This window comes from Rhea pennata, chromosome 2 (assembly GCF_028389875.1).
Source record: "Rhea pennata isolate bPtePen1 chromosome 2, bPtePen1.pri, whole genome shotgun sequence".
NCBI classification, from domain to species: Eukaryota; Metazoa; Chordata; class Aves; order Rheiformes; family Rheidae; genus Rhea; species Rhea pennata.
In genome coordinates this window covers 74,153,769-74,297,947 of record NC_084664.1, presented here as the reverse complement: position 1 = coordinate 74,297,947, position 144,179 = coordinate 74,153,769, and the positions used below count along the sequence as shown (strand labels likewise).

Here is a 144,179-nt window from a genome sequence, read left to right as displayed (position 1 = left end):
ATAAGTTCCTTTTATGTGGTCATCGTCACAAAATAACTCTGTAATTCATGTTTTATTGTCCTTGCCAATACAGTGTTGTAAGCATTAAAATGTTTAAAACTAGATGTTCAGGAACATAAATATTCTCTGAAAGAAGAACATTCTTCTGTATTTTCTGAAAGCAAACACTAATGAATATTTTAATAGAGAAGTTCTTTTTAAAAATCTAATATTTATCAATGTTTGTTTATTAAATCTAGGAAGCCTATTTTGGGGGAATTGTCTGGGAAACTTAAAGTTTGTATCTGACCATGCACATGTGGTATGATTGAAGGGTCTCAACTAAAAAAAATAAACAAAAACCCCAAAACTCAACAACCTATAGTTCTAGACGGTAACTATGCTCTTTTTTAAAGCTTTTTCATTTTCTGTGAGCAAACTGTAAAGGACTTCATCGAGGAAATGTAACAAAACATTGATTTCACATTCTTGCACCTTTCTTGGTACACGCAGTTTTTGAAGATAAAATGATAATCATGGTTGGTTTTCAGTTTTCTCTTTTTCCATCTTTCTTTCTGTTTTCTTTCTGAGCTTCCGGGGGGGGGGGGGAGGGGGAGGAGTCAGTGTGATCCAGCAATTCTCAAGTATTTTCATAATGTAGACTGGTTCTTTCATCACAAAATAAATGTACTGGAGATCATATTCTGATTTTTCATGTGCAGCTTTCCATTCCTGTTTCTGATCTTGTAATACCGATGTGGAAATTGCAATTAAATGTTTGTAATAGAAAAGTAAGAAAGAAATATCTGTGTATTATAAACCATCTCACTCATGTTGTGACTTTTTTGGGGAGGGTTTGGGGGAGAAGAGCCAGTGTCATGCAAATAGCTAATCTTTTATAATTCAGCAATTTGTGTTCTACTTATCTTTATATTTGATAAATAAACCTACAGACTGCAGACTGTTGTGCATAGAAACTGTATTTTTGACAAGAGGGCCACTTGCCAAGAAAATATTAAGCATGACTGGAGCTTACCAGCATTCTTAATGTGGCATGTATTTGTAGCTTTGGGTCTTACACTGAATTTTAATGCGAGTTTACTTCATTCTTTTATCAGAGTTGAGTTCTAGTAAACATGCCTCTAGAAAACAGAGACTCCATCTTGCATAGAATATGGATGCGTGATAGTGTTGTGTGTTTGTGTTGCCCCTAAAACTGCACAATGAGATTTGTTGAGTGTTTCTCCTGGATATAACTGGTTATTGCAACAGAGGTTTGTGGAAATCTTGTTCTCATAGTGGTACATTTCTTTACCTTTCTTTAATATTAATTAGCTTACCTGAATTTTAAAAGAACATTAAAATATCAATATCCTGCTGAATATTACTGTTTTGACTGAAAGGAGTCTGTGTATAGCACAACATATGAAAGTTGTGCAGAAACAACTGTTACATAATTTTTAGGCCTAAAATAAGGTGTATTGAGTAGTTGATTCTGTAATAAACTGCAGATGTGCATTTTCACATATCTGCCAGACTTCCATGCAGTCATCTGTTTATTTCTGGAATTAGTTTTAAAAAGTATATCAAACTTGGAATTTTTGAACATTGATAACAAACTGTTGATTTATGCATGAGAACCATCTCTTGAATGCTTTCAGAGAGATGCTCAATCTCTGAAAAACAAATTCCTTACCTCAATTATGGAACTGGAATGCAAGGTGAATTTGCAGTTGTTTGCGGCCTTTAGATTTGCTCGTAACTAACTTACACAAATTGGAAAGGTGAGCCAAGACTCTGGATAAAAGAGAAGAGGTTTTGGAAGTCTTTAAAGAGAGCATTGACTTGCTGGCCTCCAGGGCTTTCAAGAAGCCCAGACCCTTCAGATGACACAGAGTGGCTTAAAACTGGCCAAATGCAGGCTGCATGCAAAAGTTGTTCTGCACTTTTGCCTTTCTGCCTCACTTCTGCCTTGCTATGGAGTCCTGCCACATTGCTTGTTCAAGCATTAATGTCTTAAATTAAAATTTTAGAAAGTAAATTATGTTTTAATGCTGAAAAATGTGTTAATTTAGCTAAAACATTTTCTTTATCTCTTTGTAAATTTACTATTGCTATGTTTTCTTAATTTGCCTATTAGAATGTCATGAGAGATTGATACCGGAAAGGCTATGGAAAAAAGTATTTCTGTCATGTGTATTTGCAAAGCCAGTAGAGTGCATTATGAAGGCAATTTTGTTCTTGATAAATCCGTACTAGCTATTGTTTTCCATTCCTTGCAAGGAAATTTCTGATTATTTTTTCCAGTATTTTCTTAATATTGGATTTAAGCTCACTAGTATATAACATCCAGCTTTTAAACTTCCTCTTTTTAAAGCTAGGCATCCCATTTGACTTTTCAGAATAGGTATTTCTAATGTACTTTTGAGTATCTTTTTTAATTAAGAATATTATTTTTGCATTCTACTACCAATCTTTTTCCTAGATAAAGGATTTTTTTAAGGATAATTTGCATATATCCTTAAAAAAATGTTTTATTAAAAGATATCATAACAAAACTGAGAATGGTTCATTTGAGCTAAACATTTTTTCCCCTTAGGAAAAAATAGTGTGGTAGGTTTTAAAATGGACTTAAAGATGTGAGGCTGCTCTGCAGATCAAACCTTTCCTCTAATTATTTCTATCTCAGTAGTTACTTATGAATTAGATAAAAGAATGCATTCTTTTTGCTTTGATTTCTGAAAATATTTGTGAATATAGACTGTTTTGGTGAGAGTGGAGAAGGGGTGAAACAAATTGCAAGATTTTTTTTTCCTGTGTGACTTTATAGTAAGAAATGTGGATAATGGAAACAATGAAATAAGTGGAAAAAAGAGAGAAAGGAAGACTTATTGAAGATAATGCTGGATATCAAAATGTGTTAATCAGTGAAAGAAACTATAGAGGAATCTTGAAAAAATTAAGAAATATATTCTGTGTTGAGGAACTTGATTAAAAAATGATACTGTTGAAACCTACAAGAAAATGTATCTGTAGGAGATAATGTTACATTGGTTTTTTTGGGCGGGGGGAGCTTATATTGATTTATACGTTAGATTAGCCAGATAAAATTATCAAAATTGCAATTCAGCATATAGAAGTCTTTCCAAACCAATGTAATTCATAAATAGGCTTCTTGAGAGAGAGCGGGGATTATCGTATTTGAAAAGTAACTGACTCATGGGGTGGGAAAAAAAAATGATCGCATGGTTTCTCTAACTACTGTAATATGTATTGTCATTTTATTTTTAAAGGAGTTTTGAAGAAGTCTGATGGTTGGGTTGGTTTAGGTTGCTGTGAGCTAGCTATTGCTGTGGAATGCCGGCAAGCATGTAAACAGGTACGGCTTTCTAATTTTTTTCCTGTACTTGACGTTAAATGATGGAGTATGGAATTCATTCACATATTACTGTTTGTAAACTTGAGGCTTAAGATATTTTTACAGCAAATTTAAATTATTATATAAATACTTCTTAAAATTGCAAAACTTGACAAGAAACTTGCCAGAAAGTATAACTGACAATAAATGCCAGCAACCAAAAGCCAAACAAAGAATTGACATTTTTAAAGTCTATTTTCAGTAATAAAGCAAAAGTTCAAGTCTACTGAGATAAAAATCTAATATAAAGATTTACCCTTTTATATGGATGTATATTTTTAACTGCGTAGGACTAGGCTGCTTGCTAGGACTTGATGACCTGGAAGAAGAAATTTTAAGACCTCAGGGTTAGCATTTTCAAGGAGAAAATTCGATGTTTCCACAAATGGTGTTGTGTATGCATATCTGAAAAGGTATGCAACCAGTCACCAAGAGGGGATTTTTAGTCTATGAGGTCAGTCAGTTAAATAGTGGGGTCAGTCACTTACCTTGTAACATACTCAAGATACCTTATTATGGAGTTGAGCTGTTTTCAGAGAACTGTTTGTTGTGATCAGTAGGGGAAGGCAATCATTTGTTTTTCATTCAGTATCATCAAGTGAAGTACAGACTCCTTAAATCAGAAAACAAAGTTTTTCTAATACTGTGGTTTGGTACGTTAAAATTTCAATGCTCTGTCACTTCTTGAGTGTATTATGCAAAATGTTAGAGGAAGAAATCAGGTAATTTACTTGACTTTCTCCTTTGAGTCAATAGCAAACTAACACTTAGTGCCTAACAAAATATTTTGGCTTGGACATGATCACTGAAATCTAACACAACACAAAAAAAAAAAATCTAAAAAACCCCCCAAAAAATGTAATAGTCTGTTGTCAGGATTGCATTTTAATTGAGGTAGTTGAATTCCAAGTTATGTCAACTTAGTCTTGTTTTTCGACTTAAGCATGCTTTACTGCTACCACAAGATACGCTGTGTATCTTGGTCTTCTTCTCCCCAGTGTGTGATATTTCTTTTAGCGATGGATGAAAGCAGGGAGGTAGATTAGCCAGTAGTGGTGACTGGAGTGACAAATTAACAGTTTCTTGATAAACAGTGTTGTTGCCAAGTTGTTCTAAGGAATGAAGCATCGGCTCCATATGGCTTTTAGCTCAGTTGCCTATGTAAGAGTTAAATTCAGATAAAGTGCTTTTCAAAGAAGACTAAAGATGAAATAAACTATGTTTTATTTTGTCCCCAAAATTCTGGAGGTTTGGGAGCAGATAAAAGCCTAAGGAAGAAGTAGATGTTGACAAATGAGGCTTTTCTTCCTCAGAACTAATAATGGCTAGCAAAAGACACCTCCTCTCCCCCACCTTGTTATACTGGTCTAAGCAGCTTTGGGACAAAGCTGTTCTTGCCCAGCCAGCTGTGACGAGCTTAGGGAATGGGCCTGCACATTCTTTGCCTTTCACCTGGATAGCAGGGAAGAAGACAAAAGTGAAAGGATGCTCCATATCAGTTGTTACCATGTGCATAGAGGACTGGGTTAAGTGGACTTCTGAGAAAACGGGACAAGCCAACATCAAGTGTTTGAAAGAATAAGTGAGAGAGAATTCCTGGGTCATAATAGACAGGGCTAGGAAATACTAGCTCCACCAGGGAGCGTTTGAGATATCCTGAATATAGTGAAAAGAGATTACAGGCTGGGCAAACCAGGATTGGAAGCTTCAAAAATGGGGAAAATGATTAGTATAATTGCTGTGACTCCTGTTCCGTAAGAGAGGTAAAGAGAGGTAAATGGCAAATAGAGATCTGTTTGGTTTTCGTCCCTTTTGCTGTGTAAGAATCACCTCAACTTCAGGTTTTAACCAAGGTCTTGGGACCTGACTTGCTCTTGACTAGTGTAAAATACATTAGGTAACATTAGAATCTCCTAAATGCCACCAGTTGTGATACCAGCAGAAGAGATGCCCCTAGACTGTGTCTGACAGAGGTACTGTGCCTTCTTTCTGTCTTTTAATATTAAATTTAATTGCTTAGTAATGAAGGTATGGTTAAGTCTTACAGTGTTTGCAGCTTAAAAGTACAGCAGCCGTCTTTGACACTACAGAAGTTTCTGTATGAGAGCTCGTTACAGGCATGTCCTAACACCGGTGCACTTAGTAAATGGAGATAATCCACTTAGTTTTGCTTTGTAAACAGTTGGCATATGTTTGTTGTTCATGTGCTGTATTTTGTCACTTCACAGTAATTTATTAACTGAATTTATAGAGATTCTGAAGCTTGGTTTGCTTTGGTTCTACTTAATGTCTTGAAACTTTCTTCACAATCTCTGCATAAAAATTGTTATTTTAAAGTAATACTGAGTTTAAGACAAGCATACAGCTTCAGAGAGTTAGGGGTAGGTTGTGTGACTGGGTTTTGTGTGCAGTGTAATATCTGGTGATACAACATTCCAGTCAGCCCCAAATAGATTTTTGTGCCTCTTCAGAGAGGTTTTCCTTCATCAGATGGAAAAAGCATCCTTCATCAGATGGAAAAAGTGTGGTTTCTCAGCCATATGTTACCATATCAAAATTTTTGTCTGAGGAGTGCACCAGTGGCAACGGTAAGCATAATGTGTGCATTTAGCAATGAGCTTTGTACTAAAAACCTGAGAGGCATTTTACAATTTTTAAGTGTATACCTAAGACCATAGAAACATTTGCAAAGTTCACGGTGTATAATCATTTGTCATCCTAATAATTCATTTCTGGAGCAATGACATGTCTAAAATCCAATATAGTATCTTGCAAGTTATCTGTGTATTGTTAGTCTTGGATCAGCAACCAGCAAATGGTTGTCATGCAAAAAAAATATGATGCTATCTTCTCCTGAGAGCTTATGGTATAAAATATTCAACAAGAGTTGAGCAGTAAGTACATACACTGGGTATAACAGAAAAGAGATACGGAATGAGTACGCAAACTGACTATTGTGGAACAATCTGAGAGAAAAGGTTGGCCATGCCATATGAAGGTTCATGACATAGTTAGAAAAAGGAAAGCGATAGAAGTATAAATGCCGTTCAAAAAGAATATATATATATCTGTTCCCAAATGCATTTCTTGAGCTGAATTTTCAAATTTATCCTAAAGTTTGTGTTCTCTTGAGCTAGTAAAAACAATTTATTTACTGTGGTGTCCTATGAAATACTGTTTTATGTATTCTTACTTATTACTGTATTATTTCTCTTTATTTTCAGAATTGAATACTGTATTGTTTGATTCTGGACTATGCTGTCTCACTATCTTGGATATATTTTGTACTTTAGCTGATTCTGGTTGATACATTTTACGTGACTTAAAAATAGAATACCCATATTTGCCAAGCATCAGGGATAATGTTGGAATACATTGGTTTTAATTTTGATTCTTGAAACTTGAGGGGCTTTTTTACTGGCACTTTGAAGAACTTTGGAAGAAATAGGTGAGGCTTTCTACAGACCTAGAAGTAGCCTCACATTTGCAGGCTCTGGTACTCATGAGGGACTTTAACCATCTGATACCTGCTTGAAGGACAACACAGCAAAGCACAACCAATCCAAGAGGCTTCTGGAGAGCACTGATGACAACTTCCTGAGACAGGTAATAGAGAAGCCAATGAGGAGAGGTGCTCTACTGGACCTTGTACTTGCAAACAAGGAAGGGCTGGTTGGAGATGTGAAGGTTGGGGTCAACTTGGCTGCAGCAACCATGAGATGGTGGAGTTCAGGACCCTGAGAAGGGAGCAGAGCAAAAAGCAGAATCACAGCCCTGGACTTCAGGGGAACAGACTTTGACCTCTTCAGGGACTTGGAAGACTCTTATCTTAGGGATAGGGGCTTCTTAGAAGGAAGAGGAGTCCAAGAAAACTGATTGATATTCAAGGATCAGCTCTTCCAAGCTCAAGAACAGTGCATCCCAGTGAGCAAGAAGTCAAGCAAAGGGAACAGGAGACTTGCGTAGATGAACAAGAAGCTCCTGGCAAAGCTCAGACAGAAGAAGGAAATGTAAAGAATGTGGAAGCAGGACAGGTAACCTGGGAAGAATATAGAAATTTTGTCCAACTATGAAGTGATGGGGCTAGAAAGGCCAAGGCCCATTTGGAGTTTAATATGTCAAGGGACAGGGAGGACAACAAGAAAGGCTTCTATAAATGCATTGGTAACAAAAGGAAGATTAGGGGAAGTGTGGGTCCACTATGAAATGGGGCAGGGGCCCTGGGGAGAAAGGATGTGGAAAAGGTAGAAGTACTGAATGCCTTCTTTGCTTCAGTCTTTACTGCTAAGGGCAGCCTTCAGGAATCCCAGAGCATGAGGACAAGAGAAAGTCTGGAGAAATGAAGATTTCCCTTTAAGTGAGGAGGATTGAGGTTAGGGATCATTTACGCAAACTGGACATCCACAAGTCCATGTATCCTTCATGGAATATGCCCATGAGTACTCAGAGAGCTGCTGATGTCATTGCAAGGCTACTCTCAATTATCTTTGAAAAGCAGTTGTGATCAGGAGGGGTTTCTGAAAGCTGCAAGAAAGTAAATGCCCCTGCTGTTTTCAAAAAAAAGGCAAGAAGGAGGAAGCAGGGAACTACAGGCCACTGCTACTGTTTCCAAGCCCCTGAAGGACAAGGTGATCAGTAGTAGTCAGCATGGATTCACCAAGGGGAAATCATGCTTAATCAATCTGAGAACCTTCTATATGATGGAATGACTGGCTGGGTAGATGAGGGGAGAGCAGTGGAGGTTGTCTACCTTTACTACAGCAAGGCTTTCAACACCGTCTCCTGTAACATCTTCATAGGCAAACTCCAGAAGTGTGGGTTAGATGAGCAGACAATGAGGTGGACTGGGAACTGGCTGAAAGGCAGAGCTCAGAGGATTGTTATCACTGGCACAAAATCTAGTTGGAGGCCTGTAGCTAGTTGTGTCCCCCGGGGGGAGTACTGGGTCCAGTCTTGCTCAACTTCTTCATCAGTGTCCTGGATGAAGGGACAGATTGCCTCCTCTGCAAGTTTGATGATGATCCAAACCGTGGAGGAGTGGCTGATTCAACAGAAGGCTGTGCTGCCATTCAGAGAGACCTGGACAGGCTGGAGAGATAGTCATAGAGAAACATCCTGAAACTCAGTAAAGGGATGTGCAGAGTCCTGCACCTGGGAAGGAACAACCCCATGGACAAGTACAGGCTGGATTCTGACCTGCTGGCCTAGGGGTCTGTGTGGGCAGTACAGCATGAGTCAGCAGTGTGCCTTCAGGGCAAAGGAGGTCCGTAGTATCCTGGGTTGCATTAGGAAAAACATTGATAGCAAGTTGAGGGAGGTGATCCTGCTGCTCTACTCAGTCCTGATGAGACCACACCTGGAGTACGCAGGAGTGTTCAGCTCTGGTCTCCCCAATACAAGAGAGAAATGGAGCTCCTGGAGGAAGTCCAGCAAAGGGTTTTTAAGATGATGAAGGGACTGGAGCATCTCTCCTATGAGGAAAGGCTGAGAGAGATGGAATTTTTCAGGCTGGAGAAGAGAAGGCTGAAGGGGGATCTTATCAGTGTATAGAAATATTTTAAGGGAGGGTATTTTAAGGGAAGATGATGGAGCCAGCCTCTTCTCAGTGGTGCCTAATGAGAGGACAAGAGGCAATGGGCACAAACTGAAACACTGGAAGTTCTGTCTGAACATAAGGAAAAACTTTCTGCTGTAAGCACTGGAATGTGTTGCCCAGAGAGGTTGTGGAGTCTCCATCTTTGGAGATATTCAAACCATCTGGACAGGGTCTAGGGTAAAATACCCTAGGTGACCTTGCTTGATCATGGCCATTGGACTAGATGGTTTCTAAAAGTGCATTCCAACTTCAACTGTTCTGTGATTCTGTGAACTTGATATGATAGTCCCAAGATCAGACTTTACCCAGATATTTTAGATTACCGGGGGAGGGGGAAGGATATACCTGATGTACGTAGAAATGGTGATTCTGAATATCTTTCACATGAGGAGTGACAGGTGCTGCACCTACAGAACAAGTAAGGAGCAGATCTTTACTTTGAAGGAAGGATTTCTGCAAATTAAAGGTAGAAATAAGTGTTTGTGCAAGAGGGATAAGAGAACAGAACGATAGTTTTGAGCAAGCCAGAATGGGGCAATGTTGTGCTCAAGCTCTTTAATTTGCACATTTTTTTTCAGTACTCTGCTATCTGGTAAACCTTTGATGCAAACGAATTTGCTCTGTATGTGCTTTTAATTTCAGCTAAGTTGGTGCATAAATATGAGTTTATGTGCTTTTTAATGAAATGTAGTATTGACAAAGCTGTGGTTTCTGCTTTTCTTAAGCTTTACATGGATTGTTCATTTCTTAAAAAGAAACATTCAAATTGATTATGGATTCATGGTTATGTATATATGTATATATACACACAGAGAGGTAATATAAAGGTAGAATACCTTTTATTTTGCAACATAATTTTATTTTCATTTTCTACTATAAATGAAGACATTAACTGTCTTTCAGGCTTCTTCAAAGAATGATGTTTTAAAGGTTTGCAGAAAAGAATATGAGGTATGTATATATGTGTCTGTATCTTGTTAAAGATGAGCTGTTTTATGAGTTCTTTTAATGTATTCCATAGAAGGGGAAGGAAGTATCAAGGGAAGTATCAGTCATCTTAAAGTAGTGTTTCTGGATATACTAATTTCTGTTCAAAAGTAAGTAATCTCTCTACAGTTCTGCCTTTTTTTTTTTTTCAGACTTGCATACATCTTAATTTGAATGAAAAGGATGCAACTTTTAAAATAGAGACGTGGATTCCAAAATAGTTTGTTTCATAGGAATTCGTCTACCTGAAATAGGCATTCATTCTGAGCACTCATTCTCTCAGAAACGTTTCAACTTGTATAACAGGAGATTCAGCTTTAAATTGACCTAAAAAAATTAATATAGAAGAGAATCTTTTAAATAGCCTTTTAATATAAATTCTTTAGTATTAATAATTTTTATTAATTTATTTGAAACTATATTTTATAGCAGTTATTTTTACTGTTCTACTCTTAAAATTAATCATGAGAATATTTTCAGAAATCTACCTTCATCTACATTCTTTTTAACACAAACACATTGAAGAAATGCTGTTCTGCTAGGACTTTATTTTCTTTCAAAAGGTTTCTTAATTAAAGTCCAGATCCCTGCTTCACCCTTTCATCTCCTTTCTTCCTACCTTCTGCCCTGAGTTAGGTAATCCTGCATAAATCCTGTTCATAATCAACAGTGCAGGATATCAGACAAATGCCTAGTCTTTGATATGGACAGAAATGTAATGTGTTTCCTATTTCCAGGAAACATCAAACAAACTTTTTTCTTTCCTTTAGTTCCTTTATCAAAAGAATGTAAGGAATATTTTCCTAAACTCTTCATTGTTGAAGTTCCTGTAGTTTGTTCTCTTGAAAATAAACTTTAATTTTAAGTAGTTCTGTCTCCTCTCATGCTGTGATAAGCTATACTATCCACATCTGTAATCTTTCCCTCTATTATGCCTATTATCCCTTTATGTTTCCTTCTTTTTTTCTGGATTTCTGCATTGCTGTAGGAGGTTGACCAGTATGTGTTGAAGGAGAGCAGGAAAGGAAAGGTAAGAGATTAAAGAATGCCTACAAAATGGCCATCTTATTTACTTTTCTTAGCTCTTCTTTTTCCAGTTTTTGTCTGGAATTTTGGAAAATTACTCTTATTCAAGAACGATCTTGCTGTTATTGGGCAGAAAACCTTAATTCTGTCTATGTGCAACACTTCTAAAGAGGAGAGAGAGAAATTCTTAAATGATGGGAAAAGAAACCAGTCTTTAAGATGGAAAAGAAGGAAAGAGTTTGGGGTTTGATTTTTGTATTGTTTTGGTTTTGTTTTGTTTTGTTCGGGAGTATTATAAGTATAGATAGGGATACTGTATTAGGAATTGAAATGAAAGATATGACATGGTAGATCTTCGGTTGTTACAGATAAGGATTTGCCTAAATATCTAGGCTTATTACTACTCGTGAAAAAAAAGTAATTACACTCTCAAGAGACTCATTGCACATGTAAAATTCAAGGAAATTTTGCCTAAGATGTGAGACTCCAGAAACTACTTCTGGTAGGAACCTACACTATTTCACACCCTAGTCATTTTTCCTCCTTTTTATTAAAAATTTTTGTTTGGTGCCTTGGTGAATATGTCCTGCTCCTTATGTAGTCTATAAGTAGCTTCTGTGTCTGTGACTGGTACCACACTTCAAAATCAGTTGAGTTAGTTGGGGAGAGAACTGAACAACTCAGAAGTGGCTGGTTAAAACTGAAATAGCTGACAATCAGAAACTACCTGTAAACACATAAATGCAATTTCCTACTGGCTGTGTTTGCCTTGTATTTAAGACTTCATTTGCTTAAAAAATGCAGATGCAATTTGGGATTAGTTTAAAATATTGATTTTAGTGCTTGCTCATCAGATTTCAAGTCTGTTACTGAGATACTGTATGTATATGATGTATAAGTAAAAGCTAGCTGAATTAAGAATATAAAAGCATAATTCCTTTATCTGAAATATTTTCATAGCTTACTAATTTTCATCGCTTCTAATAGTTGACTGAACTGTGCCGAATACTTTTCAGCAGAGTTTTGAAATCAGGGAAGCAGCTTCAGGAGTTACCTGTTTAGCTTCCCACTAGTCTAGTGAGCATGAAGTATGCAGTAAGTCATTGAGAATAGGACACAACATTCAGAGTGGCAAAAAAAGCCAAAACAGAAGATAGCATAAGGCCTGAGGTTGCTAAGCTTAGTTGCAGGCTGTATGATAGGAGAGTCACTTTAGCAATGATGAGCCAGCTTTTTACAAGATTGGTTGAAGATTCTCCTTCTCTTGATCATATGTTTCTTGATTAGTTTTACTTAAAATGTAGCCTGTAATTCTTGTCGTTTGGGCATCTTATAAGTAAATCATAGAGTAGCGAGCTATTCATTTTTGATCCGTGCATTGAAGATTTTTAAGTGATGTACTATTATTTTTTCAAGTAGCACTATATGTATTAATTTTAAAATTTTAACAAAACTGCTTGAATATTTAAAAATGTTACTGAAATGTATCTTCATCAGCTCCTTTTGAAAGATTTTATTTTGGGGGGGGTTGCTCTTTTCTTCCTCTGCTTCTCAGATAGTTGTTCTGTGTCATCTTTTCAATTTCTGTCTAGTTGTGTGTATCTCATCTCTTTTGTCTTTCACTACTTCTTCCAGCTTTCTACTATCCTGTTCATCTTCCTGTAAAAAGAAGGTAGGTAATAGTCAAAGGAAGAAGAAAAAAGATGTGGAGACTGTATGTAGGATTTTCTGTCTTTTACTGTTTTAAAGTTTTGTGTAAAGTTGAGGCTTATTTTGAAAAAATTACATGGAATACATGCTTGAGGGAGTAACTGAAACTAGTTTACAATTTATCGTTTTAAGGTAACTGTTCCTTCTGTAGTGTGTGACAAGGGCAGTGCTAGAATTCCCATTACAGATTGCAATTCTTGTATCTATGTATCTTTACAGTACATACTGTGAGTTCCTCTTTCTGCACATTTGGAACTACGGTTCTTATTTCTTTTCTTCTCATGTGTTCTAAATAAGCCATTGTTCAAACTTGTCCAGTTAATTGGTCTTAAAAAAAGGTTTTCTGCAACTGAACAGTGTAACATCCGCTGCCATGTGGATGAAATGTAAGTGGAAATGCTCCGTGTTCTTCACTAAAACTGAAATTGAAACTATTTTTGGTCTTAAAGCTATTTTTGACACACAATATTGAACACTTCTGATGTCCCTACACTATTAAAAGATACTTCTGTTCTCATAGATTTGAACAGTGTTTAACTTAATTTGACTTTTTTGTTTTCCTACACTTTTAAAATTCAGAAACTTCAGATGCAGTGCTTGCAGCTTCAAGTGCTCCAATAAGTTCTCCGAAAAGTGTTCCCTGTGTTACAGTATTGGCTTATTTTATGTTCTAGGGTCATAAGATCCTGCTTTAGGCTGAGGTTTTAGTGAATCCTGGCTACTAATTACCCCTTCTGAAAAATGCTATCCAGCCAGTTTTTGGCTCTTATCCAGTTGTGCTGATTACTTGGAGACGGTACATTAGAAGGAGCTATTTAGAACATAGTGTAGAAAAATGTTCAGAAAATGTTTTAATGAATTCCTAAAACACATGCCTGTGTGTGGCCTTGAGATGTACTAGTTAAGAATTTGGGGCAGACCCTGACCATATACTACACATTCTAGTTAATATTAATGTTATCTTATTTGCTGGTGCTTTTTGTCTCTGTTTCTTTTTTGTTGTTGCTGTTGTTTTTGTTTTTTCTTCTGTTTTTTTTAACCATTCAGATAAAGTTTGTAGAAAACATGTTGCTCTTACTGAAATTAAGTTCCACTGATTTTCTTTTAGCTTACTGTCCATTTCTGAAAGTGTGTTCACTTCTTCACTATTTTACATAATTGAGGGAAATCTTGGCCTTAATTGTTGATTTTTGCATGTTTTCTGAGTTATGAATGGATGTGCGCCATCAATTGACTCCACAAAACCTTACTATGTTTTGTGGATTTAACTTATGTTTTGATTATGATTATGATTAACAGTATTTTCACTACTGTTTTCATAGAGTGAAGCATCTGCTTTTCTAGAGTGTTTGTAATAATAGTTAATACTTTTAATTTAAAATAATTAATTGGATAAGATCTGTGTTCAGATAGTTTTAACATGGTTAATTTTCCCAAGACAATAATACTAAATTTATTTTTCCACTAGCGTTAATATAGTATAGATACATTGATTTTTTTTTTCAGGGAGGAAAATGAAGCTTTGATTTTTAGCAAGATTCTCTTATTTTCTGATGTGAATAAATAACTTCATTGCTGTCATTTTTCATTCAAGGTACAAAAGGCAGCAATTTAGAAAAATGTCCTTATAATACAAAAGCATGTCTTATGGTGGAAAAGACTTCTTCCTTTAGCAAAATGCTTTGCTCTGTGTGTTTGGGTGTGCGCATTTTGTTATTTGAGCCGTTACCTGCAGCTGATGAGCTCCAAAAAGAGCGAAACCAGTTAGGTCCTGCAGTACTGGCTAAAATTGTGCTTCAGGAGCTTTCAGTGGGGAAAACCGAAAAATGTTCTATGCTGGATAAATTTTAATTGTATTTTTTCAGTTTCCAGAACACAAAAGGTGTTTGAGACTGTTTTCTTAAGGCATAAACTCCTGTGTTGCTTGTGTCTGCCTGCCTCTCTCCATTCCTCCTATTTATAATCGTAGTAATTTTAATGACCAGTTTCAACCATTTGGTAAAAAGAGAGAAGTCTGAAAGAGGAGATTAGTGCACAAGTAAAAACAAATCATTCTGTTTTTGTGTTCTTTAAATTTCAATATTGCCATCTTTGTTCACTTAATATTCAAATATTGAAACTGGAATATGTGTGTGTGTGTTTGTGTTTATACTATTGCTTTTATTGTCATTTTCCCAGATCTTGATGATTTTGTTCTTCCTTTAAGCAGAACTTCCTTTCCCGTTCCTTTTGCCTTTAGCTGTAGATCCGTCTTATCTTTTGGTTTGTTTCCTCTGTCTTTGTCTTTCTGTTCTCACAGCGCGCTGTTTCAAGAGAAGTTGGCAATATTAGGTAGCAGTTTTAGAAGGAGGTTGAAGGGGCAGAAAAGCTGTTAATATCTTAAATATGAGTGTTACTTGATTAAAGAAGGGAATTAACTGTGTATTGTATAATGAAGTTATGGTTAACCACACATGTTGGACTATGACTGTTGTTATCAGCTTAATTTGACAAATAGGTGACTACATACTACTTTTTCTAAGATTCTGTCATGTCTACATAGCTATGCTTTCCATATTTGTGCCTGTACTTTACTGAGCAGTTGTCCAGCCCTACACGAAAAGCAAAGTCAGCACCTTAACTAGCACAGTATTCTATGATGGCTACAGGCTAGTTGCTTTAACAATTCAGTGCTGCTGAAAATTTTGTTCCTGCACCCTCCTGAAACACAGCTTTTTCCACACACATCTTTTCCCACCACTACCCATAAAAATACATTTCCACTTAACCTTATTCTGATTCTGATATCTGGTAGGTCCTTCTATGAGGTGCTTTAGATACCTAGCACAAGAAAGAAAAGGACTATTTTCTGCAGGGTCACTGAGGAAAAATTAGGTCATGGGAAGATGACTGTTGCCAAAGCTAATGTAAAGACACACACAATAATATAGAAGAAATGGGAACAGGAGAGAAGAGCTGAAAACAAAGGGGAGAAGAAAAGCAAGACTACCTTCTCTTGGTAGAATATTACCTGTTACAGTGACTCATCAGTCCATGGAACTGCAATTTCAAGTACAGAAGGAGGAAGATTGTTTACCTGGTTAGAGGATCCTGTTTGTTTCACTAGAAAAGAGGTAAAAAATTTTACAGGAAGATAACCTTGCTCCAACTTGAGCCTTTTTTCAGAGGATGAACACTAGTAGACACTATAATTTTCCCAATATTTTTGGCTATTTTTATGTGTGCTTGTGACAATTTTTAGCTGAGTTTAAAGCAACTTCACATCATGATTCTAACTGTTGTTTGTATTGACTAACAGTATGTTTAATACTTAGTTATAACCATGACAGACAGACTTCAGCCTTTTCAGCAGCCTGTACTGCACTTTTATTAATGCCCTGTGACAGTAACACTATCGCTTTGTACCTGACTGGCTTGTACACAGGTTGGGTGGGTAGGAGTCCAATTTCAGTGGCTTCTGAGGGCAGGCAGTTAGGATCATAGGGGTGCTGGTTATGGCAGTTCTTACCTGACGGTTTTGTCTTTTTTGATGAAACGGGTCCCAAAGAAACTGGGTGGCCACATTGAAGCAGTGGTAATTAGGTGACCGTTGTCTGGCATCCATAGAGAAGGAAGCACTATGTTGTAAAAGTCACATGAGCCTTTAGGCAACAGTATAAATCTGTTCTTTACTTTGCTGAAGTGTAGGATAGTAATTCTGTCTCCATCTTCTGTTTCCTGTAAGTTCTCTTTTTCCTTGTCCTTGTTACACAGATGAGTGGATGATATTTGCTTTGTGGGTAGTACAAAGATAAAATCTGAAATGAATCAGATGAAAGCTTGCAGCTGGAATGTTGCTGCAAATTCATTCACAGTCTCAGAAAAAATCTACAATATCCGTTGTTTAAAATAATACAGAAGTCATAGGAGCTGTTGCTGTGTTCTTGAGAGTAAAGATGTAGAACTGGTAGGAGGTATTAAAGGAATAAAAAGAAAATAGCTAAATTGTTACTTTGTGAGTTGTTGGGCTATTGTCTTCCATTAGGCAGCCTTTTTGTGTGGTTTGAATGAAATGTCTTAATGAAGCTGTGTTTTAATTCACTATTACTAAAGTGATAAGTAGCTGATGTTCATAGATAATTGTATTTTCAGTTTAGGTTTGTGTTTTTCCTCTTAGGATCATTATTTCAATGCCACATCTGCCATGGTTTATCCAGTAAATGGATAAGACTGTGCATAGAAGAAAGTGATGTTGTTCAGTATGAGATTCAATGTCGGGTCTCGCCTGCTTAAAATCCTGCCTTTGAGTGAGGTCTCCTCATTCTTTTGTTAAGAGGTTGCAACACATCTTATATTTTTACTGTACTGAAACAAGGTTTTAATCCCACACTATGTTTGCAGACTGTTTTATGTATTTCTGTTTTCTCTTCTACATAGAATACAAATTTATTTAATGATGGTGGTAGGAGAAATGGAGGAGTTCAAGAACTTTATGAAGAACTTCATATGAAGAAAATGACTGTGTGTTTTGTCTCTGTTAATCAATTTTCTTAGTGTTCTAACAAGATGTGGAGGGAGTTCAACTTTGTCTGCTTTTTTGTAATTATGTAATTTTAAAGTCTGATAATTGGCAACTGTATTTTGGAATTGTAGACCTAGAACCTTATCCTGTCACTGAGTTTCAGAAAACTTAAATGCAGTGTCTTTTTTGGGGGGAGGAGATTTGTGTCTTAGTGTGAGAAAGAAAGTGGTTGTTCTGGGCAAAAATTCAGGACATAGACCCTTTTTTCAGTGATTTGTCTTCAGATTAATTTAGAATACTCTGAAGCAAATCAGTTGGATATGTGTCCTCATCCTCCTTTTGTAGGTTAAAAAGTTCTGTATCCCCCAACTGTACCTTTTGACTGCTGCAGTGTGAGGGATTTGATGGCATGTTTCAGGAGGTGTTTGCTTTGGATATAATTTAATTCATAAATTTCTCCTTTTAGAAATAAAGAATACATTCTGGACTTATCTAATGTCCTTCATTAATACATATTTCCTTTAGTTCACCACTCCAACACCTTTCTGGGTGCAAATGTGTGTTCGTGCTTGCACGTATATGTACACCAGCTAGTTCTTGACTTGTGTGCTCACCTAAAATTCCGTAGTCTGCTTCACTTCAGTGTCCTCAAGTTGGTTCTGCTTCCCATCAGCTTTATTTATTTATTTATTTATTTATTTTAAGGATGTGAAACTATATGCATTTTAACCTAGGAAGACTATGTTTTCTATGGTAAAGAGCTGAATCCTTTCTTATCCTTTCTTATTACCTCGTTTTGTCATTTTTGCTAAGCAAAGCTTACTTTGCTTAGTAATTTCAAAATATATTTAACTGTGGAGGTCAGATCTTGGCAGAGGACTTAACTTTCATTTTAAATATCTGTTATCCAATTTTAATTTCTGTTAGGATAATTTAACAAAAGTTTTTGAACGGATGCATGTTTTCTTGGAATCTTCTCAACCAATAGTATATTGTTTATAATATGAGTCCGGAAGAACTAATGTAAATATTTTTTGTTTTTCAATAAAAGAGTTAGTTATGGAAGGAAGCAGCACATCAAATTCCAGATGTTTAAAAACTACTTACTTTCTGCTAACTTAAGTCTCTAACGTGACAAATAAGATCATTGTATAGATGTATAAAAACAATCTTGATACTCTTTCTTTTATGACAAGAATTTAGACACCAACTTTTGCAGATGAAAAAAATCCTAAAAGCTTACTATTTATTCATCTGACACTAAGCAGAAATCTTACCTGAAATTAAAAGTTAATTCCTTACACGACAATACAAAAACAAGATTAGGTCACTGGAAAAAAAATTTCCACTGACTGTGTCTTGTTCTTTTGCTGTCGCACAAGGAATTGCACTTTTTCTTTTGAAGAAATTCCACTGGCTGGAGCGCTTACAGTGAGCTGAATGCGTGAGCACAGGTATGAGAGGAAAGGAAGCCAGACTTCCTCTCTATGTGGGAAGAATTCGGCAAGTGATGTTGGTTGTTTCAGAGTAATCATCAATGAGATGATTGTGGCTCTGTAGTATAATTAATATCAGTAAGGCTATGTTTCTAGGGTGATGCATGTTGTGATCAAACTGCACAGTGTTTAAAAGTCCAACTTTGAAGTGAAAATTGGCAGCTCGCTCCAATTGAACTTTGAGAAAAACATACAAAATTGCCATGCATCTCAGTTCTCGACTTTAACTTGTAAGCCACATTGATGTTAAATTTAAGATTTTCTGCTTGCATGTGTGAATGTGCATGGTTTTCTTTTCCACATATTCTTTAAAATAATAATAATGAACAAAACATTTTGGTACATTGTGTTCCAGGGTATCATTTCTGGTGTAGTCTGGAAAAATATTCCCATGTAGTTGGTGGAATATTTATGTATTTCATTAAGAGTGCAAGCAGAATTTATTTCCTACTTTAACTGTTTTTATACAATGTTTTTATTTGTTCCAATTTAGATTGAATTAGAGCAATAACAAAATTTATTGGCTCATAATAAGAAATGACTGACACTTAAATGTGCATTTGAAGTTTTCTTACTTATAACCATATTTTTGTTTTGTTTTCAGAATGCTCTCTTTAGTTGTATTAACAGAAATGAAAGTAAGTATATAATGAGTAGTTTTGCACTATTGTTTTCCTTTCAGAACCCTCTTTATAACTTTCAGCTCTAATGATTAAGAAATTCTATAGGTCTGTGTTTACAAGTCACATGAGTTTAGTTCCATACAACAATAAACCACACACATAAACATGCTTGCTGAAGCAATAGGAGGATTGGACCACCTGTATAATTTATAAGTATTTAATTTATAAATCACTATTTGTTTTATCTTTTCTATCTATGCTTAGAAAGCTCATTTCTTCCATATGAAGATTCTATTGATTGATGTCTCTCTGTAGAAAAGAAATGAGTGTCTCAGAATTAATTCTAGTAAAAGTATTTCTCAAGTTTTGTATTTAATAACATGACAAAAGTGGATGAATCAGAATGATACCCTCTCTCTTTTGAACAGGTTTTTGGATATTGCTTCCATATTTATTTGTCTCCCTATTAATTTTTGTCTAATAGTTCAATTAGAAGACAAGTCTGGTTACCTTTAAATAAATAAAAACAAAACAACTGAAGATAAAATTCAGCTGGCTTGCTAGGGACTTGAACTTTAACTTCAAGAAAGGATTTTTGGATCTTTTTTTTTCCCAAACGAACAAGAAGACATACTTTGGATAGTTACAGACAGGCACGGTGTTTCTGGTAGCCAGAGATTGTTTTGATGAGCCTAGAATTTGGTGATTGGTTCTAGTAATAGCTTGAGCTTCATTCGGTGGTGTACAGATTTGCTTGTTTCTATGTATAGGAATCAATAGGTTTTTCTGTTTTTGTTTTGTGGATTCTTTTTTTCCCCAGTGGGATCAGTTTGTTGCAGTTATGCAGGTCATCATACAAACTGTCGGGAATATTGTCAAGCAATTTTTCGGACAGACTCTTCTCCTGGTCCTTCACAAATTAAAGCAGTTGAAAACTACTGTGCATCTATTAGCCCTCAGCTAATACACTGTGTGAACAACTATACACAGTCATATCCAATGAGAAACCCTACAGATAGTAAGTATAAAAATTATTTCATTTATGAAAATTATATAAAAAATACTGAAAATGCTGGAGACTTTTATATGTACATTTTATTTTATAAGCGGTATTGTATAAATCTGCAGTTAGATTGTATTACTACATATGTCTGTAATATATAATCATATAAATTTGTACAATGATAAATTTAGGTTTATGTAGGTGCAATGCTTTTTTTTTTAATAACTAGCTTATAAATGCTACATACCAGTTCTGCTTTTCTTAAGAGCTGATTCTGTTTGCATTTAAAAGTAGTAAAAGAATCATCGTTAAATACCTTTCTCTAAAGGCTGCTGTGTAATGTGTCTTGGTTGTTATTGTGTGCTGGATAATTAACATTTAAAAAAAAATTTTAACAGGTTTGTATTGCTGCGATAGAGCGGAGGACTATGCATGTCAGACTGCTTGTAAAAGAATTCTAATGTCAATGAAAACAGAGCTTGAAATTGTTGATGGACTTATAGAAGGCTGCAAAACAATGCCTCTTCCTCAGGATCCACTTTGGCAATGTTTTCTTGAGAGTTCAAGATCTGTTCACCCAGGAGTCACTGTGCACCCTCCACCTTCTACAGGCCTTGATGGAGCTAAGCTCCATTGCTGTGCTAAAGCAAATTCTTCCACCTGTAGGTCAGTATCTCTCTTCATTTCCAGTTGTCAGAATGCTTTGGAAATTGTCTGGTGCCAGCCTTTTGCCCAAATCCTGCTATGTAAGTCAAGTATTGATTTCTGTGAATTGTTAGAGAGAAACGAGTTTAGGTAATCTGATGGGTGACACATTCTACCCAGTGCTTTGTTCTCAACAAGTACCGTTTCGTGAGAGGAATCAGATTTTCTTATTTTTTCTTATTTTACTAGAAACACTGGACTACTGCATCCTACACTTTGTTTGTGGTAGTAGCAGCCAATACTGCAACAAACTGAGGAGAGCATGAGAACTATGGGGAAAATAAACAGTACAAAGTGTCAAATGCCTGATTCCTACATGTTAAAAACCTTTGTAGTATTCTTGATAAACACAATTTAGATTGTCCATGAAACATTGCTTTGGCAATATATTAATTAAATATTGGAACTAACTATTCCCAAGTTCAAAAAAAGTTAAAAAAAAAAAAAAAATCTGGTTTCAATCAAACAGTTGCGTGCTTGCAAATAAAAGTTATTGGGGTCTTTTTATTTAGAGTGGTTATCTACTCCAAAAAGTGATAATTATGGCCTTTTAAAGGCATGTAATGTGATGAAATAAATATGTAAAAACTTGTTTTGAACTGCTACTTTCTTTTGCATTGAAGTTTAGCTAAACAAAAAACTTGAATATGGCAGGATTTTATAGGGAGTTTTATAGGAGGGTCCTAGAATTATGTTATTTCATAGAACATTGCAGCATAGGGCAGCTAGTGCAATGTCTTTTCATTGCTTGCTTTGATATTCAGTTCTGAAAATTGATCCTTCCTTTTCATTTTCAATACAATAGACTTTAATAATTCAGTGAGGTTCCATATCTTTATTTGGGAATAGCTTCACTGCCACTGTGAACGAAGTGGCCTGGGTATTTCTGACTCCAAGGAAGAACTCAAATGCAGGCAATGAACAGTTCATCTGCATCAATATCAGGGCAAAGGAAGAAATGTACTTTTGTTTGCTTAGTTTTTCTGTAGCAGGAGAAGATGTGATCTAAAGTTGAAGGATGAGATTAGAATTTCTTCATTGTTATGTCAGCCTGGTTTATTACACATAAAGTTGGCTGGAATAGTTCTCACCTTGTTAGTTCAGGTCTCCTGCAAACTCCAGCTTTGTCTTAGTCTGTATGTTGTATGTTGCAGTTTTATATTATGACATTTTTCAGTCTTACTAGCTTAAATATTTGGTGACATTCTTAAACAAAAGTGGAAAATTTATTAGAGCACAGAATTTGTAAAATCTTGCTGATTTTGAGGGCACTAACGGAGATTTCTGCCCTTGCTTTAGGCTCCTTTGGTGAGCATAGGTTCACGACAGGTGTAGGTTCTGTTATTGTGTCTGAAAGACTGCTATTCTTTTCATTTGATTATTTATATTTTTTCAGAGAGCTCTGCACTAAGCTTTATAGCACAAGCTGGGGCAATTCACAGAGTTGGCAAGAATTTGATCGCTTTTGTGAGTATAACGCAGTTGAAGTTTCCATGTTGACCTGTTTAGCAGATGTACGAGAACCTTGTCAGCTGGGCTGTAGAAATCTTACTTACTGCACTAATTTTAATAACAGGTAGGAGAGAAACACTGATTATTTTATAAAGGAATTCCTGTGCTTTGAATTAGAAAAAAAAAGTTTTCAGATGTATTTTTAGATTGTATGTCACTGTCTTTCTGTAAATCTTATTGTAGTTAACAATTTTAAAATAAACAAGTTTTCTTTAGAAGACTTTTGGAAATGTATTTAAGTGTCATTACAAAGTCTATCAGAATAAAAGTAACCTGTGAACTTGTAAAATGTCACCCCGTATTAACAGCATATTCCTATGTCTTATTGTATAAACAATTAAGCCATGATTGATGGGTTATTGTGTATTATAAAATATGGTTGAAATGCTTGTTAAATTTTTATGTTACTCTAACATTTTCCTGAGAGTATTAGGACTTATCTCAATGATTTACTCTTTTTCAAAATTCCTTTCCTTTTAAAGATATTTCTGCATTTTTACACCCTACGGAGCAAAATCAGTGATTTAAAAATGCTATCTGAATTAATAGCGGCAAGATTACAAGTTAAATAGTTTTAGAATTTCACAGGTACATTTGAAATTTTCCCTGTTAGTTAAGATCTCTGGCTTTTCCTTGAAATAATGGAAGTGGCATGACTTCCATATTATGGATAATAGCATAGAAGTGTGATAGTTGTTGTCTAGACAAAAATAAATCATAAAATTTGCATTAGTGATTCACCAGGAAACATTCACACAAATGTTCTTAATATATAATTTTTTTTTTTAAGTCAACTTCAGGTTAAAAAAGAAAAAATTTTAGATGGTATTTGCTCCAAGAGGTAGAAGTAAGAGCAGAATTTCGGCCTGGAGATTTAAAGAGGTTATTTTCATTCAAATGTTTTTCAGTCTTGCTTAACTGTAGAGGGGATTCTTGTCTTTTATGCTACAGTATCAAGGTGGTACAACTCATACGGTATAAAGTAAAGCATATGCTGTTTTACTTTTCTTGTGTACCTGCCATATCTTAACTTCTTTTGTTTTAAGGCCAACAGAGCTTTTCAGGAGCTGCAATGCTCAGTCAGACCAAGGAGCTATGAATGACATGAAGCTGTGGGAAAAAGGGAGTATTAAGATGCCATTTATAAATATTCCTGTTCTTGATATTAAAAAATGTCAACCAGAAATGTGGAAGGCAATTGCCTGTTCACTGCAGATTAAACCTTGCCACAGCAAATCTAGAGGAAGTATTATCTGCAAGTAAGTACTTTAAAAAAAAATCTGTTGAGAGGTTCTGCTAAGGGTTTTTATGAAAACTGAAAAACTGCTGTGGGATTGTGCATGGTTTATATTAGAGGAGACAACCAGAAGGAATGTGAGCTTGTATAGTTCCTATTACTTGAAACTCCTAATTGCTCTTACTTGAATCTTCATCACTATAATTTGAAGGTGCTTGCTTGTTAATGAGAGGGATGTATGTGCTTCTATTGTAAAGCTGATTTTTTTTTGGCTATCTGTGCTGTCTATAAACCTTTTTTCCTTTTTTAAAAAAATTTAATCTATTAGTGATGTTTAGCTAGCAGAGAGAAAGATCCGTGAAAGATACGAAGTTCATAAAAATTTGAGACTATGTGACTGGGTAGAAAAGAGAATGAGTACAAGTAGTGAGGTAAAGAAAGGAAATACTTGGTCTTGAAATATACATCAGGCTATAGAAAATATAGCTTGACCACCTGAAAGCAAAGGAAGAGCAGTGTAAACAATAGTTCCTGTCTTTATAGCAGATTTTTTTTCTATTCATATATGTAAAGTTTAGTATCTACATAAACACTTTGTTGTAAGAGGAGGCAGAAGGGGAGAGGTGTGGTTTGGGGAAAGGGAAGAAAGTGGAAAGCAATTTTCTTCATACAAGACCTTTTTTCTTTAAGTAGTGTTCATGAAGTTCTGTTTATTTATTTATCTGAAGATCAGATTGTGTAGAAATACTCAAGAAATGTGGAGATCATAATAAGTTTCCTGAAGGCCACACAGCTGAAAGTATTTGTGAGCTCTTATCTCCAACAGATGACTTGGAGAACTGTATCCCTTTGGATACATACCTGAGTAAGTATCAACATACCTGTGCAACAAAACTAGAAACCAAGATGCTTTGAATGTTTATGATTACTTTTAATCATTTCCATTGTTTCTTTTAAATAAAATTGTAATTACATTGAATTTGAGAGGTGAAAGTATTTATTTAGCATTTTAGAGAAGAATTGCTTGTTCAGATTGCTATATCTCACTAGATTAATTCATTCTGTTTTTGGAACTACATGCAATCAGTACTTCTATACTAATCTGTATCAGATTATAATCTGGCCTATTGAATTTTAATGTATTTTTACCTGATTCAGAATAGACTAACTTAATTATACTTTAAAAAATAGTATTTGTCAATAAGTCATCCCACCTTCCAGAAAAGTACTGAGCAATAATAAAATCACCAGCAGTATTTTATTTGCAGAACAAAAGCTGGATCATGCAGAACTGATCACAGGTGACTGTCGCTTAAACAAGAACATGAATTAGAGCAGAACTTCTTGATGTCCAAGATCAAATTAACCACTGGGCAGTAGAATCTTAGCTTAGTAGGTGTACAGAAGTTTTTGTGGTTCTGTGTTCTTCTAGCACATTGCCTTTGGTCTTATTCCTCAACAAGGAGCACAACTGTATTGGTAACATCTTACTTTGGTTCTAGATTTTGCTAAATGCATCTTTTCCCATTCCTTTCTACTCTCTGCCCATTGCATATTTCTCTCTATATGATTTAAACCTTTTTAGCTGTGAAAATCTGCAAGTTTTAGATCCCCTTGCAAGTTAGATTTTAGTATTTCTTTCTCAAAATCCTACAAAATTAAAAAATAGTAAAATTTGGTTAGAAGGAGCTACAACTGAAAGCATACCTCAACATCTAAACTAATGTTGATTCAGAAGCAATTGGAAAGATATCCTTTTCCTGTTGTTCCCCAAGAGACAATGTAGTAAAGCTTTGGGTTCTTCTCTGCATTTAGCTGCTGCTTTTCCATGATGTCTTCCCTCTTCTGTATTTTATATGAAGAGAACATTACTAGTGAACTAAAGAAAAACAAAAGCTAAGTTATATCTTAAAAGCTGATCAGTAATACCACATTTGATTAAACTTTCAGTGTACTTAATCATAGGTTGTAGGTTTTCTCTTCATTAAACTGCTGTTCATCATCTCTTTGTATATTTGTCATGTAGACAAAATTCTTGAGGAAACAAGATGGAGCAAATAGATTTTTGTTTGTGAAGAATAATTCAGGTCACTGTTTCCAGGACTGGGGACTTAGCTTTTGAAAGAGTTAACAGATTAACTTGACATTTCAAGCTTCTACAAGTATAAGTAAATATATTAAAGATTTCACAAAATTATCAAAAACACTTTACTGAGTACAAGAAGCATTATGTGCTTTATTGCGGAAATATAGACCTCATGTGAATCACTATAGATGACCTGTATATTGTTTTCAGGCCCAAGTTCTTTAGGTAACATTGTAGAAGAAGTTACACATCCATGTAATCCAAATCCATGTGCAGCTAACCAGTTATGTGAAGTAAACAGAAAAGGATGTCAATCTGGAGAACTGTGTCTTCCATATTTGTGTGTTCCAGGTAGGGGCTTTGGACTTCTGTTTATGTGAGTTTTGCTGATAAATATATGGTACTGAAACTTTGTTGAAAACTTTAAAATGAAATGCTGATATCTCAAAAGAGAAAGAACTATTATTACAACTACCTCATCTTTTCAAAAGCTGTATCCAGCATTCCAACTCTTCAGTTTCCTATGTATTTTTATTGTCCACTGAAACAACATCATCTTACCAGATACATTACCTGTTTTGCTTCAGAATAAATGAATGTCCCCTCAGTACAAGAGAGACATGGAGCTATTAGAGAGAGTCCAGCATAGGGCTTCAAAGATGATCAGAGGACTGGAACATCTCCCCTCTGAGAAAAGGCTGCAAGAGCTGGGCCTGCATAGCCTGGAGAAGAGAAGACTGAGAAGGGATCTTATCAATGTCTACAAATACCTTATAGGGGAGTGTCAAGGGGATGGGGCTGAACTCTTCGCAGTGGTGCCAAGCGACAGGACAAGAGGTAATGGGCACAAACTGAAACACAGGAAGTTCCACCTGAATATGATGAACGTCTTTACTGTGAGAGTGACGGAGTAGTGGACCAGGTTGCCCAGAGAGGTTGTGGAGTCTCCTTCTGTGGAGATATTCAAAACCCACCTGGCTGCAATCCTGTCTAACATGCTGTTGGTGGTCCTGCTTGAGCAGGAGGGGTTGGACTAGATGATCTCCAGAGGTCCCTTCCAACCTCCACCATTCTATGTGATTCTGTGTCTGTGTATGGTCTCTAAGCACTCTGCCTGCTATTTAAGATTACAAAAATACAGCACTGCAAATACAGTGCAGCTCACTGCTTCTGCAGGCACCAGGGCATGTACAGTAGCATTTCCATTTATTGTTAGCTGTAGTTTCATAATTTTACTTACTGATAAAATGTATCATGCCTTGAAATTAATGAAAATTGGGCTATCATCTTGGGACAGCATTCTGAGGACTCTGAGAATCTGATCAAATACAGGATCACCTGGGATGTGCTCTTGCATTGGCAGCAATTCTGATATAATATTAAAGATCAAGTTGGAATCTTATGTAGAGTTGTCTCAAATCCTTCTTCATAAATGAGACCAACTTCTTCAAAATTTCTCCAGAAGTTCACTGGAAACTACTTAATGTCTATTAGTATTCAAGCTTTTTTTTTAAGGGGTATACTGTTGCTCTAGCTCCTTCCCTTCACTCAGTTCATGGTGTCTATGTTTAAGGCTTCGAACAGAAGTGACATGCAACATAATAGATCTACCTCTTTTCTTCTCTCTAGTATTTGATTTTGCAGCACTGATGCAGCATGTCGGAACTTCATCTGTAATGACTGACTGCACTGTTAGTTTATTGTTTGAGTAGAGAAAAAAGCAGAACTGCAAGACAGATAAGTTCCATGCCTCTTCCAAATCTGTAGTCTGAGGGAGGTTGACAGTGGAAAAAAAGATAAGCAGGAATAACTTTTTAGTGCTGCCTTGTCCTTCTACAGGAGGCCCACAGTACTACCTTTCATTAAAGATGAAGAATGGGGATGTAGCACTTAGAGCTCACATTTTCCTTGAGTGAAACTTCTAATGCAGGTGCAGCTCACTAAGAAGGCGCTGACAACCATTTGGGAACTACTTCTTATAGCGTAGATGTCATTTAACAACTACACTGGGCTTAAGTTCTGAGCTGATTAAGGAGAGCCTCATGTAGAATGGGTTTCAGTAATCTAACTTTTGAAAGGGCAGGTTTGGGTGTTGATTCTGACAATCTAATTTGTAAAAAGAGCTGGCAAACTGTAGAACATCCAACTTCTGCAACCACTTCTTTGTCCTACCCTAGACACCTGTAGCGCTTGTCACAATTTCAATTTTAATTTTGCTTGTGAAGATTATTTTGGGTTAGTATTTTCAGGACTGAAGACTTAGCTTTTAAAATGAGTTAACAAATTAACTTGACATTGCAAACTTTTCCAAGTATAATTAAAAAAAAATTTTTTTCACAGATCATCAGAAACATAATTTTACTTCTCTGAGCATGCTTCGTTGTAGAAACAGATCTCGTTTAAATAACTACAGATGATCTATTTCCAGTCCCAAGTTCCTTTAAAGCAAAAGTTACCATACTGTGACATGAAGGGTCACCTATGTTTCTTGAGGCAAGAAAGAAAATTTGCATGTGGTGATTGCTTGAAAGCATGTCCTGGGAGAGCTAGATAGAGATTTTTAAACTGAATTACTTGAAATATGCCCTTTACTAGAGGAAGAGGCAGAGAACATTATCTTAGCAGTCTCCCACCAGTGTTCTGAACTCTTTTTTTTCCTATGGTTTTGTGGCTGCTTTGCAGTTTCACAGAATAGTTACGGTTGGAAAGGATGCCTGGAGGAGGGTCAGCTAGAGCAATTTCCTCAGGTCCATGTCTGGCTGAGTTTTGAGCATCTCCAAGAATGGGGACTCTAGTGGTCAGTCACTATCACAGTAAACCGGTGACAGAATTCCCTGACTTTCAGTTTCTGCCCATTGTGTCTCATCCTGTCACTGGGCACCACTGAGAAGTCTGGCTCATCTATCTTTCTAACAGCCTCTCGTAAGATAATTGTAAATGTTAAGATCTTCGTGAGCCTTTTCTTCTCTAGGCTAAACAGTCCCAGCTCTCTCAGCCCTTCCTTCTATGAGAGATGCTCTAGTCCCTTGATCATCTTAGTAGTCCCTCAGTGGACTCGTTCCAGTAGCTCCTTGTCTCTCTTACACGGGGGAGCCCACAACTGGATACAGTCCTTCAGGTGTGATCTCACCTGGGTTCAAGTACAGCGACAGGATCACTTGCCTAGATCTGCTGGCAATGCTCTTCCTAACGTAGCCCACGATACCATTGGCCACTTTTGCTACGATAGTGCACTGCTGGCTAATGGTCAACCTGCTGTCCACCAGGACTCCCAGGTCCTTCTCTGCACTGCTACTTTCCAGCTGATAGGCCCCCAGCATGTTCCTGTGCCTGAGGTTGTTCTATCCCAGGTGCAGGACTTTGCATGTCCCTTTATTGAACTTTATGAGGTTCCTCTCTGCCCATTTCTCCAGCCTGTCAAGGTCTCTCTGAATGGTAGCACAACCATCTGGTGTATCCATCGCTCTTCTCAGTTTTGTATTACCTGTAGACTTGCTGAAGGTACGCTCTATCCCATCATCTAGGTCATTAACAATGAGGTAAACAGCATTAGACCAATACTGGATGCACAAGTAGTGACTGGTCTGGACTTTGTGCCACTGAACACAACATTCTGAGCCCAGTAGTTTAGGCAGTTTTCAGTGCTCCTCATTGTCCACTTATCTAGCCCATATTTCATCAACTTGCCTATGAGAATGTTATGCATGACACATCCAAAAACTTCATAAAGTTGGGATAACATCCACTACTCCCTCCTCATCCACCAAATTAATCATCTCATCCTAGAAGGCTCTCAGGTTGTCCAGCACAGTCCCCTTCATAAATCCATACTGACTACTACTGATCATTATCTTGTTCTTGTGTCTGGAAATGGTATGCAAGATTACTTGATCCATCACCTTCTCAGGATTGAAGTGAGACTGACCAGTCTGCCATTCCCCAGATCTTCCTTCTTGCCACTCGTGAAGACAGGAGTGACATTTGCTTTCTTCCAGTCCTCAGAACTGGATCAGAACTTCTCCTGATCGCTACAGCCTTCTAAAGATTACCAGGGTTGGCCTTCCAATGACATACCCCAGCTCACTCAGAAGTCATGGGTGCATTCCATCAAATCATGGAATGGTTGGGGTTGGAAGAGACCTCTGCAGATCATCTAGTCCAACCCCCTGCTCAAACAGGGTCGCTAGGGCACATTGGACAGGATTGTGTCCAGCCAGGTCTTGAGTATCTCCAGAGAAGGAGACTCCACAACTTCTGGACAACCTATTCCAGTGCTCTGTCACTCTCAGAGTAAAGATGGTTTTCCTTATATTCCAGTGGAACTTCTTGTGTTTCAGCTACTGACCTTCTTTGCCCTGAAGGCACATCCTCTGCTTGTTGCCCACTCAGACCCTTAGGCCAGCAGGTCAGACCCTAGCCTGTACTCGTCCATGGGGTTGTTCCTTTGCAGGTGCAGGACTCTGCACATCCCTTTACTATCCAGCCTCTCATGATCCCTCTGAATAGCAGCACAGCCTTCTGCTGTATCAGCCACTTTTCCCAGGTTTGGTATCATCTGCAAACTTGCTGAGGAGACACTCTGTCCCTTCATCCAGGACACTGATGAAGAAGTTGAACAAGATTGGACCCTGTACTAACCCCTGGAGGACTCCACTAGCTAGCTACAGGCCTCCAGCTAGACTCTTTGCCACTGATGACAATCCTCTGAGCTCTGCCTTTCAGCCAGTTCCCAATCCATCTTGCTGTCCACTCATCTAGCCAATCCTTCCTGAGCTTGCCTAGGAGGATGTTATGGAAGATGGTATGCATCATACCCTTTCACTGTCGAGACAAAGCCTTGCTGTAGTCAAGGCAAACATCCACTGCCCTCCCAACATCCAACCAACCAGTCATGCCATCATAGAAAGCTCTCAGATTGGTTAAGCATGATTTCCCCTTGGTGAATCCATGCTGACTACTCCTGATCACCTTCTTTTCCTCTACATGCTTAGAGATGACATCTGCGATGAGCTGTTCCATCACCTTTCCAGGGATGGAGGTGAGGCTGACTGGCCTGTAATTTTCTGGGTCCACCTTCATGCTCTTTTTGAAGGCTGGAGTGGCAATGGCTTTCTTCCAGTCCTCAGGCACCTCTCCAGTTCTCCATGACCTTTCAAAGATGATGGAGAGTGGCAGTGATGGAGAGAGCAATAACATCTGCCAGCTTCCTCAGCACTCGTGGGTGCATCCCATCAGGGCCCATGGATCTGTGGAGTGTCAGACGTGCCTAAATGACCTCCAGCTCAATCCTCCTCGACCAAGGAAAGGTCTTGCTTTCTCCAGACTTGCTCTCTTGTCTCCAAGCTCTGAGATTCCTGAGGGCTGCCCTTAGCAGTGAAGACTGGAGCAAAGAAGGCATTCAGTAATTCTGCCTTTTCTGCATCCTTTATCACCAGGGCCCCTGCCCCATTCACGAGCGGGCCCACATTTTCCTTGGTCTTCCTCTTACTGCTGATGCATTTGAAGAAGCCCTTCTTGTTGTCCTCGACATCCCTTGCCAGATTTGCTTCCAAATGGGCCTTAGCCTTCCTTGTTGCATCCCTGCATACTCTGACAATGCTCTTATATTCCTCTCAGGTGGCCTGTCCCTTTTCACACATTCTGTGTACTTTCTTCTTCTGAGTTTTGCCTGGAGCTCCTTGCTCATCCACGCTCGTCTCCTGCCCCTTTGCTCACCTTCCTGCTCATTGGGCTGCATCGACCTTGAGCATGGAGGAAGTGAGGCTTGAATATTAACCAGCTCTCTTGTACCCCCCTTCCCTCTAGGGCCCTAATGCATGGGATTCCTCCATCTAGGTCCCTGAAGAGCCCAAAGCCTGCTCTCCTGAAGTCCAGGACTGCGATCCTGCTTATTGCTTTGCCTCCTCCATGCAGGATCCTGAACTCCACCATCTCATGATCACTGCAGCCAAGGCTGCCCCCAACCTTCACATCTCCCATCTCCTACCAGTCCTTCTCTGTTGGTTAGGACAAGGTCCAGCAGGACATCCCTCCTCATTGGCTCCTCCACCACCTGTGTCAAAGAGTTATCAGTGCGCTGCAGGAGCCTCCTGGACTGTTTGTGCCTGGCTGTGTTGTCCTTCCAGCAGATATCAGGGTGGTTGAGGTCCCCCATAGGAACCAGGGTCTCTGATTGTGAGGCTACTTCCAGCTGTCTGTAGAAGGGTAGAAGGCCTCATTGACTTCCTGATCAGGTGGCCTGTAGTAGACACCCACAACAGTATCACCCATATCCTCCCATGCCCTTACCCATAAGCTCTTGACTGGCTCCTTCTCCACCCCTAAGCAGAGCTCGATGCATTCCAGCTGCTCTCACACGTAAAGAGCAACTCCACCACCTCGCCTTCCTGGCCTGTCTTTCCTAAAAAGTACATCGCCATCCATGACAGCATTCCAGTCATGTGAGCTCTCCCACCATGTCTCTTGTGATTGCAATGAGATCATGGCCCTGCGACTGCACACAGATCTCCAGTTCCTCCTGTTTGTGCCCCATGTTGCATGCATTGGTGTACAGGCATTTCAGAGAGGTAATTGAGCATGCAGGTTTCCCAGGAGGGATGCAAGAGAATCCCCCACAGCCATGTCTTATATGCACATCCGTGGCTGCGTGCACTCACTGGAGGCATCCTGATTCGAGCTGTGTTTTGCTGACTACCCTGTCTCTATAATTCTCCCCTTGCCCTGTCTTTCCTAGTCTTATGGTCCAAGTATGGACAAATATGTCCAGGTTATTTAAATGTTTCAGGTTTCTCTAGAGATTTTTAATAACAAAGATGAACATTGGTTTTTGCTTCCCTTGTGTCTCACTTGTGTTTGAAAATCTCTTCTGAAAGTTGGGATAGGTTTTCAGCTGATGCTTTTTGTGAACCTAGGAAAATTGTTTTGTTTATTTTCTCATGATCCTTACAAAACCTTTTTTCTGAAAATCTGAACAGTGTTACTATAGTGGGTGTGTTATCTGGACTTACTGCAAGTCATTCAAAATCATCTGAAAACAAGCTTACCTAAAGTTTATGAAAAGACAGTTTACTTTCTCTGTGTTTATCTGTATTCAATCTTCTTAATGGTTGAAAGTTTCTGGGCATTTGTTGCAGTTCAGCAGTTACTTCTAGTTTAATTTTAACCACCTATTTCTTTTGCTTTTTCTTCTTTCCAATTTTTAAAACCTTTTTTCTTCTTCTTTTTCTTACTTTATTTCCAATTTTCCTGCTTCTTCTCCCTTTCTCTTCTATTTATGTATACCTTGATAAGGAATTCTTCAGTATTCATTTAATAGGTACAAGTAGGATAGGAAGATTTAGTTAAAGATGTTAGAGAGGAGAAAAAATGGGCTTTGCTTTGAGCCTTTAACTCAGATTTTATATTGGAAAAAATGAAGTGTGAATAACATATGACTCATACAGGACTGTAGAAAATGCGATTCCTTGAGAATTATTGAAGTTACCAATCTTTCTCTCTGAAGCTGCATTTCTGCAAATACTTCAGAACATTGTCTCAAGCAGCTATTTTCTATGTCTGCTACTTGTTAACTTTACAAAGTTAGTGAATTTCTCTGAAACATAAGAGCAAGACTGTTTATAATAACTAATGCTCTTATTTGCACAAAGATCTGCTTTCTAATGACAATGAACAATTCTTTTGCTTACAAAATGTATTTTCTATTTCTTCAGCCATTTAGGGATACCTGCAGGTTTTTCACAAATCAAACTGTAGTAGTTATTTTTGGCATTGGTATTTGCCTAAACATTAGTTAAATTTGAACTAAATTTTTTCTTTGTATATAGGTTGCAAATTGGGGGAAGCCTCAGATTTTATTGTCCGTCAGGGTACACTTATTCAGGTCCCGTCGTCAGCTGGTGATGTTGGTTGTTACAAAATTTGTACCTGTGGACACAGTGGGTTGCTAGAAAACTGCATGGAAATGCATTGTGTTGACCTACAAAAGTCATGTATTGTTGGAGGACAAAGAAAAAGTAAGTATTAGAACAGTAAGTATACCTTCATACAGTATCTTTTCCTTAAATAATGAAATATGGTTGAGATATGAAGACCCAGGGCATCTGAATGCAGAGTTTGTCAGGAAATATAAAAGTTAATGTCCACATCCCTATTTATAATACTCAATTCTTATCTATGCTGGAGGGTTCCATTGCTTAAATCAAAACTAAACTATGTCTCTCTCAATAAAAGTCTTTGTATGTAGATTATTCTGACTAAGCCATTTTTCCACAAAATGGCCACTGACTTGCCTCAGATTTTCTGTTAAGTATCTTGTTTCCCTTCTGATAGAGGAACTTGCTTGTGGGTGCTATGGGAGCTGAAGAGGGAGAAAGTTCTTAGATGAAGACCTTTCAGAAGCAGTACAGATGAAGGAAGCATAGTAAAATAAATTAATCTGTTTTAAACATTCTGTAGTTCTGAGGTTTAGGCACACTATAACTGACTCTGCAGTTACAGAACTTATGATCATTCTTATAAATGCACTGTAAAATATTCAGGAACTTTAACATTCTTATAATGAAATAGATTGTTCAAATTCTTGGTCTACTTGACCTTATTATTTTCTATGTGTTTCCACTTAATTGCTCTTACTGTCATAATGTCAATCATTCACTGTTGTTCTTCTCTAGTACCCCACATCCAGTTGTCTAAATAAGTCAATTAAAACTGATTTTATCAAAGTAGTTGTCTGATTTAACAGCAAACAAAATCAGTAATCACTGCATGTACACCTGATAGATACATGCACAGGCATGTGTGCACATGTGCATGCTCACACACACACTGTCACACATGAACACAGACATTCTTAAACACGCATGCATGTACTGCTAGCATAGCTATCCACACAGATACTTTCCCACACTTGTTCCTGCTTGATCCATCTTTTTCCCTTCTTTTCATTGATTTTGATCCTTCCCTTAAACATCCCGTAAGAAATTTGGTGCATTCCCACGATCTGCTTAAAACATTCCGTAATAAATTTTACACAACCCAAAAATTCTCTTCCCCATGTATCCAATGATAAATTTGGTACCCCTTTAGACAATAATGGTGACTAGTTTTCATGACATTATGGAGAGGGAGTTTCTTTTATTGAGTGATGTCCATGGGTTTCACACCAGGAACAATGGTCTTATCGTTCTCCTTTGATAGTCTTAAGAGTAGTAAACTGAGTGTGCTTTTGTTACATTACAAGCATTCCTTTGATCCTTGCTGAGTCTTTGTGTTCACCATGATTAGCCTTTAATCATATAACCTAACATTGTGTATGATGATACATTGTCTTCTATCCACATTTCTTTGCAATGATAACTTACTAATTTTTACTTGTAAACTCTGAAGTCTATTTGAAGTTCTCCACAAGTGATAATTATGAAAAGCAAGTGTGTTCTTTGTAAGCCTATAGAAGGCTAATATAATCTATACTATATTGCATAGATGTGTAGCTGCACTGGAAAGTGTTGAATGTTGACAAAAGGAAAAAAAAAAAGTTATAAAAAGGCTGTTCCACAAACAGGTACAAACATTTTAGAAATATAGTCTTCATTGTCCTCTGCACATGGATTTATTTTAAACTTTCATAGCCAGACTTTTATTAAGGCCTATGCATTTCAGAAAAAAATCTTACTGGATGTTTGATCATGAACATGTCTAAGAACAGGAAAATAGGGATGATACAGTGATTCTTCATACTGTAAGCTTATAATAAATTGAAAGATAATATGATATTTAGTAATAAATATTTCTGTAATCATAAGACCTATGAATGGAAATGAACTATTATTTCAAAACAATTTCCAGTAACTATTAATAATTCCTTCTGGAACAGTCATTTTATTTGGCCCTACTGAGGTTTTAACTTTGTAAAACTATGACTAGTCTTGAGCAGTTTTTGTTGTGAACTAAACTATGCCTTGAAATCTATCTATTGATCTTACTATTATTTTGTTGGTGAGAGAGATAGTGGGTTTTTTTAAGTTTAAAATATTAGGATTGTTTGCTAGAATTGGTTTTGCCTATTAATGAAGAGCAAGGTTAAATTCTAATATGTTGATGGTACCGTGATAAGTCTTGATGTGTGTTTTGACAAAAAGTTATTTATATAATCAGTAAGAATTATAGTTCAACATATGAACTAACGTGGCTAAGAAATGCTTAAAAATGAATATATAAGCAGCTACATTATGATAGTAAAGGCATATTGAACAATAGTTCTTCGACGTTTTCCCCACCATAGTAGTTCTAGATCGTATGCTGTTTTGCTTCTGTCAGGTAATTGTAAGATGAACAGCTTTTTAATTAAGCAATAAAAGAATGCTAACCATCTATTTCTTGAGTTATATTTAAATTAATAATTTTTAAAAACACTTTAATTTTTACTCTACAAAGATAAAACTGGCAAAGGTAACAAGTGTTGAGTTATTCTGAATCTGGCAGTATAGCTGAAAGAGACATGATGCATAATGGTTCTTAAAAGCCAATATTGATTTATTTTCAGATTTACTCATTTCTTAAGAGCTTTAGAAGTGTATTTTTGTCATACAGGCCCACACTGTTCTCTTTTGGAAGGGAAAAAATTTAAAAACCTCTCACTAAGATAGGGTAGATCTTAAAAAATGTCTTGTATATATAATAGACTCTGCTAAACTGTGATCCAACTGAAGACTAGTATCTTAGGATCAGTTAACAACCAAGAACTTTTCTATCAGTGAACAGTTAAAAAAATTTCAACATTGAACATTGTGTTTAATGTTTATAAAGCAGACTCTTTTAAAAAATCAGAACTCATGAGGCTAAGGCAAGTCAAAGATACCTTGTAAGTCCAAAATAACTGAGTCACTTTATCATGTAATAAGACAGAGTTCTTTTTATGTTAAATAAATTTTAAGAAGTGAGGAAAGTCCTGTAGTTACAGTTGGCTCAAATGTAATTTTATCATTGTGAACTCATCATGAAAGCAAATGTAACTGGGATGTATCTTTCTCTTAGAAGATACCAAGTATGTAAATAATCAATTGTGCAATTGTATTTGTCATTCACAAAAGTCTACCTGTAGTGGGCCATGAATTTTACATCTTGCAATATTTTTAATTCAGAAGAGGATAAAAATGGGATGTATATGCTTAAAATTTGTTTATTATTGCAGAATTATTACTATTTGTCTGGATCATAGCCCTGAAAATATGTTAATTTTAATCATATTTTTGTTAGGCAGATCTATAAAGTATTTGGTGAAAGTAAATGCTTTTAAAATACAGCCATGGGCAAATACATTATTTGGATGTAAATTGGAACCTTTTATGGACCATTTTACCCAGAGACAATTGCACTTTTTTTTTGAATATTTGTGGAAAAAAAGTCGTAAAAAGGACTGTCAAGTTGTATTTGATTTTTAATGTTTGCAAAGGGTACAGCTGTCATTTGTGGTGGTAACTGTAACAGCCAAATATGCAGCTGGTAAGTATTCAGTAAGTGCTGTCCATTTAAAAAATATATGTATATGTTGACTATTTGCTGAGACACTGAGAGCTTCCTTTAATATGTCATAGTTACTCATTAAGCATGTATGGTGATTAAAAACCTGTTGTATAATAAAAGAAAATGTAACATGACTAAATAATTTCTAGATTCTCTAGATGATGATATTGAAAACAAGTAACTCAGTTTACAGTTAACAGATGAACTTTTTGTAACTGTTAATTATATTAAATGAATTAATAATTTATGTGGCCATTGATAAAAGCTAGATTTTAGTCATAAAATATGAAATGTGTTTTTTAAAACCGTACTGTATAAACAGAACATTTCTGAATGCTTTATCTATTGCCATTATTTTTTTGAATCTTACTATTGTGAATTAACTACAAGAATAAAATTAATTTGGGGGAAGAGGGCTGTGAGTTTGCTATATTAATTGTTTTTAACTCGAGTTTGTAGTTCTATTACTGACTTCTCTCTTTGAGTGGAAACAAATAGTCTTGCAAAGTTGTCAAGTGGATTCAAAGTTACTTTTTGCTAAAGAAGAGTCATGTAAGAGGTTCAAGATTCCCAATCCTGCACTTGGCATTACCTCCAAATCTTGGAAACTTTTCTTTCTTATATACAAATTCCTTTTCTTTGGGTAGTTCCATGGTTTAAATAGAGCTTTATATGCTACAGAGGCATTCCTCTCCCATTCCTTCTTGTTCAGCCTTCATTTGTCTCTGAGTGCTTCTTCTGAATTGCTCAAACACTGAGGGTTTTAGTTGTGCCCCTTCAATATTTTCAGAAGTTCCAATACTTAAACTCAACCTTTTGAAAAGATTAGAGAGAAGTGCCTTATTTTCTAGGGTACAGTTACTCTTACACTTTCCTGAAGAGCGACGTACTTGCTCACAGTCTTTAATGACTGAGTCATTAAATGCCTGGATAGGCAGGTTGTTACCAGCATAAACTGATTTTACAACATAGTGAAGGATGCTCATATTGTCAGTTCACAAAGCTGAATTGGCAAATTTAAGAAAAATTCCCTAAGTTTATCATTTGATTCTTAGATTCAAGCATCAGAAAGTTATTGACTTACATGGCAGAAATATTAGGCAGATTGCTCTATCCTTACAAAGCAGCTTTCAGTTGTGTTGCTCCTTTTTGAAAGCCAGTGTGTGGGCACAGATCTCTGTGTGTATTCTTGTACTGAGCCTGGATCTGGCTTTCTGTTCAGCTTTACAAAAACCTTTCTTGTTCCCTGCTCTAGACAGAGCTTCTCCAGACAGACTTGTACTGCTTATTGTGACTTAAGTTATGTCTGTAAAGGATGTTGCAAAATGATGAACATTAGAACAGAGAACTACTACTTTTTACCTATTGACAAAATACATACAGGGAAACAAATGAGCACTCCAAAGGAATTGTTGGGATACTGCCTCAAAATTTTGTAGTCTTATGTTACTTCCAGAAAAAAATGCATGTTATCAAAGGTTAACATTTAAAAATATAGAAACTGCTAGCCAGAGCTTGAGAGCACTGTATGCCACTCTTGAGTCTTCAGCTTTTTGAGTGTATTTCTTGTTGTATATTTAGATTGGTTTTAAAAAAGACCTTACTCATGTATGCCTTTAAAGGATGAAGTGTTTGATTCCATGTTTAACTGATTTATCAAAAACACATGTGAAACACTTTTTCTTGAAATGAATAAAAATTAACAAGATAAAAACTGCAGTTGTAGAAGAAACTGAGCAAGGGAAACTAAGGGAACAATTAATAATGAAAATACAGTATCTGTGTAATACATATGAGTATGTAGTCCTCTAGTATGTGTGCATTAATTATATACATTTGCTTAATTTATTTGTTTTAAGGCCACGGAACATCCTTTAGTATAGATTGTAACATCTGTTCTTGTTTTGCTGGGAACTTGATATGTTCTACACGGCAGTGTCTGAATGAGCATAGTTCAGAAGATGAACGTCGGAAGTTTACAGGTAACTTTCCAAACCACAGCAATTTATATTCTTAGAAGATTAGCTTCTAATGCTTTCTTACAGTGCTCATAGGAAAAACGATAATTTGCGGCAAATAGGTTCTTTAAGTATTTGTTTTCCCATGTCCAACCTGTTCTTCAGAAAAAAATGCATGCCTTTAAAAAAAATCAGTCTTAGAAAATAGATCTCAGGAAATCTATAAAAATAGGTAGAGAAAGGGTAATGCCACTGGGATGAGAGACAAGGAGTTTTTGGAATAGAACGGAGAAGTTGAGTACAATTGGCATGAGGCTGTAGAGCAGACTTGCCTTCCTGCCCCCTGTAAACACATACATGCTACAGGTATTGCTAAATTACAGGGGAGAAGAAGCAGTTGAAGATAGGGTGCATCTTTGCGTTTGTTAGAGGACAAAGGTGGCTTAGTGACCCTTCGTATATTTTCTGTCACAGAAAATAAGTGTATGCCAAATTCCTTTTTTGTGTTGCTTTTGCAGGTTTACCATGTAACTGTGTAGATCAGTTTGTACCAGTCTGTGGTCAGAATGGGCGCACTTATCCAAGTGCCTGTATAGCTCGGTGTGTTGGGCTTCAGGACAATCAATTTGAATTTGGATCATGTATCTCTAAGGACCCTTGTAACCCCAACCCTTGTAATAAAAATCAGAGGTAAAAGCAAAATATATTTTAAGTTATTCTTTGACATTTGCTATTCATAAACCAGGTATACTTTTTCTTCGGTAAATGTGCTGTATATTGTAATAGTATTCTACTTTTGGGACACTCCAGTAAAAATAGATATTGGAAGAAACTGTTTTTTATTTATGGTAGTTAATTATGGACTGTAATTACCTCCAGCTCTTGCTTCTGTTTATATAATGCTTAAATTCATTTTACAAGTCTTAGTTTTAGCAATAAAACAGATCGAAGTATAATTTCAAAAAGCAGAACCAATTTTTGTTGAAATGGCAGTAAGTGATGGGACACTATTATTTTGTCTCTATTTGATACTCTCTTCTTTAAAAAATGATCGTATGAATTGAAGGCTTGGATTCAGTCTGGCTTATTCAGTCAGCAATGTCTATACTTTTTTTTTTTTTTGTCACCAAGATAGGAAATATGTATCGCTCTGGAGCACTTAGGCTGTGGCATAATTAGGCATAATTAGATTATCTTTGAAAACCTAGTCTCTTTACAATCTATGAGGTTTCCATGTAAGAGGAAAAAAAAGTTACATAGACATCGTAAAACAAAAATACTGTTCTGTAGTAGTGACAGGAGAAAAGTATACGTTTATTACAGAAGTCTAAGTGTGTGGCTTTGAACATCAGTCTGTATCTTCAATTTTCTCTGTATTGTGCAATAATGCAGTCTCTCTTGAATTTTGCATGTTCTGTTTTGAAAGAAAGCCTCCACAAGACAATGTGTAATACTGTGTTCTTTTGAAAGTTGATGATAGAAATTTTTTTCCTTTTTCTATACCTTGATGCAGAAAACTGCAAAGAAAACACTATAATTTTGTACCTGTAGTCGTAGTTGAGGCACTGAAAAGTGTGAGTTTTAAAGCTACATTGTGGATGTACATTCTTTTTTGTTTTTAACTTTCCCGCTTAAAATGTTTTTCAGTTTTCTAGAATAGCCATTATGCTTAGAACCTCAGCTTGCAGTTTCAATAAAGAACTGTATGCAGTCCATCGTTTTGGGTCAGTTTGATAATATAGTGTAAACCAAACATATAAAAGCCCATTTTAAATGTCTCTAAAGTGTTTTTAATCCATTTAAGATCTTACATTGCCCTTATATGTTTAAAGCAATTAAATCTCAGAATTTCTGAGTCTTCCCTAATATAAAATGGAAACTTTTAAAGCATAGGACAGGAATACTCAGAAAGAATAAGGAAACATTGCACATAATCGAGGTAGCATTATATTCATTTATAGAAAATAAATTGTTAGAAAACCTATTTGACCTTTCATCAGTCTATTCATGAAATTCTGCTAGCTGACATCTCTAACTAGCAGAGGGATGTCTTGCAGGAAATATGACAAATGTTCTGCAGGTTAGGCCATGCAAGGTATGTATTTAATACAAAGGGGAAAGTTTTTCTGCTGTTTATTACTCTTTACTTCTTATCTGTGAAAACTTAAGAGGGGTAACATGCACAAAAGGAACTTATGTCAGTACTAGATTTTTTTTTTTTTTTTTTTTTTTTGTCCCTGAGACAGGATGTGAAATAATACACTAAACCTACAAAGCTAGAATCTAATTAGATATTTGTAATTGAAACCATATACTCTTGTAAGCCTCGTTTTCACTACGCTGTCAAGGGAGAGTTAGTCTAGACCTCTACCCTTGCAGCTCTTTCTCTGCCTTTGCTTAAGTATATATTTACTAAGCAAAGCTTGGGAATAGGTAAGAAGTTTATCCAAACTTTTCTAAAATTCATAGAAAAATACTTGATAAAAGAACATTTTTTATTTAGAATCTTTAGTTGGGTTCACATTTATTGGCTAAATGGGGGTGAAGAAGTTCCAAGTTTGTAGTGAAACCTGAAACTGGCTATGCATTTCCTGCAGCTCTCCTCAACCATAGTTAGCACTAAAGCACTGGGAAAGATATCACTAGTTAATATTTTCCCTGAGTATTCTGAGACTTTAAAAATCCTATGATGTAATATGATAATATTACTTTATGCAGGTGCATACCAAAGAAACAAGTTTGTTTGACTAGTTTTGGAAAGTTCAAATGTAGCCAGCATGAATGTGTGCCAAGGCAATTAAATTGCGACCAGACACGGGATCCTGTTTGTGACACAGACAATGTGGAATACACTAACTTGTGTACTTTGTATCAAAAAGGAAAAAATTTATCATACCGAGGACCATGCCAGGTATGAAATGATTATAAAGCAATGAATATCAAATGTTGTTTGTTCTTTAATGATCAGCTTTGTCATTTTCTAGTTATTCTGGCTTACAGAATGTTTTTTTTTTTTGAAAGTAATGCTTCAAAAGTGTAATCTTAACTTGTATCATAGAAAAGTATTCAGCACAAAGTGATATCTAGGATTTTGTCAGATGTTTTGCTGCTTTAGTTAACAGTTTTCTCAAATCAAAAGCTTTACTTCTGCTTTCTTCTGGAAAATAGTCTGTTGATTTTTATGTGACATCTTCCTATATTTTTCACTAGTAAAGCTTGCATTGAAGTATGTTTGCAATAATCACTGTGGTTCCTTGGATAGTTAAATGTTAATTTTCACCAGATGAAATATCTTTTTAAAAAATGAAAATTAATGCCCAGTCATTTCTCCTTTACACTAAGTCAAATTTCTCCAGACGTACTTTGACACAATTAATGAATATGGCAGGACAATTTTACCTGTGTGATAACTCTTGAATTATCAGCAAAAATAGTGGAGTTAGATGTTTGGGGTCGCTGCTGTATTGGTAACAAGAAGTGCATAAAAATCTTCACTCTTTTGTTTGATTGTGCCCTGACCTTTGCAAGCTTGTTGTTCGTGATGTACTTACCTCTAGTTTCTTTGGAGACTAGGCAGTCTGTAGCATTTTCCTTAGCTGGTCTGGATCAGCTCAGTTTTCATGTGAATCCCTCAAAACAGATTATTCAGTGCCACCATCCCCTGCAGTGTTGGTAGATTATTTCTTTTGCCTTACACACCACCTAGGAAATACTCTTCAAATCTGCTGGTTTTTTTCAGATGATCAAGGTGAATTTGAGATCTTTTTTTTGTCTCAACTGATGGACATTCTTGAAAGTAGAGAACACTTCTTCAGCTTTTTCTCTATTAAAAATACTATTGCTCTTTTAACCCACTTTTGGTTTCTGCCTTTCTGTCTTTATGCCTTCTCTTTCTTGCAGAAAGAGTCTTTTCAGCAATCTTGTTCAGTAAAGAGAATTCTTCTCATTACCCATCAGATAGCTCATGAGATATTGAGGGAATGTGCCAGGCCTGAATAGTAAGAATGGAAGGAATACTGTATGGCTCAATTTTCTCAAATTTTGACTTGCATTCCTCCGTTGCTCTCTTTAAGTACTTATCTTTTGTATTTTTTACCTATTGATAAATTTTCAAGTTGCTTACTCTTAAATTTCCTATTTTTTGAATGTTTAACAATATTAGCAGCAAATTCCCATTAAATTTATTTTTCCAGATATCACAGCTACTCTGAAATCTTGCCTGTAGTGTGAATCTATTGATCTTTATGATGTTTCTACGTATTTCAGCCATTTTGCAAGTCAGTAGAACCTGTATGTGGACATAACGGGGAAACCTACAGCAGCGTGTGTGCCGCCTATTCAGACCGTGTGGCTGTTGACTACTATGGACACTGTCAGGCTGTAGGCGTTCTCTCAGACTATGGCTTTCATACAGACTGTGCTTTTGTTAAATGTCCCCTGGTTTCTGTGACTGGCTGCAAACCAGTTATTGCACCAGGTATGTCAATCTATTTTTGAAGTTTACTGCATGTAGTAGTGCCTCAAGGCTATCCAAGTGTATATCTGGAACAAAGCTTACGTACTTTAAAATATTTTGTTCCATTATATGTTTGAGACAACTAAGAGAAAAAGTAAAATACAGATCATTATTGAGGGCTAGAACAAGGCCAGTGTCAGGACTCAGCAGAGTAATTCTAAAAAGGAAAGGCTTTGACTTTAAGAGTGACTCACCTTCAGTCTTTAGCAACTTCCACTTGTCCCCATAGGTGATGTAAGGTATGTATTTAATATAAAGCGGAAAGTTTTTCTGCTGTTTATTGCTTGTCCCCATAGGACTTACTTGAGAGAAATGAATGAATTCTCTGGTGTCTAGGATAGAATGCCAAACCATCTTCAAAGTAGAATATTTAGGGTAACAAAGGTCATATTTAATTAGAAGACAGACTAGAAATAAGAGGTAGATATCACTTGTATTTACAGTACTGTGAAAAAGGATGAAAGTAGGAATACTTTTGCAGTTGTGCTATTTTGAACTTTTTTTTTTAGTTGTTTTCACAAATATTGTCCCTGTGAAACAGTAGCTAATCAGAGGTAACACATAACAAGAAAGACTCAGATTTTGAAGAGAACTTTGTTTTATGCACGTTTTTTTTTCTTTTGCTCACTGATTTGAAATAGGGTCTCTGTGCTCTAGTATTATATTTAGTATTGTAAATGTCTTTATATGAATGTAAATTATTTATAATAAGTCAAATGAGTGTGAGTTAAACCTACATTTATGGGCTGAAAGTTGAAATATCAGCCCATTGGTTTCTAAGATACTGAGGAGAAGCAGTAGGGGAAATAAAATGTGCATCTGTGCGAAAGTAGAATCTGTCAGATAAGCTGCTTTTACTATATATAGAGATAATGAATTCCAAAATGATATAACTGCATAAATTAATGTTGCAATGTCATACCTTAGCTATTTCAGCTTTTAAAATTCACCATGTCTCTAGTTGCCGTATGCACACAGGCATGTAGTACCTTGCCTTGTAATATGCTGTGTGCCTGTGTTTCTAGCTTACAGTGATGTATCATATTTAAACAATTGGAAATTTATCTTGTTTCACTGAGAGTAGTAAATGCTTACTGAAAGGTGACTAGTTTTGCATTGTCAATGTTTTAAACATAAAAAACCCTTAGATATTGTGCCATTTTACTGTCAATTTGAAAGATTTACTTTGTTCTGGTAGTTTTGATGTTTTCATTTTCAATTAACATTCAACTTTTGACCTCTGCTTACTTTAGTTAAAGTAAAAAGACAATTTGCTTTTATTTCTGAGATTTTTTTTTTTTTTTTTTTTTTTTTGGTCATACAGGTGCCTGCTGCCCTCTATGTGCTGGAATGCTGAGAATCTTGTATGACAAAGACAAGCTGGATACTTTTGCAAGGGTACACAGTTTAGTTGTTCCTTGTGTTAAATGGTTGATGGAAAAGTCAAGATACTGTGTATTCCCCTGAAAAGTTAACATATTGTAAAGCAGTTATTTTTTCTGTAGATTATGTTGTTGGTTTGTTTTTCTTTATAGAGTTTGCACTCTCCTTTAGTTCTTAATATTCAGGTATAAAAATTGAATTATAATGTAAAGCAAAACAGTAGAATAGACCCAAACAAACACATTCAAATTTGAAGGAATTCAAATGATTTGTAACAGTAAAGACAAATGCAAAGGGAACAGCCTGATCTGTGACTGTGTTTTCCTGAATTGTAGTTTTTCCTTGTTAGAATATCTTGCAACACGTGGTTACATGAAATTTTTGTTGCATTCTTCATTCGGTTATAGCTGAGAGATGCTGCTTTCTTACCAGTCTTTAGTCCGGGGCCTTAATGAAAAGGTAGTCCCCCTGTGATATCTGCTATTTGGTACAGGCACTTCTATCACTATGCCCACCAAAATCTTACATATTTGTTGTAGTTTTTATGTCTCAAAACAATACAAAACCTTTATCCAAATTTAGCACTTGCCACCTTCTTTGGCCATTGGCTAGATACTAGAAGTGACAGAGCTCATGATCTCCAGGTACACAAAATGTTTCAATGTTTCAATGTTTCTAGAGACAATGTCTCTAGAATAACTTTTTTACTGGTGAATGAGATATAGGAGTTGATGTGGATAGTCACTATGATCTGTTGTTCTCGTATTCTGGAAGCCTTAGATCTACTTTCTCTGAGAGAATTAAAGGAGTATTCACAGAGGCTGCCACTTCTATATTCTGCTTGCTTTTTTGCTTCTCCTGTTTTAGGCTTCTTTTTCCTCGTACTTAAGTGTCTTTCATAATGATTTCTTTTTCTTGTTCATGGAACTTTACTGTGGCTGCAAAGTGCAGAAAAGGCCCTTGTCAGCCTCTCTAACATCTTGTTTCCTATTACCTTGTAATAAATCTGTTCTTTTAACAAATAACTAAGCAAGCCAGAAAGGTGGAGGAGACACTAACTTCCACAACATACTTTCCTTTATGTAAGATTCTGCAGCGGGGATGTATCTGCTTGAACCCCATGTCAAGTGATAGTTACAGATTTTGTCTGTAATCAGGTGATTCATTCCCCATGTTATTACTCATTATTCATAATAACTACTTAGTTTATGTATTTGAATGGTCTGTATCTTTCAGAGTTCCCTCAAGGCCATTTTTGGCATATGACAACAGAATGCAATGTCAGGCAATATCAGATGAGACAAGTATTATGGGAATGCATTACTGCCTGTTGTACTTTTGAATACTTTGTTTAGAGATTCACCCAGGCTGGATGGGTACTTTTTAAACTAGCATCCAAGTAGGATTTCCAGCTTCCATTGAAGAAGTGACACTTCACACATCAATAGGACTCACCAAGTTATACTGAGCGCAATACCTATCTTTACTAACGTTCTTCTCTTCAGATGTCTATCCGGAAGTCTGAGACAGACTATCTACATCAGTTTGTTTGTCAGACACAGAGACAAGAATTTTAAGAGAAGAATTTATTTATCTGGCAGTTAGGTGGTGCTCTTCAAATGTCACATGTTCTTGTACATAGACATACGTGTGTCTTCACAAAGCCCATGATTTACTGCTTTTCATTTCTGGTGATTCCTGGAACACTTCGATTCTGTAATGGTAGAAGCAGTGCCAGTTGATAGGTTGCTCTGCCAGTTGTTTCCCAGCATGGGATTACAACAGCTGTGACATACAACCCATTAGATTTTTCTGAAGTACATGATAGATACGCATACCAACCATGACAGTGAGAGCAACACACATCAAAAACATGGTTAATTTAAGAAGTTACTTATTTTTTTCCTCTCTTCCTTTCACGTTTGCTTGCTTTAGTTTTGTGTTGAGTAGTTTAATGGTTAAAGCTGATTTTCCAGCATGTTATCAAGTTGTTAAAACTGAAGAGGAGAAATGTAATTTTGCCTAGTATCACACAACCCATGAAATTCTTTGTTTTTTTCCAGGTAACAAATAAAAAGCCAATAACTGTACTTGACATACTTGAAAAAATCCGCCTGCATGTTTCAGTGCCGCAGTGTGATGTGTTTGGATACTTAAGTATAGAATCTGAAATTGTGATTCTCATCATTCCTGTGGATCAAAACCCCAAACCATTGCAGGTAGACTATATTATTATTTTATTTACCCAGCATGGATATACTTTGTTTCCATATGTGTACGCTTGACTTTAAAACTGCTATTTGAAAACAGTAAAATTGGGCATTTTGCTGTGTGCTGAATATACTGGGTTTCTCTAGTGATTTGCATTCAGGTAACTAGCATTATGGAAGGTAGAATGTGTTTTGAGAATCCTGCCCTTTTGGTAAGAGGCTTTTAATGTGGGTAATTAGAGGGATGAGCTGAAGGAGCCTACAGGGCAGAGCAAAGATAAACAATCATAAATTGAATAGCTAATGCCAATGACAGAATAGTATCATTTTAGTTTTAAAATGAATAAAGACAGAGCCTTCAACTTTCTGTGGCCGAAATAGTAGCATATGTCAGATGATGAACATAAATATATTATTGAATGACACTGTTGTGGTCTTAAAAAGCAAGTGTCATAGTTCAGGCTAGCAAACAAGCACATAAAGCTGACAGTACTAAAATCTAAACATAAACCAAAAAATGCAGGCCAAAGTTTTAATTTTTTTTTTTTTAGGAGTGTTTCAGAGCAATGAAAACAAGGGTTTGGCTATGCATTTTTTGTTATCCTGCAGTTTTGGCAACTGCATTTTTTGTTATGCTGGAGCTTGTGCTTCATTTTTAGTTTCTGCTTGCAGAGGCTGTGAAAGACCAGGGAGGAAATCTTCATCTTCAGAAGAAAACAATTCCTTGCCATTTTATAGTTTTTTCTGGTAGTCTTGCTTTGCCCTACTGATTTCATTTACTTCATTTTATAATGAAGTCCTTTTGGGGATTAGGTGCTCTGACTGGTTCATTCTATTAACTTGTATATTGATGCACTTTACTTTAAAATAAAGGATTTAGCTTTGAGGAAAAAAAAGGAGGAAGAGAAAACATGCCCACAGTTTCTCTCTTATCCTTTTACAATACAAACACAATTCAGGCAATTTAATTTCCTTCCTGTTTGGTTTATATTAAAGCCGCTTCCCATTTCCTTTTCATTTCTACCGTCTAATTTTGCATACTCAGTTTTACTTCTAGGATGGGCTAAGTATAGTATGTATATATGTATTTATGTGTGTGTGTGAATATATATATATAATATATATAGTATAATATGAATTGATAGAATCACTGCTGTAAACTTTGTGAGTTGCAGTATAAAACTAGGGCAGATGTTTCTGAATTAGATACACTGTTTGTTTGCTTTCCCCTACTACAGCAACCCTGTTATATCCAGCTCAGATCCAAATTATATCTCCTTTAACAGTAAAGCCCCAAATGTTACTAGAACTTAGGGCATGAAGTCTTGAACCTTGCCAATCTGATCAGCTGTTGCCCAGCCTGCAGCAGGTCCTGCCAGACCCCTGGGGAGGGGAGGACCCTGTCCCTGTGAAATGAAAGGGAGCTGCTGCTCTTGCAGAATTGGAATTTCCTCACTTTCAAGTCTCCAAATATTAAGTCTGGCCTGTTAAAAAACTTTAACCAGAAGCAGCTTCCAGAGCTCTAAAGATGCTTAATACTAAATTGATTTCTGGAATGAAGTAGTAGTTGAGGTGAGAAATTGGATTTTCTAATATAAATTTGTAATTATCATCAAATCAACAGGTATATGGAAAAAAATGAGGTATTGTGTTTGTTCAGGTTTTCCTATTATTTCCATTCTTCTGTCTTTCCCATAAATGGAATCAGTTCTTCCTCATTTGGAAGAAAAATCCTAATAAGTAGAAAATCCTGATTTTCCACTATTGCAGATCTCAAGGCAGTATTTTGGTCAATCAGAGAGGTTATCATCAATTTTAGAGATATTCTCTTCTAGTTATAATTTACTGCAAGCTTTTTAGCATCAACATTCAAAACATATTATCCATGAATTTGGATGGCTTTGGACAGTAGTTTTCATAGTACCAAAGCCCGTGATAAGAGTTTCAATGGCTTTTAAGGACTACTACAGAACACTGATATCAATCTTACATGTTGACTGGAATAATTCAGATATTCCTTCCTAAATTTTGCTGTTTAGTAACGTATTTTCATTAGCATTTTATATGGTGAGAAGAGAAATAATAGTAACTTTTTTCCTAGATTGAAGCCTGCAATAAAGAAGCAGAAAAGATAGAATCACTGATAAATTCGGACAGTCCAACATTAGCATCTCACGTGCCACTGTCAGCTCTAATTGCATCTCAAGTACAAGTTTCACTTAGCGTTTCTTCTCCTTCTGTTAAAGTGGTGCCTGTCATGCACTCTCTGCTCCTAAGCCTTCTATTCACCTTGTCGACATTAATATTTAATACGTAACTACTTAGAAAATGTGCGTAAGTATTGCATTTTTTAAATTGTGAAGGACAATTTAAAAAGGATGTCAGTAGAAGTATTGATATCCTCAACAAATCAGATAACAAAAATATGTCAGATTCCAGAAAATCTGATGTAGCAATATCTTTCAGTGAAGAACTAAGAGTATTTGGAATAATGTGAAAGATGATTCTTCTATTAATAACCAGTCAGATGCTTGTTTAAGCACAATTAAATTGTTTTCCATTGATCCTGTAACTGTAAAAAGAGTCAGAAGAGTCTGACATTACAGATTTATGATTTTTGCGAGGAGGTATATGACTGTTTTTTCCAGCAATGAACAAATAGTGTATTGAGTTTACTGAAAAACATTTTTGCATTATTCAGATGAATATCAATGAAAATGAAAAGCATGCACCTATTTTAAACATCATTTGTGGAAGAAAAAAATTGCTGCTACTTAATTATTTTACCAAAAATTTAGGAGTTTAGTCTCATGTAAATATACTTTCATATTTTATTATGAAGAAAAGTTAATAGCCCTGGACCTATTTCAATAAACTACCTTGGGTAAATATCTTTACTTGTACTAGTGAAGATTTGCAGGACATTGGGCTCAATGCTTATAAAATGACAATCAAGCTTTATACTAGTACATTACTTCAGTGAAGAAATTCATTCGTTTTTATAGTATTGTACATTTCAGAATCTCTTATTGGATGCAAAATTATAGAGAATTTCAGTATCTTTATTTAAGTGTCATTTTAAATATTGCAGTATTTGCATGTTATCTAATGAAATTTATTCTTTAAATACGTTTAAATATCTATATCAACAGTATGTTTTATTACTTATTATATTTTATGCACCTGACCTTAGTCTACATGAAGTATTTTATATCAGTATTATCATAGCCAACATTTGAAGTATATACAGGAAAAACTTATTTTTGCCAAAATGCTGAACTATGAAAGAAAGCACTGAAAATTTTTTGAACATATATGTTACTGTAGCATGTCTGTAGCAATTATTTTCTGCCAATTCTTTTCAATGCAAAGATATTAAAGCTTTTTATTTTAATAAAAAAACGTTTTGGGGTCTTGTGTCCTTATACATGAATGTCTAACTTTATAAAATTCTCTCTGCAATACAGTGTGCATTTTTCTTTTTCTTTCAAATACAACACTTGGAACTAACTACATTTATATGCTTTTCTGATTTATATAGTTAAATCTTGCCAAAGAAAGTAAATTGCAGTATTCTGATTTTTTTTTTAATCAAATCTTTATGGTATGTCTTAGGCATATAAATTTACGCCATGAGCATCAGAGTCAATTAACTATAGAAGAATGTTTGGTTTTTATGGGTCCTTCTTTGTACAGTTATAGTCATCCACAATTTTGATTTGGAAGAGACTTCTCTCACAATCGGCTGGAAATCTGCACAGATGTTATGGATAGAATTTATATCTTTCTTTGTACTTAAGCTCTAAGGCTTATCCCCTTCCAGAGCAAATGGAGTGGCTCCATGTGCATACCTGCAAACCATCCCATTGACTTCATCGCACAGTGGGAATTTCTCTGCAACCTCCTTCAGGTGTTATTCTAAGCATGCGTATTACATAGTTGTTGTCTCCTCCTGAGTGAAGAACACTCAGTATTATATTTTAAGTGCTAATAAGTGCTCTATATGTTTCTGTTTACTTAGGGTAAATGAGTGCAGATGCAGTTGATCTTTGTAAGCATTGCCACCGAATGTCTCCAGGAAGACTGATGCACATAATCATGAAATACAAATAATTTGTTGAATATGTTGATATCTGTCCCTGAGATTTCTTCTGTGTATTCATAAGAAACTTGGACAAAAGTATATAATGCATTTGAAAAGCTTTTTGAACTTAAATGGTTTAGATCTTTGGACTTCTCCATAGAAACTGCAAGCAATGGAGAAGACATTGAATTCTTTATTTCTTTCAAGTCGTAAACAAGCATCTTTCTAACGTTTAGACTGTTAGCTTGCTTAACATTTAGCTGAAACAATCTGCTGCTTCCTGTAAGATTCCTTTTTGTGGAACGATGTATTGTGGTAATTCTGTTTTTATACAGCCATGCAGATTTTATTCAACAGAGAATCATACAAAAACATGTTAACTTGACTTACATTATGAGTTAAGAATCTGGAAAAAGCAGAATTTAATCATAGAGATTTTTTGCAGACACACGTGAATGTTCAGTACTTGCTGGACAATAAAACAGTGAAGATCCTTGAGAAGATATGATAAATCCCCCCTTGAAGAGATTTGAATGGCTATCATAAATATATACAGAACCAATGAGATTATTATCCTAAATTCTTGAATAGAAATCCAGCAGCAAAAGCATACAAGGCTTAGGCTCCTCTTACTGGATGAACAAAACTATGTAAATATTTTCTAGGTTTTCACAAGACCTAGGATACCTTCAAAAGAATGAAGAAATGTTTTATTTATCAGTTTTGAATTTGAAGGAACTGGGAGAAAAGGTGGAAGAAGCAGAGTCCAATTTTACTCACACGTTATGAAACTTGAATGCAAGGGAGAGAATTTGATACAGGCTTCTGATGATTTTTCCAAATAAGGGCTGATGACAGTTTGTCACCATCTGAGTGAAAATCTGGGTTGACTTAAGAAATACTGGAGACAGCACAAGGATACTTCAAAGAAGCACAAGAAAGATTCTTTCCATTGCTTTTATAACATGACCCAACTGGCACATTTACAAAACATTATTTTCTTCTTTGTAGAAAGCTGCGGTCAACATCAGTAGTTGGCTGTAGAGAGAGATGCTTTGGTTCTGTTTCCTTCTGTTTAATCTGGCTCTTCTCAACAGGGTGGCAGTAATGGATAGGAACCAGCAGAGTCTGTTTGTATGTCCTTAAGATTGGGTATTCCAGCGTGGCAAATATCAGAGCAAGGGATTCCTTCCTTACATGTCTAATGAGTTTTGGTTCCAGTAGCAGTTGGGATTTCTGATTATTCAGAGAGGATAATAACTCGCTCTTCATGTTCTAGTCTTATGCTACTTTACCTAATGTCATAAATTACAATTTTGCATGTATGTATCTTGACTGAAAAGTAATGCATTCTTTATATATCCATACTGAGCTTTATGATCACAGAATCGGTAAGGTTAGAAGGGACCTCTGGGGAGCACCTAGTCCAACCCCCCTGCTCAAGCAGGATCCAGGTGGGTTTTGAATATCTCCAGAGAAGGAGACTCCACAACCTCTCTGGGCAACCTGTTCCAGTGCTCCGTCACTCTCACAGTAAAGAAATTCCTCCTCATATTCAGGTGGAACTTCCTGTGGTTCAGTTTGTGCCTGTTGCCTCTTGTCCTGTCACCTGGCACCGCTGAAAAGAGTTTGTCCCCATCCCCTTGACACCCGCCCTTCAGGTACTTATAGCCATTGATAAGATCCCCCCTTAGTCTTCTCCAGGCAAAACAGGCCCAGCTCTCACAGCCGTTCCTGCCAGAGGGCAGAGGGTCCAGTCCTCTGATCATCTCCATAGCCCTACACTGGATTGTCTCCAGTAGCTCCATGTCCTTGTACTGGGGAGTCCAGAACTGGATGCAGTACTCGAGATGTGGCTTCGCCAGGGCTGAGTAGAGCAGCAGGATCGCCTCCCTTGACCTGCTGGCAACACTCTTCCTAATGCAGCCCAGGATACTATTGGCCTTGTTGGCCACAAGGGCACATTGCTGACTCATGGTTAACTTGTCCACCAGAACTGCCAGGTCCTTCTCTACACAGTTGCTTTCAAGCAGATAAAGCCCCAAACTGTTATTCTGCTGCATGGAGTTATTCTTCCCTAGGTGCAGGACCCTGCACTTACTCTTGTTGAACTTCATGAGGTTCTTCTCTGCCCAACTCACCAGCCTGTCCAGGTCTCTCTGAATGGTAGCACAGCCCTCAGGTGTATCAGCCTCTTCTCCCAAGTTTGGTATCATCTGCAAACTTGCTGAGGAGACACTCTGTCCCTTCATCCAGGACACTGATGAAGAAGTTGAACAAGATTGGACCCTGTACTAACCCCTGGGGGACTCCACTAGCTACAGGCCTCCAGCTAGACTCTCTGCCACTGATGACAATCCTCTGAGCTCTGCCTTTCAGCCAGTTCCCAATCCATCTTGCTGTCCACTCATCTAGCCAACCCTTCCTGAGCTTGCCTAGGAGGATGTTATAGGAGACAGTGTCAAAAGCCCTGCTGAAGTCAAGTCAGACAACATCCACTGCCCTCCCAACATCCAACCAACCAGTCATGCCATCATAGAAAGCTCTCAGATTGGTTAAACATGATTTCCCCTTGGTGAATCCATGCTGACTACTCCTGATCACCTTCTTTCCCTCCACATGCTTAGAGATGACATCTGCGATGAGCTGTTCCATCACCTTTCCAGGGATGGAGGTGAGGCTGACTGGCCTGTAATTTTCTGGGTCCACCTTCATGCTCTTTTTGAAGGCTGGAGTGGCAATGGCTTTCTTCCAGTCCTCAGGCACCTCTCCAGTTCTCCATGACCTTTCAAAGATGATGGAGAGTGGCAATGATGGAGAGAGCAATAACATCTGCCAGCTTCCTCAGCACTCGTGGGTGCATCCCATCAGGGCCCATGGATCTGTGGAGTGTCAGACGTGCCTAAATGACCTCCAGCTCAATCCTCCTCGACCAAGGAAAGGTCTTGCTTTCTCCAGACTTGCTCTCTTGTCTCCAAGCTCTGAGATTCCTGAGGGCTGCCCTTAGCAGTGAAGACTGGAGCAAAGAAGGCATTCAGTAATTCTGCCTTTTCTGCATCCTTTGTCACCAGGGCCCCTGCTCCATTCACGAGCGGGCCCACATTTTCCTTGGTCTTCCTCTTACTGCCGATGCATTTGAAGAAGCCCTTCTTGTTGTCCTTGACATCCCTTGCCAGATTTGCTTCCAAATGGGCCTTAGCCTTCCTTGTTGCATCCCTGCATACTCTGACAATGCTCTTATATTCCTCTCAGGTGGCCTGTCCCTTTTCACACATTCTGTGTACTTTCTTCTTCTGAATTTTGCCTGGAGCTCCTTGCTCATCCACGCTTGTCTCCTGCCCCTTTGCTCACCTTCCTGCTCATTGGGCTGCATCGACCTTGAGCGTGGAGGAAGTGAGGCTTGAATATTAACCAGCTCTCTTGTACCCCCCTTCCCTCTAGGGCCCTAATGCATGGGATTCCTCCACCTAGGTCCCTGAAGAGCCCAAAGCCTGCTCTCCTGAAGTCCAGGACTGCGATCCTGCTTATTGCTTTGCCTCCTCCATGCAGGATCCTGAACTCCACCATCTCATGATCACTGCAGCCAAGGCTGCCCCCAACCTTCACATCTCCCATCTCCTACCAGTCCTTCTCTGTTGGTTAGGACAAGGTCCAGCAGGACATCCCTCCTCATTGGCTCCTCCACCACCTGTGTCAAAGAGTTATCAGTGCGCTGCAGGAGCCTCCTGGACTGTTTGTGCCTGGCTGTGTTGTCCTTCCAGCAGATATCAGGGTGGTTGAGGTCCCCCATAGGAACCAGGGTCTCTGATTGTGAGGCTACTTCCAGCTGTCTGTAGAAGGGTAGAAGGCCTCATTGACTTCCTGATCAGGTGGCCTGTAGTAGACACCCACAACAGTATCACCCATATCCTCCCATGCCCTTACCCATAAGCTCTTGACTGGCTCCTTCTCCACCCCTAAGCAGAGCTCGATGCATTCCAGCTGCTCTCACACGTAAAGAGCAACTCCACCACCTCGCCTTCCTGGCCTGTCTTTCCTAAAAAGTACATCGCCATCCATGACAGCATTCCAGTCATGTGAGCTCTCCCACCATGTCTCTTGTGATTGCAATGAGATCATGGCCCTGCGACTGCACACAGATCTCCAGTTCCTCCTGTTTGTGCCCCATGTTGCATGCATTGGTGTACAGGCATTTCAGAGAGGTAATTGAGCATGCAGGTTTCCCAGGAGGGATGCAAGAGAATCCCCCACAGCCATGTCTTATATGCACATCTGTGGCTGCGTGCACCCACTGGAGGCATCCTGATTCGAGCTGTGTTTTGCTGACTACCCTGTCTCTATAACTCTCCCCTTCCCCCATCCAGCCAATTTCAAAGCCCTCTTTACGAGGCTGGCCAGCCTGTTGGCGACACGCATGCCCTGCTTAGTGAGGTGGATCCCATCTCTCCCCATCAGTTACTGATCTTCAAACAGGGTCCCATGATCACAGAAACCAAAACCCTGTTGCCAATACCAGTGACGTAATGCAGTGACACTAGCATCATGTATATTAAGAGAGATTTTTTTTAAAAAATCTTAAATTTTCCAGTAGATGGTAAGAACCATACTATTATATACTCTTTGAACCTCTAAACAGCTTTCAAACTCACTGTGTTAACAAATGTCCAATCATGAGACCTGCTTTTAAAAACAGAATACATTTATTCTTCTCCCAAAGTAGTCTCTGATGTGCCTTCCTCAAAGCTGGTTTCTGCTTCATTTGGCCAAGTGTAGTCAGGAGAGTGATCTGAGCCAAAGACTGTTGATGCTTCTGTAACTGTGATACTACTTAATAATCCTCTAGATTCTTCCTGTAAAAAGTTACCCTTTTTTTTTGGCAAATGCTTTCTGTCATATGTGGCAGGGCTCCTTAGTTTCCTTCTTTGTGCTTCAATCTCAGCATCAGTTGCAATACTTGCAAAGGTTTTCAATTTGTTTTTCAGTTCTGATTCTGCTTCTATGTATTGGGCTGCTAGCCTTCTTCTACAGCATGGCTGAATAATCCTGGAAGGTTAGAAAGCTCTAATTAGGGGGTTAGGACATAGAACAGTGGTTTGCTGCAATGTCTTTTCTTTATGTTCAGTATCTAATGATCATTAGATACTGCTTCTCACCAATGCTAATGCTGCATGTTTCAAACTGCTCTTCAACTCACCAGTTTATCATCCTACACTGCTGCATGCTCTGACAGTGGGGATTGTTACTACTGTTTAGTGTAAAAATTTACTTTTAAATCAATTTTTGGACTGTAGCAGCAGCAGTAAATATATATAAAAATACATTTACACAGCTATACATGCATATCTCTCTATCTCACCATGCCTAGTATCAGGCTCTCTGTCTCACCTTCTTCTGCTAAAGCACACTTAGGCATTGCACAGAATATTTTTTTTTCTCCAGGAGAACCTACCATCAAAACATCACTCTCCTGATTTATGAACCACTTTGGAATGTAAAGACTATGTCAGGCAACTTCTAGAGGGATAAAGGATACTACTACCATAGCTACACCATCTAGGAACAAGAACAAATGAAAAAATATCCCCTTCTATGACATAAATTGTTCCTGAGCTAGTGAGTAAAATACCAAATTCTGCTAAGTCTTGCCATTGTACTAGGGGCCGATTTGGCTGGAAAAGGAGCTTTGCAGAAACTGCTTGGGGACGGTGGGCAGGGTGGTTCCTGCTGGACACCAAGTGGAGCAGGAGCCAGCAATGTGCCAAAGCTTTGGCAAAGGTGGCCTGCAGCATTCAGGGCTGCATTAGGAAGAGCATTATCACCAGACTGAGGGAGGTGATTCTTCCCCTCTACTCAGCCCTGGTGAAGCCACATCTGGAGTGCTGTGTCCAGTTCTGGGCTGCCCAGTACGAGAGATGTGGACATACTGAAGTGAATACAGACACTCACTCTGCGACTCGTAAATGATTAAGCGATTGGAGCAGCTGACCGAGGAGGAGAGGTTGTGAGAGCTGGGATTTTTTTAGCTTCAGAAGATACCGCTCAGGGGAGTTTTCATCAATGTGTATAAATACCTGAACTGGGGGAGGGAGGGTGAACATCTCTCTAGTGAATCAAGCACCAAGTGGCATCAGATGTCTCTGAGAGACACATTCTACAGCCAGGAATTAACACTTTTCATCAAGTTTAAATTCTCTACCTTTAAAGACAGCTTTACAGGAGAACAACATACTGCTGTTATGAGGAAAGAATTACTTTACACTTCTAAATAATCCCTGTGAAAAGTTTTTTTTTCTGTCTTTTGATCAAGTTATTAATGTTTCTTTGTGGCATAAATCGAGCAATTCAAAACCTTTCATATATGTATAAGCATGTTAAATACATTCATCACTTTTTTTTCCTTATTCATTCCCATCACAACAAAAGTGCTGAACCCTTGAAGCTACTAGAAGAAATATGTTAAAAAAAATCACTGAAGAACAGATGAATAGGGAGAGATGCTGTGCACGAGAAAGAAGAAGATACTTGGTAACTTTTTGTCTGAATGTAGTTTTTAATCTTCATTCAGTCAACTCTGTCAGGAGTTTTCTTCAGTCTGTTGCACAGTACCTCTCCTTATTTATCTGTTCTTTAATTCATCTTTTAGAAGATGAATTAAAGACCTATGCTTATAGGTCTTAAGTTTTCCTTGAACTGAGGACCCTACTTCCAGCAAAACCTCTAGTCTGTAAAGTGCCCTGCTGAGAAGTCTCTCTCCTCTGCAAGAAGAAAAGCAGGGAAAATCTTAGTCACTATCATCTAATTCTTAAGATTTCAAGAGTTTCATGAATGACTAGCTAGTCACAAACAACTCATCTGCCTATAAACCTTTCAATAAAAAAGAAGTCAACTTGTGTTTTTTAAAAGTAAGTAAAAGTGACTTATTTCTGGCAAACTTTTAGTGAGTAAAGATAATTTTGAGCTAAATCCTATTGAACCAAATAACAAAGATGATTGTTTCAGCTGTTGCAGAAGATAGTTTGATTTTTTTTGTTTAAAGTATAGGTCCTCAAAATTATCCTGACACAAAATATATTTGATTTCTGGATTCAGGTAAGAAAGACACACACTGCTATTCTTAGTATGCTTGGCATATCTTCTACTGCAGTAAGGGGGTACACTGAGCCAAAAATCTGAATTGCTGTAGCGTTCTCCCATTTGGGCCACCACAGACTCTGTTTTTCAGTCTGTAAATTACAGAGTACCAATATGTACTGGATGCTAAAAAAAACCTTACAAAAGCTGTAGGTTTGTGTGTTCTTGCCTGATTCTATAGTCCAATGTCAGATTCACTTGGGAAGGTTCATTTCAAATTTTGTCAGTGAAGGAGATGCACAGGCATCCTAGCTATTAGCATTAAAGTATACAGAAATAACATTACAACATAAAATTATAGCTGTGCTTAATAGTTGTATTATATACAGTTTTAAAAAATGCCACAAATACTCTTACACCCAAGATGTCAGTATAACAAGGATGACTCCAGTGGGGATAATGAAGAAAACTATCCAGATTTGCAGAGTTCCTGAAAAAGACAGAGATTCTAGTGAGTCGCAGGAAGTAGAGCCTGCACACTCCTTCAGTTTCTCTTGCCTAGGTGTGTCAAAGAACACAGATGCTCTGCTACTCAGCACAAACAAGCAGAGAAGCAGAGAAAAGGACTCAGACATTCACAGTAACTTCTGGAAATTTAACTGGGAAGTATTTCTGCCTTTATTCACATGGTTTTATTTTTGGGCTTTGTTTATTTCCCTTGTTGTTTAGCGATCAGGATTTTGAATTTTTGTTTTTTCTATTGCAATCCAACCTGTATGATCCCATCTGTTAATAAGCATGTGGAAATCACTACTCTGACTGCTTTCTTTCATATCTGCTTCACATTTTTCTGCCCTTGAGTACATGCCATGAAGGCATAAGATCAAAAGGAAGTAGGTGTAAGCATAGAAATGGATTATTACCTGCAAAGATCTGTGTTCCATGACACAGTGGGAAAAACACTAAATAGACTTCCCAATCCTATATCCTTTTATGATAAAAATAGCAAAAAAAAATGATTACTTCAGTAGAATTTAAGCTGCTCTTATCATTGCCAATGCAGTCTCTTATTATGCATCTCTTATTATTGTATAACTTACTGTGACAGTGATTTGCAGTTTTGGCTCCTTTTCTATCAGTAGTATGTTGCTTTGGACAGCTTTTGCATGCAGTTTGCCCATACTTTTCATTATAAGATCCAGGTGGACAGAGCGTGCATACAGTATCATACTCAGCACTAAATCTACCAGGTGGGCATGTTACTATAAAAAAAGTAAACCGCTGTAAGAGTAGAACTAGAATAAAATATAGGCTTAAAAAAAATGAAATGATACTGATTATAGACCTGATTTTGAGTTTACTAAATCAGGACTGCACTATTGTAATTCTAGTGACATAAGTAGAGTAACACTAGCTACAGCAAGAGATTGTTGGATCAAACACTCTAGTGCAAATTGTCTACATGGTGCAAAATGCTGAAGTTTGTAGTCACTTTTTACTCAGCTCTTACTTGAGGAAGTTCACTAAATCTACTGCATAAGTAAATAGAAACTTAAAGAAAGAACTTCAGAGTCTGACTTTTAATTGTTGGATAATGCTGGATGATAATTTGGAGTTTTAGAGTCAAGTTGATTTCCAGGGTCATGAAGACTGATTCTTAAACTCCATTACATTCAGTTGAGAAGGAAAGATGTTGTGAGACTGAAGATGTAGATTAATGAGATGATAATGCTCTTACAGAAATAAAATATGTTTAGTTCTTTTCTGCCTGCTTTTATGAATAAACAAGGCATAAAAATGTGGAGTTTTGTTGTTACTCTATTAAGTGGAAGATGATGACAAGTGAAGTCTTATGCTTATTTTGAAGAAATGGTAGTTTACAATCATCTTCAGCTTGTTACACCTTTGGGTTAAGACACATTTTTCTAAAATGACATCTAAACTGACATGTTTACAAAAAGAAAAGCCAAGCATAATAATATGAGCCTTATTTGGCCTTTTAATAAAGCTAAAATAAGTAATTTTACTTGTCACTTTTTAAGGCAATGCTTTTGTCAATTATACGTTTCAGAAAACAAACCTGATCTTGCATATCACATGCTCATTAATAATCAGCAAGAAGCTCAAGGTGCTAATTTTGAAAGCACTAATTCCTTCAGATTCCTTCAGTGATAATATAGGCTGGGTACAAAATACAATTGGAAAGAAGAGAAATTTTGAATCATGTTTTACTTTTGCTTTTGTTCACATCATCCTCTTCTGACTTTTGATAAAAGCTTCTGCTTATATAATTGTCATGGATAATGTATTTTAGTGCTGTAGGAAAGATTGATATAAGCAAAGAATTTTTTGACAGTATAAACATTATAATTTTTTTTATATTTGAAAAGGTTTGGTTTCATTTTCTGTTCCATTCTCAGCAGAGCTAGACAGCAGAAGAACATTCATTGTAGGAACGTATACGTTGCATAGCAACATAGGCCTGAAAGGGACCTTCTAGGTCATAAGTGCTGTTCCCCTACACTTGTGGATAACTGGACTGGAAAATCACTGCCAGTGCTACACACAAGTTGAGAACAGCGCATGGTTGAAACATGATCACCAAAACTGTTTTGGAAAAACAAGAAGTGCTGGAAGGCATAAAATGTGCTGGACTCATGTTCAAAAAAAAAAAAAAAAAGTGCTAAATTTTCCAAGATGTGTTACACAACATCCTTCAATGATTTACCTGCATTGCAGCTGACCCTTGTGAGGAAAGACTAACATTTTATTCTGCTGATTTCCAAAACTCTGCAAAAGATCAGTTGCTGCTGAATAATGTGTTATGTGTGTTTGCCTGCTTGCACAGCTTTTCTGGGCATCATTAAATAGCAGCATTCTTATTTTCCCCAGAGGCCTTCTAGGCCATCATATTAAATTAAACTTAGATAAGGCCAATTTTTTTACTACTGAATCTTAGGTTCATTTCCCACCAATTGCTATAAAATTCCTATAAGAAGTACAGCTCTATTTCAGCAGAACTTATGCAAAGTTAATGTTCTTGCATTACTAGAGTCATAGCTCTTCTTTTCCATCAAGGCTTCAGTCTGTTCCCTTGTTCACATTCAACACAGTTTTGTAGGACTGAGAAAGAGGGATAGTAAAACACTGCTTAGAGAAATCTCCAATTATATGTGCTCTTAACAATTTTGCTATGCATGTACTTTAAGTATATTTACATATTTACAGTAATTTACATATTGATTTCCGAAGCATTTTTAGCCATACAATTGAATACTTTAAATGTTTCTTTACTCATTTACATTCATATCAAATGAATATCAGCACTTGATATTATTATAGCTTTAATAATATCAACACTTTGTTGATACTAACAATCTATTTTTAACAAAGAATCCAAACTTTTAAACTTAACAATCCTGCAGTATGTTTTTCCTGTCAGTCAGGACAATAGTCAACTTCTGTATGTTAACACACGACCACAGTTCAATTCACTCATGACAAATTCCTCGGGACTATGTTATCCATTTGCTTTTCTTCACAGCTTCAACTGTCAATAGGATCACACCTTCAAAAGTTTAATTTTTCAATTTCTTAACATTTCTTATTTTTTATTTAGGTGAATATATTGTTTTACACATCTTTCCCTTTTCTGGACAAAACTTTTCACATCTTTAACGGAGTAATCAGCATTCCACATCTAAGTTGATGCTTTTTATCCAGCCTGACTAGCCTCACCTGCACTATGAAGGAAAGATAACCTCCTTCTTTCCCAGGATCTGAATGTCCATGCTCTTTGCAAGGTGGACACAAACTAGAATACGAAAGTGCCAGTAATCTGTATGCTCAGGACAGATCTCCCCCACAGTACTATGGGAAAGAACTGTAGCATGACTGAGTGCTTCCACTCAAAGAGCAGTGGGTATTGGGACTGCTTTTCACACCAGTAAGTACTCTACTATATAGTTCCAGCTGACCAGATCCATTTGACCAGGGGTTTGTTGGGTGGTTATTCACACTGATGTGACAGACTCATATATCACTATTGTCAAGATAGAAAGAATTTCATCCAGATGTAGTCCTTGGATGCATGTGGAATGTGCTCTTTTTGGCCTGCTTAGAATCAAATTGGAATGCACTTTCTTTTTCTCAATGAGTTAGTTTTGGGCTTCAGCAGGAAAAAAAATTTTTTATCACATACATTGACCATATTTGAAACCTCCCAGTAGATATGACACAATTCACACCAAAATAACTGCTAGTTGTGTGATGGACAGCAGTCTCTGCAGGGTTTGTGTTAATGATCTATATATATATGATACAGCTTGCCCCATTTGTCCAAGGGTCTTAACATGTGTTAGTTAAACTGTGTTTGATACCTAATTTTAAATACCTTGGGAGTATTCTAAGCATCTTAGGATGAAAAGTTTGGTATCTGCTTCACCACAGCTTACAGCATTGAAACATCATGCTAACAGTCAAGACGCTTTCCATTTGCAAACCAGTAGGAATATATTTTCTCCTGACAACAGTAATTAGATACCTTCTTAGAAACAAATTCTTGATACTTACTGCAACACCCTGTGCAAACTGTACTATTACTTGTATTTTTACCAAATCCTGGTTTGCAATGGTCTGTCTTCAAACTTGTAAGGCTTCCAGGAATATAATGCATCTGCTGATTGTATTCTTGTGAATTTAGGACTGCCAAAAATCGCTGAATCTTGGTGTACGCCTAAAAGTAGAGAAACTAATGACAGTGATTCCAACAAGACACAGCAGTAGGACAGAAAGAACCATGAAAAGCCAGCATTATTGGACACGGAAAGAACCATGAAAAGCCAGCATTATTGGACAGGAAGAGAGGCAAATTCTGAAGTAGGTGAGTGAAAAAAAGGAGAACTGTAAGGGGGGCCAGATGTAGCTCCTATCCCTGCAGAGTACACCTTTTGTCACCTTGCTGAGGAATATGTGTTGCTGCTTTCTTGGAACAGCAGAGGAAGCAGCAGGAAAGCTATTCTCGGACTTGCAGCAAAGTGACAGCTAAAACCAATGAAACTGCAACATGGAATAAATACAGTCTTTTAAGAATATATGATCTTTAAAGGTTGTGGATGAATAATATCAGCCTCTGACACAAGACTATAAGGCTGTAAGAGACCTATACAGGTTCCCCTCACCCCCAGTTTCCCTCTTCTTCTGTCACTGTCACTTATTGTGTTTGTACTGGTATATAATCCTATCCTCCCACATGCCTTGGGGTAGAATTTAATATACCAGTATGCTCAATTGGACCAATATAAACTCAAAAGTACATTTGGACTGGCTTTCAGATATATGAATGCGGATGAGTAATTCGCTCAGTTAGTCTGAGGCAAAGCCTGCACAGGAAATAGAGACCATTACCTGTAAATTGCAAAATGTTATCAGTGGATGTATTTTCAAAACTTTATGTGAAATCAGCTGAGATGCTTTAGATGAAGAGCTGAAAATATGCTCTACTTTTCATTTTCAGATGAAAGTAACTGGGTACCAGTTGATATGAGATGAATATAAATGCTGGGGGAGAATGTCATAGAGGATATGGCTCACTTTGGCACTGGCTTAGTTCTGCATAGCACACATGGAACTGATGGAGCTACACAGGCTGAGTGGTGAGGAAGTTAGCAATGAGCCCTTTTGACAAAGCAGCCAAACTATGTATGTGCTGTATTAGTAAGTGTGTAGCCAGCTGGCTCAAGGAAGAGTATCTTCTATTTGGCTTTTCTAAGACTGGAGTACTGTCCAGTATTTGGCTCTGCAGTACAAGAAAGACAAGTGAGATACTGAAGAGAGTCCAATGGAGGCCACCAACATGATCTATGGGTTCGGGAAGAGGCTCCAGTGACACAGGAGGAGAGGCTAACAGAATTGGGCTTGTTTAGACTTAAGAAGGGAAGGGGAAGAGGGGAAATTACTGCTGTCCTCAACTATTTAATTGGAGAGTATAGAGAGTTTGGAAGCAGGCTCCTCCCGGAGGTGCACAGTGGTAGGACAAGCAGTAATGAGCAGAAATGGGAACGTGACAGATTCCAATTACATGTAAGTAAAAAAAAGTCACCATTAGCGTAATGAACATTGGAATGGAAAGATCCAGAGAAGTTGCAGAATCTCCATCCTTGAAGATATTCAGAACTCAACTAGTCAATACCCAGGGCAACTTGCTCTACTTGGACCTGCTCTGAGTAGGGGTGACCTTCAGAGGTCCCTTCCAATCTCAATTACTCTATGAGAATGGCAGCAGTTGTACCAATCAAATTCTGTAACTGCAGCACTATCCAAACATTCAGGGAAAAGTAGAAAATGTGCCCAGATGTCATCCTACATTTGGATGCATTTGTTGGTTCAGCTGCAGTCTGTTTCTATTTAATAAATCACCCATGTTACTGTCTAGCCCAGGAGAGTGGAGGTTACGGAAAATGTAAATAATATGTAACTCATTGCACATAGTTTGAGAAGTTCATACATGAAAATAGTAAAGTTCAATTGAGAAAAACTACATAGTTAAAATGTATGACGGAATTGGAAATGACACTGTAAAGGTAACCTTTCTTAAGTTTGACAGGTAAGCAAAGCACTGAAAAAATAACATGCAGAAGAGCTAGAGAGCTAGTAGTTTAAAGAGAGAGAGTCAGCAACAGATCTTCAAAATTACCTGAGAAGTTAGTGCTATAAAAGCAATACTGGCTCCATCTCCACAGCTATTCAGTTATTAGTGTTCCTGATGAATCTAAAAAGCATCTCTCTTAAAACCAACTGTAATGGTGTTTGAAATTTGAAATTCCTCCTATATTTTGGACTTATTAAGGAAAAAAAGGGGTACGATAAGAATAAATTGGTCTGCACAACAAATTCACAGATCTCTCTCTGAAGTGTTGTTATTTCTGGTTGTAATGACAATATGGTTCTCTATCACATTTATTCTTGCATGCAGAGTTCCTTAACTATACAGGCTTTTAATACAAAGACATGAGGATAGAAATGTAAACGGATTAAATTTCTAAAAATGTATTTTCATACTATTAATAAATAATTGCACCTTTTTGATACAGTTGGAGGAACTTTCACAGTCTGTACTTTCACAGGGATCTGTAAATGCCAATGCAAAAGGAAAAACTGAAAATTAACCAAAAGAAATCTTCAGTTAATACATGCATTAAGACAGATAACAGGGGATGATATACTAAGAAATAATTTATACTTCAAAATAATTGAACATGAAAAATAGATCACCAAATGGTTTGCAGTTCTGTGTAGTCCTGTATTTTTATTTGTTCCTATCTCCCCACATCTGTAAAACAGGGAACATATCACATGGCAATATATGACAGACATATAAAGTACATGGAAAGAAGTCTATTTGTTCTCTTGTCTTGTGATCAAGACTGATGCTGCTGATGAAAAAAAAATTACCTTATTAAAAAAAACAACATACTAAGTATAAGCATTCAAGCAGGAAACTGAAATTCCATTTTAAATATATTTACATACATATTACATACAAAAAGGAATATGTAGGGAAATTAGTATTCCAGTATTAAAAAAAAAGTGTTCAGCTAGAATATAAGTTTGAATTTTTCAGGTTACTACTAAAACTTTGGTTTTCAAGTACAAATGGCAATCAAAGATGCAGAATAGACACTGTTATATACAGTGTTATCTAGCTCTAAGTCCTGACATCTTCTGGAGTTTGCAAAAAGATATCCCTAAACTGCAGCTCAGAGTGTAGCATTCTGAAATGCATCCCTCAGTAGCAGCTCATTTTTCTCTGAGTTAGCAACAATACTCTTCCTCCAGTGCAGGGTAGTAAGAGCAGCTTCACAGTACCACCTGCAAGTGTTTACATTAGTCAGCTAATAACTTTCCACAAAGTAGAAAAAAAAGGTAGCTAGCAGAAGTTCAGTTCCTCTGGCATAAGAAAGTAAATTTAAATATTTGCAGCCAGTAATTCCTTGTAGAAACTGAGATGTTGCCAATGAGGCTATGGTTCCACTACCACAGCTCAGCTGAGTACTAACATAATCCAGATCAGAAACAGGCACATGACTAGATCTCCTGATTTCGCCAGAAGACAAGATACAGTATTTAGGCTGTCTAGCTTTTATGCTGGCTGCAGGAAAACAAATGCTATCTGCTCTGTCATAAACACATGCTCTGAGCATGTGTTGTTAATCTGTCAGCTGCTGAGATTTTTCTTTTTAGCAAAATTGAACTCGCAATGTAAGCTCTAGATCAGTATTCAGTATTTCATGGCTGTAATGTTTTTGTAAGTGCTACTTAGAGCCCTAATGCTGGGCCTCACAAGCTCACACAAGACCAGGTAAATCAAAGAAGAAAGTGTAAGAAATGCAAGTATACATTTCAAAACTAAAGAATGTATTTTAACTCAGTTTAGCTGTCAGATTAGAACAGTCAAGAAGTAACTTAGGTTTTAATTTTGCCAAACAATGGGGAGGATTGTATGTCTTTGATCTCTGAATGATTTTAGTATAATTTAATGCATCCTGGATCCTTAATTCTTGTGCTGCTCTACACAGGTTCTATCAATGGTGTGGAGGACTTAGCATGAAAGCTGTTGGTGTCTGGGCTTAAGGTCACATAAGGATAGTGTTGGATAGAATAATGAACATGAGTCAAATAAAAATGATCATATCTGTCTCTCTCTGTGAAACAAGAACAGTAGATTTAGATTGCTACAGTTTAGTAAAATTGAAAAGCACAGTGAGATTGTTTATTACAAATATATCTGGGCACTGTTTAAAGAGGCCAGTGTTATAACACAAGAATAGTCCTTGGTTTCATAAATTTCAGTGTGTCTAATTTGACTTTTGGTAAGGACTGGGATATCATCACAGTCTTAACTCAGTATTTACAAAGCTTTTTGCAATTGATTTTCTACAATGATATTTTACTCCCTAGAAGAAAAAATGTTGTTTGTAGGAGTTGCTGATTATTTCTTCAAATTATGGTTAATACAGAATTAAGCAGTTAGGACTAGGCAGACAATATATCATGTCTCATATTTGCTCTCCCTTGTTCCTGTGGATTTTGTAATAGTAGAGTAGAAACTACAGAAACAGTTGTAAGTTTTTGGAGAGTTGCTCATAGGGCTGGTGACAGAAACCAGTTTGGCCTGACATTTTATTACTCAAAGATTATGGTCATTTTAAGAATAAGAAAGTAGATTAATGTTTCTTCTTCCATATTCTGGGAAGCTTTCCATAGTCTCTGTCATCACATTGCCCCTGCTATCATTTCCAGCTTATTTTTGCTTTTCCTGTTAGGCCATTTTCACTGCAGTAGCTATCACTGCACATTTACTTCCCTGTACAATCTAACCCCTCTAACACAACACTTAATAATTACAAGAAACTTCAGCTATGTGATTTTTCTTTTTTTGGCAATTTAGAAAAACATGATCTTTTAAAAACAGAAATAAGCTTTTGATCTCACCTTCAGCACAGACAGTACACTCCTCTGCTGAAAATACAACTGTTCTCTATTACTTTAACTTAGATAAACTAACCAGCCTGACATTACATTATAAAAATTGGATATGCCCAACGTACCCAGAACACGAGTTCTACATTTTTAACTGGGTGCACATAGTGTGCATATAAATGTTTTATTACCACAGCAGCTTTTTCTGTGTCCCACGGAAGTAATTAGAAAAACTAAAAGAAAACTATCCATCTTACCTACAAACTGGAATATAAGTTTGTGTGTTAGCATTGCTATTGTATTTGTGGCTGCATGGCACTGCATCTTCCACTGCTGAATTTCACACTGCAAGCCATGAATTAATGTCTTCAAGTCTTCTAACAGTCTTTTTTCAAAGGAAACAACTTCACTGGTTTCACAACTTTCTGCTTTGAATTCTGATGCCAGATGTAGGCTTTTCCCTGGCTTATGATACACTGTAAAAAATGAAAATTCCCTTAGCTATCTGAACTCTTTCTCATCCAGTATTTATTTTAACCCAGTTAGCTATTCATATATACTTAGAGCATGCTATTACAGTAACTTGAATACCTGCTTTCTTATTCTGTGTAGTTTATTTTCATTATTTCACAACCAATGGTCACCATGGTAGTAACAGGGTAAATAGAGAGGTGTGACTGTATCTTAGCACCTCAATGGCAATCTCACCAATATTTAATTTTTAAATGAAACTCAGTGAAATTGTGGTTTCTATACTGTAATTATAGCATATCATATGATTTATGAAATACTGTCTTTCCAGCTTCAGAAGGTTACTATGGGAAAAATTGGGCAGATAGAAGGAGCCAGAGAAATGAAACTATATAACAGAATGTTTATTAAGAAGGCCAATGGAAGAAACGTCAATAATTTAATTTCCTTTTTTAATGTATGATGATTGTGATATACTACTACCCACAAGTTCAGGCAGGCAGACCTCTCAGGATTATTCTGGGAGGAAAGAGTGAGCTTTGCTAACAACTGCAAAATTTTGCAGCAGTAATTACTATCAAGGCAAGCCAATTTTGATTATACAAAACAGAATTCTTCCATTATTCCATTATTTCGTCTTGATACTTTTCTTTCATAATTGTTGCCATTTACAAATCTGAAATGAACTTTTTTTTTTAAAAAAAAATCATTGAATCTGTTCCAGTAATATAACTGAACCAGAAGTTGGATAACCTACATTACCTTTTAGATGCTGAAACCATAGATGTCTATGGCTGAATGAGCTACCTATGCTTCCTATATAGCCCACAGAGAGAAATAAGGACTTTTAGGGTGATTCATCTGATATAATTTAAATATCCAAAGTAGGATAAGGAATAATGGATTCTAGGAATGCCTTCGAGTCAAATGAGAGTTACCCTTGCTGAGCTAATGGACAATGCATGGTATATTTCCTCAACAGTGGTAAACATAATTAGGATGCATTTAGTTGTTCTAAGAATGATTTTTGTCCAAATTCAAGAGTATTCAAAATATGCAAGGGTGTAGTTGCAATATGGTAATATGTATGCCATATTCATGGAGAGAAGTTTCTTTTGGCAAGTGTTTAAAAATATTCAGACACAACAGGAATGTGGGAACGAGTCAGAGACTCAGAAATTCTCTCTGAACTTGTCACAACATTATTATTGCATCAGGACTGTGTGTGGTACAGGAGCACTACATGAAGCACAAAACATTACCATTACTGTGATCTTTTTTGCTTTGATGATGTAAGTCATTATTTATTATACCTTGTATTTATTTTTGATTTTACAGTTAGAAGAAGTGCACTCAGCAAGTAAAAAATAAAATAAAATAGAAAATATCTTGCTAATAACACAACTGAGTTAATACCACTGGGACAATCTTTGGAAATGAACTAGCTATTCAAATATTCAACTAGCTAAATACTTAGTCTGTATTTCCTTTATACCTTAGTGTTTTACTTCAGATATGTACTGATCCAGAACAAGATAAAGGCATTAACAGCATGTACATAGCAATTTTAATCATTCAGCAGTATTCTGTTTTTTAATTTTGTACAGAAGATTAGATGTTCTATATGTGGGGCAGGTTTAGCTCAGTTGGTTAGAGCGTGGTGCTGCTAATGCCAAGGTCACGGGTTCAGTCCCCATATGGGCTATGTGGAGGGTTGGACTAGATGCTCTCCAGAGGTCCCTTCTAATCTTACAATTCTATGATGATTCTATACCAGACCACAGTGGAAATATTTATTCTTAGCTCAGGCATGTGCAGCTGCTGTTCTTTTTTAATAAAGTTTTAGTGCATACTGCAATGGACTTTTATTATTTTTAATGTATCATAATTTTCCAAGGATACATTTTCCAGCTTAGAGTAGCTGGAAAAATTTCACTATATATGCTAACCATTTTGCTGGTCTCCTCACTTATTTTTCATTTTTAAAATGTGGCTATTCCCAAAGTTTTGGATCTAGGGTGGGATAAGAGTCCTTTAAGAAATGTTTCCTACATTCAACTTCCATGCATTGCAATAGGATCTAAGAGTAGTCTACAAATTGAGGTTTTTGGCCCAGATCTGTCTTTGCTAGAGGCAGTAAACTAATACTCTTAAGAAATTTAACTTTCTGGTAATTAGATACAGAAATATCTAGGCACAGTCTTGGAAAGATGTAATTTGCTAAACTGAGGAGCAGATCATGATCTTGTGGTTTTAATACAGAACTTCAACCCTAATATTAAAAATAAATAATAGAGTAAATACAGTGGCCAAAGTTGTGCCCCCCCTCAGAAATCCTGTAGGTGGCATCAAAGCATAATTTTAATTACTATTTGAGATGCTTTTAGTTTGAAAGGAAAAGGACACTATTTGGATTTTTTAAAAATTATTTTAAGAGCTAGCTATTTTCTACATCTTCCAGCTCTGTCTCTTGTTCCATTTTATTCTCAGGATCAAATCTGTACAGGCTTGATAAGGCTCTCTTGTTTTAAATAAATTTACTTTTTCTTGTAGATGCCCTACAGGAACTGTCCCAAGAATATAATTCTGTAGTAGATGGACTGGCAAGTCACTTTTGAATGCTTTTTGAGACATATGTGACATCAAGGACCTCAGGGGTGAAAAAGGTGCATATGCTCTGAATATATGAACACCTTTAACTTAAGTACTTAGCAGCTGAAAACAGTCTGTACATCTAACAGCATAAATGTGAAAACTTAGTAGATATTACTCTCAAAAATGTAGCTAGAGAAGGAGGTTAAACAGGATTTTTGAAGAATTCAGTTCTAGATATAAGCATTTAAAGGACAGTTAGGCAACTATAGCCCTTTATGACTTTAGCCTTTATAGTCATTTGATTTCGTACTGGACAGAATGAGTTATACTGTTTTGATCTGGGTAGATCATGAACAGTATGAGAAGGAAACAATTTCTGTACAAAATTTCATTATATTTTTCTTAGGCAACTTCTTTACAGTATATATGCATACAAGAGTTACGTGCAAGGGCTTCTTTCCAATATGCTATTGCCCAGCTACTTCTATATTTATGCCAATCCTGAGGTAAACATTGGAAAAAATATGATTATATTAGAATAAATCAAAAAGCAATACGATTAAACTTTACTTGCCATAGATCATAAAACGGACTTCTGTCATCAAATGTTTAGCATTATATACATAGGTAACTTTACAGGTATAACTTCCAGTGTCGCCCGCATGAATATTATAGATCTCCAGACAACCTTCTGCTAAAACAAGTCTTTCTGAGTCTAGAAATAGATATTTGAGATACTATAAAATAAGTAACAAGACAAAGTAACATTTTTTTTTATTAACAGCCTCTAACAAACAGAATATTTAAGAAAGTATTTAAATGCTTGTTCTGAGTTTCCAAAGCATTTCATCGACTTTTTCCTCCTTTTGTGTGAGTGTGCCTATGTGTAGCTGATACATCTCTTGCAAAACACAATCTATAGAGGAAAAGGATAATCATGAAGAAATATTTAGAAAATTCAAATCTGGACATACCAGAAGGGAATTCAGACACAGATCTGTAATAGTTAGTGAATTACAAGTAGTAGTAGTGAAATGAAAGTAGACTATTACGTTAGAGACATATTCATGACAAACGACATTTAACTCTTGGTCTTTTAAAAAACTAGTTGCTTTGGAAGAGGCCTATTTTATGTTTTTGACCTCATAACCTTTGAAATGCAAAAGGTGGTTTTACTCCCATTTCACAATAAAAAAGCCCCCAAACAAAACAAAAAGATGATTCACATAATGAGGAAGGCCAACATTAATCTAATTCCACAATATATCCTAAAGCAGAACAGAAGCAGTATTTAGATGCTTAAGGAAAAAAATGTGATCCAGTCTCCTTTTCTGATCTACTATCCATTTCCAAATTGTCGGAAGGGGGTGAAATAGTATAAAACAACAACTGATAATTGCTCATTCTGAATGGAGCTTAGGGCTGGCCACATATATTTTGAGGACATCATTCCTGTTTCTCTACATATATAGCAGTGTGCCTGCAGTTTCCTCACTAAATTTGAAGTGTTGTATTTAGCAGTTCTTACTGAGAAAGACAATGCAAAGCATTTGTAGGGTATGTATTATTTCTATAGTTTACATCTGATTATTACTTATTTTCCTTCAACTTTTTTCTTTTACCCTCCCTCTTGACAATTTTCCCCTGTTGTTTATTCCTGTTTATTGTCTTATTTTCATAACTAGCTTGGTTGTTACCTTTTTTTTCTTATTTTCCTCTTAATTGCTTTCTTCCTTCTGTTCCTTTGCATCATTTCCACCCTCTCTCATAACTCTTTCTTCCATCTTTAAAAACATCTTCTATTCTTTACATTTTTCCTCCAAACCAAATTGACACTGATCTTCTCTCAGAAGTCTTATAACCATAAACACTACATTAATACAGGAAACTGACTACAAATCCTTATCTTCTTTCTAGCTAAACATAGTCTAATTCAGAGAGAAGTAATCACAGAAGTTTTAACTGTGTTTTTTTTAAACAAACTTATATGTAAAATCTGAAGTGCTGTTCCATTTATTGTTGCTGGTATGGCATCATGTCAAGTCATTCAAATTAACTTGCACTCACTTTTGACATATAAATACATGATTTTGCATAAAATAATTTTTAAAATCATAACTTCATTAAAATTTTAAAGCTATATAATTCAAATGGTTTATACAGCCTTGTGTTTCTGTTCTGAATTTATTATTTTTCATTAAAATATGCTTCTGCTGTCATGCAAATGCAAGACTTTTATAAACTGCTTCTATTTTTGCATATTGTAATACAAAACTGTATAAACAAAAAATTAAAACAATGCATTAAATTAGCTGTAGATATTAAAAATATAATTACCTTTAGTTATCAAGCCTGTGGGACCAACCCACTGATATTCTGGATCATTTATTCCTTGCTTTAACAACTTTTCAGTCAAGCATTTAAGAATTAAACCTTTGGAATTAATAGAAACATAAACTGGAACTAAAAAGAAAAACCAGTATCATTAGATATATGAAAATATAGCTTGAAATCAAAATGAATACTGAGGCAACTGACACTACTGTAAGACAGTCAATACTTCAAAGTGACCCTCTGCGTGAAATAAGGGCTTTGCTGACTTCTGTATATGCACAAAAAGAGCTTTAATTTCTCATGTCATTTATTTAAAAGCCTTGATAGAGGTGAATTTTATTTCCATGGAATACACAAATACAATCAGTACATAGGAAATAATGTGAAGGGAAAAGAAAAAAACAAAACTCTCTAGATAATTAATAACTATGAAATGTCAGAACATAGATTAATATAAATGAATAATCAGGTTTCTCAAGAAATGTTTGGCTTACCGGTTGAGTTTTCTTTTCCAAGTATTTGATGAGGTGTTCGTGGAACAGCTGGGATAGATGTTATTTTCATGGATTCAGAGAGAGCCACTGAGTTGTGCATTCTAATTATACCTTCTTGTTTCAAGTGTGCATCTCCTTTCTTTGTGAGTTGAGTCTTATCCAAGAAATGAGAGCTTCCTGCTAATCAATACAAGTCAATCACATTTAAAAACAAGTAGTGCAACACTAAAAACTTTAACAATCAAAAATAAATTAAAATCAGTTCTAGTATAAAATATTTAATGATCTGTGAGAGTAAAACCATGTAATTTTGCCTTTCTGCTATATATTAGACGCTTCCAAGTCTTTAGGATGACACTAGCAACAATTCAAAGCAGATATGTTGCCCTTTTGTGGAATTAAACTAAGTTCCAGATTCCAGAAGTAGATAATACTGAGTTATATGTAAATGTTTGGAAAATTGAAAATTGACTACTTGCTGCTAGATTATGTATGTGGATGAAACTTGGTGTTTGTGATTATTACTTCAGCAATAGGAGATAGAAAGAAAAGTTTCTTCTCAGCTTAAGTTTCAAAAAAAAGGAAATTTTAAGAACATTTCTACCATCAATGCAAATAAGTCTCCTTGAAAAGAATAAGTAAAAATGCAATTGCCCTAGAAAGTCTGAAAGATAAGATTGCCCAATCACATATGTGAAATATGAGGAAACCTGTCCCATTCATATTAAGTACAAATCTTAAAAAACTCCAAGTCACAGCCAATTTCCACTGCAGCAGTAATTTATACCCTTCCTAAGTTTTATCTTTGGCAAGTGCAAGTAAAACTGAAATTAAGCCAAAAAATATATGTATTTATATATATATATATATATATATGGTCAAAAAAAAAAAAAGAAGGAAAGAGTATTTTAAGTCATTACTTGCTAATCTCTTGTGAGGATTTAATATTAGGATTGATGGGTACCAGTACTGTAAATCCACAGAAAAATATGTAATTGATGACCAAAAAAAGTCTGACACCTGAGGCTGGACAGTATGAGCAATAATAATACAGAAAAAATAACGTGGATATGGACACAGGAAGGACCTGAAGGACTATGTCAGGTTTCCTTATGCCAAACACGTTAGGTATTTACATATGATATTAGATTAAAATTTTTAACTATTATAGTCAATACAGAAGCGTATAGCTTGTTCAGTAAGACAGGCAGGTGAAAAAAGGAAATTCTACTTTGTCTATCAGCAATATGCACACATGTTCAAAAGCTCATCAAAGTGTAGCAAAGATAGACTTGCTGAAAGTAATCAGATAAAGACAGACAAGACAAAACACACAATGTGGGGTCAGAGATCCATGCCAAAATGGAAATATGTAGTAAAACAGATTCTGTCATAATTTACCATGAATTCATCAGACATTTATCTCCACAAAGAACCACCCCTGCCCTCTCCTTGCTGTCATTAACAGCTAATTATTTGACTATTTAGATGTTTCACTGTAGCAACAGTTGCATGCCAATTAAATATGGCACCTTTCAGTTTATACACAAATAACCCTTGAAGGTTTATCAGTACTCCTCAGTGATATCTAATAAAATGAAATACCTGTAACTTAGTTCATCAACATAAGGCTACAGCCAAATATTCTTAAGTACACTGACAGTACAAAAAATTAAAAGTAATTTTAGAGAAGCTTTTTTTATTAATGAATCAGCTCCTAAATTAGTGACTTTTAACTCCATTCAGCCGAGCGCATCATGAATTCATTTTTAAGCAGATGCTTTAAGTATTAAAATAATAAAGAACTAAGAAAGCTTATACAGCCTCAATTTGTCACACAATGTTGTTCATATTAATGAAGATATATGTAATGGAAAAATTCACATAGTCTGAAACAGGCACTTATGTTAAACAGTTAAATGAAAAATATATAGCAGCTTGTATCTTCAAAGCACACCACAACAATTCATGTAATTCCTATAATTGGTAAATTTCTATGTGGTAAATGTGCCAAAATATTCCTAATGCTGAAAATAATGGACAGAGAATGGAAGGCTCGTTAAGGAAATGCTATAAAAGGATAGACTTAAAAATTAAAGAAGCATATTAAAAAACATAAAAGATAAAAAATTTAAAAAACAAGTATATGTTATATGTGTTTATATTGTATATACATATGTAACAATTATAACAACAATTATATACTTACTTTTATAAATAATGGCGTTTTTATATATGATACAGAATAATTAACAAGGTCACAGTTAATCTGTGAATCTTAGCCTAGAAATTTTGTAAAAATAAGGTATTCCCATAGAAACAAGATTCACGCATTCACTCTGCTGTTGAATGGCCTGATCTTACTACCTTGACTATTGCTTTATTTATGGTTAGTCTTACCAAGCAGGAAAAGCATAAAAAAAAACAAGAGTTCACATTCAGGGATGAAAGGCTCATAGTTTTCATTCTTTTATTCTCTCTGCCACTGTTATCTTGTATTAGTGTAAAACCAGTTACCATTATTAATGAGGCTCAGTATTTGGTATTTTTGCCAATTGAAAATAAAATCCAAATGTCAAAATTCACTGATAATAATATACATATATCCAGAAAGCATGCTCTATTCCATTGTTTATCCTTCTCCTCTTGCTTAGGTTTCAAGATAAGAATGAAGCCAGTAGCATTATATTAACTCTTTCCAACATAGGTTTTTCCAAACAGAACTGATATAAGGCAAGACATGAGCTGAGTTGCTAAAGGCTGGTTGTAAAGTGCACAAATTGAGATAATGTAAGTATCAACAAAAAAGTCCACATACATCTATTTTTCTGTGATTTGAAGTATTAATTTTAAAGCTATCCCACCAGAAATAATATTCTAGGGTTTTATATCCTTATAGTTAGGTATTTTTTAGGTGAGAGTCTAATTGAAAGTAATACCACAACTTACAGAAAGATATCTTTTTACTATAGATATATGTTCAGGTACAGTAAGAGCTCCATTCACAAGATATGCAGGATGGAGTGAATGATAAACAAAACTCCACATTTTTCATAGCTCCTGGAATCAGTGCCATCATTCTTAGCTAAATATTTAGCTATATGGTAAACTATGCCTGAAGTAGGCAGATAAAGACTGATGATTGTAATTACTTACTTTTGATCATATAATTTTTCCATACTTGAGCACTGCTACTGCATGTGCTATAAAACCTAAAGGTATTATAGTAGGATGCACATTACTGAGATGAAAAGAAACAGATTTGATGATTTATCTGATCAAATACAACAATAAATTGTGTTTAAAGAGTCTGAATTACATTAGAGTTATCAAAATCCATAGCAGCTCATTATTTCTGCAGACAATAACCTTCAAGCTAGCAGCTGTAGCTGCAATGCTGAGAATTTATTAGCAAGCTTAATTTGGATTCCATCATGAATAGGGACTATTTCCAATTACAAAGATCGTGAGATTTAGTATCTTCTAGTGGAACATCTTCCAGAATTAGAAAGAAAAGCAACGTATCTCACATCTACATCTATGAGGAAAACTTCGTATTTGCAAATTATAAACGTTTTTTTACATTCCTTAACAAGAAAAAGAAAAAATATCTTTAAGTGATGACATTTGTAAACTTTCACAGTTTTTGTGGCAGTAAATTCTAGTCTTAGGCCAGTTACCAAGAAATCCCATATCCTCAGACAGAAGCCCTGCTTTGAAAAGCCAAAAATCCCTGTCAGATTTAGCCACAGTCAGAGAAAATACTGTTTCCGTAACTAGGATTAGTAATCTCTCCAGCCAGTGCAGCTAAACCCCTCAGGAATGAGAAGTCTTCAACTGTTGGGATTCACAACTCCGCAAAAAAGCAAGCAGGAACGTGGAGTTAGATTAAAATGGCAGGCACTGCAGCAACAGCAGAGTATAGCCATTGCCCATTCATTCTGCTGCTTTTCTAATACGGATTCAACTTGAACAGACAGGAGACAGTAAAGACTAAAACTGAGTCAGTTTCTTACAATCTATAGCTCCAGTTGACCTTGGAGATCTATGGAATCTTCTTGCTTTAGAATACCTACTAACAAACATTTAATTTTTACGATTTTACAATAAAAGCAGCATTCAAATCATGCATTGTGATCAATGTCTTAAAACGCTAAGTACTAAGTAACATTAGAAGAAAAATGGGAATAGAAGGTACTCATGGGCAGTACTGAACAATGCTGACAAGGCAGAATGCAGAATGTAGATTTGAAAAATTGAAATGGTGTCTTCGAAATGATAAAAGACAAAAAAGAATAAGACATAAAAACTAAAGATTTTTTGTCTAAAATTGCATTAAAGACACAGAACATTTTGTTAACTTTAATAGAAGCCATCTATTATTTGATAGATTTAGTTTAATTCATAGAAAAAAAATAAAATCACATAGTCACGAAATGTCATATTTTCAGTCAAATATGTTATCTATAAAGGTTCATTAATACTGTTTTTTTAAAAAAGTGTATATTGAATATATAGATATGTAATTACCCCACAGAGCAAAGAAAATAAGTGGCATGTTATCATGCATTCTGTTGGAAAATTCTGAAGGGGAAAAAAAAAACAGAAATGGACAGAATTCATACCAAAAAAGAGAGAGAGAGAGAGAGAGAGAGAGAGAGAGAGAGAGAGAGAGAGAGAAGTGCTTGATGAACTTTTTTTTTTTAAATGAACTGTTACCAGTTCTTTTTCTTGTCATGTTTTTTAGAGGTGACACAGGATTCTCTCTACAATCAAGAGATCTAAAAACTAACCTTAAAAAAAGAAGAAGAAAAAAAAGCTGAAATCCCTGCAAACACTAGAACTGCGATTTGCCTGTAAAACTGAGGGCCAGCAATACTAGCAATACTGATAATGAGAGCATCTGAAACGTTTCTCTGGACATGAGCAAGTAAGAGGCCTGGCAGAAAGACAGTTCAGACTAATTCATACCAACAACAACAAAGTGGAAAAAAAGGCACGCCAAGAACCCCATGTAGAAGGAGGATAGAACAGCACAGCCAGCAGATATGCCAGGGGAAATGCTGAGACATAAAGCTGTGGCAATAAAGCTTTGAAAAACCACCTCAGCCAAGGGCAAGATCCCAGAGCTCGAGAAACAAGCACAAAAAGAACAAAACCCCACAGCCGCCCTGCCACAAACACGTGATTTTGTGATCCGTTCACTGTTCGGGCGCTTTTCCTCCCCTGCAGAGTTAGCCCCACCGAACCGCACTGCGCGTTCGGCTCGGCTCGGCCCGGCCCGGCCCGGCCCCGCTTCGCCTGGGCGGGTGGGCCCAGCCCGCCCAGCGGGGCGCAAAGCCCAGCAGCGGCGGGCGTAGCCTCCTCTGCGCGGCTCGCGGGACCCGCCGCGGCCGCCGCCGGCGCGGAGGTGAGGGCCGCGGGCAGCGCTGGCCTCCCTCGACGCGGGGCTCACTCACCCGCCGCCCCAAGCAGCAGCAGCAGCAGCGGAACCGCCGCGAGAAGCAGAGCCCGGCGGCGCGGAGGCGCCGTTAACGCCATGTCGGGCCAGGCGCGCGCGGCGGGTGGAGGCCGGCGGGGCCGCAGCGGGCGGGGGGGGGGCCGCAGAGCCCCTGCGCGGGCAGGGCCCACGCCGGCTCCAGAGGGCCGCCGGCGGGCGGCCGCCGCCCCGGTAGTGCGACTTGCTCTCCCATTTGAAGCTTGAGGAGCTTCTCAGGCTTGGGGATTTACACCCTTCCACAATGATGAGCTTTGCTTTCTTTATTTCTTCTTTAGCTACTCCTGATACCAGATGTGCTTTTTTTGACTGCTACTGAAAATTTAAACTAGTATTTTCATCATTATGATGACCTATCATAATTGTGTGATCTCATTCATGAGTAACTGCTCAAATTCACTTCCTGATCCATAAAGTGGTCCAAATACAAGATATTGTAATGTAATGGCCAAATATATGGATGTTAAGCAAGTGCCTCCAGTTAGCGGAGTGGTATTTTGCTAAATCAAAAGTTACTGCATATATTAATCTGATATGAAAAGATAAAAGGGGAAAAGTACCCTTTTACCCTGGTAAAAGGATATTAATGATTTGTAAGGTCAAAGTTTCCCTGGCTGTGGCTTTTATTTAATCAGATTCACTACTTTCAGAGAGATGACTATGTTCTTAACTATTAGTGTGCATACTTCATCCAGATTGCTATCTGACTAGGTCAGCAATATTTTCTAGTCTGGAAAATTCAGTGGCTAATGTTAAAATACTAAAAAATCCCAGCTGTCCCCTTACTCCTTTGTTTTTTGCATCCAGACTTGCATTGCTTTCTACTTTCTGATAAGTCATTGTATTTACATTACACTGATACTTTTCGCATTTCATGTCTGAGCAGTAGTTTTGATTTCCTTGTTACTGGATCAGCAAAAGTGCCAGTTCTTTCCTGTAAGTTTTACTGGATTTATCAGTTTGGAGAAATGCTCTTATCCAAGTTGTAGTTGTGTATTTTTTTCTGAAAATCTTACAGAGGTGGCTCCAGCTGGTCACTTTTGAAGATCTTCATGCTGTTCTCTTAATAATGGTGCAGGTCATGAGTGGATATTACATTAGAATGCAGTCAAATATTAGAAAGATATAAAATATAAACAGTATAAAATGTAACAATCAATTCTGAGGATATAAAATTTCAAGTATCAGAGACTCCTAACTATGCAGACTTTAATTCTGTACTATTTGTCAGGGCTAAAGGTTGGCATAGGATATTCTTGAATGTTGATGTACCTCCCAGGGCTGGTACAACCCAGTATTTCAGGATTAACAGAGCATTTTTAGAGGCTAGGGTTCATAGACTGGCACACGGTTTTTTCATTCCCACAACCAGGTAAAGCAACTGTTTACCCTCTCTATAAGGAGCTGCAGTAGTACACCCTCCAACTCCTCATCCCACTGCTCAGCCAGCAGCTGCCACTTCTCCTGGCAGACAGGGTGAGCAGAGATACCATTTTTTACCTTCTCTGAATTTTTCATCCTATTCTGCTGCATGGGTTACTACTAGCAAAGGCAAGTGTCAGGCTGTTGTGAAAATTAATTTGAGCTTTTACACCCTGTGGTTTCCCCTCCAGGTGGTGATTAGTTACCTACACATCTCTTCTGAGTAACTAGATAGGGTGTGAGATAATGACACACACTCAGCCTGGCAACTTCAGCACTGCCAATGAAGTAATCTCAGGAACAAGTTGTTGGCAAAGGGATGCTGTCTTCCCCACCTGATGCTATTAAAAACAAAAAAAACAAACAAACAAAAAAAAAAAAAAAAAAAAAAACAAAAAAAACCAGTATCTTTTATTCCTGAGTTTTCATTTCTCTTTTCGTCATGGAACTCATCCTCTAGAGGTAAAAAATTGGGTAATTAGAAGTTGTCTTCCCCATGACCTGTCCCCTGTTTTGGTATGCAGCCTTTTGCATGGAACAGCCAGCAGCTAGCTGGATTGCAAATGCCTCGTGGTGAATTAATTGAAGAGGGAGCTTCAATTCCTTAGAGCCTTCCCATGAATAAAGTGGTGCACGTGCATAAGTATATGCAGACTAGGGGCTGAGCCAGCTGACCTGGTACAAAACCAAGTAGTACCTGAAATTTTTGAAATGTATTATTTAAAAAGGGAGGAAATATTAACCTTGGATGATTTCTTACGATGATGTAAAAGAAGGAAGTAGGAGACAAATACCTGAGTTATCATTTGGAGGGATGCAGCACTTCTGAGGTTGAAAGTATCAAGGCATGATGTTCATACTCAGTAGCTTAGTATTTGTCAGTGCGGTTTGAGGTATTAGATACGATGTGAACCCAGCAGTGGCAAAGCTTAAAATGTGTTTGCATAGACAGAGTAAGGCATGCACAAATCAAACTTACAAAAAATAAACCATCAATGCAGTTCCTGTCTAACTTGAAGAATCATATCCTGCATTCCCATGCCTTCTATTAATATGTTCTACAGATTTTATTTTACCAAAATGACTTTTAGGGAGGCATAAAATGTAATTATACTTTAAACTATCTTAGCACTTGCCTGTTTTACCTTTACATACAATAATTCAGTGAAACTTTCAAAAGTATTTAACTATATTAATTAGCCTTTTGGGTTGTACCTGCTGTGGCAGCATATTTATTTGTCAACAGGAATTTTTTTTTGCAGCATACTCTATCAGAAAATATTCATGATTACTAAACTATACTGGTATGTGAAACCATATGGTGTTTTTGAGCTGCTTGGTTACTGTGGAGGATAAATAGTTCCTGACCCCAAATAGGAACTTTTCAAGAAAAAAAAAAAAGAAGTGTCGGTATTCCTTATAAGGCATCGGCAGGCTTGTTCGACTAGTGAAAAGGGGCGTTTACAATTTTCGTTCTGTTGAGTTCCGTGCAGCGGTAGTGGCAGAAGGCTGAAGTTGCACTGAAATTACAGCAGCTCATTTCCAGAGTGCTCATCAGAGAAAGTCAAGACAGGAGGCATCAGGTGACAATCAAAAACTTGGTCATGGGAAAATCAGGTGAGCAAGTACTTTGGTGCAGTTGGCTGTATGTTCTCACAATGCCATTGCCTAGTTTTGTGCTCTGAAAGCATTACTAAAATGTTAGTGGCTTTGCTCAGAGAAAGCTGCTTTCATTTGTGCATGGTATAATCTGGGAGGAGCTTTCTTTATGACACAGTGAAATGCAATCGTTAGGTTAAAAATCCTAAACCTCTGTAATGTAGAGGTAGCTGTATTTTATATATGGTTTACATTTTGTAGCTGATAAAAGCTTTGCTGTATGAATTAACTGTACAGCATTCAGAGAAAGAAAAATTACAAGCACTGCAGCTTTAAAACTACATTATCACTAGCTGTTTGGCCAAACTTACCTACATTGTAGATGGCAACAAAAGGCTTCTTCGAAGAATAGAGATTAACATTTTTATTCCCTTCCTTTTTGGAAGGACTTAGATTTAACATCTGGTTACAGTTTAACTGAGTACAGTCTGTAACTTTGGTGAGTTCATGGGTTTCTCCAGAGCTATGAGAGTTATTGTAAAGGCAGTGGATTCCCTCATCTCTGCTGGATGGTTTGCAACCTGGCTCCTTCCTCAGCTGCCATTCTTTGTCTGTGTGTGGAGGTCTGGCATGCTTCAAATGTGATAAATGGAGGAAAACCCCTCTGAAGTTGCTTATAAATCAGAAGCCTGAAGAAGGGAGCTCATGCCCTCTGGCCCTGTTTGTCTCAGGCCTGTTAGAGTTATGATCTCTTTCTGGGTCTGATGGGGTCTGGATGAGATTCTTGACTGTCAAACAAAAGGACAGTAGTTTGAAAATCTGTGCTCATCTACTGTGGCTGTGCTGGAACTGGATAGCTACTTTTTGTTCATGTGGTTGGGACTTTATATGCATAGCAAATCACAGCCTGCTGGCATAGTGTATCTGACCTGTACATAAGCAGTATGTGTGGGACATGTTCAGTTGAATCAAGTACTTGTTTCCACTTAAAAAAAAAAAAAAAAAAAAAAAAAAAAAAAGTGAGTCTCTTCCAGTGAAACTTGATGAAAGTCTTTGTTAGGTAACTCTTTAATGGGCCTCAGATTGGACGTGTGTGTGTGGGATGTGTTTTTTTTTTTTTAAAAAAAAAAAATAAATAAAAGCATCCTAAACAGGTTCTGAGCCTTTCTGAAAATGTCATTATTAAAGGACTTACTCCTGGAACAGTATGTAGCACTTGTACAACACCCAAACCAGGCTAAGCACCATATAGCCGCCACTGTGTTTATAGCCCTCTGCCCTGGCAGCTGCAGATTTTTTCAAATGGATTAGCCTTCAGTACATAACTTTACAATAAAAATTTAAATAGCAATAGTCACTCAGAAGTGTCAAGTTCATTATTTCCTTGCTGATAGCATAAAAAGTACAAATATCAGATAAATCTAGCAGCTGTATGTTGCATTAGCAGTGTTAATTGGATAAAAGCAGTGGAAAGGTTATATTGTGCCCCTCTCAATCTCAGACTGAATAAAATTTCCTCTTGTATTAGTGTATGTGCAGTCTCAGTTTGCATGTTTCTCATACAGCCATAAGGCAATGACTGTTTCACTAAACTGTTATTCCCCCTCTCACATTCATAACTGAACATCAGCTGTTTGTTCCAAAATTAAAAGCAACAGTGCTAGAAATTTCTTTTGCCAGGGCTTGGGTAGTTTTTGCTTATTTTAGTTGCTATACAAATAGAGTTTGAGATCGAAGTGCATGTTAAAATTTTTCTGTTGCATGTGTCATGCTTTTCAAATCAATAGTAAACTGGGTACAGGTAATTGTCTCTGACTGTTATGTGCTGGTTGAGGGGTTTTTTGGGTGAATCATAAAACTGAAATCCTGTCTTGATGATTGTTTTTTTGACTAAATTCCATCTGCCCTTTCCATTGCATTAAAGCCTTTGAATTCCTCTCCTAGGTCATTCAGTGTTGTTTGCTTTAAAAGTGGCTGCTCTCACCCATTCAACAAGCACAGCTTCCTTTATGTGTTGGGTAAAATTGCTCATATTTCTGCTGCAGTACTCTAAAGGACACAAAATGGGAGCCGGAGGATTTCTCTATACTAGGCTGTATGGAAATGTACCAATCTGGGACCTGTCTGATGTCTTAATATCCTCCATACAGAGCGTTCACCCTTGCCTTCTCTCTGGGATCAGAAAAAAAGGAAAATTATCTGAAGGTGTGAATCTAAGGGCACCCTAATTCACCTCAACTACGGTCCACTCACACTTTTAAAATAATGCAGATAAGTTTCTTTAACTTTGTTTCTTCAATCAATCTGTCTTAGGGTATAATTAGTATCCCCATGCAAACAAATCTGTTGTTCTGGATCTCCAAGGCCTTTGAACGCATTTGGATAAAAGCTCCCTAATAATGTGTTGTTATTAGATGTTGGATTATATTTGAAGCGATGTTCTTTGCAGCTGTTACAGCTAGAGACTCTGCATTGGTTTTGCTTCATTTAATAAAATAGGAGGTTTCCAGAAATTCATACCTCCGACTCAGCTTTCTTGCTTGGAAGCTACAGGCTGTTAAAACCAACCTCGTACTGAAACTGCCTCCTTAGGTTTAGAAAAACGACTTCTGTGGGGACAACTCCTGCAAATACTTAAGCAGAGCATAGAGATCTCCCCCTCCCCCAGGCTTCCTACCAGTCTTGTCTTTTGGGGAGGCGTTTGGTCTCCTGGAGTCCAAGGTTGGACTAGCAGCTGGTGCAGGCTTCCCACCCAGCAGATCCCAGGCTGAAGGAGCCACTAAGCATTTTCTGACAGGAAATGAGCAGATGATGAGCTTGCCCTGTGGTGTTGCCGGTTGCTAGGATGGGCACTGTGGCAGGGCCTGGCTCCCCTCAGCTGTGCGGTGCCCAGGGGGCCCCACCATGCAGAGCCATTCCAGCATGGAGGTGGAGGGGACGGCCGCGAGGCCAGCTGTTAACGATTTGCCGGGCTCTGCTCCTGCGTGCCAGTGGATGGCTAGGATCTGGTGCTGCTGCTGCTGCTGCAGCCTCAGAGGAGGCTGGGAAGGTGGCAGAAAAAGGCTACAGAAAGTCTCATTTCCTTCTGCCCCTCCCCCAGCTCCTCATGCTGGGGGAAGGGACCTTTCCCTCTCTAAAAACCAAGTGAGGCAGTGGCCAGGGAGTCGCTCTGACTTCTGACTAGTGGTATGCTTGATATGTATGCTAAACAGATACATATGCTACAGAGTATCGTGGAGCACACTATCAGAGAGAGGCAAGAAAGGGCTCAGTAAATATTGAGTATCTTCTTTGTGTTTGATTTTCTTTTTTTTTCCTGTCTGCGTGGGTGGGGCTCTAGAGAAATAGCTGGGAGTTACCCTTCATATTGCCAGCTGAGTCAATACAAAAATAAATAAAGGCCAAAAAAAGGCTTTTTATGAAAAAAGAAGAGACAGGAGCCAAACTCAGTGCAATTTTCCTTGTTTTTTAACGAGCCTTAGAAGAATGTGCTGGTTTTTAACTTTAAAGATCCATCTTGAAGCATAGTAAAAAGGACTGGAGTATTTTCTGTACTGAACTCCATCTTCTGTGGATGCAAAATGAGAACCTGTGCTCTTGAATCTCACTCTGAGGCAGCTGTAGCAGTTCTTAACAAAAGCACAAATTTACCAGAGACAAGATCTGTTCGTTTTCTGAAAATGTGTTACACTCCGGGTGCCAAAATGACAATACACTTTGTGATGACTGTTTTTACTGAGCCTGCAGGGAGAAAGGAAATGAATAACCAGTAGCAACAGAACATTCATGTGTGGTAACATTAGGACATTTGCAGAATTTATCATTAATGCCACTTACTGTCTACTTCTGTTGTAAAGAACTGAATTGGAGATATAGCACGAAAGCTGACTTTCAAAAATCAGCTGAATCAGTTCAGTTAAACCCCATACTTTTCCAGTTTTTGTGTGTATAAGTTGCTAAATACATGGTTCAAGGATTATAAATACAGAAAATCTGCTAGGAGGGCATCAGAGTTTGGCATATTCTGGGCCTAGTTTTTACTTATCTGCTGTATAATCACAGGCTGGGCAGGGGAGAGGAGGGGAATGCAGGTAAGGGCCTCTTGCATAGCCGCCATTCTTTGCAATAGTGGTGACTCCCCAGTAGTGTTAGACTGGTAGTATTAACTCCTAATGCTCAAGGATGGTGAGCCAAACATCACAGGGCTCACAAAAAATAAGATCAAATGTAGTAGTCTGTAGTTCCCAAGATAGTTCTCTCTGAATCTTTCTTTTTTTTTTTAAAAAAAAGATCTAATTAAGCATGAAAAAAAATTTGTTACAGAAATTCAGTGAAAACATTCAACCCAGCGCCATAGCTTTCTCTTAGTACAACTGATAGTTTCTGTCTTGTTTGGGTTTGAATTTACTGTAATTATTGCTCTATGTACAGGGAAAAAAATGGGAAAGTGAGTTTCTTGGCCGTAATTGCTAAGTTGTTTGTTGCATGTTTCCACAGACCAGAAGGACATTTCAGATAGCTGTTTTGATAAAGGCCCCTCTGCTCTGCAAAAGATTAGCTGGAGCATATCTACATTATGTTTTTACAGGCTGATGTAAGCAAGTTTTGTCCAGTCTTCGAAGGTCTGAACAGGAATTATATCTGAATTGGGCTGTGTGGCCCTACTGAGGAGGATGAGGTAAGGCCAAGTACGTGACTAATAATTCTGGTTCAGACTTGGCTCTTGTGCAAGTGTGTGTGAGCCTTTAAGAGATGGTAGAAATATCCTGGGTGTTTTGAAGGAAGGCAGTATAAGCCTATCTAAGGCTACCACAAATATTATTTAATGTTGACTGAACTGAACTTAGCAAAGTGAATCTCGGGTTTGCATAGAAATCATGTGGCCTTTATGTATAATTGCTACAGAGATGTATGATCTTCCTTGGGTGATGTTTTAAGGAACAGTAAGTAACTGTGTCCTTCTGAAGCCTTGCCATGCCATCATTGCAGTGGCAGCTTCTAATTTAGATTGTGAGGGCTATCTCTGCCCAGCACTAAGCTGGGCATTGTGTCCAGCTGAAATGCATTGTATCTCTTGGTGGAGTCTCTGTACCCTATCCTAAGTACAAATATAGAGATTAAGATATCCATATCGTAGTAGTACCCAGAGATACTTATTTTCCGAGGGAAAGCTCTCATGATAGCTTGTGATAGGTGGATGTTAAGAAATTATTGAATACATGTTTAGTTTATATCCTATGTTTTTGTCATTTTAAAGTTAACTCTGTGGACCATTGGCAGGTATTGGATTCTTAATAAATGATCCACAACAAGTGATTTGGGAAACACTGTTACAAGGTGTAATCTGGTTTTGAATTTTCCTTTAGGAAGATGTATTACAGACCTCTTAACTTTTTTAGTTCTATTGCATGAGTCCTTGTGTCCATGAGGGTTATGTTCCCCTGAACAGCCCCCATGGCAGGTCACATGAGAGCATACCCCATCAAAGGATGGGGATCTCCATGACATAATGCTGAAGGTGTGGCATTGGCTTTCTGGAGAGATGCAAAGGCTCTTGTTTGGAGTGGCAGTCCTGGGTGTAGGCCTTGTATATACTGCAGTCACTTTCTTCCTTGACTCCCAAGCACTGGGCTAGTGCATAAGCAAAAGGAGCTGCAGAAGCAACAAGAAATTTAAAAGATTTTTGGGGTGTAGGTGGAGTCTTATCTTCCTTGGGGGAATTGTATGTCTATTTGGTATTTTAAATAAGAATTTTGTTTTCAAGCTCTTGGGTCATGAGAACTAAGATTTAGTTTGAGCAGAGGGGAGGGAATGAAATGATGTAGTTGAGAGTAAGTGTGAGTAACCAAAGCTCCCTCTGACTCCCTGCCTGGACTGAACTGCTGGATGGGTGAGTTTATGTACCTTTTATCAGTAATCAGAAAAGATAGGTGATGCAAAGGCTGTATTTCCATACCTCGGGGAGGTGGATAAATAAGCATACTTTGAGCACGCCCTACTAGCTTGGATGTGCTTAGCACAAAAGCAAGGTATGAGAGTATTGGAACTAATTAGATTAAAGTTAGTTCAGATTTGGCTGCCCTGAAACATATATGGTAGAGATAGAAGATGGCAGAGCATATCTCAGAAGTGTGATGTTCTTTACCAAGATTTGGTTTGGCACAAGTCAGCTACAGTGCTATGTAAAGTAAAATAGGCACTGGGTACCAACAAGGTTCTCTCTATTGCTGGTCACTGTATTCACATCTCTGAGAGTGCTAGAAAATGTATCATCCAAAATGTAAATAAGTCACCACTAAAAATTACTCAAGTCAACACATCCAAATGTGTTTGATATCTTAGAAAGGGCTAGAGTTCCTCGTTGTGGAGGAGCGTAGCATCATGCTGCATCTACATGCCATTGCAGTAGTTGGAAGTAGGGAGGTCTGGTTTTGATGATACTCATTTGTGAATACAATTGCACCTTATTTTTTTGTAAATTAGTGTAATTAGAAACTTTCACAGATCTGACATTGGGAAGAGAAGAGAAGAAAAGGAAATGTTTGCTTAGTGTTCTCCTCCTGCAGTATGGTCAACTCTGACATATGCATGTCTCATGGGGCTTCCTGTTTGGAAGCATGAGCCCTAGGAATTTTATGCCATAACAGTTTGATTTAAGAGTCTAAGGCCCTACTAATAAGAGGGTCTCCTTAGCCTTTCTAAAAAGTCAGCTGCTAACCCTTTTAACAGTCTGCCAGAGTTTTCCAGTCCTTTCTTTAGCTAAGGCATTCAGTGTTGCATTACAACATTATTCCTTGAATGAGACTATCCCTGCATGTGTAGCTTGATTATAGTATTTATCTGTCTTCTATGGTAGAATATAAGTAAAAATTGTACTTTTTACTATCTATCATATGTAAAGCCGCACTGACTTCTCTAGATATAGGGCTGTAACTGACTACTCACTATGCATAGTGACCACTCTGTGGAAGAAAACTTGTAGACAGGTTCATTGATCTGACTGTTTGGAGAGGAAGGGGGTTATAAGCATAGGACTTTTTTTATTTTTTTCCCTCTTTCCCTTTCAAAGGAAAGTGAACTTGGTTTTGTCAGTTCCCAGGACAGTGCTAATTAGCCTTATGTTTTTTCTTTCTATGCTTATATCACAAAAGACTCCACTTCCTCTCAGAGCAGTGCAGTTTCCAGTTCAACAGGTGTTCCTTTTCAATCAGGGAGCCTATTGCCTACAGCTGATAAAAGGCCTTAAGTGAGGAAGTAATAAACAGTGTTTATTATAACAAGAATAAGATTTGCAATCAAATAGAGACATGCCTAATGTCACTGAAATGTTATTACACCAGCAGTTTTGTATTCTTAGAGAGTATGTCTCAGATTGAGTATGATGGAGAACTGTGTATTATGCCATTTGGCACAGATAATGTGAAGTTAAGTAAGCTGCCAGTTTGGTGGAGAGGTTTTCTCTCCACAATTGAATGAGTGGGATTTTGTCCAACAGGTTCAATTAACTTGAACCTCTTACTATTACACTGAAGCTCATTCCAGTAATAAGCAAGTGTATAAGAAAAGGTAAGGCAAAAATGAATGATGAAGGACATCAAAGAATCCCCTCTGTGTGGAAAGCACTCTTGAGCTGAAAGAAAGACTATTCTGAGCAGCCTGATAAACTCAAGAAAGTTGAAGGAAACTACTTCCATTCAAAGTTGTGTCTAATTATAGCCCGCAGTTCCTTTCATGCCTTTAAGCACTACTTTCTCTGCTGACTTGAAAAAGGATCATAGGATAATTCAGTCGTTTACCAATAAGTACAATATGTCCCATAAATGCCCATTGTATGGGATGGAGATGTTGCCTCTTCACTGAATTCTTGGGTCAACATTGTAGAAGACAACAAAGAAACCCCAAGCAGGATATAATTTCTGAATATAGCATCATTTTCTCTTTTTCTCCTTCCAAGATATAAATGTGCTTTTGTTTCTTCTGTATGTTTCCCAGAAACTAGGCATTTTTTTTAAAGAGTACAGTGGGGTTTAGCATGGATGGAAGTCAGTTTTTGTGGGTTTAAGTAATGAATGAATTAGACTGTCAAGTCCATGCTCCTGAATGACATATTTAATAATAGCATTAAGGGCCAGTCTTTGAAGACATTACTATCTAATGGGGAGCAAGAAGATCCAATCAAATACGTGGAATAAGAAACATGGAATGTTCAATCCTTGGGGCATTGCAGAAGCCACGTAGTGTAAGACCATCCTGGAGTTTTTGTGATTTTTTTTTTTTTTTCAATCGAAGTGTAAAGTCTAAAATGCAATAGAGGCATAACTCATTATTTAGCCTCTCTCGAATCAATTAAATGTCCATCACTTCTTCACTGACGGAACGTTATTGTCAGAGAGTGAAAGATTCTGCTATCCTATTTTGTAAGTTCAAATGAGGACAAAGATAATAAGTAATTTTAATAAATATTAATTAAAGTAAAAATCTTTTAGAAGGACTTTGTATAGATGAGAATGTGGTCATTAGAAGCTGAGATGACTTTTACTGAAGAATTTTGCTTGTTTCCGATCTGTTAATATACTTTGAGAAGTTTGTCAAAATAGAGGCATCTTCAGTTATCTAGGAGGTAATAGAGAACTTGCTGATATGATTATTTTGCAGTTTCCTATACCCTTATTGAATTTTATCACAAAGAAAGTTCTGCTGGCGATATGAAAAATTGTGGAAGGAGACGGCAGCAAATACACTTCCTTACTGTCTGATAACAGAAATGTAGAGCAATTCTGCACAGTCAAGTGAGACTGAAGGTATTTCAGTATTAGAGCTGTACTCTGTGTTTAAATAGTTACCTTTTCATGCACTTTCTGTCTGTTTTGCATTTGTGGCCACTCCGTGTCTTCTGACACTTGGGTTTTTCTGCTCAGATAAGTAATGTTCTTCCTTGTGTTAAGGGCAGAAATAAGTGTGGAAATCATATGAGGCATTCTGTATAAGATGTGTTTCATCACCAAAGTTGTTGGCATCAACTTTTTGCATTTACATCTTTCCAAAGTAGTGGGTCTTATGTTTAAGTTACTGCTTCAGAAACATGGCTGTAGCCATTATGTGGGTACACCGTTGAGTATTTGTTTTGGAGCAAAATTGAAAGGTGGGATCATTATCTCTATTTTCCTGCGCACGTAGGGTGAAAATTTGAGGTCTGTGTCATGATTCAAAAGTGAATTGAGAGAGATATCATGGAAAACTTCTCTGTAGAATTCTGCATTAGGTCCGTTTTTGTTGACTGTATTGTATGTTAATTATCTGTTGAAGACTAAGCAGAAAAACTTAGTGTGTATGGAAAGTACAAAATTGCCTGTGAAGATTAAGCCATAGGACAGAGGCTGCTGAGAAGACAATAATGATACTTCTAGAAATCAGTACTGTGTTCCTTATTGAATCATTGGAGTAGATACTTAGCCACAAAAAAAGTGTGATATTTTTGCTAGTCTAGAGTATACTTGGAATAATTTTGTGGCTCCCAAGTGGTGAATTAAGGGCTACCAACAGCATTTCTGCTGTTTAGGTCTTGAATGGAGAGGTCTCCTGTTTTTTGTGGAGTATTTCACTGTTACCCCTTTCTCCACATGCCATCTTGCAGTTCTACAAGACTAGTGTTGTAGGACCAGCTGATGGCTGCAAAGGTGATGGAAAGCAGCTAGTATTATGGAAGGCATGTTCAGTTAATTCAGTTCAGCCAAGCTGAGAGAAGAAAAGAGCTGAAGATGAGGCTGAGATGTGCTGAGAACCAGCACATGAGAGAGAGGAGGTTAGCACAGGAGCCTGAGTCATGATAGATAAATGTCTCTGTAGCAACCACCTTTGAGGGAAGGGAAGAGAAAGATGGAGGACCTGAAGGCACAGCAAAGCTGTATCTGCCATGGCTTAAAGAAGCTGGCAGTTATGTCCATAACTTTTTGGTCTTTGCAAGTCGAAATCTTCATACAGAACTGGATTTCTAGATATTTCCGTTAATAGATGAACTGACAATTGACAAAATCTGCATTTCAGTAGACTTTAAGTTTTTTTTTTTTTTTTTCCAGAGTTTGATTTTTAATTATTGTAATCGGAAACAAATCATTTAAATAAACCTTTCACCCTTGCAGGTCAGATTGTTTATCCACTATTTAATGCTGAGCAGATGAGACACTAAACCTAGGGGACGTCAAACACAACCTTTAAGGTGATCTTGTGCAGAAAAATGCAGCTTGAAGCATGTGATGCAGTTTTTAAGGTCTTGTATTTCAACTTCTTTGATTTGCCTGCTGTCTTAAAATTTCCCTGCTGTGGATATGAACCCCAGCACAACGAAGTTAAGCCCTGTGGTTGTAGGTTTGCTTTTCTCACAGGTTACCTGTGACAGAAGCCTTGCAAGTAGACAGTGTTCCCCTGTGAGGCAGCAGATGAGAGGTTTAAGACTTCTGGCCTAGTGGAATCTGTGGGCAAGCAGCAATCATAATAAGAATGATGGCACAGACTTGTTAGCAAAAGGATTTATCAATTTTTAAGAACCAAAGTGGAGGTACCTATTCTATCTTATATGCAGTCTGTGTGCCCATTATGACTCATTAAAACTGAAGGGGAAGGTGGGATGTGGGAAGGAAAACGTAGGAATAGAGAGGTGATTGGCAGATCTCTTATCACTGAAGGAAATTCCTGCTGCTTAATTTCTAGACACCTTATTTATACCGAAGAATCTAGCCTGGAAGCATGTTGATGGAGAAGATGTTAGATCTATGTCTGTACTAACACTTTCACCCAAAAAAGATCAGTCCAACTTCAGACTGCATCCAAAAGTTATAAAGTATTGTGTGAAACAGTAATGGCTTTCTATGTGTATTTGGATATTGAACTTGCTCTAGGCACCATATTATCTGAAAGCTATTGGGAAACTAGAGAGAACTCTGAAAATGGCTCGAAGTGTAACTGTGGGTTGGGTAAATACTTCGGAAAATGTTATGAGAACAGTATATGTGAATTGACAGCTACATTGGAGGAAAACACGTCATTAAAAACAACAGAATAGTATATGCCCTATGAGTTACTGATTACGGTTGTTAGAATCAGGAGTATTGAAATGAATTTGGGAAAAGTAAGGTTAATAATGGGAAAAATTGTCTAGACAGTTCTCAGGTCTATCAGGGCTGTGAAAGTATTTTACAAGCAAAGTGATGGGAATCCTGCTGATGAGGATATTCAAAAACAGAGCTAATAAATCATTATTAAATGCAGGAATCTGTCCACTGTAAATGCAGAGCTGATATTTGAATATATCTTGGCCTGTTCAGAAGCTTCAGCAGTACAGAGAAAGTGAAATCTATCTTTGTATTTTAAAGATGTATCCATACCTCCCCTCTCTTGCAACACCCTGCTTCAGATTACAAATTTCTCTTAAAGCTGAAAACTCCACAGGCAGCTTTAGGAAAGATTTTTTTCTGTGAAGTTTGGGGAAGTTCTGTGAAAGTGTGAAGGGAGGAGACAAGAAATTGTTGTTGAAATGAATTACTTCTGATTTGTCACTGTGACTTGCTACTTGTCTTCTGCCTTGGGCTACTGAAATTCCCAGGTTTGCCAAAGTACAAACATGAGCTCTTTTAAAGCTTTTGCAATAAATTCAGAATTCATATATTTACCAAATACATCCTAGTACAGAAAAAAAATCTTCCATAGCAATTATTTCCTTTGTTGCCACTTGCTGCTTGTGACAGTTACTTGTCTTGAAAGGAGGTGTATTTTGAGCTCTCTAAGAAATTGTACTATATAACTAATAAGAATGGTGCGGGTTTCAAAGTATTTGCATTCCTCTACATGTTTTAATATTTCCATTTTTTTTAGATGATATCTTGATGAATGCAGAAAATTCTTGTATAAAAGGAAAATAACTAACCTTTCTAATGCATCTTCTCAAAGAACCTAATTCTAATTTATTTTGAGACTTTTTTGCAATGGTCATGCAGTGCAAAGAAATCTTAAAATGAAAATCTGTCATATTTAACCTTGAAGTCCCTTGCTGTTGATGAAGGGAATAAGGTTTACATTTTTCTTCAGCCTTTAATGGATCTATACTATCCCTCTTGAAGTGTCGTTTAGAGTTCTTGGATGGAAGGCATTTAATGGTTCAATGGTTCATTCCATTCTACTCATGAAGGTAACGAAAGGGCTATGCTTCTTTCTTCCACTAGACAGTCCAACATGCACTAGCTTCACAGTCTTAAGGGCAGGCTTTTTCTGTTTTAACTGATGTCTTTATTTGACAGACCTTTCCTTTTGTTTGTGTGTGTTTGTTTGTTTGTTTTAATGTGATTTCAGCTTCCAAACAGTTTGCTGAAGAGGTCTTGAAAGCACACAATGACTACCGGAAGAAACATGGAGTCCCCCCATTAAAACTCTGCAAGAAGTTAAACAGAGGAGCGCAACAGTGAGTTCAGTCCTTTCTTTTCTCTAACGAGATTTCTATCGCTTTTATGGTCTAACTGTACATACTGTGGAAATACTTGTCTTTTGACATGCTAATACTCAATGAAGAGTTACTGGGTGGAAGGCGAGAGGCTTTATTCTCTTTCCCTCTTCACCCAACTCTTCTCTTCTATCATATAACACTGGCTGTTCATGTGTAAACTTCCGTGATCACAACTATGTAGATCTTCTTTCACCCTCTTCCAGATGTGGGCTGTACTTGTCTACATTGATGTGCTTCCTCCTTTGCAGAGGACAGTTTCATAAAATATGCTTCACCACTACCTGTATCAGATGGTGTATTGCCACCTGCAGGAAAACATCTTCTGCAGCAGAAGTAGTGGAGAAAGCAGCTTTTTCTCTATGAAAAGAATGTGAAAGGGAGTGAAGTCTTCCATTCTTGGTGAAAGGAAGTGATGACTGATGTAAGATCAATAGAAGCAAGGGGAAGTAACTTCAGGAAATCAGGTTGTCTATCTCCCTACCCCAAATGCAAAATCAATATACTTCTGTCCCTCCTGATAGATTACATAAAAGTCGTTCCTCTTTTTTCAGTGCTGAAGACTCCATAACTTCCTGTCAGTTTAATCTATTGTGGAGATATCCTTTGTTGGTTTTTATTGCTGTCTGATTTAAGCTTTCTTTACTGAAATTTGAGCCAATTACTGCTTGCCCTCTTTGCAGTGGCCGGCAAAGTGATTAATTCCTTTCCCTTTACAGCAACATTTTCAAAGGCAGATTTGAATATCTATTATGATCTTCCATTGTTCAGGTTGAGGAAGAGGTTGTCACAATATAAAGCAAATGTGACGAAAATGTTCATTAAACTATTCAGAAATCATATGCCTTCCCATTTCGTTATAACTAAATAGCGGCCAGTCTGATTCCTGTAGATACATTAACTTATTTCTATTAGGCTTTCTACCATAACCACACAGAGCTCTCTCAGCTAGCGAGGCTACATTGATTCCAGAACTTGATTTACTGTCTCAGCATGGTGCTGCTCTCTGCTACATGGATGCATCTGCTCCCTCACTCCTTGATCAGAAATCAATACCAAGTATTGTGCTGTTCAGCACACTGAGTACATGGCATGTAGACTTGCCCTTTGGTAGCAAGCAGACTCTTTTTCTGTCTTTTTTTTCCCCCCACATTCTTTTGAGACACTATGATAACTGGATACAGTATTCTGAGAGATGGAATGCCAGTGACTCATCTGCATGCCTTTGTAATCTTCTGGGGTGTTCTTTCCTATTCTTCAAGGGTTTGTTTTGTTTCTATTTTTCTTTTACTTGCTACCTCACAATGAGGAAGAGATTTTATTGACTTGTGAATCTCACTTGTTGTGTCTTCAAAGTGGTTGCAGTTGGTTTAAACAAAGCAGTTTGTACGTAGTTCAGCTATCCTGTCAAATGTGCATTGCTCCACATTTATCTCTAAATATGCTATTGCCCTTGCTGGGTATTTTTAGGTCCTTCTGGAATTCCTCACAGTCTTCTCTGGTCTCAGCTGAATCTCCCCACTGTGAGGCATGACAGTGGGAAACCTGTATTTAGTTGCTGTCAATAACTTAACTAGTAAGACACTTGTTCAGAGACTGGTGCAACTGGCTGATAGCAAGAACCAGAAATGGTTTGATCTGAATAGAAGACATCAAATATAAGAAATCACATATTTCGAGACAGATTTTTCATCATTTAAATTCAAGAAAGAGTTTCACCTTTTTATTTACGTATATCTGATATCTTTAATGCAAGTGTTCTTCTCTGCCCTGTCACTTAACAAGCAGGGTAGCAGTCGTTTTCTGTAACCTCTGGTACTTTGCTGTTCTTCTCTATCTATGTTGAAAATGGTCTGTTTTCCACTGTTTTTTGTCTCAGGAATTGAGACAGGTTAGATGAACTGACTACTGGATCCCTGCTTTAGGATAAGGTGAGTCACCTTGCATAGGTATCTGTTTATCTCCATTAACTGTGAAGGTGACAATCTTGCGTTCAGATATCAAGCTTTGAGATGCTTGAGCTAGAGGAAATTAATCACATCCTTTGTCTCAAATCCTTTGCAGCTTTGTCCACATACTATATTTACTTTGTTCCAGTCTTGCCTCTTGCTTGGAATCTCTGAAGAGAACTGCAACAATGTAAGGCATGAGGGAACATCGAGAGATCATCTAGTTCAGGATCTAGCAGACTAACAGCTGACTGGGTTTCATTATTTCTATACAAAACAATTTTGCTGCAAGGTTAGCCAAGCGCTCTCCCTTTTTTAGTGAGGGGAGAGGAACAGGACAAAAGGCAATTAGAACCTAACAACTGAAGGACTGACTCAGGCCAAAATGTCCAGCCAGGCCAATATCTTGTCTAGGGCAGACGCCAGGAGAGAAAGGAAGAGGTAATGTTTCATTACTTCAGTACTTTCATGTTTAGGGAAGACCAAACCAAATGTACTAGTCCTTCCTCCGTTATTGTCCCGTAGAAATTGCAGCTTACAGATTTCCTAAGCATCAGGTTGTATCTTCTTCATTTGTCCTTAATAACCCTTCATGATTTTTTTCCTCCATAAATTTGTCCTTTTCTTTTTTTCCCCCCAAAGTTATGTGTGTTTTGGTCTCTGCATCATCCTGTGGCAATGAGTTCCAATAAGTGCTAACTCTGTGAAAAAAGTACATTGTCTTATTTGATTTTAAATCTACTATGTGATGATTTTGTGTGTTGCCTCCTATTGTAGCAGTAAATGGTCATTCCACTTTCATTGTCTCTGTGCTGAAGCCTTTCCAATATTGAATAAAGAGAATAATTGCATTTTACGTTGGACATTCTTGTTAATCCTATTGTGCAATGTATTTTTTTTCTTACTACATACTTGCACATTACCTTCTGTAAAAACAGTGCTGTATAGCCTTTTGTCAGTATATACAATGGTTGCCTCAGATTTTCCATGTGGTCCTCTTTTCATCAATACTACTGCCCTTCTTTCCAGTACCTGGCACATTCTTCCCGTTTTATGTTTGTTTTATTTTTTTTCATTTTTAAATGTCATTTTTTTTTACATTTGCTTTCAGTGAATCCCCACTTCAGTCTACTTATCAGAAACATTTAAGTTTATGCCTCACAGTGCTTGGAGCAAGTCTCTGTTTATCATCTAAAACTGATTTAAGTGTACCTTTTATTCTGCTGGATAGTTTGCTGAAGAGGTCCCAGGACAGACTACTGCAAATACGTACAGGAAATATCCTTCTAGTTTGACAGTGAATCATTGAACCAACCTGATTGAGAGGATTTGGGTTCTGCTCTTCCACCCAGTTTATGAATCCTTCGTCTGCATTCTAATTTCTAAGTCATACTGTCTCTTGTGCAGGTGACTCCCCTGCAGTGCCCTAGAAACATCAGGAGCTGGCACTTGTAGCAATTCCTGCCTGTGCTTCCATTTTTATTTACCTGAAGCAGTTGCAGCTAAGATAGCCTGTGGATTTCTCAGATATGGGCAGAAAATGTTGAAGGGAGATCTGTGTCTGTTGTTTCCTCCAGGCCCTATGCAGGACAGAGAAAATGACTGGCCCTATGGGTATTCTCTTTTCCCAACTACTAGATCTATGTAGGCTCAAAGCATCCTTGGCCTCAGGGATTTGGAACTGAGTTACTTAGCTTAAATCCTCCTCTTTAAACATGATTTCCTAGGTTGCATTCCTTCTTTCTCCTCTCAGCTTGTTTCTGGCTGTGGCCAGTGACATAATGTGTGTATTCCTTTGCTAGGTATGCAGAAGAACTGGCTACCACGAGGGTCCTCAAACACAGCTCTGACTCTGCTAATGGAAAATGTGGAGAAAATCTAGCATGGGCATCCTATGATCAACCAGGTAAACTTTATTCTTTTGCTGTCTCTTAGATATTAGGTAAATTGTGTGTTCCATGTACTTTGGACTCAGAGCATGAACACTAACTGGATGTCTTGGCTGGCTGCAAAGTCACCAAGGGAAAATCCTGCTTAACCAATCTGATAGCCTTCTCTAATGGAATGACTGGCTGGATGGATGAGGGGAGAGCAGTGGACGTTGTGTACCTTGACTTCAGCAAGGCTTTTGACACTGTCTCCTATAACATCCTCCTAGGCAAGCTCAGGAAGTGTGGGCTAGATGAGTGGACAGTGTGTTGGATTGAGAAATAGCTGAAAGGCAGAGCTCAGTGGTGTAGAGTCTAGTTGGAGGCCTATAGCTAGTGGTGCCCCCAGGGTCAGTACTTGGTCCCATCCTGTTCAACTTATTCATCAATGACCTGGACGAAGGGACAGAGTGCTGCCTCAGCAGGTTTGCTGATGATACCAAACTGAGAGGAGTAGCTGATACAGCTGAGGGCTGTGCTGCTATTCTGAGAGATCTGGTCAGGCTGGAGAGTTGGGCGGAGAAGAACGTTATGAAGGGTCCTGCACCTAGGGAAGAGTAAACCCATGCACCACTACAGTTTGGGAGTTAACCTGCTGGAAAGCAGCTCTGCAGAGAAGGATCTGGAAGTTCTGGTGGACAACAAGTTGACCATGAGCCAGTAATGTGCCCTTGTGTCCAGGAAGGCCAATGGTATCCTGTGGCGCATTAGGAAGAGTGTTGCCAGCGGGTTGAGGGAGGTGATCCTGCCCCTCTGCTCAGCCCTGGTGAGGCCACATCTCAAGTACTGCATCCAGTTCTGGGCTCCCTAGTACAAGAGGGACATGATCTACTGGAGAGATCATTGCAGGGCTACAAAGATTAATAGAGGACTGGAGCATCTCTCTTAGGAGGATAGACTGCAAGAGCTGGGCCTCTTTAGCCTGGGGAAGAGAAGACTGAGGGGGGATGTTATCAATGTCTATAAATACCTTAAGGGTGGGTGTTAAGAGGGTGTCACCCTCTGACTGGAGGGTGTTTCATTACTGGAACAGGTTGCCCAGAGAGGTTGTGGAATCTCCTTCTCTGGAGATATTTAAAACCTACCTGGACGCAATCTTGTCTAACATGCTGTAGGTGACCCAACTTGAGCAGGGGGGGGTTGGACTAGATGATCCCTTGACCTCAACCATTCTGTTATTCCTCTGGAACTTTCAGCACAGTCTAGGGGAGGTAAAAGCCCCTTTCTGTAGACTATAAATCCTATTTTAAGGCTCTGGAAATTCAGGAACTGAATTTAGACCCAGGGATACTGCTATGTTCCTTTGCTCTCTCTAAAGTGTACCTGTTTATATTAAAAAAAAAAAAAAAAAAAAAAAAAAAAAAGTGGAAAATACAGTAGGATTCAGATCCGGTACTATTTGGCATTTTGCCCTTTGCAAGAACCTTAAACAGGACTTCAGAGTGACATTGGGGAACACAGATGTATGGCAAAGTTTGCGTAGTGTGTATGACTCACTGACTGAGCTTAATCCTTCCTTCTTTGTTAGTGCTAATGGTTCATGTTTCCACCCCCAGAGTTAGAGCCACAGAGTTCTCATTTAGAAAGCCAGAAACAAAATAAACAGATCCTTCCATAAGTTATATAATGACTGTCCTCTTCTGGATCACGTTTGTTCTCTTCTGCATGCAGTTTCCCTACATAACTTGCCAATTTTGAGCAATTTTATTGCTATTTTTTTTATCTACAAGACTGAATGCCTTGCTGAGAAATTTAGCTGCATCCTCCTCTGTTCTGTAAAATTCTCACTTTATCTCTTGACTACTACATTTTCTATATAGCAGGATCATTCAAAGTACCAGAATGAGAAAATTGCTTCTGCAAAGGAACTTGTTCTCCTATCTGGGCTTAGTCTTTGCCTTTGTGTAGCTAGTTCATTCTTCCTCTCTTTTCTTCATATAGTTGGTTCCAGATAGTTAATTTGTACTGTGCTCAATGAGGCTGAAACTTGCATTAGGCATCTGTTCAAGGGCTTAACAAAGGGAGCCAGTCTCTTCCAGTTTCCTTCCCCTATAAAGCAAAACTCAGTAAACCTCCAGCATACTATGTATTCTCTCTAAATGATGATGCTTGATGCTGTTGTTTGACTCTGAGTTCTTTAAGAATGCCAGCAGATGCATTCCTTGTTTCCGGGAAAAAAAAAAAAAAAAAAAAAAAAAAAAAAAAAAAAAAAAGCTTTAAACTACAAGAGCCTTCTTCTGTGACCCTTCTCCAGGCCCAAGAATCCCTTTAAATTGTATTCAAGTTTTTGGAGTTATACAGCCTAAAGCTGTGACTGGGAATGTGTTTATATAATCCAAGGAATAGGAGACAAGTGTTTCCTCCCTCTAGTCTTGTAGAAATTGCTCTGTGGCAGACTTGTCTTTGTGTTCAAGTAAGTGAATAAGTTGCCACTAATGTAAGAGACTGCAGTCTGCCTTCGCAGCTGTAGTGTATCAGATTTCTTAGGATGCCTCATGTAATTTCTCATGTGTTGGAAGACTGAAGGAGAGTACTGGATGACTAAATTCTGTCCAGGGCTAATGGTGTTGCAGTGAAAGAATGTGCCGTGTTGCCTATGAAAACACTGCAGTTTATGAATCTCTGAGATTAAAAGGGGAATTCACTGTATGTTCTCCCCTAAATGTCACAGTGATGGGAGGAACCTGGGCCTGGACCTGGACTAGGAGGCAGGGTGGCACAGATGCTTTCTGCTCCAGTCCTGAAGGAGTACGCTCTCACAGAAGTGCTCCCTGGCCTATCTTGCCACATTTGTGGCTCCTCAATACTAGGCTCATACAATGCTGCTAAAAAGGACCTGGATGAGGAGTGCTAGAAACTGAAGATTACTTCCAAAAAATGTAGCATGCCTCCTATTTCGGTAGATACTTTAAATTTCCCTCAGAAATAAAGTTACATCTCCTGTTTTTTATCTTGTGTTAGTAGTTATTTGCCAGTTCTCACTGAGGCTGGTGGAAGTGAGGTGCTGTGATAAGAGAGAGTAGAAAAATGTTCGAGGAAAAATTTGAGGTTTGAGGTACCTAGGTTTTAAGTAGACCATCATGCTGCTGCCCATCCTTACACAGAAACACGTCCTATGTGCAGTAATTTTTCGTTGGAATGTTTTTAGTAACTCTACTCAGTGGTGTATCTTGAGGATTAAAGTATTTTGTAACACAAGGAAACGCAAGGCTGGGCCCAGAGAGTTAAGAACTTGTGCAAATATAGAAATAAACACAGAGAAGTGATTGTATAAGGAATGAATGATGCAAACACCATTGCTATCTTTGCTATAAGATACCTGCCGTTGTTCTGAGAGGGTGGTGTCAGCAGAAAAATGCTTCCTAAGCCTGATGAAATAGGTCAAATATCATTAGGAAAAGGGCGGAGCCAAACTGTGTTTCCGTAGAGAAATGTTGAAACTATAAATGTGGTTTACAGCAATGAAAGCAGGAAGAGTATTTTAAAAACAACCACCATTATACTGCTGGCTTCTGCCAGTAAAGCTACGGAAGATAAGCACCTGTACTGAGTATAGGAGAGATCTGCGTGCTCTTTGCTAACTTCCATTATTTCTGCTGTCATCTGCAATGAAACATGGCAGTAAGATTTTATGTGTATTCTTTGGAGGGCTCTTTATTTATTTTTTTTTTAAGGGAGAGGCAGGGAGAATGTTTTGAATGGAACATTTAAATACAAGGTAAACTAGCACTAAATATAATTACATCAGTAGTTTTATATTACCTTATAGTAGTTTTGAATAAAAATACTGTGGCCAGTTCTCAGAATGACCAAATTTGAAGATGCAAGTTTCTGTTAGAGTAGCTAGGCTCAGTAGACTGCTCATCCCAGTGCTGTTCTGTATCAGTTCATTTTGTCTAGGCCATGGACAGCTCAGGAATCACTGGGCTTAAGACAGAGTTTTCCCACAGTCCTCTGTGTATCAGCTGTCAATTTAAACAGCTGTTTGGCTGATGCCTCAACACTGCATTGCTCCCTACCTCAGGGGAAAAAAACAGAAGAAAAGTATTTTAGAGGAAAGAGAGTGTATTTAATTGCTAGATACCTGCCCATCTTCTCACATAATAATACATTTCACACAGGAATCCCTTCATCTCTGCAAACCTGTGACATCTGACAGATACAGTTCATTTCCTTCCCTATCAGGCTGTTCCTATAATGTGGTTTCAGGGTAGAGTCTTTCAAAAGCTGCCTAGTCCTTTGGTGACTGTTTTGCTGAGAAAAAGTCAATCTTTAATTTCTTACAGTCTGTGATGTGATGACTCTGATTCAAGGAAGATGACAGCAGTGCCATGTAATGATACACTGATTCAGCATGTGAAAGTTAGAGAGCACAGCTATCACAGAATGATTGAAGTTGGAAGGGACCTCTGGAGATCATCTAGTCCAACCCCTCTGCTCAAGCAGGGTCACCTAGAGCAGGTTAGACAGGGCTGCATCCAGGCAGATTTTAAATATCTCCAGAGAAGGAGACTCCACAACCTCCCTGGGCAACCTGGTCCAGGGCTCTGTCACTCTCACAGTGAAGAAATCCCCCCCTCACATTCAGGTGGAACTTACTGTGTTTCAGTTTGTGCCCATTGCCTCTTGTCCTGTCACTTGGCACGACTGAAAAGAGCCTGGCCCCATCCTTCTGAAACCTCCCTTAAGGTATTTGTAGACATTGATAAGATCCCCCCTCAGTCTTTTCCCTGGGCTAAACAGGCCCAGCTCTCACAGTCTATCCCTGTAAGAGAGATACTCCAGTCCTCTAATAATCTTTGTAGCCCTATGCTGGACACTTTCAGCTTCTAGACTTTCACAATCTGGTTACAATAAAGTTGCACACTTCCATCAACTAGGGATAGGAATTAACACATCATAGATTATGCTACAGTAAACAGAATGGAGTTGATGTTTTCTTGAACTATGCTTTTTATGCTATATCACACTGACATATTAATGGAGAGAATGATGTGCTGATAGTGGTGTGAATCAGAGCCTGCACCTGTAAAACTTTATTTACATATTTGGGCAGGGAGGGTAGAGAAAGAAGGAATCTAATGTTATTCCTGGAATATTTACTTTGGTAGTCAAGAGAAGTGTTGCTATCTTTTTGTGTGAAAAATATGAATTAGCTCTACTAGAGAGCACCAGCCTAACAAGCAGTGTGATGCAGAAAAAACTTCAGTCCCTTCAGCTCACAAACCTGTGTCAGGGATGGCAATTCACTCAATGTTTTGTGTTCAGTGACAGCTTTGACCTCTAGCTTACCAGGCCAGCAACACTATCACCATAGCAGATTGAAATCATCAACATTTGAAATTTAGAGAAGTAACAGCTGAGTGTCTGACTTCTAGAACAGTATAAGTTTAAGACTTCTTGTTGCAAAATAGCAAAAGATGAGTCTTTGCTGCTTTGCAGCCAATAGTCCACCAGGACCCAGTGTTCTGCATGACTGTAGGCTTAGCAGCTTTGGCAGCTTGCTATGAAGTCAGCTGACCTTGTGTCTTCCAAGAGTGCTCAGTAGAAATTTCATTATTGAGATAGCTCAGAGGAAAACATAGACATAAGTATTTCATAAAAAGCAGTAATGGAAAAGAAATAATGTTTGCTTTTTTTGAGTGTATAACATCTGCAAGTTCTGTTCTGAGCTTCTGCCTTCTGTGTTTTCCGTTCTACCTGATTTAATGAAGATCAACATTCTCTTCCGTCAGGTTCCCCAACTGTTCAACAAAACAAGGATGGATTATTTCTTTGGCAAACATTGTCATCCACACAGATCTACAGCTATGTATTGCTGTATCACTGGTGATAGTCATAGCAATCCTTTTACAGCCAGGAGTTAGCGAAAGCCTTTGATAACGTGAGCTGGTGGTGCTGGATGCAAGGACTTCCATTTGGTAGCAACTCCTAGACACATGTAAATTTGAGATGTTTATCTCCAGTACCTCAAATTAGAGAGCCTCAAAGTGGAAATCAATAATAGATTAGGGGCTAAGTCAGAATATTTAGCAGTTGCTCTCTAAGTACCTTCATTCTTAGTGGCTCTTACTCCAGAAAATTAGAGGATGTTGAATATCTCATTTTCTTTATTTTGCTTAGAGCTGTAATGAGATGTTTTCATACACTTGGATCCACAGGTGGGAGATATCTTGTAAGAAAAGTCCTTGTCCCCTTTTGCTCAGAGAACTCATCTGAGTCTTTCCAAATACGTCCCAAGGAGAAGCTGGTCACTAGACTTCTACACTTAGCTTTTACAAGAACATTCATCCAAGACAAGGGAGGTATACCTTCACTGCCTTCCAGACTGGGGTTCAAACCTGTTGTCATCAGCTTCTGTAAGGACTTTCCAAAGATGCCATTAACCTTCAGTTAGAGCTGAGTGTTGACCCAAGTAATGGAAGGGACAGTAAGTTGAATTAGGCAGAGCTTAGCCACTTTTGATTTGTTCAAAGTGTAGCCTTTTGTCAAGAGCACCAAAGAGATGGTTCCTTCCCAGCTCACTTTATATGCTACTTCATCACTACTGTGCAAAACCCCTGAAAATAATCAGAGTTGTGCAAAACTGGTCCAAACAGAGACAGACAAAATGCAGTGTATATAACTGAAGTTGTAGGAATGGAGAGAATACCTGAACAACCACAACATATTTTTTTTTCTCCTCCATACAAAAACATAAGCTCCATTTGCTCACCAAGAGAGCATTATAATTAAGTGCAAGTCTTGCCCTGTGAACTGCAGGCTGTGCACACATCACTGTACAGTAGGAGATCACTAAGGAAGCCTTGATGCAGTAGTGCTAACAAATGAACAAGCACAAATCTGAGAGCTTTCCTGCTTTGCTTCTCTTCATTCTTACTTTGATTAGTCTTGCTTTGTGCCTTGATTTTACTAAAGGGCAAAATGGCATTGAAAGTTTCAGAAGCTTGTAGGCAGAAAAAATGTAGACTCAATGTGCTAAATTGGTCGTATTTTCTTATCTATTGGTGATAGCATAGCCCTCTTCATCAACTGTATCCTACCAGAAGAGCACCTTGCTGCAGAGATATTCCCTGAATGGGATGAACTCTACATGATTGTACGGCTCCTAAATGGATTGTCTGCACAGGTTTTGAGCCAGACCGTCACACAGTCCCTGATGCCCTTGTACTTCACTGAAGAATTTGATGGACTGTGTTTTTGTTGTTGGTGGTGTTTTTTTTAATTAAGATATTGAAAAGAGCTCCTGTAATTGATTATATGAAATGGTTAACAAAAAACCATTGGACTAATTAGTAGCTTAATAGGTACTAATATATGAAACAATAAATCTTTGGTTGGTAGTATGTATTACCACGTTGCCAATTTTTCAACAGATCTCTGTGGTAAAAAGACTGTTTCTCCATGTTCATAGAAATTTTCTTAAGTTGCACAGTTCTTGCCAGCTGTTAACAGAGGACCTTACTGGACAGGCTTCAAGTGAGGTATATTTTTCTGTGCTTATGTTACCTGTCATGATTCTACAGCAGATTTTTTGTGTGTGTGTTTCAGGAAAAGACGTAGCTGACAGATGGTACAGTGAAATAAAAAATTACAGTTTTCAAAATCCAGGATTTTCTTCTGGGACAGGTAAGTTCAGACAGAGCACTGTCTCATCAAAAGTGCAGCTTTTATTATGAGAAATTGACGAGCCTACTTGTCTCAGGATTTTGCAAAAATCTTTTTTTTTCCTTAGAAGAAAGTTGGGGGGATAGAAATAGAAATTTCCCAAAGTTTTATGTTAGAAACTGACAGAAGGGTAGCCAGCAACTGTAGTAAATGAGGAAGTAAGCAAGATTTTATATACATACATACATACATACATACATACATATATATATATATATATATTTTAAATACTTTTTTCTTCAGTGCCAATGATTTGAAAAGGCAACTTCTTTTTAAGACAACATAATTTGGAGAAGTTACAAAACTGTAATTGAGATCATAGAGGTGACTACTAAATATACACATCAGTATTCTTTACACTGATGTGTCTTCTACCAAGTACATCACTGAAATCATGGAGATTACTTCAGATGTAATTTGGAGCTCAGCCACAGCTCATCAACTACATACTGGCAATTTAATGTTGAATGAACCTAAGAACATGGTACCTTGAGCAGTGCTCAAGCAAGAGATGTTCCCAAGCTTGTTTCAAATGAAAAAAAAAATACTTATTTCTCCTGCAGTTTGTCTATGCGTAGAGGGAGCAATTGATGGAGTAGCACAACTAGCAGGTGGCTATTAGAACTTGGTAGAAGAAGCCACAGAAACCAGTGTTGAGTAGCTGTGCATGCAGACATGATTGAGGAAGATCAGATGGTCAAAGCAAAAGAGTAACAGTCCCTGGCAGTACTGCTGTTTGTCAATCCTACTGCGGGGAGTAAAGACCGTGATGTTTACTTTGGAGAATTTTGTATCATATACTCATCAAATTGCTTCTTTCGTTAATTTCTTAGTAGATATTCTTACGTGGAAATACCACGTGGAATGAGAAATATTAGTGGGGAATCTTATCAGGCTTTTTCAAGACAAAATACTAGATCTGTAGGTTTTTTTTTTTTTTTTCATGTTCTTAGCTTGTTCTGCTGTTAGAGAAAGAGGCGATTGGAGTTTTCTGTGCTTCTTTCTTCTTTTTCCTCCTCAAGAGTTAAAAGGCATTTTGTAGATTTAGTACCTAAAATGGACGCATCTGTTTTTCCCTGATTCTTCAGGACACTTCACAGCAATGGTTTGGAAGAACACAAAAAAGATGGGAGTCGGAAAAGCATCTGCTAGTGATGGCTCCACATTTGTGGTGGCTAGATATGATCCAGCTGGAAATGTAGTAAACCCAGGTTACTATGAAGAAAACGTTCTTCCCCCAAGAAAATAACTTTTCTTTTTTAAAGGTTGTTTCATTGCTTAATGACAAATGAATCTGAATTAGGACTTGACAGTGTCTGAAGTACAGTACAATTCAATGAAATTTCCTATTTAATACTGTTGTTCCTTCTTGCCACAAGGGTAGCAGTTACCTGAGTCAGTCTGTAGTCTGTAGGTCCCCATTGTTTCTGAGGGGGCTTCACTTTATATGAAAATGAAATATATGCAGAATTTGTGAAGGGTAAGAGGTTTTAAATTTTTTTAATTGTTTGCATGAACTCTGGATAAGCATGTGAGTCAACACACGTTGGATGTCTTTTATAAAAAAAAGAAGTTTTATAGCTTTGCATAAACTGAAGATTTCAGCTTGTAATTATATACTCTAGATTTTTGAATATTTGTTAATAACTGTAACTTAGCGCTGTCTATACCTCTTGTTACTATGGGGTCTATTCTCTACAGATGGAACATATGCAAATCCATCCTTGCAAAAGGTACATGTATGTAATGCAATGGAATTCAGACATATATGTTTTTATTAGAAGGATCTCACTGAACACTATTTAAAATATTGCTGGCAAAATTGTATCTATCAAGCAAGCATATGCTTAACCTGAAAGCTATCAACAATGTTTTATTCCTAGCATTATATTTTAAATATTAGCACCTAAAATGTACTTGAAATGAAGTATATTTCAAGTCCTAACCCCATCTTACAGTTTACAGTACCTACATTTTCTTATAATCAAATTGTTTACTTCCATTAAGGAAAACAATATATTCCCTTTCCCTTTAGATATTTACACTTGCTTTTTCTAATTTACTGAATGTTCTTAATACCTTGCACATAAACCATCTAACAAAATCAGAGAGATACCAGTCAGCTCACAACTAGAGAGTTTAAGTTTTCTGTGTATTTGTCAGACAACAGTGAAACAATTCAGTTGCCCATGTATAGGTACATAGTACCAGACGCCCGTAAGACATCAGCACATCTGTGTAGAGGTGACAGATATTACACAGGAGCTAAAAGAAACACATGCCTTTCCGGTGCAGCAGCTCTGGTCAAGACATAAGGCACAGGAATATCTCCTTATGTGCCCTGATTTTATGAAGGAATATACATGGAGATATGTTTTCCAGAAGAGAAAAAATAATCTTTCCTAACTTACTAGTATTACCCCACAGAAAAAAGTTTCTTTGGTGGAACATCTTGTGTTTTGTTTCCCATTAACCTGTTTCCTAGAGAATACCTTCAGCAGGTGTCATACTGTACAGACAATAATATTACCAAATGATCTTTTTTCACCTTTAGTAATGTCTCAGTGGGAGGTATTCACATGGTTATAATTAAGAGAAATTTACTCTGTGTTGATATCTTAAAATAGTACTAAAAATATTTCCTGTTTTGGACAGATACCTCAAAACAATTCAGATTAATTTCCTTAAAAGCAAGCAAGCAACATTTCTGAAGACAAATTTTTCTCATACAAAATGTGAACTAGGCTATTTTGGCCAGGTTCATATACTGTGCATCAAGCGGGGGATTTTTTTTTCCCCTCTGTGTTTGTTTGTTTTGACTTCTGAGATTCTGTTTACCAAGATTTGGTTCACAAGGGTGCCACTGCGGATATATTTATTTTTTTGTTTATACAGTTGTAGTAAACTGCATTGTTATGGCTTAATATGTCACTCCAGTGCTGTATGTTACAATCCTTTTGCTCTAACCAAGAATTTAACACACACAGTGAACATCAAGAGATTAAATATTTTTGAATATGAATTACTCATCTTTGTTATTATTTCTGTCTTTGAGTAATCTGGAAATTTTACTTCCAAGACATTGACATATGACATTATTACCTTTATAACACAAAGCAAAAAAAGTAGCAAATATTCTAATCCAGGAAAGAAAGTAGAAAGACTTTCTAATAAATATAAATCATACAGCAGATGAAAATGCTTATCATCTCTTTATACAAAGTTTGAGTTAATGCTTGAATCCAAAGCTGAATAAGCGTATCTTTCTATGTTGAACTCCCATTTCTGTTTTGTTTCATTTCTTCTGCACCCTCTCTAGGTTGACATGTTCTCAGTAAATACCCACTTTCTTCCCACTCATACAGGTTTTTACGTGTATGTTTAAATAGTTAGTTGCAGGCTTCACACTTTCCTATCTACAAACTTCATTTGAGAAATGTTACAATTCCAAATAGACTAATGTTTTAGGAAACACATTATGAACCTGAGAATATAAAAAGGACTTTCCAAAACAAATGTTTGCTGCAGTTGACATAAAGGTAAAAGCTGATGCTAAATTAACTAACCATACTAAAATATTCTATTTTTTTCATAATGATATTGCTACTATTGGCCATAAAATTCCTTGAATTGTTGGTGCAACTGTTTATATTCTAGCTGAGTGAATCAAGTTCTCTGCTGCATCTATTTTTTTTAATGTCAAAGAGAACTGGGGAAGTGGGTGAAGGCTAGATGAAGCAAAACAAACGAAGTAGTTACCTTTATTAAAAAATACACTGGCAAGTGAACTTCCAGAGCAGTTTAGAAAGAGCATTTGAAAGATGTGTCAAAGATAATCAGCTATTGAAGAAACACAAAATCATTCTAATAGACACAATACATACTTAATGTATTCTATGCAGATTTCATGCGGATGAACATGATTGTAAAAATTAAAAAATAGTAATTACCAACTTAGTTCTTAGTGACCTAAGCTCATAATGTCCAGTGTTAATGCCTTCTGTATGTATCTGTGAATGAACTCTGGCTGTGCAGTAAACCATGGAGTAGGTAGGAGTCCAAATACAAAAGGAAGGGAAACACTGCTGATGTGGCTCACCCAGAAACCATATGATCCTTGGGAAACATATGCTGAAATCTGTATTAAAAGACTGTTAGAGTAGGTGTACTGCTGTGCTCCCCAGCACCTCTTGGAGACTTGTGGAGACTGGGAGGTGGCAAAGAAAGGTTATTTCCTCATGTTAGTGCAGAATAAGATTTTCAAAAGCTTCCTTAGCCAAGATTATACATGTATCAGAAGTTGCACCTACTCTGGGAATAAAGAAAAGGCCTGATCTTATGGCTCTGATACCAGAGAAAAATTTCTGTCTTTACAGACCTGCAGATGGTTTCTAAATTCTTTATGCAGCAGGAGGAGGAGGAACTGCAGATGGTTTGGGGCTTCATTGCCAGTCTTATGGGTTAAATAATGACAAATCACATAGGGAGGAAGAGTGGTTTGGTCTTTAAAATGTGCTAAAAAGGGAAGTCTGCATTATCCACTTCGGTTTGTCAACTTCCCTCCTTCATCTTCCCAAGAAGATAAAAAAATGGCAATTTTCTTTCCAAAAAGTAGATTGATAGAAACACTGTTAGAAGACAACAGATCTAGGTTTACTTAAAGTGGACAACATTTGTTATGGCAGAAGAATAACTCACAAGAGCATCACTTTTGAAAGCACAGGTAACAAGAATAATGTTCCCCCCTGAAAATATTTCTGACAAAAAATTTCTCCCAAAGGCTGTTGTAATGACTTTCTCTTTAGCATCTGGGAACTATGTGGTGAGAGCATTGTTCTGCACAAGTGGACCTGTGTACGAGCTGAACAATGATCCTCTTGTAGGAGACCGCCATCCGTCTTTGCTGTGACTTAGAACAAGAGTTGCAGACTTCCTAGGTGCACAGTCACTGCAAGAGGATCGTGCACTGCAGTATGAGGAGCAGAAGGCACTTGGACTATCACCAGACCACAAGCAGAGGCATTCAGTGAAGATCTCTAGCACTGAGTAGAGTTGACATGTTTTTGTTTGTATCCCACTCTGAACAGCCTTGCAGACCGCTAGTACCCCAGCGTATCTCAGAGATAAAGCAATGAAATAAGCCTTGCTTATAGTACTCATTCCTACTGGTGTTTTTGTAAACTGACAAAAAAATAACTTGTCTAGTAAACTGAAATCTGCAATGGAAATGACTTTCTGTTTTGTAACAGATGAAACCAAGTTATCAGATGAGATTTCAAACCATTTACACAGTAGAGGTTGAAACTAGACATGCCACTCATATTTTTATTACATTAGAATTGCCTAGAAGAATTTTAAGTTCTGAAACATTTCGTAGCTCTTCTATTCAAATCTTGACTTGGAACACTGGACAGAATGTAATCAATTATTGCATAGTGTATGTGTGTATAGGTTGACCTGTGTCTACATTTTGGGAAAAAAGTTGATTCAAAGGTCAGTTGGGAACAGATAAAATTAGCCTACCCAAAGAAGACTGAAAAGCTGCATCACATGAATAATAATACTAAGCACATGAGCAATAAAGACGTGAGCATTTGGGTGAAATCTTGCAGTTTTATTTGGAAATGATTCTGTTCATGAGAACTCATTCACTCTGCTTGTCTCCAGATTTACTTTTTCAGGTGGACGTGCTCCAAATAGAGTGGTTAACTTGACTGGCTAGACTGCAGAGGAATTCTGTCTGAACAGCAGGCAGCTGAAATGCAGACCTTTGAGGAGTGTCAGACAGTGCCCTAAGATTGTTTTTAGCTTTTGTGACCCTCTCTTACACTGAGAGCTTTTTTTCTGTCTAATTCAGTATTTAAAGATCATTCTCTATTTGACCTGTTTTAATGCTAATTTGGGCTGTCTTTTCATCATCTGTTTTTTCTATTTCTACAATAACCAAGCATCAGATTGCAAAAAGTCAAGTGTGACTTCAACCTAGGTTGAACAAAGGAACAAAGTGTTGATTGGCATTTGGTTGGCCTCTGGGTTTGATACCTATAACAATGCAGCCTCTTTCTTCATCTGGAGACTTTGCGAGAGAAGGGCTATGCATAAGATAGATGGCTGTCTGACCCCAAGTAGACCAGGAAAGGCATTTGAGATTGCACAAAGACATTCAATGATTCAAAGCTACTTCCTTCTCTTCTTGAGCCCGGCACTAAAATAATCAGAAAATGTTTTTGCTGGAAAGAGTGCAGAAAAAAGTCAGAGATTAGGCTGCTATAGTTATTAGTTGGAATAAAAGTGAAATTTTTAAGTGATACCGTTATTTCTAGCTGTCTCCTTCATGCAACCTAAAGACCAAAAAACTCATCTACACCCCAAGCTCCACAGTGAAGTGTATCATTGTCCTGCCCTTTCCAAACCACAGCAGAAGAAAGTAGCTGGAATGACTTTTAGTGCTGTTCAGCTCTCACTTGCCTGTCTCAGGGAAGCCAGGAGTTAATTCCTACTCCCCAAAGCTTTGTACTTTAGACTGTGGGTTTTCAGTTCTTGTTGGAGGAAGGAACACAAAACAGTTGCACTAGGCCTGGCCTTTTCTGCATGAACAGCCCAGAAAATAACCTGCTTCGAGCTGTGAAGGAAACCCTTTGTTATACACCCAGAAGGCCTTGGAGTATCACCAACACTGGGGTTTTGGCCTCCTCCTCCCCTTCCCTGGGTATCTCCTCTGGCTGCAGCTGCCCCCATGGCCTTCCTGGTTCCTCTGCTTCCACAGAAAGGCTTTTGCCTTGCTTTCAGAAAGATGCTGTGACAGGAGAAACTTAGCTTGCTTGTTTCTATAGAGCAAAGGCATGTTTAAGCTCCATCAGCCAGCTGAAGCTATCTAACGTATATGCGAGAGGTGGCAGTATTGCTCTTTATTTTCAGCCATTCTGGCAAATAAAGTGCATAATGTTAGATGGTTTCACTTTTTTTTTTTTTTTAGTGTGGCATACAGATCACGTTAATACAGTGTAGTACACTTATGCAAGATTAGAATGGTTTTTGCTCTGAGCATAATGTTTAATAGTTTAAAATCCTATAGCACAATTATTGAATATATTACAAATAATTACGATGTCAAGTTGCAGTCATAAAGAGAGGCTTTTTTTGAGCTGCATGAGTTTTATTAAAGATATACTTTAAAGTGGATTTAACTGAGGCCATACAACTTTAAATATAGAGTTAGATATAGTGGTTGGAGCAGATTTATATACTATCCTGTCCTTTCTTTGATAAGACCTTAGTTTACACTTAGACCTGCCTCAAACAGAGCAGTGTTGGAGCTGCTGCTTTATTATCATCTGTATATAAAGTTCATGTTAAATCTCGACTCAGGAAAACAAAGTACTCCAGGCACAGTTACGTTGTGAAAATGAGGTTTAAATGGGCCCTGTCAGTGTTACCAGCATCTACACTAGAAAGTATAGAGAGAGCTTTGCATGAGTTGTTTCTCCAACATGAAAAATACTTCTTTCTTGTATTTGATAATTAGTGATGTACCCTATCCCTTTTGGGTGCCTGTCTGCTTTCCTTGGCTAGTGCAGAGCTTGCATAAAAAGCTGAAAAGGTTTTATTAAAGTATTTTGGTCTCCCTTTTTGGTTGGGAATTGCTAGTGAACAAAGTGCCCTCAGACTGTAATTTCCTGTTTCATATTTTCTGAAACAGTGTGAAAAATTGGTTTTGATGAGCTTTGGGGGGGCGTGCGACAATTGAACATGTCTCATTACCGGTCAGGTATACCCTTTAGCTTCTTGTCATCCTTTAGCTCTTGTAGTTCACAGTTGGTTTTTTCCCTCTTGGGATTTGAATACTAATACGGGTGATCAAGTCTCTGAAGGCAGGTAGCACAAATTCACCTGAGTTAGCACAGAGAAGAGAGCAGGAAAATACTGCTCTGAGCACTATGGATGCTTTATAAAGGCCTTGTATCTTTCACGTGTCCTAGACCAATACTTAGCAAGTGATGATCTAGGAGGCAGTTTTGACTGTTCATGAGTGTATCATCACCCTTATGCTACTGTCAGTGAAGATCTGGTAGTTGGTAGGCATCGAGGAATTCTTAGGCTTGAAGGTGGGCTGTGGCCCAGCAAATATGAAAGACTGAACAAATGTCAGTCAACCTGCACAGATCATTCTGTGCATGTCTGGGTCATGTTATGGAGCAGACTGAGGAGGTTCCCAATGTGCACCTGAACTGAATCCAAGACTCTCACTTAGGTCCGGAAGTAGCATTCAATAATTCAGTGTTAATTTTGCCAGAGCTGTGTAGCAATGTGCCCTGCCTATTGCACAGGGAGCTGCAAAGTGCATTGTTTCAGGGACCGTGATCAGAACTCCTTGAATCTGTCTTGTATCTGGAACTATGCTGAATGAAGCAGTGATTACTGTTGTGTATGAAAGTATATTTTGGTAAGCTTTTCTCTTAGGAGGCTCAGCTTCTCATTCTCCCATCCTCCCAGTTGTGGTGCTTCCAGTGTTTGAGAGGCCATCCTGCAGCCTGTAAAAAGACTCAGTAAAAAGACCTAGGCAAAAGTTAATGTTTTCCATCTTGTCTGATGACCAGGCAGTTTATGCAAGGAAAAGCAATTTATGACTACATGGAGCTGGGTGGATATCCAGAGGCTAATGCTAAGATCCTTGCTCTGGTTTTGTGCTGTTTAAATGGTCTGAAGTGGTCTGTAAGAGTTTTAAAACCCCCCTCTTGCAACTGCTGAGAGATTCTCCTCCATGAAGCTTCAATACAACTCTGCAGTTCTGTTGGTAACTGCCGTCAGTCCAGGCAAGAAGAGGAACCACCAGGAGTTACCATCAGTACTGTGGTCTCCTGGATGCTATAGTATTTAAAGCATTGAAAGATCAGAGGTAGCTTGAGTCCTCATCATTCCTTTCTTCAGCCTCTGGACTGCAAGTTTGGTGCTGTGCCCTGCCGTAGCACAAACTATTGCTTAAGCCTCTGTGAGCTAAAATAAGCTCTGTTCACTGGCATGCTACCTTCTACACATTGTCTCTGTCTTTATCCTCTTCTAAATAATATGATTAATGAGCAGAACTGAGTATTTGTGTTCATCTATAACATCTTCCATGCATTTGTCAAGGATGCCTCCAAAAGCTTTAAAAAAGGAAGACAAAAGAAAAAAAAATTTCTTGCCCCCTCTGTAAATTTCTATAAAATTGAATGCAGTAAAAACTCAACAATTGTTTCTACCTGACTGTAGCTTGCAGTTCAGTATGCCACAGTATTCAGTGAAATGCTTTATAAATGTTAGTCATTGTTTCTCCACACCCATCTCAATAGCTGAAGAGTTAAAATTGCTAATGGTCTTTCCAATATTCTAGCTATTTTTCAGCTTCTCATTGGGGCCATTAATCAATATAACCAAGACTGCATGAGGAATATTTACTAGCAATTAACCCATGGTTATGGGAATATCTTCCCTATTACTTTTCTATTCTAGTCTGCACACTCATATTGCATCAAATAAATCCTGTATCCAAACATTGTTTCTACTAGTTGAAAAGGCTATAAAACAAAAGTTCTCAGACCTACATGAACCAGCTTGATATGAGAAAGGAGAGCATCCAATATGCTGAAAATACTATACATTAAATCCTTTTCTAGACTGTTGCATGTTAACTGAGCTCTTCCTTTCCACATGTTCTTTTTGAAGATGCGTAGATCCTACAGCATATATTTGAGGTGTGTTGCAGTTAACTAATGTTCATTTTAACGGACTTATTCGAAGACTCCCCTGGGAAGAAAAGGAAATGTATATGTGCTCTCCTGACCTTTATGCTATTCCATTTTTTCTGTGATCTTATTCATCAAACACTGAATAGTTGCATCACCTCATTTTCACTGGTAAGACATAGGACCAAAATATTTTGAATATTACCAGGGGTGTCAGTGAAGCTATATCTCAGGTAATCTTTGCCTCTGATGTTTTCAATTGTCTACAAAGTTTATTTGACTGGTAAGTATTCACATGGTCTATAAAAGCTTCTTTATATCACGGAAGAAAGGAAATAGGAAAGTTAGTGAGGAAAGAGAAGATATTGTTTGGCCTCCAAAATTATTGCAGGGGATTTTTCTAATTTGCAAGACTTTGCAGAATGGCAAATTAACTACATCAAGAGGAATGAGCGTACACCATGGGCAGCATTGGTACAGTATCCTAATTGTGTTGGTATGACTGTTATCTCCGATCATAATGACCAGCTGATAGCTCTGTACAAAGACAGTTTAGAAGCCTTAAAGTTGCCTAAAGCTGAAGGAATGCCAAGGCCTATAACAACCAGAAGCAGCTTAGGTAAAGCGGAATGTGAACCATGGGCAGTTTGTACCAGCACAACCACTGTTATCAGCCTTAGTGAAAATGGTGAGGCCAGCATAGCGAAGGGAGATTTCTCCCCATAAAAAGCAATGCTAGTCACGTGTGTATCCTGAGCCATTGCCACTGCTGCTAGATGCATTTCAGAGCGCAGTTCTCTAGTATAGCTAGTAGCAGTTTTTCATCTGAGAAGCAGAGGAAAGGATTGTAAAAGAAATTGATGACTTGTCATGCTTTACAGTCTGTTTGCATTGGTTATTTCTGTCTGTTGGATACTGAAGATAGCAAGATGGCAATATACTTATTACTAAAGTATGAACAGCAGAATTGTTTTCTTTTCCTCTGAATCTAAAGTGTTTGTTGTCCATGTTCCTTTGCACTAGATTCTGCAGTGAATGTTCTCATGCTGTCTGTCAGGCTAGACTGAAATTTAACCTTGACAGTTCTTGCAACATATGTCATATAAACATGGACTTCTAATAGGCAAGACTGTAAGAGAAGCTTAAATATAGTAATAATCTTGGCCCTCACTTATGTAACAGACAAGGCTAGTTTTTAGATCACATAGCTGTGGTGCAAGGGGAAAGGAATTTTCAATGTGTGACATAGAAGCAAACAAAATAGATGTCTCCAAACATACTTGAAATAAATATCTTGCTTTCTTTTGGAGCCTGACTCATGATTTTCAAATAGTTAGGAAGACCTCAGCTTCATTAAAACCCAAGTCAAAATTGTCCTTTTCCATCTGATGAGAGAGATGGATGTAACTTTATTGACTTTATTGTTCTGGCTCTTCTCATCTACAGTGAAATAAGCAAAAAGTGGATAGGTCCTCAACCTTGAAAATGGGCGGTTTGGTTCCCCAGTTACACTTGCTGAGCTCATTTAATATCTCTAATTCTGACATGGGTGAGCTTTGAAAGCATTTTTAACATGGTTGAAGATTTCAGACTGAAGGGCAGATCTCTTAGGCAACAGTACAAGCTGGGTTACAAAAACAGAAGCTGACACTAGGTCTGAGTGTAATGCAGCCTAATTAAAATTAAGAATGGTTGAAAACATGCTTGGATGTATTCTGCAGGCAATGAAAGGCTATTTTCTGAAAAATGCTATCTTGATGATTTGCCCCATCTATATTCTTGTCTTTTCATTTATTAGTTACCTAAACCTTATAAAGTAGCACTTTCTCCATTCTCATGAGGCAGGTATGTATACAAATGGCAGATACTGATGAAATGTTTACTGAAAAGATTAGCTTGTCAATGAGGCAAAGGATGTATATTGATCCCCCTTCTATGTTTGTCAACCTGTAACCTGTTTAAGAAATGGCCTGCAGCAATGAAATCCAATAAAGCACTCTCTGCAGCTCCAGTTTTCTTGTAATATAGGGAGGGGATTCAATCACAATAAAGGAAATGAACCACTTATCATATAAATGAGGAAAAGGCAATTAAGAGGTTGCAGGTTCCTTGTGAGGAGAGCTCTGACTGCAATACAGGAGTGGGAGAGGGGTATTCGGTTCACCAGAGCCTTTCCACAATCTTTCTGCAGGGAGCAGTTGATATATGACAAAATACATTGCACAGCATTGAGTTACAGAGCTAATATGATGAAGTCTAGTATGAGCCTTACATAAGCAGACCACTGCATGATAACTTCAGAGTAGAAATGTTCTTGGAGAGGTCGCAACAATAGCTTTCTAAGAAATTAATACCACTTGTCTGTCCCTAGTGCCACCTGAAAAACAAGTTTTTACTTTTATGAGGCTGTAGAATTTTGATTTGATTTGACATCAGAAGAAGATGGAGTCTTTGTTGTTGTTGATTCCTTCCCCCCCCCCCCCCCACTTACATGAATTGCAGGTCCAAGTGTCTGTCTCAAGTGTTTAAGACAAGTGCACTAACACTTACTGTAAATGCAGTCTTGCTGCTTTTCTTGAAAGAGTTTCTATTGAAGGGTTTCTGTTTACATTAGTAAGTAAGAGGACAGTTGGACTAATAGATGGGCAGACAGACATTCTCATTTTCAGAGTGAATAACTACTTGCAACATCTGCTTTGTAGGTTCAAATCCCTGCCCTGAAACAGTGAAGACAGCAGTTCAAATTGAAGTGTTTGCATCTGGAGACCAGCATCTGGTCATCTGTCCATTTGGTTTTTTAGTATAGGTTTCCCTCCCTCAAAAACCAGTTCTGGCCCTTTTAGGAGCATACAAAATCCAGTATTTTTTCCATTAAAAGTCTTGGTCTTGTTACTTAAGTGTTTTCAAACTAAAAAAGCGTGTCACTGCAAGGATCTGATCAGCTCTGTTCTCACCATATTGCTTAAGCTATAGACAAGAGTTTTCTCTTTAATTTTGCATCACCTAACTGACATTTCCAATGCTTTTTTTTTCACTAAACACTATGTTGCCTAATGGATGCCTTTATTGCTTCAAATGCACATTGAAACACTTCATTAGATAAGCGACCTTCAGAGCAGAGATCAGTGGAAGATTATGCATGACAGTCAATAAAAGGTGAAAATTCAGTGAATTAATTGACTTGGGACAGGTGAAGAGATGTACAGCCTTCAATCTCCACTTCCAGTGTTAGCTAGACCACCAGTGAAACTGACAGTGTGTGCTATATGATGCCTGTCTCATTTACTGGAAATGAGTCTGTAGATTCATCCCAACAGTTAACCCAAGCTCCCCATTTAGCACTTTGATTTTGGCACTCAGCTAAGCACCAAGGGAATTCAATTAAAATGGAGGCTCAACTCTCCTGTGAATGGAAGGTGCAGACAGCCCAAAGATGACTTAAAAGTATTTTTGAAAACTTAACTTGCCTTGACAGATGACCAGCCTGTGCCTGGCTGCTGAATGGAAGAAATTCTGGTCTGGATAATGTTGCAGTGGTCTATCAACAGTGGAAGGTGATACCTAGTGATAGATATTCTTACTTAGATATATTTTTTTTTAAGTATTAGAAGCTGTTGTAGGTTGTACTGTGCCTCCAGCCATTAACTACATCCACTGTTCCAAGGGATGGGTACTGTCACATTTACCATGTTCAAATTCCAGTCTCAGCAATCTCTTTTCAGTGGAATTAAGAGTCTTGGAATGTTGTCACTGCTTTTAACTCTATTAAAGGCATACTAATAATTTAATTGTTAAAAATAGTAAAATAAATAACTGGAGCTATTACTTATTACCTTGAAACCTTAGCTTTGTAATTCAGGCTGTGGTCATAAAACAGGTCAAGCAAGGGATCTGGAGGTAGGCATATAAGCGTCAGGACCAGGATATCTCACTTTCATACTGAGGTTAACTCCACAGCAAGCAGCACATGAGTCCTTGTTCTGCCAGACCAGATAGGTTCGAGACTGAGAACAGAGGACCGCTGCAGTGTGTAGCTGATACCCAAGAAGCTGGAAGAGTGGTAAGAATTATGGAATCTTCTACAGGAAGGTGGAGCCATCATCACATGTCCAGCACCTTGGCGGGATCTAACAGAATGTACTTGGTGTGTTGAGCTGTGCTCTCCAAAGTACAATCCAGTCCAAAATGGCACAAATACTTTGTATGCCAAAGGGCCTTCCGAAAACAGGACAACAGTAGTGGAGTTTGAATCATAAGTAAATTTCAAAGTCTGAATTAAAGGAAGGCACTACAGAGTCAATGGCATGGTAAAGCAAGAGATTTTCATCCTTGTGTAATAAGGACTCTCTTGGATTTCAGAGAGATCTTTTACATATTATTTTCCTCTCGGCAGAAAAAAGAGGAAAATAATTCTATTAAAAGATACTAAAAACCCAAGAATTTCCAAAAGACAAGAGTTAGGTGTGAGTAATTTCATTTAGGAATCTATTGCATCCATAGTTACTACTACAGCTCATCAGAAAAAGATTTATGAAGTAAATCTTTCAATATAATAAAATTCATGTGAAATAAAATTCTGAAATAAAGTTGTGGTTTGGTGGTTCATCTTACAGAAACCTTAAGTTCAGTGATTACGCACAAAAATTAATAGTAACATTGAAATACTCAGGCAGAATCAGCCCCTTGAAGGATTTTACTGGGTTATGACTGTGAGATACGTTGCTGATACCAGTGCGATCTGATCCAGTGTTACCAGTTGGAGGTGTTTGCCACTAAGTTGTAGAATAGAAGAGAATCCTATGACTGGTTTCTCCTCTTCTCCTAATACCACATCCCCAAAAGACTTACTGTCTGCTTTGTTAAAAATAAAGAACTAACTACAGAAGGGCGTGTATCAAGCGCAGACATATTATATTGTGTCAGAACTGAGGAGGCAGCCTCAGGCTTGTGTCCCCTGTGCCTTTCTCCAGTATTAATCTTCTCAGTACATGAAACATTTTTCACCAATACATAACCTCTCTTATTACTTCCTGCCATTAAGTGCAGCAAATATTCAGACACTCTTCTGGAACATTTCCAAATGAAATCTCAAAGTCATTACGTTAACCTTTTCCATTATAGAGCAGAAGGAAATTAGCTATTGGCACACAGAGAAATATATAGAAAGCGCTATGATATTTCACATAACTGTATTTTTATACTATTCAACAATGCAAAGAGTTAAACAAAAATGTTAAAAATCCTGCTTGCTTCATTAAAAACTCTCAATTTCTCTATTTTCAGCAAAATAAGTCATCAGTGTTAGATTCTATAATTGACACCATTGCTTAGGGAACAAACCTATGAATCTTATTAGAGACAAATTCATTACTTTAAGTCCACCCTTAGGATGCAGAGCTCATAAAAGAAGCCTCTGGAGGGTTCAGCTTAGGGGATGAGATGATTTCAGGCTGCAAATCTACAGATTTGCTGTAATTAACCTGAACTAATTATTTCAGGCGATGGGTCAGACATCCTGGATAAAAGCCCCTGACTGGTTTTGTGGTCTACTGGGTTTTCAGTAAGAGAGTTTCTTGTTAAACAAAGAAAAAGTACTGAAAGCACAGTCCTATGTATTGCTAGAGTAAAACAAATCTTTCCACCATAAGAGTATAGTGGAGTCTATTTTAAATGCACAGTCAATAGTGCAGTTGAAATACATTAATATTTAATATTTTTGCTAGCCAGCTCATTACAAGTGAAGAACATCAGTAGCAGCATCCCAAAACACCTCTTGGGAGGGCTAAACTTGTCTCCATATGAAGTGAGTGAATCTGCTTTTGCAAATGTCGCAAGAACGGATCCATTTAATCACTTATACATGCACTGCAGATACACTGTTGTAGCCAAAGCAGGATATGCCTGCAATGATGGATCAGCATTCATCCTGTTGCTATTATTCTGTTCCTCATAAGGTGTAGGACAAATGCTCCTGTTGATACATAGGTTCACTTTTATGAGCTTCTATTGCTCCCATAGGCAAGAAGAAATAGGCTACCTGTACTAGGTATGCTGATAACCTTTTGATACAAATTACATAAATTTAATCGTTATGCATTCAAAAAGCAGTGACCTTTCTTACCACTGGTGGAAGAACTATCTAGCTTTATGGTTTTATACACAGATTTTTCTAAGTATTTAAACTTCACAGTTCTGTTGAAATCATTGAAAAAAATTCAAAACATCTCCATCCTTTGAGGTTTTCAAGATGAAGCTGGACAAAGCTACAGCTGACCCAATCTAATGTTGGCAACAATCTCACTTTGTGTGGGACATGATCTGTAGAGGTCCCTTCTGTCCAGCATTTCTATGACTATGTGACACAATCCATTGTTGTTCAGGAGATAAAGATTACCTCCTGGTTATCTTGTGGTTATAAAGAGAACTGTGTGTTAAGATGTGCCTCCCCTCTCTACTGGAGCTGCTTATGTCTGTTCTTTGTTTAAGAGGTTTTTCCTTCAGTCCACAGGTTCACTGTCCTTGCTTTTCCCTCATAGACATGAATCTGACCTTCCCTTTCCTCTCTTCTCTTTATTCTATTGGTGTTTGTTTGCAGGTGGTCACATATTTTTACTGTTTATTACTGTATGCCTCCCTGGTATGGGGCTCTTGTGTTCTTGATTTCCTCTGTGTGTCTTGAAGCTGTGGGGTTTAGTTTCTGGAGGAGACCTCTGAATGAGGAAAAACAGTGTCTGGATGGTGCTGCGCAACCCTTAGGATGCATCTTGGCAGGATTTGTGAACCCACCCTGGAATGTATCAGCAGAGGAGCAGAGGGTCAAGAAGTGAGAACAGTCAGTGAATCTTGTCTGGGAGTGACTTAAAAGGTGTATTTTGTGCTTCTGTGACTCTAGGAAAAAAAAGGAAAAGGAAAAGGAAAAGGAAAAGGAAAAGGAAAAGGAAAAAGAGAAAAGATACCTGTATCCATGCTAGCTAGAAAGTCCCAGGTGCAGTTCTCTGCTATGTGACCTTGGACAGCTTGTTTAACTTCCTGTGGACTTGGTTCCCTCCAGATAAAATTTTCTACCTCACAGGGGTAATGTGAGTGTAAAGTAGGCTCAGATACTAATCTAATGGGGTTCAAATAATTAGAAAGATATTCAAATAGAGAGAAATTGTATATTAGACCCTGTTTTTATCTTCTATGTATTGCAGAGATGATCTTTTTATTGTTTTTCATTCTTTGTGCCATTATCTTTTTTTTCATCATTAACCCCTTTCTTATTTGTATGAAGATATTCCCTAGCAAGCAAAGGAGTCAATCATGGTGTAAAAATAGCTGGAAATCTAAACAGTTGAACAGAATGAAGGTGTGGAAGGAATCAATGCTGGACATAACACTACTTTTAAGTACATGCACTACATGAAATCCTCTGTGGATCTGAATTTTCTAGGTGAGCAGAAGCTTGTAATCAAAATACAGAAGTTGTTTGTGCGAAACTCTACATTTCTTAAAAGGCATATCTTAAAATGTGCAAATGACAGGCATTTAAATCCTATTAACTTTCTGTGGGAGACAGGCCTTGGCTGCCACTTACCTACATCAAATTCTCTTTGTACTTTGTGGGGAGATTATAAAAATATCCTTCCTCAAATGATTATGAAAATATATACTTTTATTTTGGCTAGCCTTCTTTTTGAATCTCTTAATGCTTTTGTTTTCCTCCTGGGGACTGTAGCTCTTCAGCAGCGTACTCCTTTGAGTTGAAGGAGGTTACAAAATCTTGTGCACTGTTGCTGGCTTCTGACCTCTTTCAAAATGATACCACTTTTTGCAAGTGAGATTTGTCCAACCCTCTTCTACCTGTTGCTGTGTTTTTCTCTTATGACAGCATAGGAAATTAGCAGCACCTTCTTCAATCTTTACTAGTTTGCCTGATGTTGATTATGTCCTTCATTATAAATCCGTGCTGGGCTTGTAACCTTTGCTCTGTTGGGTCTTCTGGTTCTTTCATGCATACAGATTTCCATTTGTACTTCAGTCATATTCTTAATATTTCTGTTAAAAAATATAAGAGGAGGCAATTGTCTACAACTCTCACTTTACTATCCTGATTAGCTGTGACTAATACTTCAGGTGTGGTTTGATTAGATATGAGGGGAGCATCCTGCCACCTACGCTGCAGGCATACAGTAACTTACTGCAGTCATTTTAAAGCAGAATTGAATTATCCTATCATCCAAGATGGATTGAGAATATGGGGCAGAACAGGCCAACTCCTTTCGTATAGGTACATTTATTTAGCAAAGTGAGGAGGAAAAGTTTTGTATGGTAGGCATGAGAGCTGCCATCCCTTTGTCTTCTGTCCAACAGCCAGTATAATACCTATTGTCTCTGATCACCCTTGCTTACAACAGCTCTTGTAAAGGGATTGTGCAATATAGCCAATCCTGGAGTAGAGTACATATGAGAGTAGATATTTTTTCTCATCCTAGTATCTGGGAGAAAAACTGAATAAATCCTTTCCCATACATGTGAATCTGTATGATACCCTTTAAGAATTGGTCCCTTCCTAATCAGCTTAGAGCAAGTGTTGACTGCTTGCTCTGTGCCCTGTTTATCATAGACATTACAATGAACACTGGTTACTTGTGAATAGAAAGCCCTAATTATACCAAGAAAAAGCTGCAGTTGTCATGCATCACCACTGTATGCCACTACAGACTAATTACTCTAGTGTATCCAAGAGATGAGGCATTGCTACAGCAGACTCCCAAGAAACATTTAGTTAATATTAAATTGTAATCCTATTACCTTTACATGTTTCCAGTGCTATTAATCTCATGAACAGTTTGTAAGTCAGTAGTTTTAAAAAAGATTATCTGAAAATCTTAATACCATTAACCACTTTGTGTGAATACACATTTTAAGCACAGTAAGCAAACATGGGCTTAATTAGTAAAATATTTATATTCTTCAATATCTTACTTCTTAAAATATTCCATATACAATTTAAAATTCATCAGAAAATCACCGTCCATGCAACAGATTATTTCCATAATCTATTTATGCTAAAGATAAAATAAATATGAATAATCAAAAATGAATTATCTCAGCTGTTGTCTTTCATAAGTCCTCTATTGGACTGGTATAAAATTTCTGTTAGATTTATATCCTTGTTTCAGTATGAATAAATAAAATGAACTACGGTAAAATTACTAGTTTTGTATCTTGAAATAGTTTTCTAGAATTCCTTTACATTTTGCTCAGATTTTTGCTGGAAATTCACTAGTGATGTTTCAAATAATCTTTGCAACACAAACTACTGGGTCCAAGCAAAGAACTAACTTTATGTTGACAGAACATGAAGAACTCCTTGAGCATTTATTTATCAAGTTAAGCAAACCTTTTTGTGCTCTTTGAATCATAAGCTGAATCATGTCTCCATAAATCTGCAAGTATATTTTCCTTTTGGATCACTTATGGACTTCCAGTCATTCCCATTGGCTGATTCTACATCTGGTTATTAAGTGATTTAAGTAACTGCTATTTTTTTCTCTTTATACTTCTGTTCTGCTACTTTGTTCAGTTTTTATTTTGTCTACCATTTAAACAGTACTGTTTGCTCCAGACAAATCCCTGTAAAATGAGTGAGAAAGGGAGGATAGCCAATGGAAGACTTCCTAGTGGATAATTGTAGATATTACTACTTTGACCTAGATTTTTTGCAAGTCTCTTACAGAAACTGTAGGAAATGGTTCCTGCATATCTCAAGGGCAAATGCCTGAAATTATAATCTTACAAATAGGGTAAACTAAATTTTAGCACAATTATTTACGTACAGCCTGCATGACCTTCTACTTCAGGGAAATGACAGACCCTCTTGGATCCCATCCCTTCCACTCTCCAGCCCTTGAGGGAGGGTGGGACATGGACCTAGTAGAGCGTATTTCCTGAGTGCTTTGATGTCTTCCGATCTTTGAGAAGTGGCGATAATGTCTTAAATGGGAGCAACCAAGAGCCACCTCTCCTTTTCCTCTGCAAAGGAGTTGTGTGAAACTAAACTGCCTGTTTATAAAAAATAGATTCATATGAAAAGCTGTATTAAAAACCTGAAATGACTGGAGAAATTAAAAAAACTAAGAAAATAAAGGCTTTTCCCTCTAAAATGTGTTCTCTTAAGGTTGAGGGCTGTACTTTGTCACCAAAGTAACATCTATAGATTGTTTCAATGATGGATTTTTTTTCAGCTCATTTTAAAAGAGCTGTTGGTAGATCTTGATTATATTGCTTCTGAAGCAATTGAAGATCATGTATATCATGAGGATGATACAACTTGATCTATTTTTTCTGAGGACCCTTGCTTATCCTCTGAATTTCTTTAGGCAGTGTCACCCAAGACTGTTACCAGCAAACTGGGTCAAATATTTTGGCCTAAATATAATTTCATTTGTTGACTGATTTATATATGTCTAATAATGAGTAAGTATGTGTATGTTTGACACTGTGGAGTACTTTTTGTACTTTTTTTTGTACTGTGTAGTACTTTTGTAGCAGTTCTTACTTCTGACTTTAATGTGATAGCTGGTTTGAATTCTGTAAAACAAAGAGTTCTTCCTGTCCCATAAATGAATAATTGCTTCCCCTAAACTTTACCCCTTTGAAATAGTTTCTAGGAAAAAATAAAATGAAATTGTTAGTCTAATAATGGCTGCAGTAGAAGGAAACTTATAATGAGCATTATCGTATATCTAAAACACTGTATCTGGCAAATTAGACATTTTAGTTTTCTTTAAAAACCTAAGTCTAGTAAGACTAAAACAGTACAGTGCTGGGTGTGAAGGGGAAATAACTATCAGTTGTGAAATATCTTTGGAGTGTTTAGTTACCATTCACAGCCACGGAATACATTATATTTTATTTTAACTTCCTTCCTTAGAGAAGTATAAATCTTGAAAGCGTGCCAATATTTGGCAAAGTAAATAGTCTCTGAAGACAAAAAACATTTAAGACCATCTATCAAGTGTAAGAAGTTGATAGCAATTAAAATCAGAGCTGTTTATGTATAAACATAAATTGCAGAGATAGCTTAAAACTGGCCAGTAAAAATCTTGCCTCGGTGGAAATTCCAGTTGCAAAAGACTGCAAAAAGCAACAACTGAATTTTAAGAACAGTTTTTGTAGGATACACTTCTTTCCTTAGGGACAATATTTTCTATGTAAATTTATGGCACTAGGGAAATCCATTTGTTTATTTAATTTCACATTCAAGCATTCTTTAACAAATCCCCAGGTAAAAATTAGAAATCTTAGGTAAAATATTATTTATATTAGATGACCTGAATTAAACTGGATAATACTTCAATGCTCTTTTCTTCACTCAAAGAGTTACATAGAGGAACTGGGAACAATTTTACATTAATTAATGTAATCATTATGGTGAACATTTTCATAAGGGGATGTATTTACAGCTTTTGAATTACTGTGTATTGAAATATCGTTTTAACTGTGTCTTTTAAATATGTGAACTCTTATGGAAATTAACAACTGTGGGCAGCTTACAAAATATTACTGTATTTCAGTATGGTTACAATACTCAGAACTTCTGCAGACAGAAAGCCCAGAGAAAGAGAAATGGGGTGTCCTGTCCAGGAGAGGAAATGGGCTAATCTGCTAGTACCAGCTACTGGCTGCCTAGCTGCCAGCTTGAAAGGAAGTTGTTGGACTTGCTCCAGGTAGACTGCAAGAGAGACTGAATGCTGTTAAAAAGGGCATAATGTACAATGTTTATTTGAAATTAATGATGCTTGCATGCCTTCAAACTGCATTCTAATATTTAAATTGTGGGAAATGTAAATTATTAAGACAAAATGTCCGAGGTGTCACCCCCAATCTTCCAAGTTATAGTATTAGAAAGTGAGAGGGAGAGAATGCCTCTGTCAGCTGAATAAAGGGAAAGATGCCCCCTTCCACCCCAAGAGATTCTCTTTTCCCTCCTGTTCAGTTGTGTCAAAGATATCTTAGAGAGGAAAATTTTAAAATGGGATCCAAGTGAGGAGCTGATATTTGCCTGAGAGATTTTGGGGTTCCAGGCATTCACGTTTGTAAACAGATTAATTCTAACATTAGAGAAGAAAGAAATATCTACACTGGAAGTTTTTTCTCATCTCCCTTGCTTGCAGAGGACGATCAGGCCTGCACCTATTTCTGTATCTCCTTCAGAGTGGTGGAAAAGAAAAGAGTTTTGCTAAATGCTGCCAGCTGCCTAGAGGAAAAGCAAGAGTGTGCTGGACTTCCTCCCAAAGTCACAGAGTTACTGCTCCATTCACACACAGTATCTTGTCTGCCTGGGAACATGGATTATTTTGACATTCTTTTAAGAGCTGAAGCCGTAACACAAGAAAGATGGTGGAAAATCAGTTCACCGTATGGCTTCAATATTTATGGGCTAACAAGTAGGCTGAAATTGAAGAGTTTTCCATGAAGTTTTTGTTCACTGGATCCACCCATTTTTTTGCCAAAATTGCATGGTGAATTTTCAAGTGTACCTTGTTACTGCAGGTAGTTGCTATACCTTGAGTCTCTAATACCCTTTCTTTGCAGAGTTCTCAGAGGAGAAAAGAGTCATCATTCTTTGCCTTGACAAGGGTCAAGGGCTACAAACAGGTCCCTTAGTAACAAAGGAGGTAAAGGGAAACTGTAGGAAATAACAAAATAATCTGATGTTTTTAAACTTAGGCTTTATCTCATGCTTGCTCCACTAAGAATTTGTGAGAATTTCACAAAATAAGACATGAACAAATCAATAAGAAAACAGCATCTGAACTATAATGCAGGCATTTATTGTCTCCTTGTGCATTAAATTACCCAATTAACATTTTCTGTTGCCTTAGCCTGTTCTAATAAGGCTTGACTGTTGCTTATCAGCCCCTAATCTTCTAAATGATGAGCAAGAACTGCAGCTGGATTTACAAGAGCCTTTGGGGCACAATACCAAGCTCCCCCAGCTCCAAAGATCTATCCTTGAAATTATGCTTATTAGGGGTTCTTATTCATTACCATTTACTTCACCCGGATATCTGCTAATAAGATCAGCTCAGCTTTGTTTATTAAAAAAGGTATGTTAGACAGCCAATCTATGTGAATAATGCATTTCTCAAAAAATAAGCTTTCTCTTGCATAAAAATGTCATTTCAGATACATTCAGATACATTCAGATTCTTTTGAGTTAACTGAATCTGGTTTGTGGGCTTATTTTTCCTGAAAGGGCAACCTGTAATTTAGAATGTATTTGAGTAAGAAAAATGTTTCCAGAGTATCTGAAAGTGATTTTTATGGGTTGCATACGTAAATTAGCTAATTAGAATAACAATGTTGGGAAAAAGTTGCTGGTAATTACTAACAGGGATAAGTGATTCTTAATAGACAATGGTAGTATCTTCAGAATGATAACTATTTGCCAGTTTATATGATTTAAAAAAATATATATCTATTCTAGTAAGAGATCTTGCTCATGAACTGCAAGGCCAGAGGGGGTAAGGAAGAGATTCATTTAGATAAAATGCTGTCAAATTGCCTGTATACTGTTTTGCAGACATCTATCGACCCTATCCCATGGGAGAAACTTATTTCCATGCAGAGAGCTATGTACCTTCTGCAGTGTATTGATTCAATGCTCTTGCTCTGCTAATCACACACCGCTGCCTCTTTCCCCCGCCCCCTCTCTCTCTTCTTTTGTTCTGGAAGATTGATTGAGAGACGTAAGGGATTTAGGTTACCATATTTGTTGTTATTTGACCTTTTCAATTATATTCTGTTAAAAATATAAATACTTCATTTTTAATAATGCACATGTAAATTTGCTTAAGTGGGCTGCAAGTAAGGCTTTCAGGAGGAAGTATTTGCTTTTGTTTTCATACAGGTCTATATGAGCTGATTTGGATGAGTGAATTAAAATGCAGTTGAGGATGCTTCCTGCTTCAGTAAAGCTAGTCAGGATATGTCTCAGCATGACGAGATCTAAAGATGGACAAAATATCCCAAGCTAGTAACACTGGAATAACATAAGTGATGAAAAGTTAAAATGATATGTGATCAAGGATTGTTGCATTGGTTTGGATTGTTTTTCCTAGGCATAAACATTTTTTGTCAGTTCTCACTTCTGATAACTATTTTCTAACAAGACAAAAGCTCTTGAGGTAAGAAATGCCAATATTAAAGTTGAATCACAATTGTAAATCTTCCCCTTATCCAAACAAATAAGAAAAAAAAGTCTTTAATTGTCATGAAATGATCATGCATTGTTTCTTAGATAATATAGCAATAGTTTACAAAATTGTTTGAGGAGTGCTTGACTTTTTTGTAATATTTTTATTACATTATTATTATATTATTACATTAGTTTCATTATTAAAAAATCACTGTAAGCATCATCAAGGTTAAAGCACATATTTGAATCTTTGTCTGTGAGAATCCAGATCCTTGCTGTTGGCTGACAGCTTACCTTGACATTTGTACACAGGGGAATCTCCGAAAGGGAAACAGCTATGACAGACCTTCTTACTCTACCCCATTCCAATGCTAAGGGCATAGAAGGGAATAAAGAACTGCTGGTAGATCACAGCTTTAGTTCACAAACTGTTGTGACTCCTTGGGAGACAAGTGTAGAACAGCTCAGTTGGAGCCACATACCAGCCCAGCCTTGAAGGCAACGGATCCAAGTGAACTACAGAAGCCACCTTTGCACATAAGCACTGAGGCTATGCCAAATATCCAGAGTTTGGATGCTTTTGTTTTTATTATTCTGTATTGACAAGGTTGCAAAAGGATGGTGATGTGTAAAAATCAATAGAGTTTCTCCTTTGACTTGTACCCACCCACATCCTTTAATCTATAGTGAGCAGATGTAAAATGCTATCCATTGCCTAATGCTAATTTTTGCAGTCCCTCCCTCATGTGTAAAGTAAAGTAAGACTGGGAAAAATCAGCCACAAGAAAGGAACAACAAATACCCTAGAAATAGCTTAAAGTAGATACACTGGACAACCAGTCTCCTGCAAACATCCATCGTTTTAACAGAACCTTTATTTGTGCAGGGAAAGACTTTTCCTTTCATGTCAGCGTCTGGGAGGGCAAAGAAGGGAAGAAGCTGTCAGATGATTCCATTAGTGAGGGTTGAACTGTTTGCAGAGCTTGCTTCTGGACTGGTGCTTTTTTCTTATTCAGTGCCTTCCTCCTTTGCCACCCATTGCTAAAGATAAATATGAAGAAAGATGTGAGAACAATTTTATCCTCTGACATAACTTCCTCTGCAAACTTCACTGCTTGCTGATTAGCAATTTATTCTAAGCCTTTCATCACCTCCAAGCTGACCTTCATTTTCCTGGTGTACTTTCCTCTGTACACCCCCTCCACTACTGTTTGCTTTTTCCATCTTTCCTATTGCCAACATACTTACTTAATACTGCCTGCCTGTCTGCCTCCTTCCCTGCACTTCCCTTCAGCATCTTTCCATAGTCTTTGTTCTTATACAAATTCTTTACAGGAAAGAAAGCTAAGCTGTTTTAAAAAGTCTCACAACACACGGGGTAACAATTCCTGTCAGCCAGCCGAACTCTGTTCTTAAGCTTCATTATTTCCTCCTCCTTTATCTGTCTTGTATGTTTAAACATGAAGCTCTTGGTCTGGTCTTGAATTTGTGTTTAAACAGAGCCTCATGTCGTGGAACTCCCTCAGAGCTGATTTGGGCCTTCTAATGTTCTCAGTATTTTATCACAACACAACCACATAAGGAACAACCAGCAGAATACAGTTAAAATAAGTGATTACTAAGCATTTCCCAGACATTTTTAAAATTTGCTCATGACAGAGATTTCTTGGAATCTGTTCATCATTTTACATGTATCATCAGCATGATTTCCTTGATGTATCGGCCTTTCTTTATTCTTTTACCATTGCTTTCAGTTGTACAAGGCTAATGCTCTTTCTATCCCTGTCACGGTATTAGTCTTCAAGTGTCTGCAAACAGTTTTACTTTAAACTGGTAAGACCATGATGTGAGGCTCTGAATATGATAATGAATATGAGACTACCAGAATCTTAAAACTTTTCATGTCTCTCTGCTACAGTCAGTCTCTCAATGATTATCAGGAGTAGCTTAACCCAAATCAGATAGTCATGATCTATATTAAGGATTTTATTTTTATGATAGCTTCTAAGATTGCTCTAAGCAATGGAGCTCAGGGAGTCATAACATGGCTTCCCAGAAAAAATAATAACCTCTCAGAAGACATTAGTTTTTTCATACTTACGAGCAGGACTCTCACTTACAGATGGACTGGATGGTCCAACTGGTGGAAGTTGTACCACCCCTGGGAGTTCCACCTCCATGAGACCTGGACTCCTGGGACATCATTTGAGATGCCTTGAATCCACTGGAGATCCCACTGCTGGTAAAACCTGATGAATGGGTTGAGCCTCTGGCACCTAGGACAGTTACAACACAGATGTTAAATGCCTTCTTGACTGGAAGGCACCTTAGTGGACAATTGGGACCTGTCATGTTTTAAAACATCTCAAGGCAAATCTGTCAAAAAGCAAAGATACTGTAGATGACGTGCTTTGTTCCATTAGTATGGTACTTTTTAGCTGTCACACTGGAGAGAGACATTTACAATGTTTTGTGGATTTTCCCAAAATATAACCTGCCCCCCCCCCCAAACTCTCAGACAAAGACTGTTATTGATGAATTTGTTTCTCCAAAATGGGCATAGTTTGCCTCTGCAGGAATTGCAGTTTTCTGAGGACTGTGAAACAAGCTCCTACAGCAACTAAGGATTGTTGCAGACCTTGCCACTTTCTGTTCTAAGTGACAGATATGTTTCTTTAAGTTCACTTGGCATAGCATAAATCCATGCATAATAGATACTGTAGAATTCAAGTACAGCAAACTGCAGTAGTAAGTGGTCAATATGTATGTACATTTTCATCTCATTATATATAAATCCCAAATAAAGTATTCTATTGCAAGCTCTTTCCTCCTCGGAGAGGAGTAAAGCATTAGCAATGGCAAATATTAGTCATATTGCTTAAAGCAATCCTGGAGGATGCTCAAATATTATGATGATGAGCCTGTTATAACATCTTGTGTGAAGTGATATTGAATAATATTCATGCACTGCTGTAGCACCAGCCGCTCCTCCATGTTTGTCCTGGGGGAGGGGTTGCAGTCTGAAGGAAAAGGTTAAGAAGCTGTATTTAGAGTGAGAGAAGCCAGTGAGCACCTGTGGAAATGAAATGAGACCCTTCTAGCTCTCATTCAGGTGAAGCATGTGTGGCAAGTTCTCCTGCTGCAGGGAGCCAAAACTCACACCTGTCCTGGCAGCGTTACAGAGCTAGTATGATTCATGTGGGTAAAAGCTCTTCTAGAGTATCTCCTGTAGGCATGGCTAAGGTCTTCTTGAGTCACGCAGATTTCTCTTCACCAGAAAAGTGGTTTTCCTAAAAGTGCATAATTGATATAGACATTACAAGTGTCAAACTAGTTGTTGTTAAATGTTTAGTTTGCTCCTCCATCTTTGGATTGGATTTTTGGTACATGGAGGGATACAAGTCTTCATACTTGTATTTTAGAGACTGCCACATCATGCTATCTATAGGGGGCCACCACTGAAGAGCCTGCTGTATCACCATTGTCTGTAACAGAAGACAATACTGTGCAGCTGTCTGGACTCTAATGTATGATTAGATTAATCAACTGGCAGTTCCTGTGTACTAGGATCAGCACTGCTAATGCAGTGTAGTGCCTCAGATTAGCTCTTCCTGCTTTTCCCTCTCTCAGTCTTCCTCTTCTGAGTGTCTCATATTCTGTCCCTTTGCTGGTACCATCCCTCAAACCTGTCATCTTTCCTACTGAGTTTTCAATTAACGTCATATTCAGTACCCTAAGTTTACTGAACAAATCATATAGAGTAAAAATTAAAAAACAGGAGTTTTAGTCATATTACAGGAGTCACATACAGCATCTCTCTAAATAACCCTTATATTACTTATTCTCCACTATCTGGAGAGTGTCACTCTATGGATGATACTGGCAGCAACATAAACCACATCTGAAGAATAACTGACTCCCTCTAAATCAAGCTTATCCCATTTTTTGCTAATTAAAAGATTATACAAATCCTGGACAGCTCACCTGACCAAAACCTCATTTTTACGGCTGGAAGTAGAAGAGTTAGGTTCAGCTTGATCCTTCAGTAGACTTTTAGCTGCTTACTATAAAAAATAGTTTACTGACTTCAACATGATAGGGAGAGCCACCCGAACCCAGCCTACAGCCTGTAGGTTAACATACTCCTGACGAGAGCCCCAAGGTAGAAGAGGGTTTGTAAGCCTTTATCCAAGGTCAGCCTGCTAACTACTGAGTTGTGGGGTTAAACGGGATTACGGAGAATTCCCATGGAATTACGCATACTTAGGGGATGCTTGCTGAATCGGGTCCCACGGGCAGGATGGGCAGTGAGAATACCTTGTGCATGAATCCCATGAGGTCTGGGTTGAACAAGTGGCTGGCTGCTTAGAGCTGTCAGGTCTGGGATAGTTCTGTATGTGCAACAGAAAAGCATGCATTTGCAAGGTAGTGTATGTGAAAGCCAGCTATGCCTAATTTTAGTACTTCGCTGCATGCTGTGAAGGAAGTGTATATATTCCCACTGTGAATTTAGCTCTTGGACTGCAGCTCATTTGCCTTTGTTACAATCTTTGCATAAGGCTTTATGAGTTCTTTCTGTATGTATGATACATACAGTTATGGGGGTGGATATGTACAAATACACAGGTGGAGCAAAGGAAACCTCATAATGTATAGGAACTGTAGGTACACAGAGCATGTTACTGTGTATTATTGCTTATTACTGCCATGATTTGCCATACTATTGATGTTTCTTAGCAAAGTGGAGAGATAGCATAAACTTCAAGTAAACACTGTCCTGAACTTGTGGCTACCACTTATGTGTCACAGTATCATAGAATGGTAAGGTTGGAAGGGACCTCTGGAGATCATCTAGTCCAGCCCTCAGCGTAGCTCATACAGGGATTGAACCCACAACCTTGGCATTATCAGCACCACACACTAACCAATGGAACTAAACCTGCCATATAGGCGTAGACAGAAAACATCCTTAATAACATCCTATTCACAACATGCAGCTAAACATGGGAATCTTTTGTCTTCAGTGCAATGCAGGAACGTAGGAGAGAAGCAATTACTTAGCGAGATTATTTTCAGGGGTAAAATTCTGCTAGTCCTTACTCATTAAGGTAGTCCCTGTTCACTATTTTCTGTCTGATGGTGCAGGATGCAGTGGGTGCACTGCTAGGCTCAGCCAGGCTTTTTATACTGCTTAACTGAGCAGCAAAGAAATGAAACTGAAACTTATGATCAGAAGGAAAATGAACTCAAAACCCAGGATCACCTGGGAAATGAAACTGAAACTTAGGAACATGCTTTTTTATTGCTGTTGTGAGAGTAAATCTTAGATAAAGCAGCTACTTTCTACTTAAGATACTAAATCAGATTAATATTGTATGAATCACACAGGACTGAGAACTTTGCTTCTTTGCTCTCTGCACTGCACTCTATTGTCAGGAATTGCACTGGCAGAAGCTAGTACCTTTTCCCAGCTGGCCATGCCCTGAAACTTCAGGGACAAATGGTGTAATGAAGGGCTGTTTTTTGAATTATCATGGACAGCACTGGTGAATAGGGGTCAGAACAGTTCAGATCTCTTGCCTCTGTCTATCTTTTTGCTCTCGTAACAGTTCAAGGCCCAGAAGAAGACCATGTGCCTTGCACTAGATTCTGTTACACAGCTTGGGTAAAAAACATTTTCTGCCTTTCTTCTTTGAAAGTGTATGTATGGGGAGGAACAGTCACAGCAAATATATAAAGTAGTATAAAAACTGGTACCATGCTATGAAAGCATTTTTAATAGGAAGTCAATTCCTAAAATGTAAATAGGCATGCATAAACTCTGAATGGAATCGTGATAGTGGCAAAGGCCAATAATAGCACCATTTTTTTGAAAGCTTCCCTAACCCTTTATAATATTCTTCCCCACCTGTTTTGCTCAACAGCTTGGCAGTATTACTTTCCAAGGAGTCTAGTTATTCTAGTCAGACAAAAGGTTTTTTTGGTATCAGTTAGCATTTTAAAAGAAGGTTTTTACAAATAAATATCTTAAGCAACAGCATTAAAATGAGGTATTTATTCATTCATCTTAAGAATCAATACAACTTAATAGAGACAGTAGACAAAAAGGCAGTAATGTGGTAGTAAAGGAAAAGCTATACTATGAGTCTGTTGTCATACCCAGAGATCAACAGTGATGCAGCAACACCAAAATAAATAGTTAACAGAGTTGTAGATCAGAGCTCGATTAACAATGGATGCTTGAAATTAATTTCCTTTTAGAAGGGGCTGTTAGGGGACTGTATGTTGTAGAAGAGGATTGACACAGCTATCTGGTTCTTCCTTATGCAAATCCTGTCAAAGTACAGCCTCCATTGTTAATGAACAGTCCTTTGCAAATGGCACGTACTCCCATATTGCATAGTTTTTCCTTAGCCAGTAGTTTCAAGATGACTCTTTCCAAATCCATGAGTCTCCTCCTCAAGGTAAAGAGAACTGTCTGATTAGGTCAAACTAGCACAGGGATAACTCTCAGAGTGAAAATACACAAGCTAAAACTGCATTCTTGCAGTTGTGCAGTGTCTGTATTTTGTACCTGGTGGGGCACAGAACAAAAGGTATGAAGTCTGTTCCTCTGTGTCTGTATTTGGGCCCATGTGGTATTTACCTGAGCAGTGGGCTATCTGATCAAAGAAAAGTATGCCCATAAGCAGTACTGCTCCTTTTTCTTTTAACTCTTTTAATTTGTATATGTTCCTCATGTACATGTATATGCTCTTTTTTCCTCTAATCTGCTTTCATTAGGGCTTCTGTCATTATGATGCATCTGCATTCCCATAATTTCTCAAGTCTCTCATTGATCATTTTGAATTGTTAAATGTTGTAAAGTATCTCAAGTTACAGCTTGAATACAAGTAAAATTCCACATAAGAATAGGATAATTAATTATGTAGGCATCTTCAAAGAGATGATAAAACAAAAATATCACTCTCATTGCAGATATTGCTACAGGTGCTTCCTTCAGAACTGCTGACATAATGTAACATAACATCTCATCAGGAAATGATGAGAAAGTCTGACAAATCAATGGGGTCTGGCAAACCTAAGAAAGTCTGGCAAACCAATGTAGTGATTTTTTACGCAGTCCTAAAACACAACAATTCATAATAAATATACACAAAATTGTTCAATTAAATGCAGTAGAAATCAGACTTCTGTTAAATTTGTCCCTAAATTTCAAGCTTTCAAGCTTGTGCCATATTTTTTCATGTTCAGTGTTTTAGTGGTCTATTTGCTAAAAATTATGTCTTTTGTTTTTTATGACTGGGCCCCCATTTAAGCATTGGATGTGAATAAGACAGTAGTTCTAGAAACTATTGGAGAGAATCCGGTATATGTGTTTCCTCAGGAAACTCTTGCTTGCTCACTTGCTTGCTTTCCCCCTTTTTTGTTCTGTTGAAAGGTTTTGCTTTTTATGTTAAATTATTATCCCATTTTCGAAGTGAGGATGTCCTAAACTACAAAACTGGAATCTAAAACATGCTTTACAAGGTTATGAATGATGAATCTACATAGTTACTTCCTGCTTTCTTGATGGATTTCTCTCCTTACTTGATGTTATGGTTAATTTGACAATCTAAGCATTGTAAATGCTCTATCTACTCTAGAGAGAAACATGTTGGGGAAGAGAAACTTGCATTCAGGTATTGGTGAAGTTTTGCTGGTCATGGTAGAGGCCTTTATGCTTTCCCATCAATGAAGATATGTTCATGGATAGAACATAGAACATAGATAGAAGATATGTTCATGGATAGTAGCTTCTTTAGGAGCATTAAAGGGATGCTGAATCAGTGGGATGTTGAGACCCAGTGGGTTGTCCTTCCCAGGAGGCAGGCTGCTAGCCTGCTGATCTTAGCTCCTGCCCATAGTGAGTCTTGGCAGGTAGATACAGCTGACCACCAGCACATCGAGACAAACACCAAGAGCTTTTACAAGCATCACATACACACAAAAAAAATTCATTTTTTATTTTAGAGAAGAATCTGTCACTGAAACTTATAATGAAATTGTTGTTCAGGATCTCATTATTGTAGTCTAACTAGGATGAAATACAGTCATCTGCTGCCTTTTCTCACTGATTTTCCAGTAAGGTAGCAAAGAGTGAGCTGTAAGAATGTGAATAGTTCCAAAGCAATGGCCTGTCATTATGGGCTGGCTGAACAGGAATTGTCCCACTCAGCTGTATGAATTCAAGATTGCATGTCCTGATTTCCTCAATATGGCCAGAAATCCAGAGACCAAAATTCTTAGGCAGTATTTGTGACCTACACAGAACTGTTTAGTTTGTTTATTCTCCTAGCAATAAGCATAAACACTGTCTAATGCACGTTCTCTTAAAAGAGCTTTGAGTGGGCAGGAAGACTGCTTGTGAATGTTCCTGGTTGCACAATCCTATTGATCAGGCTGGACTCCAGGGCCATGAGGAGAGCACACCTTTTCTGAGATGTATGATTTGTTGGTCTAGGGGCATGCTTCATGCTTTGCATGTGAGAATTCCTAGCTTCAAACTCCTGACATTTTCTTTGTCCACTGTGTGCAGCTGGGGAAAACTTCTGGGCTGCAGAGTTAAGTAACTGGCAAAAAAATTATGGCTACAAAGAAAAAAAAATCTCTATCTGATTTCACCTCTGAAGCAGCTCACTGTGGAGTCAAAGAGACACCAGTGCTGCTGGGGCGGAGAACAGAGACAAAGAGAGACCTGGGTCGAAAAGGGACCAGAGACAATGATCCAACTAGCAGCTATGTGCCCTTGTGGGCAATGTGCCCTTGTGGCCAAGAAAGCCAATGGTATCCTGAGGTGCATTAGGAGGAGTGTTGCCAGCAGGTCGAGGGAGCTGATCCTATTGCTCTACTCATCCCTGGGGAGGCCTCATCTCGAGTACTGTGTCCAGTTCTGGTCTCCCCAGTACAAGAGAGATATGGAGCTACTGGAGAGAGTCCAGCGTAGGGCTGCAAAGATGATCAGAGGACTGGAGCACCTGCCCTATGAGGAATGGCTACGAGAACTGGGTCTGTTTATCCTGGAGAAGAGAAGATTGCGAGGGGATCTTATCAATGTGTATAAGAACCTGAAGGGAGTGTCAAGGGAATGGGGAAAAACTCTTTTCAGTTGTCCCATGTGACAGGACAAGAGGCAATGGGCAGAAATTGAATCACAGGAAGTTCCGCCTGAACGTGAGGGGGAATTTCTTCACTGTGAGAGTGACAGAGCACTGGAACAGGTTGCCCAGAGAGGTTGTGGAGTCTCCTTCTCTGGAGATATTCAAGGCCTGCCTGGATGCAACCCTGTCTAACATGCTCTAGGTGACCCTGCTGAGGAGGCAGATTGGATTAGATGATCTCCAGAGGTCCCTTTGAACCTTACTGATTCTATATTTCTTCCTCATCATCCCTAAAGGGCATCCTGAACAAAGAATAGATTTGCTTGCAAGACTTTTCTTAAATTTGCTTCCCACAGCAGTTCTGAATTACCATATTTAGGAAGATCTCTTGTACTGGTGTTTTTGAAAAACCTGGATTTAGAGGCTTTTCCTGATTTGACCTGTTCATTTAAAGAGTGAGAGGTTCTGGCTGATTCAGGATCTTGGAGGCTTGCTGGGGGCTTGCTGTGGTCAGGGACAGGATTGTGTGTTTTACTGAAAGTGAACTTTCTCAAGGCAATGCATGATTGGCAGAGATATCAGTGAATAAGCAGAGAAAGGAGGAACTATTAGAGTCTCAAAGACAAGGCCAAGAAACTCAGTGCAATAAGGAGAGGGAAGCCACTGAGATGATTCAAGGAAAGTATCTATTCACAAGTATGCCATGGAACTAGTCAGCAAGGAGATGATTATAAAATCTGATACATGGTTACAGTGAGCTTGATGATGCTGACATAGTGACATGGTGCTAAAAACAGCTGAGTTTTGCCTACATTTGTGCTCATGTTGCTAGCAGTGGAGCATCAAATATAAGTTAGACAAGTTTGGACTTGGAAGGGGTTTGCTTTTACTTGTATCAGCTTATTATGAAAATTTGGGATATTCTGTTTAAATATATATATAAAATAAAAAAAGGAAATTGTTTCTGAATCCTAGTAAGCTCTCGAGTTCACTGATACTCTGCTTTGTAAATGGATGAGCTTGGCATAACGTTGTCAAAATTTCATCCTTAAAATGAGTTGAACTAAGCTATATGAGTACTAGAAGAAAGCATAGCAATCAAAACTGAATGGCAAGATGACAGCCCGCTAGCTTAAATGAGTGGGCAGTATGCTGTATAAAGCCTCAGCTGGGGCCTCCACCCATAGCCTTTGTCCATGGGCCAGGAGCTTCATTTCAGCTCAGTGCGTGGCCTTCAGTCCTCACCTGATCTATGTTGTAGGTGTGCTGTCTCCAGCTCCATCATAGCCATGCCTGTGCTTGGCTATGGACCTCACTGATGCAGACTCTGACCTATGCGCTGTCTTCTCAGCTTTATCTCTGACTTGCCTTGTTACAATGGACTACCTAGCAAGTCACTAGAGGATCTGGATTTTCTGACTTGTGCTTCTGGCTTGACCTCAGACCTGCCTCATTGCTATGAACTTGCAAGATGACCTGGACTCTCAGCTGAACCTGGTTACCAACTCTGAGTCGGCCCTGATTGCCTTGCTTGGAGGTAGTGGGACAGGGCCTTGGCTGCACCCTGACAGCATGTAACATGGATAATGTTGCCACAGCCTCCAGGTAAAAAAGATCCAGTGTCACTACTGAAGTGGGATTGGGAACAACAAGAACTTGATACCTAGGCCTGCAGCTTCCAGGGATCCTCTCCCTCCATCTATCCATCCAAAAAGATGTGCTGCTTCTCCTACCTGCTGGCTTTGAGTGAGGCATGTTGTCTTTAACGTTCCCCTACCTATTTTGATTTGTTTTATTGGCATTTTTTGGTTACAAAGAGTAACTTCTAAAATGTTGGGGAAGTGTATTCGATGTCTGGCTGAGTCTGCAGGGAGCCTGACATAGAAGCACAAAGACAGTTGTATCTCTGTGGACTGTTAGCCAAAAATTCAAGTAATGATAACTTGAGAGAGATGAACTGATGTAACTTCTGGTTGAAGTATGAAATGAAAGAGAAAATAACTCATTTACCTCACTGAACCTGACAACATTTTAGCAGAAACTTCGATCTAAGAGAGTATCTGAATAACTTCCTATCTCAAGAGGTTAAAAATATGAGGGAGAGATATAGTTGGTGTGAACTAACCTGAAAAGCATTCAGTGGCACTTCAGAGTCTCAGAGAATAAAGAGTCAAACCCATGGTTACCGAGAACATGACTGCATTTATTTTCAGCATCACTGCTTCAGCATCTCAGTAGCCTTAGTTACTGAAGCCTTTATGCATGCAGCTAGCATAGTTTGACGTTTAGCTCTCAGAATTTCAGGTTCGAATCAAATCCTTAAGTGCCTAAAATCATATGCTGTCTAGACTGTGTGCTCTTTGAAAGGAACAGAAAAATCAGAGGCTTGACTGGAAGTACTCCGAAAACTTGAGCTAAGGGCATTCCTTCCCTTCAGCTAAAAAAAACCCCAGTAATAATACTAAACTGAAAACACCAAACAACCCCCAACACAACCAATGTACATGCAACTCTTCTATATTTCCTTCAAGAATGACCTTATTTGGTTGTATCTGTGGATGTAAATTGCTGTGTCTCGTTAGTATATTTTGAAGTCCTTGCAGTCCTGATTGATGTGCCACTTAATGTATGTTTTCCTCTTAGGGAGGTTGGGTAGCCGATCCCAGATACTAATCTCTATACAGCCTGCTTTTGGTAGTCACCTTTTCATTCTAATAGCATGTTCATTGAGTCACTTTTTCATAAACCTTTTCCCATAAACCTCTGTCTCAAAAGAGATTATTCAAATAGCTTTTAAACAATTATGCTTTTGAAGGGTCTAATTGAAGAAAATAAACCTGTAGAGAATCTGACTGAATCAAAGATCTTTAGCATCCAAGATTATCTGTCTGTCACCCTGTGACCTATTTTCTTCACACTACTTTTTAATTTTTGTAGCAATTATAGTGTATATGGATAATACCTATTAGCATATTTATGGTCATTGCTTCATATTTATTGTCTGCACAACTCATTAATCTTCATCTAGTGTGTAAGGCTGACAGCTCAATCTATTTTGCAATCTCTGGGCAGCAGCCATATCCAAAAAGCTTTTGTTTCCCTGTAAATAAACTGTGTTCGGGACCAGAGGACAATGGTGCATCATGCGGTGATTGACACAAGCCATGGCTGCTAATCAAAAGTAGATTTTATTACCAGCTGAGTCAAGTGCGTTATGGGGCCATTGTTCTAGTGCTGTCAGGGCAAAAGCATACGTAGTCAGTCACCTTCTCAAGATGGGTTGATTGTTCTCCAAGATTAGACAGAGTTGCCTTATTATCCATCCCAGACAACACGGCATCTCACCCAAACAGACGCCTTTACAGAAACTGCCTGTACACTGAATTGATTTGAATTGCTAATGCATAATCTGTCCAGCACAGATGTGCAATGAATATTTGGATGTTGTTTTGCATGTCAGTTGAGAAGGCTGAATGATGAGGTGATGATCGTTCAGTGATGGGTACTGGACATTTGCCAACAACTGAGTTTGAGCACTTTCCCTGACAGTAATCAGATCAGCTTCCAAAACCTCTTTTCTTCAATTTACTGACAATTTATGTTAGAAGATAATACAATGCTCTCACAGTTAACACAATTGGCAGAAATTTGCATTTTTTTCATATAATTAAATTTTTCATTTCACCCAGGAAGAAATGCATACAAACCACATATAACTGAGATACACATTCCTAGGCATTTGCAGAGTAACTCCACTCTAATAAGAGGCCAACTAGATAAGTCAAAAACATTGAAAATCTTTTGTCACAATGCAGGTGGCACTAGCTTTATTAGTTATAAAGGTAGATGTTTGTAAGGTAGATTTGCTCTGAAAAATTAGGAACATTGATATTAAGCTCTATTAGAATAGCCATCAAAAAAAAAAATTAAGGTAATAAGCGTTTAAAATATGACCATGTTCATGCTGAGAGAAAGATGGTAAACACAATATTCTGATTTAAAAAAATTTCAACCTCTGTCAGGATTGACTTAATATAAAATAGGAACAGAAATAAACCCCACAGGACTGATTTTGTGATGTCAGTGGACTGATGTGAGTTGATACAGTCATATCATATGATTAATGTGAATATGAAAGAGGTTTTTATGAAGTCATAATCATAGACTTTTTCAAGGACTTACCCAGTCAAATTCTAAGTATTTCCAGGGATGAAGGTTCCACATCTTCTCTGGGCAGCTTGCTCCTGTATTTGACCATTCTCACGGTTAAAATTTTTCTCCTTACATCTAATCAGAATTTTCCATGTTGCAGCTTAATGTCCATTATTTCTTATCCTATCTCTGAGGAGATTCTGGCTCCCTCTTCTTTATAATCTCAGTGTTTCATTTCTAAAAAGCATAGGTCAAGCCCTAATTTCAGAACATAAGTAGCTTAAGAGCTACTGGTAGCTTAGAAAATCAGGGGCTCTTGGAGGATACTTCTGTTACCTTAAAAATTTTACCTTCTAACTCTTCTAACTAATTCTAACTAGCTAGTGCATCTCTAAACATACAGTGAAACACTTTCCCTCAGAAATAAAA

The 144,179-nt window shown here is 37.7% G+C and overlaps 3 protein-coding genes across 15 annotated transcripts in view; 2 read left to right on the top strand and 1 right to left on the bottom strand.

Annotated features, from left to right (window-relative positions):
• RECK (reversion inducing cysteine rich protein with kazal motifs) overlaps nt 1-50,842 on the top strand; it is a 70,104-nt gene extending 19,262 nt beyond the window's left edge. For 2 of the 4 annotated variants that reach the window (XM_062569753.1, XM_062569751.1), the window contains 17 exons: nt 3,273-3,358; nt 9,897-9,944; nt 19,318-19,351; nt 20,157-20,354; nt 20,738-21,005; nt 22,441-22,620; nt 23,603-23,815; nt 24,522-24,658; nt 26,090-26,230; nt 33,703-33,891; nt 39,259-39,381; nt 39,876-40,047; nt 42,076-42,268; nt 43,624-43,834; nt 45,198-45,271; nt 47,320-47,475; nt 49,568-50,842. In XM_062569753.1, the coding sequence (XP_062425737.1) occupies nt 3,273-3,358; nt 9,897-9,944; nt 19,318-19,351; nt 20,157-20,354; nt 20,738-21,005; nt 22,441-22,620; nt 23,603-23,815; nt 24,522-24,658; nt 26,090-26,230; nt 33,703-33,891; nt 39,259-39,381; nt 39,876-40,047; nt 42,076-42,268; nt 43,624-43,834; nt 45,198-45,271; nt 47,320-47,475; nt 49,568-49,783 (2,639 nt within the window). In that variant the 3' untranslated portion in view covers nt 49,784-50,842. The remainder of the gene's footprint in view (nt 1-3,272; nt 3,359-9,896; nt 9,945-19,317; nt 19,352-20,156; nt 20,355-20,737; nt 21,006-22,440; nt 22,621-23,602; nt 23,816-24,521; nt 24,659-26,089; nt 26,231-33,702; nt 33,892-39,258; nt 39,382-39,875; nt 40,048-42,075; nt 42,269-43,623; nt 43,835-45,197; nt 45,272-47,319; nt 47,476-49,567) is intronic. The other 2 variants (XM_062569752.1, XM_062569754.1) reach the window with 2 other exon arrangements.
• Nucleotides 50,843-56,228: 5,386 nt separating this feature from the next.
• Nucleotides 56,229-79,573, bottom strand: LOC134136214 (zona pellucida-binding protein 1-like). Of its 7 annotated transcripts, none has more exons than XM_062567966.1 (10): nt 79,455-79,573; nt 73,996-74,175; nt 73,505-73,630; nt 71,742-71,882; nt 68,359-68,577; nt 65,700-65,776; nt 63,194-63,356; nt 59,722-59,883; nt 59,039-59,111; nt 56,229-56,593 (listed from the first exon to the last, which is right to left on the bottom strand). In XM_062567966.1, exons 1-10 carry the CDS (start codon nt 79,534-79,536, stop codon nt 56,251-56,253), a joined length of 1,566 nt encoding a protein of 521 aa, XP_062423950.1. In that variant the 5' UTR covers nt 79,537-79,573; the 3' UTR covers nt 56,229-56,250. The 7 variants fall into 7 exon arrangements, with proteins under 7 accessions (XP_062423950.1, XP_062423952.1, XP_062423951.1 ...); XM_062567968.1 differs by having other exon boundaries at nt 65,700-65,749; XM_062567967.1 differs by having other exon boundaries at nt 73,996-74,172.
• Nucleotides 79,574-82,392: 2,819 nt separating this feature from the next.
• Nucleotides 82,393-128,747, top strand: GLIPR2 (GLI pathogenesis related 2). Of its 4 annotated transcripts, none has more exons than XM_062569746.1 (5): nt 82,393-82,531; nt 94,856-94,964; nt 98,755-98,858; nt 106,432-106,509; nt 128,432-128,747. In XM_062569746.1, the coding sequence occupies exons 1-5, from the start codon at nt 82,519-82,521 to the stop codon at nt 128,731-128,733; spliced, it is 606 nt and encodes a 201-aa protein (XP_062425730.1). In that variant the 5' UTR covers nt 82,393-82,518; the 3' UTR covers nt 128,734-128,747. The 4 variants fall into 4 exon arrangements, with proteins under 4 accessions (XP_062425730.1, XP_062425733.1, XP_062425732.1 ...); XM_062569749.1 differs by lacking the exon at nt 128,432-128,747 and adding an exon at nt 111,432-112,152; XM_062569748.1 differs by lacking the exon at nt 128,432-128,747 and adding an exon at nt 107,637-109,570.
• The last annotated feature ends 15,432 nt before the right edge of the window (nt 128,748-144,179 follow it).

Coding starts and splice junctions, on each gene's coding strand:
- GLIPR2 (XM_062569746.1), top strand. Junction 98,859..106,431: donor GGCATCCTATGATCAACCAG/GTAAACTTTATT, acceptor TGTGTGTTTCAG/GAAAAGACGTAGCTGACAGA. Junction 106,510..128,431: donor AGGATTTTCTTCTGGGACAG/GTAAGTTCAGAC, acceptor CCTTGCTTGCAG/AGGACGATCAGGCCTGCACC.
- LOC134136214 (XM_062567966.1), bottom strand. CDS start 79,536: ATGGCGTTAACGGCGCCTCCGCGCCGCCGGGCTCTGCTTCTCGCGGCG. Junction 63,357..65,699: donor CCTCCAACTGTATCAAAAAG/GTGCAATTATTT, acceptor CTCTACTTTTAG/GCGTACACCAAGATTCAGCG. Junction 56,594..59,038: donor GTTATACTGACATCTTGGGT/GTAAGAGTATTT, acceptor CTAACCTTCCAG/GATTATTCAGCCATGCTGTA.